The 140,723-nt window shown below is 44.0% G+C and overlaps 11 protein-coding genes and 2 pseudogenes across 15 annotated transcripts; 7 read left to right on the plus strand and 6 right to left on the minus strand.

Moving 5' to 3' along the window:
* The first annotated feature begins 20,983 nt into the window (after nt 1-20,983).
* Nucleotides 20,984-23,524, plus strand: LOC117857195 (uncharacterized). 2 transcript variants are annotated; one of them, XM_034739712.2, is made up of 2 exons: nt 20,984-22,282; nt 23,055-23,524. In XM_034739712.2, exon 1 carries the CDS (start codon nt 21,534-21,536, stop codon nt 22,224-22,226), a length of 693 nt encoding a protein of 230 aa, XP_034595603.1. In that variant the 5' UTR covers nt 20,984-21,533; the 3' UTR covers nt 22,227-22,282; nt 23,055-23,524. The 2 variants fall into 2 exon arrangements, with proteins under 2 accessions (XP_034595603.1, XP_034595602.1); XM_034739711.2 differs by having other exon boundaries at nt 23,061-23,444.
* A 628-nt stretch (nt 23,525-24,152) lies between these two features.
* LOC117857194 (uncharacterized) lies at nt 24,153-30,156 on the minus strand. Its single transcript, XM_034739709.2, has 21 exons — nt 29,788-30,156; nt 28,425-28,504; nt 28,243-28,329; nt 27,782-27,832; nt 27,556-27,673; nt 27,396-27,452; nt 27,229-27,293; nt 27,013-27,096; nt 26,870-26,920; nt 26,717-26,779; nt 26,571-26,626; nt 26,415-26,484; nt 26,268-26,330; nt 26,091-26,180; nt 25,973-26,011; nt 25,653-25,880; nt 25,462-25,547; nt 25,308-25,356; nt 25,128-25,208; nt 24,957-25,050; nt 24,153-24,833 (listed from the first exon to the last, which is right to left on the minus strand). Exons 1-21 carry the CDS (start codon nt 29,903-29,905, stop codon nt 24,637-24,639), a joined length of 1,827 nt encoding a protein of 608 aa, XP_034595600.1. The 5' UTR covers nt 29,906-30,156; the 3' UTR covers nt 24,153-24,636.
* Nucleotides 30,157-48,506: 18,350 nt separating this feature from the next.
* On the minus strand, nt 48,507-59,713 carry LOC117857602 (N-terminal acetyltransferase A complex auxiliary subunit NAA15). Its single transcript, XM_034740354.2, has 26 exons — nt 59,527-59,713; nt 58,454-58,532; nt 58,286-58,368; nt 58,035-58,184; nt 57,499-57,614; nt 56,820-56,916; nt 56,289-56,360; nt 56,060-56,175; nt 55,504-55,636; nt 55,192-55,269; nt 55,021-55,074; nt 54,846-54,916; nt 54,103-54,157; nt 53,905-54,000; nt 53,477-53,605; nt 53,078-53,160; nt 52,771-53,001; nt 52,560-52,692; nt 52,347-52,460; nt 51,913-52,044; nt 51,151-51,207; nt 50,192-50,289; nt 50,064-50,122; nt 49,875-49,986; nt 49,700-49,800; nt 48,507-49,322 (listed from the first exon to the last, which is right to left on the minus strand). The coding sequence occupies exons 1-26, from the start codon at nt 59,575-59,577 to the stop codon at nt 49,105-49,107; spliced, it is 2,718 nt and encodes a 905-aa protein (XP_034596245.1). The 5' UTR covers nt 59,578-59,713; the 3' UTR covers nt 48,507-49,104.
* Nucleotides 52,360-72,918, plus strand: LOC117857603 (uncharacterized). 3 transcript variants are annotated; one of them, XM_034740357.2, is made up of 14 exons: nt 52,360-52,495; nt 64,330-64,514; nt 64,625-64,710; nt 64,778-64,880; nt 65,094-65,293; nt 65,369-66,096; nt 66,196-66,375; nt 66,474-66,504; nt 67,295-67,377; nt 67,479-67,590; nt 71,279-71,358; nt 71,744-71,855; nt 71,956-72,063; nt 72,514-72,918. In XM_034740357.2, the coding sequence occupies exons 2-14, from the start codon at nt 64,363-64,365 to the stop codon at nt 72,636-72,638; spliced, it is 2,100 nt and encodes a 699-aa protein (XP_034596248.1). In that variant the 5' UTR covers nt 52,360-52,495; nt 64,330-64,362; the 3' UTR covers nt 72,639-72,918. The 3 variants fall into 3 exon arrangements, with proteins under 3 accessions (XP_034596248.1, XP_034596247.1, XP_034596246.1); XM_034740356.2 differs by lacking the exon at nt 52,360-52,495 and adding an exon at nt 63,636-63,984 and having other exon boundaries at nt 65,369-66,093; XM_034740355.2 differs by lacking the exon at nt 52,360-52,495 and adding an exon at nt 63,637-63,984.
* A 298-nt stretch (nt 72,919-73,216) lies between these two features.
* On the minus strand, nt 73,217-74,597 carry LOC117857604 (uncharacterized). Its single transcript, XM_034740358.2, has 5 exons — nt 74,390-74,597; nt 74,207-74,299; nt 73,870-73,940; nt 73,721-73,786; nt 73,217-73,609 (listed from the first exon to the last, which is right to left on the minus strand). The coding sequence occupies exons 1-5, from the start codon at nt 74,454-74,456 to the stop codon at nt 73,346-73,348; spliced, it is 561 nt and encodes a 186-aa protein (XP_034596249.1). The 5' UTR covers nt 74,457-74,597; the 3' UTR covers nt 73,217-73,345.
* A 1,717-nt stretch (nt 74,598-76,314) lies between these two features.
* LOC117858869 (psbP domain-containing protein 5, chloroplastic) lies at nt 76,315-79,304 on the plus strand. 2 transcript variants are annotated; one of them, XM_034742014.2, is made up of 11 exons: nt 76,315-76,493; nt 76,577-76,746; nt 76,916-77,036; nt 77,180-77,229; nt 77,386-77,453; nt 77,715-77,813; nt 78,294-78,353; nt 78,443-78,502; nt 78,690-78,744; nt 78,851-78,900; nt 79,052-79,304. In XM_034742014.2, the coding sequence occupies exons 1-11, from the start codon at nt 76,423-76,425 to the stop codon at nt 79,148-79,150; spliced, it is 903 nt and encodes a 300-aa protein (XP_034597905.1). In that variant the 5' UTR covers nt 76,315-76,422; the 3' UTR covers nt 79,151-79,304. The 2 variants fall into 2 exon arrangements, with proteins under 2 accessions (XP_034597905.1, XP_034597904.1); XM_034742013.2 differs by having other exon boundaries at nt 76,317-76,493; nt 76,571-76,746.
* Nucleotides 79,305-84,777: 5,473 nt separating this feature from the next.
* On the minus strand, nt 84,778-88,419 carry LOC117858868 (uncharacterized). Its single transcript, XM_072294240.1, has 2 exons — nt 85,580-88,419; nt 84,778-85,428 (listed from the first exon to the last, which is right to left on the minus strand). The coding sequence occupies exons 1-2, from the start codon at nt 87,863-87,865 to the stop codon at nt 84,994-84,996; spliced, it is 2,721 nt and encodes a 906-aa protein (XP_072150341.1). The 5' UTR covers nt 87,866-88,419; the 3' UTR covers nt 84,778-84,993.
* Nucleotides 88,420-94,177: 5,758 nt separating this feature from the next.
* On the minus strand, nt 94,178-96,266 carry LOC117854654 (probable aldo-keto reductase 1). Its single transcript, XM_034736882.2, has 5 exons — nt 95,683-96,266; nt 95,403-95,575; nt 95,211-95,307; nt 94,950-95,103; nt 94,178-94,571 (listed from the first exon to the last, which is right to left on the minus strand). Exons 1-5 carry the CDS (start codon nt 96,115-96,117, stop codon nt 94,396-94,398), a joined length of 1,035 nt encoding a protein of 344 aa, XP_034592773.1. The 5' UTR covers nt 96,118-96,266; the 3' UTR covers nt 94,178-94,395.
* Nucleotides 96,267-97,890: 1,624 nt separating this feature from the next.
* On the plus strand, nt 97,891-100,935 carry LOC117858827 (uncharacterized; annotated as a pseudogene).
* Nucleotides 100,936-105,645: 4,710 nt separating this feature from the next.
* LOC117856403 (probable aldo-keto reductase 1) lies at nt 105,646-108,972 on the minus strand (annotated as a pseudogene).
* Nucleotides 108,973-123,012: 14,040 nt separating this feature from the next.
* On the plus strand, nt 123,013-127,624 carry LOC117858358 (uncharacterized). Its single transcript, XM_034741415.2, has 3 exons — nt 123,013-123,416; nt 124,252-126,427; nt 126,918-127,624. The coding sequence occupies exons 1-3, from the start codon at nt 123,133-123,135 to the stop codon at nt 127,365-127,367; spliced, it is 2,910 nt and encodes a 969-aa protein (XP_034597306.1). The 5' UTR covers nt 123,013-123,132; the 3' UTR covers nt 127,368-127,624.
* A 2,331-nt stretch (nt 127,625-129,955) lies between these two features.
* On the plus strand, nt 129,956-133,965 carry LOC117855817 (uncharacterized). The gene is made up of 3 exons (XM_034738205.2): nt 129,956-130,320; nt 130,526-132,830; nt 133,056-133,965. Exons 1-3 carry the CDS (start codon nt 130,043-130,045, stop codon nt 133,512-133,514), a joined length of 3,042 nt encoding a protein of 1,013 aa, XP_034594096.1. The 5' UTR covers nt 129,956-130,042; the 3' UTR covers nt 133,515-133,965.
* A 2,215-nt stretch (nt 133,966-136,180) lies between these two features.
* On the plus strand, nt 136,181-140,369 carry LOC117859094 (probable protein phosphatase 2C 7). Its single transcript, XM_034742278.2, has 8 exons — nt 136,181-136,829; nt 137,471-137,598; nt 137,670-137,768; nt 137,856-138,008; nt 138,778-138,864; nt 139,035-139,126; nt 139,268-139,342; nt 140,084-140,369. Exons 1-8 carry the CDS (start codon nt 136,522-136,524, stop codon nt 140,249-140,251), a joined length of 1,110 nt encoding a protein of 369 aa, XP_034598169.1. The 5' UTR covers nt 136,181-136,521; the 3' UTR covers nt 140,252-140,369.
* The last annotated feature ends 354 nt before the right edge of the window (nt 140,370-140,723 follow it).

The raw sequence follows: 140,723 nt of genomic DNA on the forward strand, positions 1-140,723 counted from the left end.
AGTTGCGGCGATCCGGATCAATTTACATCCTGCAGGAGACCACCCTGATTACCAGCTATGTACAACTGTCCGGGTCGTACATAACGACCTTTCGATTAGCATACCCAAAGATTGGGAATAAGACTACCTGAACCCAGGGATGCACCCCCACATGGGACCCCACATCTGGCCCGATCTCCATGTGAGTTTCAGGCTACGCCCCTGCCAATCTCCAGCACGTCAAGCTCGGGTACGAAATATTCCCGATCAGAGAGTCTACTAACCTACCGGGCTTTACTGGTCCCATACCCAGTAAGCAACCAGGTGACAATCACTTGATCAAAGGTTAAGACAACGATCGAGTCTTAACCAAATTAATCTAGCAGACAGAACTAACATCTCTAGCTTCTGTCGACTTTCAAGATTCCAAGCTATCTTTCCATATCTAGCATGTATGACCCAACATTTTACCTTAAGGTTCGGTAACCAAGTTACTTTGAGCATCTAAGCATAGCTAAGCTTGGGTTACTTACTAATTATTGAACAAGTGGCAAAGATGTCCTTAAAACAAGGTAAGATCATGCACAAGAATGGGTTTCAATCAATTCCTAGACTTAATGCATTCATATAGGAATTAACCATTAATTCGACACATGAAATAATAACTCCAAAGTACATAGGTATAAATGCACCGGGGCTTGCCTTGATCTATAAAAATGTTAGCACTATCTGATGGGCTGGCTTCACAGGGGATCAATTCAATGATCTCCTCAAACTCCGAAGGTCCTTCTGATAAATCCAAGAATTCCTCTTCAGGTGCTTCGATGTCTACGATATAACATATGCATGGGTTAGTGATGCAACTTTTTGAATACAAGACTATACAACTTTCCTTCATGATAAAATTGCAAGCCAACAAGTGACTACACAATTTATCATGATAAAGTTGCAAGCCAACACACAAAAACCTGAAAAGATTAACCCATCATTTTTATTTTCTTTACTAATTCTACCTTAGGCTTTTTCTTTTATTTTTAAAAAATATTATAAATATTTTCTAGTCCTAACTCCTATGGGTTAATAATAATTTCTGAATATGAAAACATTATTCCATATTTTATGCATTTCATAAAGGTTAAGTATTTATTTAAATACCTTAATGAAAAGGCATTAAACAAATACCTAAGTTTTTATTATTTTCCCTAAGGTATAAGAATTTTAATGCATAAAGGAAAATAAAACAATCCTAACAAAATTGGTTTCACTAATTTTGGATACTCCTAGAAATTTCTGTGATTTAAATGGTGATACACAAATTTAATCTATTAATCTAATAAAGGAAAACCTAAATTTTATCCAAAAACCCCCGGCCCAACTTTTCTTACTCGCTCCCACTCTACCCTCTCTCACTCGCGCTGGACCCGCGGCTCAGGTCCACCCTCTCCTCTTTTTCTCCTTACCCGTCGGCCCACTCCTAACACTACCGGCCTACTGGGCCGACGCTACCTCCCTTCCCTTCTCTCCTATTCTTCTGCCAGCCCAACGGCTCACTTTTTCTTTTTCTTTTCTCCCACCGACGCTCGGCTTGTTGAACCGGCCCAACTTTCCCTGGGCTTCCACTGCGCCTCGGCCCGTGATCTCTCTACGGCCCAAACTCAGCCGCACGTCCTCCTTCTTTTTCCCCCTCTACCTCTGACGTGCGGGGCCCCTGGCGCCATCACTGTAATAAGTGCCATTTGAAGTATTACAGTGACCATGAAAATTTAGAAAGAAATCCAAAATAAAAAGAAAGGAAATTGGCAAAAATTCCAAATTCGGCCAAATTTTGACCGAAATTTGAATTTCAAATTTGAAATTCAGAAAAATGTGACAAACATAGGGGATACAAGTGTAGGAGCATGTAGAATTAAGGGATCAAAAGTGGGAACTAAATCAGTGTTAATTATCTCAAAGAATCAGAAAAAGGAAAAGAAGAATGACGTTTACTGTTCACCGTCCGAAAACAGCAGTTCAGAAGAACAGCCACAGAGTCTGTTTTCAAAATTCCTTTCTGGAGAATTTTGCAACTAAGTGCACCATGAAAACTATACCATATTGAAGTGTGAACTTTGGACTACAATAATCATGTGTTCTTGGTCAGGAACAGTAAAGGGAAGGAAGTCAAACTCGAGCTCAAAGTCAGCACAAAATCACAAGTGACTGAAACTCTGAATTTTTGCTAAGTCTGAATGATAGTATGACATCAACTTTGGGATTAAATTCAGAGCAATGTAGCTAAAAGAGGGTACTCGTTCATGAGCAAAATGGAACATTGGGACAATATAGAACATGTTTGAGGAGAAGTTGGACTGAGGGCACAAGAATTAGACCACGAAATCGAGTCATTAAGTGAGCTCCATGACACTGTCGACGACTGACGAAACTGAATAATGGTTTCAGTCGAAATTCAGAAGAACCCGAGAAAACAAATCCAAATTCCATCAAATTGGATGTTTATCTTGAGCCGATGCCAAAATAAAAGATGCCAGGCTCGAGATTATCTTCCAACTCTGTTAAAGCACGGGAGGTCGTTGGATTGAGGATCGACCACCAGTTGCTTCTGAAGATCACGGGCGGGAGGAGCGGTGACAGAGCACCCAGACGTGTCGCCGCCGCCGTCGTCGGTCGTCCGCCAGCATGACTAGCTAGGCCACCTCCTCACCACGCAAGCCTAGAGGTAGACCACGGTGGCAGCCATGCGCGCGGTGAAACCCTTGAATGTTTACTGTTCCCGCGCCACCGTTTCACTGCTCTTCTTTTTACCGCCGCCCACTCTCCTCTGATCAGTATCACCGCCGCGCAAAATTCTACCACCTCCCAGCAGCTCCCGTTGATTCCTCTCGCCCACTCCTCCACAGACACCCCAGCTACACTCCGAGCCAGTCGTTGTCCCACATCCTTGCTGGGATAGCCGTGTTCGCCGCCGCTTCTGTCCGCCGCCGTCGTGCCGCCCGCTCACGGTGAGAACCATCTTGCGCCACCTCTTTTTCTTCCTAAGTAGTTGTAATCGAGTCCTTAGGGTCCCAGAAAGGTGTAAGGGTAGTTGTTGGAGTTAGCTTTGCCGTTGTCGCGAGTAACCACGGCCGGCCGAGGGAGTCGCCGCCCATCGCCGTGGAGGGGATGGCTCCGGTCATCTCCGGGGAAGCTGTTGCCGCGCACGGGGTCGTGTAGGTCTAGGGTTGGGGTAGCAACCTAGTCCCGCCGCCGAGAGGGCGCCGGCCGGCGAGCCGCGCTGCCCCCTGTCACGGGCGCTTTTGGCGGGAGGAAGGAGAAGAACCTGGACGCCGGGGCCCGCGCGGCAGTGAGAAGATAGGGGAGGAAGAGGGCCGAAGCGGTGAGGCCAGCTGATGGGCCGGCGCAGCAGAGGCCCAGTAAACGCGCGCGCGCGGTTCGGCTGGGAAAAAGAAAAGAGGCCAGCGCGATTCTTGGGCTGATGTTGCGGGGGCCCAGGGAGTCACGCGTGCGGGCGATGGAAAAAGAAAGGGGCCGAAGGCCCAGTGGAGCTGGCCGGTGTTCGCAAAGAAAAAGAAAAAGAAAGAAGGCCGTTGGGCCGGAGCTGGGCCGCAGAAAAAGAGAGAAAAAGAAAAATCGGCCCGCGGGGCCCGTCAGGGGGAAGAGAAAAGCCGGCGGGTAGAAATGAATAGGAAGGTGGGGTCCGCACCGTGGGGTCCAGTGGTTCGTGAGAGAGGGTAGAGCGTGGGTGAGTAAGAAAAGTTTCTCGGGTGATTTTCGGGAAAAATTAGGTTTCCTTTAGTAATTTAATCCGTTTAAATTCGTTTTACACTATTTTAATCACAGAAATTTGTAGGAGTGTCCAAAATTAGTGAAACAAATTTTGTTAGGCTTGTTTTATTTTCCTTTATGCATTAAAATTTTTACACCCTAAGAAAATAATAAAAATTCGGGTATTTATTTAATGCCTTCCTTTTTAAGGTAATTAAATAAATACTTAATATTTATAAAATGTATAAAATATGAATAATACTTTATCAATCACAAATAATTCTTAACCCATAGAAAATTAGATTTTCAAGTTAGAAAATATTTACCACTTTTTCTAAAATTAAAAGAAAAGCTATAGGAAGGGTTAATTAAGAAAAAAAATAAAAATATAGGTTAATCTTTTTTTATTTTTGTGTGTTGACTTACAACTTTATCATGATAAGTCGTATAGTCCTTGTTGGCTTGCAACTTTATCATGAAGGAAAGTTGTATAGCCTGTTATTCAAAAAGTTTGCATTCTAACCCCTGCATGTATATGTGCCGTAGATCCAGACGCACCGGAAGAAGATTACTGGGAATTTTCAGAAGGACCCTTGGAGTCCGACGAAGTGTTTGAATTTGTTCCCTGTGAAGCAAATCCGTCGGCTTCTACTAATCTTTTTAACGATCAAGGCAAGCCCCGGTGCATTTATACCTATCTATTTTTGAGTCATTATTTCATGTGACTAGTTATAGGTTATTTGTTTATCGCATGCACTAAGTCTAGGAGTTGAATGAAACCTATATTTGTGTATGATCCTACCTTGATTTAAGGACATCTTTGCCACTTGTTCAAATCCTAGAAACTACCCAAGTCTAGAATTGCTTACTTGCTTACATGATTGGTTTACCAACCTTAAGGAAAACTCTTAAGTCATACATGTTGCTTATGAAGGATAGTTTGGAGTATGAAAACAGACAGAAGCTAGAGATGTAGTTCTGTCTGCTAGATTAATTTGGTTAAGGACCGATTCGTGTCTTAACCATTGATCAAGTGATAAGCATCTGATCACTTACTGGGTATGGGACTAGTAAAGCCCAGTAGATTAGTAAATTCTATGATCAGGAATGCTTCGTACCCGCGCTTGACGTGCTGGAGATTGGCAGGGGTGTAGCCTGAAACTCACATGGAGATCAGGCCAGACGTGGGATCCCATGTGGGGGTGCATCCCTGGGTCCGGGTAGTTGTATTCCTAATCATTGACTTTGCTAATCGAGAGGTTGTTAGTACGACCTGGACAGTCGTATAATGCTGGTGATCAGGGTACTCTCCTGCAGGATGTAAATTGATCCAGATCGCCGCAATTCTCGGTTATGAATGCACTTGATCGCTGTTAAGCTTCGTAGTATGAACTCATGCGATATAAAATCTTCTGTTGCCAAGTACTGTATGAATTAACAGCTGTGATTGTTTTACTTCTGTTATCATCTAGAATGGTTAGGTAATGACTTAACTAAAATAAAAGATAAAACTAAGGCCTCACTCGTAGTAAGCTTTTTTGGCAAAATTGTGTCAACCAAGCACACCCAAAGGCTGACATGCATTCCAAAGAAAAACTATTATATTGGTTAGTCGGGTAAGACTTGCTGAGTACCCCGTACTCAGGGTTTTCCCCTTGTGGTTATCTTTCAGAAGCTCCACTGGAAGCTACCGAGGAAGAGACCCCGAAGACCTAGAGTATTGACCTGAGTCTCACAATACTCTAGAAAACCGTTTATCGACGCATCTTCTCCTGAACTATTTATGTTTAATCTTAGAGTTTGTCTAACACTGCACCACTAAGTTTGCCTCAACTTATGTCTTGTAATAACTCGTACCTCTTAATTATGTATGTAAAAATGTAATGTTTGTTGATATTATCCTATCGCGGATATTATCCTGATGTACGGTTATGAGACACGCCGTGGATTCTTCGAGGAGTCCGAGGGACACTCGACGGACTACCGGACTTATGCTATTTTAGGTGCGTTTCGGATAATTGCTGTTCTAACAGCGATTAGGCGCACTTAAACCAGCTTAAGTTGGGTGGTTCCGCCACAGCTGGTATCAGAGCCGTAGGTTGGGATAATCAACAAATATTACCTTTTAAACATTGACACTCTATTTTAAAATAATAAAAACAAGAGTCATAGGTGGCAGTAGTGTTAACAGGTTGATTGTTTTGCAGATGCTAACTGTTTGCTGCGTGTCGCTAGTATTCGGTAGTTTATTAATTAGGGAGAGATTACGATGCCACCAATTTTCCTACGAGTGTGTATATGAGTTTGAAAGTACGTAGGAATCGTTGCATCATAATTGCATAGCATGTTTAAAACTTTTGGGTTTGGTGAGTGCCGCTAGACCTGACCTCGTTTCTTTTATAGGATGTTCGAAGAAGGTTACACGGATAGGGATGGGTGGACCCGTGGTCGTTATCTGAACAAACCGGGGTTCGTGCAATTACTCTGGAAGACACTACAAGAGTTGGGTTTTCATAGTCCCCAGAGTATTATTGGAGAAAGGAAGATACCGGCCATAAGCAGTGTTGCACGGTGTATGTCCATATCCCAGATGATGATACCCGACCTAATTGGCGTTTGGAGGAAGTAATGGAATCGGGTTTCGAATTTAATGATACTATAGAGAGGGCAGCCATGACAGCTCTTACTGAGCTGTGTGAGAATCATAAGGTAGAAATAGGGTCGAGCTCTGCTCGATTCTATCCAATAAAACATCAAGATGACGGGATATGGAAGCGGAGGATTAAAGCCTTGAAGAACACATCTCGTGTGGAGCACGATGTGCTGGTGGCTGCTGCTTCTGACTACATGACCGCTATGTACAATTTGCATCAAGCTTGTATCCGAGAGTATTATAATCAGAGGCAGAAGAACGAAGATACTAGAATGGAAGTGATGGGTGCCCGGTATGATAAGGAAATGTACAAGAAGGCGGCAATGGCGAGGGAGCATGAGATGGAAAAGGCAATGCGAGAGCAGTCAAGGCGGATTGAAGATTATGAAGAGAAACTTCGGGCAATGCAAGGGTTCATCGAAGCAAGTCGAAGCATGGCGGACAGAGCAAGAGAAGAAGCTGAATCCAATGTCCATAGGCTGGAAGCGGAGAGATTTCAGCAGCTAGACGAGATTCTATCACTTCGTCTAGCCCTGGAAGAAATGCAAGCTCAAGCACCTGCGCAAAATATTATTAATGTTCCACCACCTCCCCCACCAGAAGAGCCTCAACCATAGAACCCGGAGGAAGCAGATCAGCTAGTACCTGTGATAGAAATGGAGGAAGATCCAGTGCCACCGGCAGATCCTGAAATAGATTTATATGCTCACGAGAATCTGGAAGGTTTTGATGTGGACATGGAAGATGACCAGGGCGAAGTCCCTGCGGCAATCAACAGTTTGCGTGGGCCAACGCCAATGCCGATGGACTAGATCCTCAGGGTTATGGTCCCATGCAGCAGTGGGGAGAAGAAGAACAGGAAGGCGAAGAAGAAGAGGAGCCAGAAGAAATGGAAGGAAATTCTGGAATTAGCACCTCTGACACTTCTCGCACTTGGAGTGACTACGGACCGAAGTCCGGGAGTGAAAATTCTGTCAATCAAGCTCCACCTGTTGCTCCCCCAGGGCAAACTCTGATGACCGTGGACCAAGACGTCATGCAAGAAGCCATGGCACGACTGGGATTAAATGCCAAAGAACTAGGCATTTTCCCTTATGACGGTTGAAACGAACTTGGTTGAAAGTGTTGTAATATATTCTTGTAAGATATGGGTGATGGACAAGTGGCACTAAGGAGGTTTTGTAAATATTAACTCCTAGGCATGTAATATAAATAAGTGTGTACATAAGTATGCTTTGTGTGTGAGCATGCTGTGATGTGTGATATGTTAGTATGCAGAGAGTTGTTGATAAAAATGCACCGTAGATATTAATATCTTATTACTCTTGGCAGCATGACGGATCCCAGAGAACCCCGAGCTTCAGGTTCCGGAGGACAAGAAGAGGATTTACCCAGAGCACCTACCTTGGCTGACGCGATAGCCAGTTTGATGAATTCCGGGGCAGAGCAAGCCCGATTACTTCAGATGATAGTGCAGAACACCGGCAACGGTGGGCGTAGGAGGGATCCGGAGCAGGGAGTGTCCTACACCCAATTTCTGGAAACACGTCCCCCAGTCTTCTTAAAAGCCGAGCATCCCTTGGAGGCTAATGAGTGGCTTCAGGCCATGGAGCAAAAATTTTGAGTAATCCCCCAATGTACTGCCGTTCAGAAGGCCGAATTTGCGGGGCTTCAACTTCAAGGTCCCGCAGCAACTTGGTGGACCAGTTATCTGGCCAGGCAGCCAGTGGGAAGGGAAGTCACATGGGAAGATTTTAAGGAAGCCTTTCGGACGCAGTTTATACCGGAGGGTGTCATGAGAATGAAGCTGGAACAATTCTTGGGACTGCAACAAGGAACTCGCAGTATTCTGGCATATACCAGTGAGTTCGATCATCTAGCCCAATATGCTCCAGAGCATGTTAATACTGAAACCAGAAAGAGGGATTGTTATCTCCGAGGACTTAATACAAGAATGCAGGAAAAGTTATCCACCTGCACGTTCGCTGATTACAGTTCCGCGGTAAGTACAGCCATTACCGCAGAAGAAAAGATGAAAGCATTGGATGAAACATTGAAAAAAGAAGAGGCATTAAAGAGGAAGGCTGTTCCTTCTGGAAATTTTGGAAATGCTCCTCAGAGGATGAGGATGGTATATAGAGGTCCTCCCCGACCCATGTATCGTCCTTCATTCCAGCAACGGCCTTTCCAGTCCTGGAATGCCAGAGCTCCCAGTGCTGCCCCTCGTCCTGGAACTACACCATCTTTCGGGTTTCGTAACCCTACTCCTTTAGGAACCCCACAGGTTTGTTTCAACTGTGGGAAGCCAGGACATTTCGCCCGAGACTGTCGTTTTCCCAAAATTGGGGGAAACGCGAACTTAAAGGCTCAGACCTCGGGCCAAGGCACTGGACAAAAGTTTGTCCGTTGCAAGTTTGTCAACACCAAGATGGGGCAGGCTCATTATATGACTGTAGAAGAAATTCCAGAAGGAGAGCCAATCCTAGTAGGTACGTACCTTGTTAACAATTATCCTGCTATGGTTTTGTTTGATTCCGGTGCATCGCATACTTTTATAAGTAAAGAGTTTGTTACACAACATCAACTAGAAGTTCATACCTTAGATGTCAAATATGCTATTCAAGCTACCGGTGCCACACGGAATACCAATCAAGTAGCTCGCAATGTGATTTTAAACCTAGAAGGAAATAAAGTGGGAGCTTATCCTTTAATTCTGGAAGATCAAGGAATAGATGTTATTTTGGGAGTAAATTGGATGAAAGCACATGAAGTACAAATTAATGTGGTTACACGGGTCGTTAGCCTGAAGGATGACCAAGGCCACTCTTTCGAACTCCAATTACCCATTCAACCTTGTTTGGACCAAATGGTCAAAAAGACTAGAGCAGTGACTCTAGAATCTATTCCTGTTGTTAATGAGTTCTTAGATGTATTTCTAGAAGATTTGCCTGGGCTACCGCCTGATAGAGCGGTAGAATTCACTATTGAGTTAGAACCCGGCACCGCTCCTATCTCTAGAAGACCATATCGAATGCCACCTAAAGAGTTAGCAGAATTAAAAACACAACTCCAAGAATTGTTGGATAAGGGTTTCGTCCGACCCAGTACTTCACCATGGGGCTGCCCAGCTCTCTTTGTTAAAAAGAAAGATGGTACATTAAGGTTATGTGTGGATTACCGCCCTTTGAATGCGGTAACCATCAAAAACAAGTATCCGCTGCCACGGATTGACTTGTTGTTCGACCAGTTGTCTGGAGCTAAGGTCTTTTCAAAAATCGACCTTCGGTCAGGGTACCATCAGATTAAGATAAAACCCGAGGACATACCAAAAACAGCTTTTTCAACCCGATATGGACTATATGAGTATTTGGTTATGTCTTTCGGATTGACAAATGCCCCAGCGCATTTTATGTATCTCATGAATTCAGTATTCATGCCGGAACTGGATAAATTTGTGGTTGTCTTTATAGACGATATCCTTGTCTTTTCTAAAAATGAAGAGGAACATGCGCAACACTTGCGCATTGTCCTAAATAGACTCCGGGAACACCAGCTGTATGCCAAATTTAGTAAGTGTGAATTTTGGTTAAAGAAGGTTCCATTCCTTGGGCACATATTGTCCGAAAAAGGAATTGAAGTAGATCCCGGAAAAGTCAAGGATATACTGGATTGGAAATCACCAACTTCTGTTCATGAAGTAAGGAGTTTCTTGGGAATGGCTGGCTATTACCGTAGATTCATTCCCAATTTCTCTAAGGTTTCTAAGCCAATCACCGAGTTATTAAAGAAGGACACAAATTTGAATGGAAACCTGAGTGTGAAGAATCATTCCAAATCTTGAAGAAATTGTTGACTACAACCCCAGTACTAGCTCAACCTGACATAGAAAAACCCTTTGATGTATACTGCGATGCCTCAGGAACAGGCATCGGGTGTGTTCTAATGCAAGAAGGCAGGGTTATTGCTTATGCTTCTCGTCAGTTGAAGCGGCATGAAGAGCACTACCCTACTCATGACTTAGAGCTTGCTGCCGTAGTGCATGCACTAAAGATATGGCGACACTATCTTTTAGGTAGTGAGTGTCGTATCTTTACCGACCACAAAAGTTTGAAATATATCTTCACTCAGATGGACTTAAACATGAGACAAAGACGGTGGCTGGAATTGATTAAAGACTATAAACTAGAGATTCATTACCATCCTGGTAAAGCTAATGTGGTGGCCGACGCTTTGAGCAGAAAGGCCCAATGCCATTGCACTACCGTCCAGTCTAGCCTGAAGACCCTGTGTGAAGAAATAGGAGAATTAAGTTTGGAAATAGTAAAACAAGGTACCCTCCAGAATGTTATGGTTCAAGATACCCTAAAAGAAAGAATCATAACAGCCCAAAAAGAAGACCCATGGATTAAAGCACTTTATCAGCAAAAAGCCGAGGGAAAGATTCCTGAACTTAATCAAGAAGAAGACGGAGGACTATATTTCAAGAACAGGATAGTAGTTCCGGAAGATGAGAACCTGAGAAGATTAATCCTAGAAGAAGCACATTCATCCAAGTTCTCCATTCATCCCGGAACCAATAAAATGTACCAAGATTTAAAGCAAAGATTTTGGTGGGCCAGAATGAAACCTGAAATTGCACGATATGTGTCAGAATGTGACACTTGTCAAAGAGTTAAACCCAAACTACAGAAGTCAGCAGGTTTGTTACAACCCTCAGAAATTCCTGTCTGGAAGTGGGAAGATATTTCTATGGATTTCATAGTAGGATTACCTACCACTTCAAAGGGGTATGACTCCATTTGGGTTATTGTCGACCGCCTTACTAAATCGGCTCACTTTATTCCAGTCAAAACGATTTACCAGGTGTCGACATATGCCAAAATCTATATAGCCCGAATTGTATCTTTGCACGGAGTGCCAAAAACCATAATCTCCGATCGAGGTTCCCAGTTTGTTTCCAGATTCTGGGAGCAACTACAAAAGGATATGGGTACTACCCTCATTAGAAGTTCTGCTTATCATCCTCAAACTGGAGGACAGACAGAGAGGGTCAATCAAATTTTAGAAGACATGTTAAGAGCATGTGTCCTTACCTTCTCTAAGCTATGGTATGAATGTTTACCCCTAGCCGAGTTTTCCTATAATAATAGCTATCAAGCTAGCATTAAAATGGCACCTTTCGAAGCCTTGTATGGTCGAAGATGCCGAACTCCTCTGAATTGGTCAGGAGTAGGAGAGAGGACACACCTGGGATCGGACTTGGTTATGGAAACTGAGGAGAAGATCCAGAAAATTCGCAAGCACTTGGAAATAGCTCAATCCCGGCAAAAGAGTTATTCCGACAAAAGAAGACGATTCTTGGAATTTTCTGCCGGAGATTTTGTATACTTAAAGGTATCCCCAATGAAAGGCGTACAGCGTTTTGGAGTAAAGGGTAAATTAGCCCCGAGATATATTGGTCCCTATGAAATCTTGGAGCGAAAAGGTCCTGTGGCATATAAGCTGTCATTGCCTGATCAACTTGCTTCTATACATGATGTATTTCATGTATCTCAGCTTAAGAAGTGCCTCAGAGTTCCCGAAGAAATTTTAGAAGATCCAGAAATCGAGCTCGAACCAGATCTCACATACGAAGAGAAACCTATTAAAATTCTGGATCAAAAGACACGCGATACCCGAATTTGGAGTATCACGTTTTATAAAGTACAATGGAAAAACCATACTCCGGACGAAGCTACTTGGGAAAAAGCGGAAGACCTAGAGTCTAAATATCCGGAGTTATTTGAAACCGTCAGGGACAGATGAACAAAGACCACCACCCCACTATCCTTGTACAGAAAAAGAGGGAGTAAATGACCTGACGCAGTTTCCTTTCCATTCCAAAAACCAAGAATTTGACCCCGGGAATCTCGGGACGAGATTCTGTTAAGGGGGAGAGGCTGTAATAAGTGCCATTTGAAGTATTACAGTGACCATGAAAATTTAGAAAGAAATCCAAAAGAAAAAGAAAGGAAATTGGCAAAAATTCCAAATTCGGCCAAATTTTGACCGAAATTTGAATTTCAAATTTGAAATTCAGAAAAATGTGACAAACATAGGGGATACCAGTGTAGGAGCATGTAGAATTAAGGGATCAAAAGTGGGAACTAAATCAGTGTTAATTATCTCAAAGAATCAGAAAAAGGAAAAGAAGAATGACGTTTACTGTTCACCGTCCGAAAACAGCAGTTCAGAAGAACAACCACAGAGTCTGTTTTCAAAATTCCTTTCTGGAGAATTTTGCAACTAAGTGCACCATGACAACTATACCATATTGAAGTGTGAACTTTGGACTACAATAATCATGTGTTGTTGGTCAGGAACAGTAAAGGGAAGGAAGTCAAACTCGAGCTCAAAGTCAGCACAAAATCACAAGTGACTGAAACTTTGGGATTAAATTCAGAGCAATGTAGCTAAAAGAGGGTACTCGTTCATGAGCAAAATGGAACACTGGGACAATATAGAACATGTTTGAGGAGAAGTTGGACTGAGGGCAAAAGAATTAGACCACGAAATCGAGTCATTAAGTGAGCTCCATGACACTGTCGACGACTGACGAAACTGAATAATGGTTTCAGTCGAAATTCAGAAGAACCCGAGAAAACAAATCCAAATTCCATCAAATTGGATGTTTATCTTGAGCCGATGCCAAAATAAAAGATGCCAGGCTCGAGATTATCTTCCAACTCTGTTAAAGCACGGGAGGTCGTTGGATTGAGGATCGACCACCAGTTGCTTCTGAAGATCACGGGCGGGAGGAGCGGTGACAGAGCACCCAGACGTGTCACCGCCGCCATCGTCAGTCGTCCGCCAGCATGACTAGCTAGGCCACCTCCTCACCACGCAAGCCTAGAGGTAGACCACGGTGGCAGCCATGCGCGCGGTGAAACCCTTGAATGTTTACTGTTCCCGCGCCACCGTTTCACTGCTCTTCTTTTTACCGCCGCCCACTCTCCTTTGATCAGTATCACCGCCGCGCAAAATTCTACCACCTCCCAGCAGCTCCCGTCGATTCCTCTCGCCCACTCCTCCACAGACACCCCAGCTACACTCCGAGCCAGTCGTTGTCCCACATCCTTGCTGGGATAGCCGTGTTCGCCGCCGCTTCTGTCCGCCGCCGTCGCGCCGCCCGCTCACGGTGAGAACCATCTTGCGCCACCTCTTTTTCTTCCTAAGTAGTTGTAATCGAGTCCTTAGGGTCCCAGAAAGGTGTAAGGGTAGTTGTTGGAGTTAGCTTTGCCGTTGTCGCGAGTAACCACGGCCGGTCGAGGGAGTCGCCGCCCGTCGCCGTGGAGGGGATGGCTCCGGTCATCTCCGGGGAAGCTGTTGCCGCGCACGGGGTCGTGTAGGTCTAGGGTTGGGGTAGCAACCTAGTCCCGCCACCGAGAGGGCGCCGGCCGGCGAGCCGCGCTACCCCCTGTCACGGGTGCTTTTGGCGGGAGGAAGGAGAAAGAACCTGGACGCCGGGGCCCGCGCGGCAGTGAGAAGATAGGGGAGGAAGAGGGCCGAAGCGGTGCGGCCAGCTGATGGGCCGGCGCAGCAGAGGCCCAGTAAAAGCGCGCGCGCGGTTCGGCTGGGAAAAAGAAAAGAGGCCAGCGCGATTCTTGGGCTGATGTTGCGGGGGCCCAGGGAGTCACGCGTGCGGGCGATGGAAAAAGAAAGGGGCCGAAGGCCCAGTGGAGCTGGCCGGTGTTCGCAAAGAAAAAGAAAAAGAAAGAAGGCCGTTGGGCCGGAGCTGGGCCGCAGAAAAAGAGAGAAAAAGAAAAATCGGCCCGCGGGGCCCGTCAGGGGGAAGAGAAAAGCCGGCGGGTAGAAATGAATAGGAAGGTGGGGTCCGCGCCGTGGGGTCCAGTGGTTCGTGAGAGAGGGTAGAGCGTGGGTGAGTAAGAAAAGTTTCTCGGGTGATTTTCGGGAAAAATTAGGTTTCCTTTAGTAATTTAATCCGTTTAAATTCGTTTTACACCATTTTAATCACAGAAATTTGTAGGAGTGTCCAAAATTAGTGAAACAAATTTTGTTAGGCTTGTTTTATTTTCCTTTATGCATTAAAATTTTTACACCCTAAGAAAATAATAAAAATTCGGGTATTTATTTAATGCCTTCCTTTTTAAGGTAATTAAATAAATACTTAATATTTATAAAATGTATAAAATATGAATAATACTTTATCAATCACAAATAATTCTTAACCCATAGAAAATTAGATTTTCAAGTTAGAAAATATTTACCACTTTTTCTAAAATTAAAAGAAAAGCTATAGGAAGGGTTAATTAAGAAAAAAAATAAAAATATAGGTTAATCTTTTTAGATTTTTGTGTGTTGACTTACAACTTTATCATGATAAGTCGTATAGTCCTTGTTGGCTTGCAACTTTATCATGAAGGAAAGTTGTATAGTCTGTTATTCAAAAAGTTTGCATTCTAACCCCTGCATGTATATCTGCCGTAGATCCAGAAGCACCGGAAGAAGATTACTGGGAATTTTCAGAAGGACCCTTGGAGTCCGATGAAGTGTTTGAATTTGTTCCCTGTGAAGCAAATCCGTCGGCTTCTACTAATCTTTTTAACGATCAAGGCAAGCCCCGGTGCATTTATACCTATCTATTTTTGAGTCGTTATTTCATGTGACTAGTTATAGGTTATTTGTTTATCGCATGCACTAAGTCTAGGAGTTGAATGAAACCTATATTTGTGTATGATCCTACCTTGATTTAAGGACATCTTTGCCACTTGTTCAAATCCTAGAAACTACCCAAGTCTAGAATTGCTTACTTGCTTACATGATTGGTTTACCAACCTTAAGGAAAACTCTTAAGTCATACATGTTGCTTATGAAGGATAGTTTGGAGTATGAAAACAGACAGAAGCTAGAGATGTAGTTCTGTCTGCTAGATTAATTTGGTTAAGGACCGATTCGTGTCTTAACCATTGATCAAGTGATAAGCATCTGATCACTTACTGGGTATGGGACCAGTAAAGCCCAGTAGATTAGTAAATTCTATGATCAGGAATGCTTCGTACCCGCGCTTGACGTGCTGGAGATTGGCAGGGGTGTAGCCTGAAACTCACATGGAGATCAGGCCAGACGTGGGATCCCATGTGAGGGTGCATCCCTGGGTCCGGGTAGTTGTATTCCTAATCATTGACTTTGCTAATCGAGAGGTTGTTAGTACGACCTGGACAGTCGTATAATGCTGGTGATCAGGGTACTCTCCTGCAGGATGTAAATTGATCCGGATCGTCGCAATTCTCAGTTATGAATGCACTTGATCGCTGTTAAGCTTCGTAGTATGAACTCATGTGATATAAAATCTTCTGTTGCCAAGTACTGTATGAATTAACAGCTGTGATTGTTTTACTTCTGTTATCATCTAGAATGGTTAGGTAATGACTTAACTAAAATAAAAGATAAAACTAAGGCCTCACTCGTAGTAAGCTTTTTTGGCAAAATTGTGTCAACCAAGCACACCCAAAGGCTGACATGCATTCCAAAGAAAAACTATTATATTGGTTAGTCGGGTAAGACTTGCTGAGTACCCCGTACTCAGGGTTTTCCCCTTGTGGTTATCTTTCAGAAGCTCCACCGGAAGCTACCGAGGAAGAGACCCCGAAGACCTAGAGTATTGACCTGAGTCTCACAATACTCTAGAAAACCGTTTATCGACGCATCTTCTCCTGAACTATTTATGTTTAATCTTAGAGTTTGTCTAACACCGCACCACTAAGTTTGCCTCAACTTTTGTCTTGTAATAACTTGTACCTCTTAATTATGTATGTAAAAATGTAATGTTTGTTGATATTATCCCATCGCGGATATTATCCTGATGTATGGTTATGAGACACGCCGTGGATCCTTCGAGGAGTCCGAGGGACACTCGACGGACTACCGGACTTATGCTGTTTTAGGTGCGTTTCGGATAATTGCTGTTCTAACAGCGATTAGGCGCACTTAAACCAGCTTAAGTTGGGTGGTTCCGCCACAATCACCTTCTCCTTCCTCGCGCCAAAACAGAGCGCGGCAGGGGGCGGCGCGGCTCGACGGCCGGTGCCCCACCGGCGACGGGGCCGGGCTGGGGAGGCATCCCCAAGCCACAGCGCACCCGTAGGCAGCAGCGGCTTCTCAAGAGACGGCCGGAGCTACCCTCTCCACGGCGGCGGGCGGCTTGACCGACGGCCGGCCGTGGCCAAGCACGGCAACAGCACAACTCGGTCCTCCAACTACCCCTACAGCTTCCTAGTGACCTACAAACCTACTTAGGACAGAACACCCGAAGAAAGATAGGCGGCAAGGAGAAGCTCAACGTGAGCAGGAGGTTTGGCGGCGCCGGGTGGAAACGGCGATAGCTAGGAGCTCGCCGGCGGAGAAGTGGGGCAACAAGTAGGCACGGCTGTTGGCAAGGTGTTAGCGGAGGTGTGGGCGAAAGGAATCGACGTGGGAGGCGGGGTGGCGGTGGAATTTCGCCTGGCGGCAGGAGCGTGCTTGCTGCGGTAAAAATGGCGGCGCAGTGAAACAGATGAGCGCGGCGGCGGGAGGAGTAAATATATGAAGTTTTCACCGTGCGCATGAACGACATCGTGGCCTAGTCGTAGGCTTGCCTTGTGAGGAGGTGGCCTTAGGCGTTGAGCTGGCTGACGGGCGAAGCTGCCGGCGGTGACACATTTCTGCCGCTCTGTTTTTCTTTCCCTCTTTCTTTCTATTACTCCAGAACTTCAGTCCTCCAGGACGGTAGATTTTGTATTGGATGGTCCAAGAGCCTCTTAAGCAAAGTTGGAGATAAACTCGAGTTCTTTAATTCATATATAAACTTCTACCTGAGATAAACATCCCAAGGTTGACAATTTTGAATTCTTCTCTCGGGCAACTAAAATGCTCTGAACTTCTGATTCAGTTCGACAAGCCCTGTTCATGGCCATTTGCCCTTCTTTTGATTCATTTTCAGTGGCTTAAACTCATTCCACATAGCCCAAACACTATCCATTCATGCTCTACAACTAACAGGGGTTCCATTTTGCTCATAAACACCTATACCTCTCACACTACATCTCTCTGAATCTTGCTCCAAACATAGCCACTTGCTGCTGTTTCAGACTTAGAGAAAAATGCAGTTTCAGTAGTTAAGCCGATATTGCCAGAGTGCTGACTTTGAGCCTCAATTTGAATTTGATTCCTTCACTATTCCTGATCAACAACACCCTATCATACTTGTCCAAAGATCATACTTTATTGCTGTGTAGTTGCCTTTGTCCACTTACTTGGAAAGTTTGGCAGAAATCAATTTCCAAGTTGGATACTTGCATTGTTTTTCTAAAATTCCTATTTTTCGGATAGTGAACAGTACTTACCTGATTTTTGTTTTTCAATTGCTTTTCTTGAGGGGTTTAGGCCTAGGATTAGTCTCCAATTTTAATCCCTGAAGTTCTAAACACTCTCAAGCCTCCATTTCATATTTTTGCCTAATTTTTCCGAATTTAAATTCCAAAATTCAATTTTTTGGTCAAATTCAACTTGAATTTGACTTCCAGTCAATCTCTTTCCTTTTCTCCACATTTCACCCTCAACCTTCCTTTGTCATCTTTGATTATCAAAACACCAGGTGTTACAGAGACTGTCCTGAAAACTAGCGGCAACAGAGGGAAATGCGGGCTGCTGGCAGAGGGCGCGAGGCGAGTGTGAGGCGAGGGAAGCGGGTGCGGTCAAAAGTCTAAGGACCCGGTAAGAAAAAGGGGAGGGTCAAATTTATAGCTAAGAGGGCGGGGTGGGACGGGCGTGGCGCGCAAGGCAGCCGAGCCAGACCGCGTTCTCAAGTAGCCAACAAGAGGGGGACATACATCTCCCTACGCCATAATGAATGCCTCACACGCCACGACCCCTCGGGCTCGCAGTACGAGCAGCCCCTCGACTCCCACTTTGGTGTCCGTGTTGCCCGCCTTGGACCTAAGAAGTTTCTCCCACCTCACCGTGAAGGTCCAAACCCGCACCCCAAGATCACAGGCCTCGACATAGCAAGGACTCGTTCCCATACCTTTCTTTTCCTTGGACCTTTCCTCCCCAGTGGCCTAGGAATCCAGCCTGGAGATGCCTAGCCGGAGAGGTCCTGGTGACCACCGCGAGCTAACTCTCGGCGCCCACCGGGAAAGGGCTGTTGTTGGGGAATCGCCACGGGTCACAAGCCCAAGTGATCCGAAAGAATCCCGAATCTACCAGGGCTCATCCGGATGCGGACAGATGGGGCTCTCTCCCTCTCCCCCCCCCCCCCATCTCTCTCCACCCGAAAGTCCCAGATAGCAGGCAAGGCCGCATACACAGGGAAGGTACACGCAAGATGCTGGAGCACTCCCGAGAGGGTCGGAGGTCCCCCTACCCGGAAACGATTGGCGAGGTGGACGAGACCCCACCATCAGCTTCCGCAAGGCTCACGGGTACAGTTGGGCTAGGCGTGCGTTAGCCCTAAGGGCGGGTTTGTTGTACCGACCCCACCTCCAGTACAGAAGGTCCCCATACAAGACCACCACGTCCACCCTAGGTACGGAAACCCTCTGTACCACAGAGAACAAAGGTATAAGACCAGAGTGCCCCTAAAAGAGGGTGCCACGGGTGGGAGGGGCCGTACCGGGGGTAGAAGGGTTTTCTACCCAAAAAGGTTTGGTTTCCCAAGGCTATAAATGGGCGAGCCCTAGGCTTGTTTAAGACACAACATTCTAGCCACTCAGTCCCCTAGAAGCTCTTTGGACAAGTGCCGTGTTCTATAGCCACCCTCTACTATTTGGGCATTTTGTAACCACCAACAAGGTGTCCGCAGTGACATGCCCAGTAATCTAGATCACAACAAGTTCTAATAACATCGGCTGAAGTTGACGTCTAGATGAGGGTGTTCCGAGCCTTTCAAAGTTGCTGAAGAAGAAGCGCCATCACATCCATGCGAACCTGATCAGGGAGGGGAAGCTCCACTCCCATAACCCATGGAATTGCTAGGTTCTCAGCGTGGACCAAGATGATGATCCTACACCATACTTCATTCGCGACAGGGCAAGCCGAGAAAATATGCTCAGCTGTTTCAGGCACACCATGGCAAAGTTCACAGTACAATTCTTCCAATGTCCTAATATTTTTGTGGTGAAGGAGAGCTCTGGTATTTAATCTACCAAGGTGAAGTAGCCAACCGAAGAACTTGACTTTCGTGGGAAGCTTGGTTTTCCACAGGCGATAAGCATCAGGGGCCGCTGGGTTGTTTTGGTGGAGTAGTTGGTAGGCGCCACTACCAGAGAAAGCTTTATCATTGGAAATAAGGCGGCAGTCAGGAGTGGCATGGAGGGTGATCGCGAGGAGGCAATCAGAAAGAACGCGGTGTTCAGAAGCAGCGACCGTTGAGAGGTGAGGGCGCAATTGGGTAGCAAGGGGCGCGCTCAAAACAGTAGAGACAGTGGCGTGAGGGCGGATACAGTGAGAGAAAAGAGCTAGAAAAGTTTCCGCTAGAGTATCATTGAAAATCCAGCGGTCAAGCCAAAAGGCAGTACAGTGTCCGTCACCAACAATCACTTTCGTCAGGGCACAGTACCGAGGGAGTTCTTCCTGAACGAGACGATCAAGGAAAGATCCATCAAGGACGTTGTTGAGGCCACCGGACGAGTGAGAAAGGTACCGGTTTTTCCAAGGGAGAGAGGTGGCGTCGTGAAGTTTATGGATGAGTTTAAGGAGCAGACAATTGTTTTGTTCTTCCATATTCTTCACACCCAGACCGCCTTGCTCCGAGCGGCAGACGCGTTGTCTAGGGAGGAGGCATTGACAGCCAGTGCTAGAGTCGGTTCCGGTCCAAAGAAAGGAACGACGTCTAGCATCAAGGATTTCTCTAACAGTTTTAGCTAGCAGGTTAAAAGGCAGACTACTGAGAACTGCATTGACTAGGGTGATTCTGCCTCCAGTACTGAGTAGCCGCGCCTTCCAACACGAGACTCGGTAGCGATCAAAGGAATCAATCAGAGGTTGGTAATCATATGGTCGAAGCTTGTGAGGGGAGAGCAGGAGCCCAAGATAAGTTTGAGGGAAGGAAGCTAAAGGGCATCCCAGAACCGAGGCCATACTGTTAGCAACGTCGTCAGTGATGTGCATAGGGACGAAAGTGGATTTGTGAAAATTTATGTGGAGGCCAGTGGCGAGTGAGAAGTTGTCAAGGATGTTCTTTAGGTTAGTCACAGACTGGAGATCTCCTCGGACAAGAATTAAGGTGTTGTTCGCGCATTGGAGAACAGGGCAAGGAAGGGTGGGATCAAGAGGATGTGCCAGCCGGCCATGTGACGCCTCTCTCTGGATGAGTCGCTGGAGAACATCAGGAACAATGATGAATAGATAAGCCCTGGCGGAGCCCGCGACGGCAGGTGATCCATCTCCCAGGACAACCGCCATTGAGCATAACAGCAGTTTTCCCACTGGAAAGGATGTTTGAAACCCATGTCCTCCATCTAGTGTCGAAGCCCCGAGCAGCCAGAATGCAGTCGAGACTGTCCCATGCGACAGAGTCAAATGCTTTCTTGAAATCCAGTTTAAGCACGGCAGTGGGGAGTCCTGTCTTGTGGCAGCAGCTTAGAAGGTCAGCAGCGTAAACGAAGTTCTCAAGGATGGTGCGCCCATGAATGAAACAAGTTTGGTTGTGATCAATAAGGAGGGGGATCGCCGTGCGCAGGCGGTTGGACATAGCTTTGGAGAAGAGCTTCATGGGGGCAGTTTTGCAGGGAAATAGGCCGGAAGTCATCGGCAGGGCGAACTCCCTCCTTTTTTGGGATCAGAAACAGATGGACACGGTTCAGGCCATCGAGATCAAGCTGGTTATCGTAGAAGGCGCGGAACAGGCACACGATTTCAGGTCGCAAGGTGGGCCAGAAGTGTTTGTAGAAAGAAGGTCCGGAGCTATCTGGGCCCGGACTGGCGTTCAAATAACACCGTGCTTTTGATCTGCGAGTGACGAGCTTCTCCGATTGTTTTTTCCGTCCTCTGCTCAATCTGAGACGTGGCTCGTCCATCTGACGGCCGCCCACACGGCCTGTACCATTCCCTTCCCCGAACCAGCCCCCGAGGCCCCGAGCCAGGCCCAGTCGCCCAGAACACGATGCTTCCCCGCCTCGCGCCGCCGCTCGGCGGCGCCCTCCCGCGCGTTCTTCGCGGCATCTGCACCGCCGCGCCGCCGCCATCCAAGCCCCAGCCCGGACCGCTCTCCCCGTCCGAGCTCGGCACCATCTCCGCTCTCCTCCCGCGGCTCCTCTCCGCGGGCCACGTCCCCGCCGCGGGGCGCCTCCTCTCCGCCGCGCTCCTCCTCCCGGGCTCCATACAGCGCCTCCCTCTCCCAGACCTCGCCGCGCACCTCGCCTCGCTCCCGACCCTCTCCGCTGCCTTCGCGCTCCTCACCGCGCTCCGCCACCACCCGGCGCGCCCCTCGCCGCTCCCGCTGGCGTCGCCGCTGCTCGACAGCCTCCTCTCCCAGCGCCGCGCGCGCGACGCGGCCTCCGTGCTGCGGTGGCTCTGCCGCCCGGACTCCCCTCGCCGGCCCGACGCCGCCACCTACGCCGCCGCCGTCGCGGGGTTTTGCCGCCTCGAGGACCCCAGGGGCGCGCTCGCCGCGCTCAGGGAGATGGCCGCGGACGGGTTGCAGCCCTCGCCTGAGCTGCGGGAGGCGGTGCGGGACGCGATGCTGCAGGACGCCAGGATCGAGGAGGCGTGGGCGCTGGAGGAGGCGATGCGGCTGCCGGAGACGAGCAAGGTTGTGGAGCTGGTCGACAAACTTCTTTCGGAGTGGGAACCCTGATCCTTTCAGGAGGAAGAACAATGCATTGTTGGTGCTTCACTGTGTTGGATGCAAAGGTGAGATTTTCAACTTCCATATATTGTTGCCATAGAATTGATGGCAACATTTAGTGCTAACGAATATGTAACTTAGAGGTCTTTCAAAAAACGAATCTGTAACTTAAAGAAATTCAGTTGAGACTGGCATTACCCAATTTGTATTGATAATAGTTATTCACACAATCACATTCAGTACCAATAACCAATGAGTGTTGCCATGCAGAAGAGATAATTAACTAAAACATTGTTGCAAGCCATGATCGATAGATGAGTGCACATACAATTGGTCAAATGGCTCTCTGAAGTGACATTTGTATCGGATTGTTGCAGTGTTGGAATTGATGAGGGGTTCCTCAGTCTTCACACCAGAATTTCGTAGTTCATACCATTTCTTTGATATAAATTGTCTGCATTTACATGCAATTTAAGAGTTGCATGGATGAATTGTTCGAAATTGGGAGGAAAAAGAATCGCACTATATGAGGCCATGCTCTTTTTTTTGGGAAAAATTGAGGCCATGCATTTTCAGTAGTAGATTCTTCTTCAAATTTCTTGATCCATTAGAATGCAGCTTGTTTTCACTGTTTCCCTTTGCAAACTAGCAGTATACCTAAACTTGCATCTTATCATAAATCAGTAAAACCTCATATATGTTCAGTTCTTTCAAAACAGGATAAGCATGAGCAATATTTTGCAGTTTTGTGGAATTGAATTTTATCTTTTGTAGTACATTTTTTTTGCGAGTAAACTTTTGTAGTGCATTAAATAACACGAGCCTATTTTTGTGTAGTAACAGGTCGATGAGCTGGAAGAGATGACTGGTTTGCACAACTCTATCTTGATCCATCTTCAGGACAGATTTTGCCCGAACAGACTTCACCCAGAGCATGACTTGTAGGATTCTCCCTAAGATGACGATTCCTTTATCTTCTGTAAGTCTGTATAATTTGTTTATGAACACTGGCTGGCATGCCATTGGGCGTATGTAGAAATTAGAATAGGTACCTAAGCAGATTTGGATAGGCTGAAATTTTGTTGCTCGTGTGCTTTGCGTTCCGATGGCAGTTGGATTTGAATTCTTTTTATAGATGAGTTGGTTTTGAGTTTTGACTTCAAACATAGTATTCATGACCTGTTTCCATGATGAAAATTAACTTGTTACGAAGTTGTTTGTTTTGAACTATACGCGGTGGATACTAAGTAAGAGATGGATTGTGCCCACAAGCATATGGGTATATATTCAGCTTATTTACACATTTATTCTTTCATTGTGTTGATCTCCGGAGAATATTGTATCTATGAATATGGCAGACTGGCAAAACGTGCAATCTGAAAGTACTTCGAATCGAGATGAAAATGTTGGCAAACACAGTACCGGCAGAACTTCATCCAGACAACAGGGATACCAACTAAGCGGAACAAGGACAGACTAAAAAATTAGGCAACATTAGCACTGCATTCCTCACCGTACCACTAGTACCACTGTATTTCAAAATTGCAGGAATTTTCGAACGCCCTTGTCGACTCTGAATCGTTGCAGTTTTTGCCCTATCGCCGGCCTCGAGTTACGGGCTGATGGCACTCCCGTGAACGGCATAGCTGGGGCGAGCCATGCAAACAAAACGGCGGCACCTGCTGTGTGGTGGAGAACTGGAGTTAGACGAGAAAGATGGGATGAAGCTATCGCCGAAGAGTTGTTCAAGTGATACGGGTCGTCAATTCAAAATCTAACAGCGGAATGATAGACGGAACAACGTCGGAGCATGTTTTTTTTTAAAAAAAACATTTCTATCTGAAAATGTTGAAAAAAAAAGGTACTAGGAGAGCACAGGTAATGTTCCTAGTGGCTCCCAAAAAAAATTAAAAATCAAGCACTCAAGATGGAAGATTAACAAAGCACAACAGAAAGTCACGAGCATTAACTTATTTGCGCAAGAGCACAAAAAACTGTCCAATATCCAAATACAGACTGCCTAATGTCTGAAACTCACGCTTCCATTTAAGTGCATTCTCAGCTTCAACTTTAGAACTCACTGAAAATCTATAAAGCAACCAAAACATTCAGCCTTTCTTTCAGATATACAGCATAAAAACTCTTCTGACCCAAACCTGCTCTATTTGCTTTAGAGAAGAGGGTAGAGATGAACATGGATACCACTATCTCGCGCCTTCAAAGAGATCCAGCTCGGTTCCTTCACTAAAAACCACCGAACGAGCACTATCCCCTGCAGACAGTCCGCATCGAGGGCAAGAACTTTTTCTTCCTCGAGCAACCATGATGATAGTTAAGCCAGCCACGACAAAACTGATGCAACAGGAACTGCAAAATTGAAGCAAACAGTTGCAAATCCTTGGGGCCCTCCGCTGATGCTCTAAGCATGCACACCATTGCCATTGGCATAGTATGTTCCATTTGAAAGACCATTGGCAAGCTTCTTTGGATGCCCATTTTGGTGAACTGCAGAAGTGTACGAGCCATTGCTTAGAAGATGTTTAGCTGGAACCGGATGACCATTGCAGCAGTCTTGCAGGACCCTGTCCAACTGCCCAGATGCGGCCGCAACAAGTCCTGCAGAAACGTAAATGAGGATTTTCCATATGTTTCTTGGGAGGACTTATTTCACAAATATGAAGACAGCATAAATGTTTATTCAAAATTAACAAATATAAAGTTTCTCAGATAGCATCTTACCCACAAATAGGGGAGAAGGCTTTGAAGGTCTTGACTTGAACTCCGGATGGAATTGGGCACCAACAAAATATCGGTGATTGGGTATTTCAATAATCTAGAAAATAACAAGTTTATTAAGAGAAATTTCACGAAATTAAAAATTGCTCAAACAAGTCTCAGTTCAAGTCAGACCTCCATCCTCTTTCCAGTATCATCTTTGCCAACAAACTGAAGGCCAGCATTTTCAAACTCCGGAACCATATCAGGGTTCACCTGTGATGATGACAATATTTCAGTACAAAGACCAGGCAAGAGGTAGGAACGTCATCATAACAGACAACAAAGATTCATAGCATCCAGAGGCATATTTACCTCATATCTGTGCCGATGCCTCTCATCAACATATGTGACATTGCGATACCTAAAAAAGGTGAAAAAAAATCAGTGAGGGAGGTGATAAAACTAGAACAAGAAACTTGATTGAAAAGGTGCACAATTGAGTTAAGCAAAAGACTATGCCACTCACAATTTAGCAGACTTGCAATCGGCAACCTTGAAAAAGGTCCTCCTTGATCCTAGGCGCATAGTCGCACCCATGTGTGTCTTGGAACCCTAAAACAAAATAAAGTTCCAAGCTGATAAGTAAAGACTAACAAAACATTTCACTGTTGCCTGATTTCAGTGGCAATCAGCGTAAGTCTAATTCACAACAATTACCTCAGGCATAAAAATTACACATGGGGTCTTGGTGTTGGGATCAAATTCAGTGCTGTTGGCATCAGTGAGATTCATGACATGACGAGCAAACTCCACCACAGCAATCTGCATTCCGAGACAAATGCCAAGATATGGGACATTCTTTTCACGGGCATACTTAGCAGCCAAAATTTTCCCTTGAACACCTCTATCACCAAAGCCACCTGGTACTAAAATTCCATCTGCCCCCTACAATGAAAGCTCTTCTTGTGAGTACAGGAATCAAATGTGATACAATTCCAAGTTTCAGTATCCTAAAACTCCATCAAACAACTCCTTACCTTCAATAAGTCCCAAGCTGATTTATATGCATCAGGCGCCTGGAAAGTTTAGCGAGAGCCAGGAAAATGAGACACCAACTTAAGACTGAGCATGTTAAATAATAGAAGACTGCCAAACCTCAATGGCCGTGGAGTCCTCAAGATCCGTTGAAGCAACCCAATCAACAACAAGCTTCCTGCGGCAATCAACAGATGCATGCAGTAGGGCCTGTAACAAATTTGAGACACAAAGTTAGACAGAGTTCACATTTGGAAGGAAAAAACATCACTGTATTGAACAATCTGAGAAACTCACTTTCAACACAGAAAGGTATGAATCTGATAGGCCAGTGTATTTCCCAACCATAGCAATCCTCACCTGAAATCATCAGTGTTAGTCACATGAAACTAAGGATGAAAAAGTTACTGACAGCAAGGATCTAACTGGGCAGAAGATGCTAACGGTGTCTTGAAGGGCATCAAATATCGTAGCTCTTGCAACCCATTCATCTAACTTTGGCTCCCGAGATATGCTGGAAATGTTATAAATACATGAGTTCCCACCACACAGCAATGTCACATCTTGCAGGAACCTACTTCCTAGATGTTTGAAACAAACCTTTCCACCCTGTCCAGGTTCAGAACTTTAAGAATAGCCTCATGTGCCTTTTGATCCTGCAGGGCACAAAAGAGCTTCAGTACAGAATATGGATTCCAAAACCACAGAAAATGACTCTTAGTCCAAAGAAAACAGATGTGGCATACCCTTAGCAACAAAGGAATGCGCCAGATATTGGAAACATCATACAATGTTACAATATTTGCGGCCTGCAGCAAACAACTACGCATTAAATTCCTGAGTTATTAGTTGCTAAAGCATATGAAACTCTGTATGAACAAAGTTCACAGCTCCCTTACCGGCACATGGCAGAATTGGGAGAGTTTCTCCTTCACATTATCCTCCAATTCCTGTTAAACACCACTTTCAGATTATAGATTGTGCTCAGCAAGGTCATAGTCTACCAAGGTTCCGCGCAAAAATAATTAGTTTGAGAATTAACCTTTGTACTGCGGCAAGCCAAAATATTTGGGGTGAGCCCGAGTCCCCTTAAGCCACGTACACTATGCTGAGTAGGCTTTGTTTTCTACAAGAGCAAACAACACATATAGAGTATAAAGAATAGGTCAGTGGGCCCAAGCAGATTTATCCAAACAATAACATGTAGATCATATGATTAGTTAATAAACAGCAAGACATAAGTAATGGCCAAATATACCTGTTCACCAACAACATTCATAACTGGAACAAGACTAACATGCACCAAACAGAAGTTCCCAGGACCTGCCAAATGTCAAACCAAAATAACATAGAAGTGAGATCATCACTCCTGCACTCACAGAAGATGGACATTGTATGCGTCAGAATATGTGTGAAGCTTCTCACCGACACGATAGGAGAACTGACCCAAAGCTTCGATAAATGGCATAGATTCAATATCCCCTGAAGATGTTCACAAGGCAATCAAACAACAGGAAAACCAGCTCTAAAATGCCTAATGCAAACAGCTATCAAGCATACAAAATAAAGGACATCTCATGCCCACCTATAGTGCCCCCGAGTTCTATCACGCAGACATCAGCTGGTCCCTCCTTGCCATCCACTGGTATCATAGCAACTCTCTCGATCCATTCTTGTATGGCATTTGTGATGTGTGGCACAACCTTAAAAACAAAATTGTTTTGGGTGATCAGCACTAGAACAAGAATAAAGGCAGAAGTTACCAAGACAGATGAAACAAATGCAAGTCCACATCACGTGATCCAAAATACCTGGACAGTCTTTCCCAAGTATTCCCCCTTCCTCTCCTTGTCAATTACAGACTGGCATAAATAAACCATTAAAAGTATAAGTAAAATAAGAAAAGTCAGAGCAGTCTTTTATGCAGGGAAAAGAAACTGCACATATGAAATCACATATATGACATGTTCATTCTCATTTTATATCCTTGTGATAATTTTTTTCCCTTACATTATTAACATGCTCAAATCACATATAGACAACAAGGACAGCCTTTTCCTCCATATGTAGTACAAGATATCAACATCAACATCAATCAACTATTTAAAAATTCTTCTGCAGTATGCCGAAAAATGCTGTTATGCAGCTATTTAGCTCACCAGGTCATGCACTTAACAAACAAAAGTTATGCTTAAACTTTAAATACATTTCTTATATTGCAAATTCAATCACAAGTTAAGGCCTGACAGATAATATAATTGCTTATGCTTACCTGATAGATCTTTCCTGTGGTTATATTATTGTCCCGAGTCAGTTTAAGGTCCAGAAACCTCTCATAATTCCCAAGATCCAAGTCCACCTAAAAAAATGCAAAATACAGTACTTAAATCACATGGGCTAATATGCACTAACCCTCGCAAAATTTGACTTTGTAGCACATCACTATATAAATACCTCGCCACCATCATCCAACACAAACACTTCGCCATGTTCAAATGGGGACATAGTCCCAGCATCAGTGTTAAGGTAAGGATCTGCACATTCAGGTAATACAAAGAGAACATGTCAACTACATGAAGACAAGTGCAAGCTACTTGCATTCAAACACATATTAGCTGGCTTGCCGCCACTAATTTTACAAGGCAAAGGGCACAATCAATGCACAAGTGCAGCAATAGTACAAAGAGTCACAAGGCAACAACAGCAAAAACAAAGAAGAGTTTAGGTGGTAGTGGATAAGAATAACTAGGGGGCAAACAAAATATGTAACATTAGATTGAATCAAGTCAAAAGATTCCACTGTGCGAAGCTGGCATCCATTGGTTCGTGACATGGCAATATCTAAATCAGCATTGGCGTCACCTGATATCCAAATCAGCATAGGCAAGCCCTCCACAGCATAAGCTTTCTGGAAGACAAAGACAAGGATGGGAGCGAAAACCTAGTCTTCTCCAACCACCACCTTGTTTCCATGGCCGCGGCATGAGAACCAAAAACTACGCTCAACTTTTGAGAGCCGAATCCAATTTACGGACAGCCAACAGAGGCATATTTTTTGGTCCAACGGTGAACAAATTGCCGCATTATTTTTTCAAAAAGAAAAGATGATATTGCCATAGGCACTTGTGCAAGCAAAGCGCTGACCACCAACCAGTGAAGTAAAAATCACAAGGTTCTATAATATTAGACCAATCCTGAATGGACCACCATTGTTCAAACTTCAAAGCTTTATGGCTCAAGCAGAAGATTCCCAAATCACCACTGCAAAGTCAAACGAAGGTGCCATCCCTCCATAAATATAATTTCTCCTAAACAAAAATCAGGTGGAGGGGAAATCCCCTTTGCCCAAAGTGTAACCTAGAGTAGGTGCCAACCAATAACAAGGCAATCTTTGAAGAAAAAGAAACACAAAACTCTCTCTTACTGCACAGGAGACAAGATTGACAACTTATCATCAAAATCACATCCATTTTTACACCACATCCCCCTAAACCCCAGGCAGCAACGAATACAACGGCAATAGCACTGAACGTAAGGTTCAAAAGAGAGACTTTTCACCTAACCGGACCACGAACCCGGGTCCTCCGCGCACCAACCCCCACCCACAGTCCCCCGCCACGAGAATCGCTCCAAAAAACCAAATCTTCTGCCGGCCAATCTTGCCGGAACGGATCAAGGGCTCATAGCCACCCTGGGCCAAATCCCCCAGAGCAACCCCCTCCAAGAACGCGCCCTTTCCGGGACCCGAAAACACAGATTTTAAAACGGCGTGCGGCGCGTTTCGTATAAGCAGGCGGCGGCGGCGGCGGGCACGTACCGATCTTGATGGACGTAATGCGGAGGCCGCACGCCTTGAGGACGACACCGATGCTGCTGGCCGTCACGCCCTTGCCGAGCCCGCTCACCACCCCGCCGGTGACCAGGACGTACTTCATCTCGCCTCGCCCGGGAATCTCGGACTGAACAAATCCCACGCCGCCGCCGCCGCCGCCGCCGCCCCCAATCTCCTCAATCCCCTGTCCCGCGCGACAGTTCTCAGCACGGCGACCACGTCCGGGCGCGCGCGCACACACGGGCGGGTGGTGTGGACGCGAGCGCGCGGCGTGAGGGGAGCAGGGAGGTTTTAGGAGGTGATGGGGAGAAGGGAACGGGGAGCAATGGAGGCGAGGCGGCTGGGGATAGAGAGGGAGGGAGGAGGGCTTTGCCGGGGAGCAATTTATACGCCCACATCCCTCTCTTTCTCTCGGATTTTTTCTCCTTTTCCTTTTTTTTTTTGCAACTTTGGGCTTGGGTTTAATTTGAGGCAGCAGAGGCCCATCCACCCCTCTACTTCAGGCGAGTCCGTCTCAAAAAAAACCCTAAAAAAAAGAAAGAAACAGAGAGATCTAAAAAAAAGACGAGTCCTGTCTAAAGCCTCCCAAAAAAAAATGAAGCTCTTCTAGTTTGCTATAAAAAAAATCCTATTAATTTCCCTTCATTATCACGTTATTAAATGCTTCTATTCAGATTTTAAAAAATTTAATACGCATAAAAGAAAGAATATCTATAGCATAAAAGGCAATATTACTACCTTTTGGACGCGGCTATATTACTAGTCCTACAAGAAGACAGCCTTTTCTTTTTTGGCATGTAGACAAAAATAACCAAGCCCCCCTCTTCCATGGCCGGCCGTAATTTAGCCTGCCACACCGATGCGTGCGCGGAGACAAAAGCGTATATATGTGGAGTAGAGGAAAATAAAGGAAGCACCGTGCATGCATGAGAGAGGATAAATGAATGGACGATGAGACCAGCGCATGCATGCGATTTTGAAGTTTAAAAAAGCTGTAGTTTTATAACCAGGCATCTAAATAAAAATCCATTTGCGCCATTACTCTTGTTTCAACAAGAGCTTCAAAACTAGATCCCACATCAATATGTTTTATTGATGTTTTTCCTGTGTAGGAAAACGCTTTTATAGATAGGTGATAATGAAAGGACTAACGATGGCAAACCTATGGCGTTGGAAAAGGTCTCTTTATCTACTTGTTCTCTTCTACCTCGCATTGTACTTTTTGAAGGTGTCCAAGCTCAAGCTGTGGACTTTGGCACGATAAGCTTTATGGTACGTTTGTTTGAGCTGACTTTGGCACGATAAGCTTTATGGTACGTTTGTTTGAGCTACAGCTTTTAGAGTTTTCTAAAAAGTTGTTGCTAGCTTTTTGATTCTAAAAACTGAAAAGGCGAAAATAGCTTTTAGAAAAGAAAACTGAGCTTTTCAGTTTCTTTTCCGGATTTCTGACTTTTCCGGAAACTGCACGAGAAGCTCACTATATTTGTTTGAGCTTTTAGATTTTTCATGCTAAGAAACTGCCAGAAAACTCAAACAAACATGATTTTAGTTAAGCTTCTTTTGCTTTGTGATGATATTGTTTTCTTCTTGTTGTGTTTGATTCGCTGAAGGCTTCACGCCTGTGCTGTGAAAATTGACATTTGGTTGCACACACAGACTTAGCGCATGCCCAAAAACATTTTATGTAGGATATGTTTGTTTGGGCTAAAGCTTTTGGAGCTTTATGAAAAGTTGTTGCTGGCTTTTTGCTTCTGAAAAAACAAGAATAGCTTTTAGAATAGAAAAATGAGCTTTTCAATTTTTCGCATGAACTCAGTTTTTCTAGGTTTCTAACTTTTCAGAAGATGCATGAGAAATTCAGCTGTTTGTTTGGGCTTTTAAATTTTCACACTGAGAAACTATCAGGAAACTCAAACAGACGTGACTTTAGTAAAGCTTCTTTTGCTTCTGATATATTGTTTTCTTCTGGCCGTGCTTGGTATGCTGAAGGCTTCACCCCCGTGCGGTGAAAATTGACATTTGGTTGCCTACACAGATTTGTTGCATGCACAAAAACTTTTTATCAGGTATGTTTGTTTGAGCTGCACCTTTTGAAGTTTTTTTAGAAGTTGTTACTATTTTTTTTTCTAAAATACAACAATAAATTTTAGAACATAAAAATGAGCTTTTAGTTTTTTTTCACATGAACTCAGTTTTTCTAGGTTTTTCTAGGTTTCTCGCTTTAGCTTTCCAGAAGCTGCACGAGAAATTCAACTATTTTGTTTGAGCTTTTAGATTTTCACGCTGAGAAGCTGACAGTAAATTCAAACAAATAAAACTTTAATGAAACTTCTTTTGCTTGTGACGATATTGTTTTCTTCCGATGGTGTTTGGTACGCTGAAGGTTTCGGGCCGTGTGGTAAAAATTGACTTTTGGTTGCGTAAGACTTGTCGCATGCAAAAAAACTTTGTATCCAGGCTTTCCGTGTCTGTCTCGCGCAAGCTACAGTATTTCTTTTTTTTGGTCGGGCTCTGCTCCTGCGTTAATCGGTGTGCCTTGTCGCTCCATTCATTCTCTGCCTCAAAGGCTGAAACCATTGGCCGACCAAGACAACAAGGCTAGGTCCTGCTAGGAGCCAATTGGGCATGGCCTACGGGGTAGAGACTACTAGACACTCATGCACGGTCGTGCCGTGTCTGTCCGGGGCATGTGAAGTGAAGTGAAGGCATATGTTCAGAATCACTCGTGCATGCGTCTAGGAGAGAAAAAGGCCGCACTTGGTCTTTTGTGCTTTGCACTTGGCGATTCCAGTTCCGGCACTGTAGCCGATTGAGACCAAGAGAAAACCATGCAACACACGTATCATCGCCGGAAAAAGGTGCATAGCCTGGTACTGAAAATGAACATCAACAGCCAAGAGTATGAGCATTGCCCACCTTTGGTGGATGCATATCCAATTATTCAGGATGAAGCTCAGCAACCTGCTAGCTACCTGCCTTCTTCCTTGAACCGTCAATTGAAGAGATGGCCATTTTTTTCCCATCCACAAGCATGGTGCAGACACGGCATCAGAATATAATGAATTAGGTTAATGATCCGTCACTGCACATGTTGGGTTAATGAGCTCGATCGGCCTTCAGTAACTGGCCGGTATTAGCTACGTGCATGAATTCCTGCGGTCGATCGATCGGTCAACCTGCCACTCCACTCCGATTATTCGCATGTTAGCGAGATGATGAAGGGGCGCATGCGAAGCACATGCAGATGCAGGGATGAATTCAGCCCTGCACTGATCGATGATCGATCGTGCGGTACGTGTCAGGAGGGCATTCAGTCTCGAGATCGAGACCGAGATCGACTCGTTGGAACGTGGAGACGTATCGGCTGAAATCGTGCTGCAGGCTTTTTGACGATCGATCCAGCGGCGGCGGCGACACTTGTCGTCCATGCATATGATGGAATGGTCAGAGCTCGATGGGCGACGAAATCATGGAGCGTCGACGATTCCATTGACGAACGATCATGTGGCGCATGCGACGACTCCGATCCGGGGCCGTGTGCTTCTGATAGAAATTGATTCGGTGTCTGATTCTTTGAGTTAAATTTGAAGAATCATTTTAAAGAATCACTCCACATAATCAGCACAAGCACTAAGATCAATGACACTTTATAATATATGCTTGTCGAAGAATATTTACTAGACCTACGCCACCTTCTGAGAAGTATATATCTTTATTACTAGCATCTCTAATTTGTTTTCACTGCCTAACAATTTTCTACCATACATGCATTGTGCATAATCAAGAAGATGTCATATTAACAGACTCATGTATTTCTTGACCCGCAAAAATAGTTTTTTTTTCCAATTAATTACAAGGCAAATGATACTGTCAAAGTACTCGCACAATCAAGAAGTATGTGCCTATAAAACTGTTAAAACCGTGGACATAGGAATTCAGCTTCGAGTAGTGGATGAAGTTGGCACACTCACTTCCACCACCCGATCAGAAGATGCTACCCTGCCCCATCTAGGGACATACGTATCCGTACGTGGCTTTTATTTGCCTAATAAAAAGGTCCAGGGAGCCTGTGATGAGGCATCTGATTCGCTTAATTTGGGTGCATCATTACATCCATTGCTTTTGTGTCTTCGAAACAGGCACGTCATCACGCTGCTATAACAGGTTAAGCACAATGCAAAGGAGGAGTCAACAATACTATACCCAACCATTATCACTGAAAGCTCCTAATAATTAATCTCTACACTGTATGCATATTAGTGTGTAACAATATCAATTTCTCAATCAGATAATCTAGCTCCATCCTGGACCGTAGAATATTGCCCTTTTTTTTTCTCTTTCTGTTTGAAATATCATATTTTTGACGGGCCCACAGGTGGGACCCACCCCCTGCTTCTGCTGCTGGCCGCCGGCAAGGACAAAAATATCATCGATCGATCTCAGAATCCCGATGACAATGGGCTGCATGACCTATGTGACGCGCACGAATCAAAGTTGGAGACGACACCGGATTCATGTGGCGATGATCCGACGTTCCAATCCCCAAGTGCCCTCGACAGCTACCCGACTCCACGTCGATGGCGACCACCGGGTTCGTTAAATCCGTTTACTTGCTAAACGCTAACACATAATGTCCATTTCATCCATCTCTCCATGAATTGAAAATTTCAGAGGAAGAACAAGGTTTATAGGCTCTGTTGGATGCATGATTACAGTTGACAACATCGTTTTGGAGTAGTACTTGTTTATGGTGCTGACTTTGATTTGATGCCATTTATTTTTTTTATTTTATTTGTTTGCTTTTTTTTCATTTGCTTTTTATGCATATATTTCATAAAAAAAACATGGTGATGCTACTTTATGTGGGAGGCACGCATGGCTACATGTAGGGATTGTCGTCCACCATTTCGTGGAAAAAAAACAAACATTTTGTTGCAAATTACTATGGCGCAACAAAAGAAATTTTCCTTAACGTGGAAATATTGGTGATACACTCATTGACACGTGTGCATGCTGGATTTGATAGCATTGCATAGGCCAGAAATCAACATGAACATTAATAACTTTGCGTCGAACTACATAGTGCTTCGATCATAGTTGCAGGAGAAAAATATTGTTGCGAAACGCCATAGTGCAACAGCATCATCTTATTTAGAGATGGATATATTTGTATAGAACCGGACACACTCATTGACACGTGTGCAAGATATTTCAAGCATTATGATCCAATGGACATTCGGATATATTAGCTTTGCACTAAGAAACCTCGACTTTGTTTTAGATGTACCCACCGTTTGTCCAAGTTTAGTTAATATCCAGGGCTCTCTTCCCACCAATTTTTTTTTTTATAAAATTACTCCCAAAAGAAAATGAAAATTCAGGCCATCACAATTCCCATCCACAAATTTCTCAGGTGCTCAAGTTGTGGACCAAATTGCATTGGTTTTTTTTTAAGACAAGAACATCAGTGACCCTTATTAATTAGTTTACTGTATGCTGATGGGTATTTGTGATTATTACCTGGTAATGCTAGCTGTTCCCATGCCATGTCTATCGCAACCAATCAAGACATTGATAACAACAATTGCATTCAGCAATACCGTCAATTTCATGTTGATATTTCTGCAGCATGCGCATCCATCCATCTGATATTACACTTATATGGGGCATATAATAGCGGATTTGATTGAAACATATTTTCAAGGCGTCGGCCGCTTACGATGTTTTCATCAAGTTACTATCTTGGGTCCTACCAAATAATACATCAACAACATTATAATGTCTAATTTTGTTATTGCTGATTTATAAAAAAAAAGATTTATTTAGCACCAATATTCCATCTAGTTATATGGAGTGAGTAATGCCCGCACCATGGAAACAATGGCACCGTAGCATATTGGCCGGCGGCAGGATACCTATCCAACCTTAGGTGTTTGTCTCTTCTTTAATGTTTGTTAAGGCCTCAATGTCATCTACATGTAACTTCGGAGACAAACTCTCCCTCACGTCGCCGTTGTGTCAATCATCTAACCATCTCTGTTGTTTACAACAGCTTTGGAAAAAAAAGGAGTTTTTATTTTGTATCTCACCCATGAGGCCACTAGATAAACAATTATATATATTTCCTTCAGGTTGTTTTGTCAAAACTCATTTTTCTTCTTGCTCATCATTTTTCCATTCACATTTTTTGCTCATCATTTTTCCATTCACATTTTTTTCCAAGAGTATAGGCGTATAGCTGAAGTTGTGAGCCTCGTGTAGCGATGAAGACGGTATTGGATTGGAGTGGACTGACAGGAGCCTTGGAGACAGCAACTTCTCATGCCAACTTGTCAACTCAGGTTTTGCTGCAATTACAGCACTTGATCTTATCATCACTATGATCATGCAGTACGGTATCCTCAATGTTTGATCTCTCCCACTTTTTATTATCTATGGTATATTTTTTTAACCGTATTATCTGTGGTGGGTTTATCCACGGGAGTACGGGACCAGAGGACACTCTAGAGGTTGTCTCCTGCTGAATTGCTGATGGACCTGGCTACCTGTGGGTCCATCTTAAGACCCGTTGACCCCACACTGGGTATGCAGCGCGGATAGGCGGGTTTTAGCTACGAAAAGATTCTGATTTGTCTTGAGCATATCACGTGGGACAGAATCACAGGACGGGGCGGCCGCTAGCTAGCGCGCGAATGCGTACAGAGACCGGCCGGATTCGCAGTTCGCACACGGCACACGGGCAGGAGCAACCGGGCAACCACTCGGCGCTCGAGACAGGAACATCACGGCGGCACAGAATATGGTAATGTATGACCCCGTTTGGTCCGTGGCCGAACCGTGCCAAACTTGCAGCAACGTCCGCGCCGCGGTTAAGGGAATTGTTTGGCTAGTGACTAAGAGCTATGGTGCTGCCACAACTGGCTAAGATCCTGCAGTTCATTTTGCGTGTCGTAGCGACCCGAAAGTGTGCAGGATGAACTGTTCGATCTGCCGCACCTGCAACGAGATCACAACGTGGGCGCGGTGTCGTCTGTACCTGAGCATTTTTTGCCCGGCCCGGCCTGGCCCGCGGACCCGGCCCAAGTCCGTTAGGATTTGACCCGCCCACGATGCCTGTGGGACCGGGTGTGGTCAGCGAAAACCAAACTCCGAAAAATTCAGACTGGCCCAGTACACTCAGACAATTTATTTGATTTATTTTTTCAATTTAAAAAAGAGTGGGAAGTTCGAACCCGGTGCGAAAACAACGTCATGGGATGGCCATGAATATGAATTCTCGACCTGAAAATGACTCGAGCTTTTTTTCCAACCGAGCCCGGCCCGCGAAATGCTCAGATCTAGTGTCGTTTAGCGGCTTCCAAACATGATGTGTATCTACTACGAGGGGAGTGTTTTGGAAGACCCAAGATCGAGAGGTGTTGTCTTCTTTAAATTGTGTCACTTAGGGTGTGGTATCTCACTAGCCTTATATTATTTATTAATGATAGTGTGGTTGGTACATAGTGCATCTCCCTTAATCCCATAGTGGGTTTTGAGCACAGCACCAATTTGCCTCCACGAGTGAAAGAACATATTAAAATTTACTGTAGCATATACTCTGTATCTATTAAACAAATACACTAGTTAAAAAGGCACGAGTATTTGCACATATAACCTCAAAATAAATAGCATAATTTCTCCAGTCAAAAAAGCATACATAACTAAGGGGAAAACATATTCGCAAATACTAACCGTATAGTATGTTGTACTAACGAGATGGGTCTAGAAACTTAGCGATTTTCTAATTTGTGTTGCTAGTACAGTAATAATGGTGAGAAAGGGCCCACGAAGTTGGCGGCTTGACTACTAGGTCGTGCCATTTGCATGCGTGGACCAGCGCTAGTAGGCCCTCAAGTGGATAAGGTGGAAAACTAATCAGTTGTTTATTTTCCCCCGTGGGCCTTGCTGCATTGCCACTTGCCACGGATTGCTCAATCCCTGTATCACAAATGATATATAAGATCTGCGAACTGTCGTAGAGCGGATGGTGTAAACATTCTGCTCCCTCGTTCTAAATTATTATTCATTTTAATTTTTCTAAATACATAGTTTTTAATATGTATTTAGACATAGCATATATCTAGGTGCATAGTAAAGTCTATGTATCTATAAAAGCTAAAACAAATAGTAATTTAGAACACAGAGAGTAGCTACAAAGAATATGGTTTTGGCAAATCTTTGTTACTTTCTGACTGCGATTGCTGGTATGGCCAGGACTTAACTAATAGTCGAAATGTAAGATGTGGGATTCTCACAATTTCAAAATGTCAAAAATTTGCCCAACTTGAGCACTATGGAATGGAAAGCAAAAAAAAATAGTATCCTAAGAAAAAGCACAACAACTTATATGCGCTAGCAAGAGAGAGAGAGAAATGCATCGGAGCTTCCAAAGGAATGTAAATTTAAACTTAGAGCTCTACCAAAACATAGAGAAAATTTTTGTACTCTCTCCGTTTTAAATTGTAGATCGTTTTGATTTTTCTAAATACATGATTTTTGCTATGCACATAGATTTAGATTATGTCTAGATACATATCAAAATTTATTTATTCAGAGAAAAATCAAAACGACCTAATAATAAGAGGGAGTATCTAATATAATTTCCTTGTATCAACAACCCTTGGGTTTGTCCACGAAGATTATTTTCTTACTGTCGGAACTATTATAAAACAACCTATTTGGAGGACCATAAAAACCTCTTGCACCCCTCCCAAGGAACCACTCTAGAAAAAAGAAATCTTTGATTTGATTCCTCCAATTTTTCCTTCCAGTTACCTCAAACGCCTCCGTCTTTTTTGCACTGTGTGGAAAATGGCAGAGGGGCGTTCAAGATTCGACCAGTGTTTGATCAGAACACAAGTTAGGTGTAAGGTTCTGTGGATCTAATCGGTCTACTCTCTATTCCTCTGTCTTATCCGTGGTGCCGCTCACAATGCATTATAAGGCTAGATGGTAGGAACCTATTTATAGACTCCACTTTCAGGTGTTGCAAATATTCCACTTGTGTTTCGGAAAAATCAGTTTAACTCCTAAACCATGTCACCAACCACGATAGACAGGTCAGTTTGGTGAGTCTAAAATATATATTAGTCCCTAGCACACATGTGTGAGTCATGTGCCATGATCAATTGTGTATATGAGATCAATTCCAATCTGATCATGTGGGTTGACAACCTGAAGAGCCGATCCTGCAAAACAAACCCAACTCTTCCATTGTGTTGTACCCGGGCCAAACATGTACGTACATAAGGAACATTCCAGTAGAGTCGACCTCAATTAATTCCTCTACTATATTCCAGCACAAACATCCTCGGCACCTCAAGTACCACTTCTTCGAGTTAAATTTCACATCAATTATTTCCTATCACATGTATCCGAATAATTCCACATTGAGTTGAATAATAAGCATAATATAGAATAATGTTGAAAGCCATATAAAAAGCCAACATCTCCCACTTGGCTGCAACATTTCAATTAATAAAATGAAGTTCCATGTATCTAACATGTTTAGAAAATAATTCCTGACCTTAGTCAGTGAATCTGCAGCCATGTTAGTCATATAAAATAAATTAAATAACATAACTAAATTTATTTGCCACCTCTTGGATACAATAATAACTTCCTCAATGTGTTTACTATTACCGTGAACTTCCAAAATAAGTGATAGGTTGTGATGCAATTTCCATGACCTCATGATACAAGATGTTCCTTTAGCCACACACACTTCCTTCCATTGCTTTAATGCAACAATTAATTCCAATAGCTAAGGTATGATCATTTAAGAAAATAGCACAAAATTACAATGCTATTAATTCCTTCTTTTTCCTCGAGAGTATTTGGATGCTATTCCTCACCGAGTTTAATTCCCTTTCATAGGTGCATTACAAATTTGTAGTTTTCCATAGAGAAACGTTTCATTTCAGAATAAATAAGGGAATCAATTTTTCCAATCTCTATGTACATCATATACCAAGCATCGGAAGCTTTTCATATAACTTTCTTATCCAAAGTATAGAAAAATAACCAAGCTTTAAGTTCCGTCAATGTGAACTCATTTGAAGCAATAAGAATGTCAATCAACACATTAAAATATAGTGAAAAAAATTCCAGCAAACAAATGTGCATGCCATTGACACCTTCCATCATAAAAAAAACATATGATGTGATATCCTTTAAAATAAATAAATAAATATCATTGATGTGAAGCTTGTTTAAGATAAGAAATTAATATACCTAACTGCAAACTTTGTTTTGATTTCCTTTTTTCCACAACTTTCCGGCTGTAGCATATTTCCTCCCATGAATGTTCATTAAGATGAAAACCAAGTTAAACTTCCATTCGTTGGAGTCCAAGCTTAATAATATAAGCCGTAATATCAATAATATGCAATTGATTATTACTTTAATAAGAGAAAAGTTTCCACAAAGTAATATTACTTCCTTTGAGTATAGCTAAATCAAAAACCACAAGTACATACCTTCCCTTTGTGTGTAGTTCAAGGTTCCCACAAAGTAAACATTCCCTTTGTGTGAATCTTAATGTTTCCACAAAGTATAGCTTCCCTTTGCGTGAATCCATTAGAAAAGAGTTTAGTCTTAATTCTAATAAGATGTACATTTAGTATCCAGCCAATAGATTTATAGTTGTCTGGTAAAGTAACAAGCTACCAAACACTCTTCTTCCTAATTGAGTTTAATAGTTTCCTCATTGCTTCAATCAAGAGTTTTCATTAATATTTATTTCCTTAAAGAAACTTGGTTCTTCCTCTAAACCTTAAATTTAGAGTGCATTCCCATACAATACATATTGATCACCTATGTATGATGGTTCAAGAATTCCTCCCACTTTTCCTAAGCATGTTAGTGATGGGAGTATGACATATGTTACCTTCAAGGGTGCATCTCTTCCTCAATGAGTATTAGTTCCAAGTATCATATTAGATGTGTCCATCCGTGCTTCCTGTTGTATTCTTAGTAATTATGCCCTTACCAACTCTGGGCAGTATGAGTGTATAGAATATTGTATATCTAATTTCCACCAGTTTGTCATAAAAAATCCAATATAAATAATAAAATTCCTGGTGTGTACTTCCCAAAATTATTAAACAACAAAGCAAGGAGTTTCTTCCAGTACATTACTCAAAGGTAGTAACTGTGATAATTTAAATGGTGATTGACCCAATTAATAACAACAATCAATATATGTTTTGTTCCTTTGCATACGCCATTTATTGCAAAGTGTACGAATATAACACTAAATAATTCCATGTTCATTATAAACTATTTAATATTCCTGAAGTGTATTCTTATCAATCGTTTTCCTCACTATGGAGTTAGTTCACATATTAAACAATCATGGTATTCCTCTTCCAACATATTGTCCAGAATGCACCCATTGGGCAATATTTAAAGCTTTCCTCTTCCAAATAGTACCATAACCAATGGACTCCAATTAAGCAACATATATAAAATTCCTTCACATGCTAGGTGAGTATAAGGCATCAATTTTCCTCCGCAAGGGAGTTAAACCTTAATTTCCAATTCCAAGTATCACAACTAAAGCATTACTCTTCACATAAACACACAACCATATCTTCCTTGGAATTGTTTGCATGGAAGTATAAAACTTATAATAACTAGCAATATGGGGTATAGAACTAGAATGCACGATCCAACTATTTTGAAAAATAGTGTTAAACAAAATTCTGTGCATACAAAATTATAGACATACCTTCCTCTTCGCCAATTTCTTTATAAATATTATATCTTCCTCCCCAAGGTGCAATTAGCAATAGTTGATTGGATCCTTCCCTTGGAGAGTTTTCTATATTCCTCCACAAGTAAATAATATCCGATATCACATACTTAATGTCCAGGAAATTTGTTTTGATAACATGGCATCTTGGACTATCTCCAGTCAATTTGGCAAAGAGTGTAGGACAACCATAGAGTACACTTCTTCCAGAAAAAATAATATCACTGATTCTGCAATTCCTCTGCTAAGTAGAGTAAATAGAGAAAAACAAACTTTCCAGATTAGCATATTATATTAATTTCCATGCAATCTGTTCACTCTTGATTCAGCAGCTAAAGACTAGCCATTGATCTTCCTCACAACTTTCCTCTTCCCCAGCAATGTTATTTTGATCTTTCCGGATTGTGGTTTTCAATTATAATAATCTCCGTGTAAAAGCATAAGCACTAATTGTATTTTCCAAACCGTACGTTAGACTAATAGCCATCCAATTTGCAGGATATAAACAATAGACAAATGATGCCACATAGAGAAAAGGGTTACTGACGTAGTTGTAGGTCTGATTGTCGCTCGACAGGACAATTCTTTTCTTCCTCGATCTTAAACGAGTGACAACTACCCTTCTCCTTGCTTGTATATATGGAGTTTACAGCCGTGACCACAGATAAAGAAAAAGGCCCTGTTTAGTTCCTCCCAAAATCTCAACTTTGACACTATGCAAAAAGAAGATTCCCCATCACATCAAACTTGTGGTACATGCATGGAATACTGAATGCAGATGAAATCAAAAACTAATTGCACAGTTTTGTTGTACTTTGCGAGACGAATCTTTTGAGCCTAATTAATCAATATTTGGACAATAATTTACAAATACAAACGAAACGCTACAGTACGCTACAGTAATTTTGGTTGTCCAAAGTTGGGTAACTAAACAAGGCCAAAGTAGTAGAATGCAAATCATCATTTAGACCTGATCGAGTACACACAGCTGCTTCCATGCTTTAATCAACACACATATTCTCTTCTGTGTAGCTTCTGCTCCTTCCGCATGTGAGGCAGGTAAGTAATTGATTCCAAGCACACACAGCTTGTCCACTTTCTTTCGTGCATGCAAAAATACCAGCACCTTACTCGAAAACAAAATCGAGCGGCACGTACCCGTGCTTCCTCGATCCTGGTGCCTTCTGCATCTATTCGGATTCGAGCGATGCATCGGTGTCATAAAAGGCTGCAAATCTCAGATGCGTGTGTCCTCCAAGGCAGGCGGCCGCGTGACATGAGAAAAAAAAGAAAAAAAAACTGATCTGACCGATCGTTGCCGCCATAGGGCACGCCGCCACGGTGTCCCGTGCATCTGGACTTGCATTACCCCAGCAGCGACCAGACGAGGATGGATCATCAGAGTTTGCAGCGGATTCCCAATCGGTATGCAGTGCCAAAATTCCCGATCCACTAAAACGTGGAGGCGACCGTGACCGATCGGCAGAGTATGCGCAGCGGATTGAAGCTTGACACCGGCGTTGACTAGGTGATCGAATTTCGCGAGCGATCTCTGATTAGGGCAGAACTCAATCACCAACAGCAGAGTACTTCGCAACGGATTAATGTTAGGCTGCCGGTGTCCGGCAGGATCTATTTGCTCTTGATGCCAATGTAGGGTTTTGTGGATCTAATCGGTCCACCCTCCACTCCTATGTCTTATCCGTGGTGCTGCTCACAGTATATTACGAGGCTAGAGGGTAGGGATCTATTTATAGACTCCACTTTCAGGTAATGCAAATATTTCACCTATGTTCCGAAAAATCCGTATGACTCCTCAACCATGTCACCAATCACGATCAGGTCAATTTGGTGAGTCTAAAATATATATTAGTCCCTAGCGCATATGTGTGAGTCATGTGCAATGATCAATTGTGTATATGAGATCAATTCTAATCTGATCATGTGGGTTAACAACCTACAGAGCCTATCATGCAAAACAAACTCAAGCTCTTCCATTGTACCATACCCAGGCCAAACATGTGCCTACAGAAGGAACATTCCAGTAGAGTCGATCTCAATTAATCCATCTACTGTATTCCAGCACAAACGTCTTCGGCACCTCGAGTACCACTTCCTCGAGTTAAATTTCACATCAATTATTCCCTATCACATGTATCCGAATAATTCCACATTGAGTTGAATAATAATCACAATATAGAATAATGTCGAAAGCCACGTGAAAACCCAACATTAGGCAAATTTCATTCTCATCGGTTAAGACTTCAAATGCAGTTGTAGCACCAACCAGCTGTCTAGTTCAGCAGCTGGACTTACGGTGCCTGTTACGACGATGAAAACGGCCAGCAAGACAGCAGAGCATGCACCTGTACTGTACTGTTTGGGTGAAGATCAATTACGTCCATGTTGAGGTCACTGTTACGCGTACTTGCAAGATGTGTTGGGCACGTGCCCCCGCTCTAGTAGCACATTTGCCGTGGGCCCACTCTAATAACCAGGACGGCTCGAGGAGGTTATTATTATGCAATTAAAAGCAGCAGATAGGCACTGCCTGATGCTGCCAATTGAAGCAAAATATGAGGATCAGCTAGCATTGTCCGGTTGTTGAAGATGATGGGGATGGTCACGTGCAACAGCATACGGCTAGATATGCTGAAAGGGAGAAAAGATTTTTTTTTAATAGAGCTTCTGAAAGGGGAAAAGATTGGATGCCGCGGGACCAAAGCAAAGATTGAGGAAAGGATGGCAAATTAAACTGACCATAGATGTTTTGGAACTGATTCCTGCTCTAATTAAACGCATGGCTTATACTCTCAACTCGAGGATAGTTAACCTGTCTAAAAGAAAGAAAGAAAGGAAGAAAGGATAATGCTTGATTAATCGAAGTAACTGTGAGAACATATCGACACTAGAAATGGTACATACTCCCTCCGTCTCAAATACATGTCTAGGTGTATATCAAAAACTACGTGTATAAAAAGGTTAAATGAATAGTAATTTAGAATGGAGGGAGTATATAGCAAATGTCGTACCAAACAAACGTTGAAGTTCAAAATCCTGTAATAATAAGACGGCAATAGATGCCAATCAACCGGCCAATCGCTTTTGCGAAACACGGCCCGGGAGCAGGTAGAAGCGGTTTGCGAACAACAATGCATTCAGTCATGCAGAAAAAGGGGGTACGATTGGTTTAGTTTGTGCGGCATCGGCAAGCAAAAGAGGACAAGCAGTTGTGTACATGCGAGCAGTGTTCGATGAGGGCCGACAGGACAAGGCCAAGCACGGCGCGCAACGAGACGCACAGAGCCGGGGCCGACACGGGCTGCACCGGTCACCGGAGTATACGGGAGATGGAGCAGACCAGGGGGGAGGGATAGCCTTATCCTAAGCTACTCCTACTGCAAATCTTGTGCTCTGTTTGGTTTGCCTGCTAAATTTTAGAGACTAAAGTTTAGTCCCTGAATTGCCAAACAGGATGACTAAAAGTCTCTAAATTTTAGCTCTTTAGTTTCAAGGGATTGCTTATAGAAATTAAAAAGGTACCCTGGACAATCTGTACCCTTCATTAGTGCCCCGTCCGTGACCAGCTCGCCCTCTCCCCCCGCACCCCACCCCACCTGTCTTGCCGCTGGCACCCGCCCCGCCACCAGCCCCTGCCGCCCCAGCCACCCGCCTGCCCCGCCCTCCCCGGCACCTCCCCCCCTCCCCCGCCCTCGGCCACCCGCCCGCCGCTCCTGACATGTCGTTGCGCGCCACCCCCATACCCACGCCGCCGCTCGCCGAGCCGCTGCCCTGCTCCTGCGCCGCCTCCATTCCCCGCACCGCCACTCGCGCGTGTGCTATGCGTGCCTGCATGGGGAGGCAAGGCAAGGGCAGCAATGATTAGGGGTAAGTTGGTCATTGTTTAACTCATTTAATATCCTTTAGTCACTAGAACGAAACAGGGGACTAAAGTTTAGTTTAGACCCTAAAGGAACCAAACAGGCCCTATGGGTTGTTTGGATGGATTAAAACTAAAGTTTAGCACTAACTAAAGTTTAGACGTCTAAATTTTAGTTGGCTAAAATTAGCCCCGTTTTGTTAGAGCCAGAGCTATTTTTTAGCCCATATATTGGTAAAAGACCATTCTATCCTTAGGGGTGGAGGAGAAAACATGGTAAGATTTTAGAGGAGGGTATTTTTAGTCTTTTATCATTTGTGTCTAAAATTAGCTGGGTTTGGAGGGCTAATAAACTAGCCCACTTTTAACCCCACTCTTTGGATCATCGGGGGACTAATTTTTAACCTACTAAAGTTTAGCCCTGGATTCAAACAAGACCCAGGTTAATCCCATGGTCTCGCCAAATTAAAGTTGCTTATTACAGTGATCAAACGCACACCTGGAATCCGACGCCGGATAGCAGCGTATATATTCCTGTGTCGCAACACCGACCTCAATTCTCAGCTAGTGGGGAGGCTTGGCATAACCGAAAAGCGGGTGAAACTGGAGTCGATAAAAGCCCTCTAACAGGCCATAAATGTCAAGTAGAGCCGTAGAAGAGGGAGGCAGGCAGCTCATGGAGTCATGGATGTCCAGCAATCCCACATTACGGAGCACAAATGGACGCGTCAGGTACGGCTCGCTTGAAGCTCAGCTGCTGAAGAGGCGTCGTCCTGGCATCACGCGGAGCCACAAGTGCGTGGACGTCCAACTTCCAAGCGACCATGCCTGCAGCCTACCTGCCCGTCCCGGCTGTGCCCCCACTACGGCCTCGTGATGCCACGTACGTGCCCCTAGCCAGCCAGCTCGCGTATTCTTGTTCCGGCGTGGGCGTGGCCAAGAACGCACGCTGGACGCTGCCCTGATCCATCGACGGGCTCCTAGAAGATCACACGTCGCCTGCATGGCCTGGCCCGAGCTGAGCCTGAGCAGGTTCCGGTGTGCGTGTTGTTTACCACAGTAACCACTGTTACTGCACATGACGAGCAGAGCAGTTTTGTTCGCCTGTGGGGGTGTCGCTGAAGCAGCGAAGCGGAGCGTTTTGTCCGCGACTGCTACCGCAGCTGTCCTGCGTGCAAGTGGCGTGGCGTGGCGTGGCTGAGTCACTGGTGACTGTGCACGCGGAAGCGCAGGACGACGTCTTGTTGTGTGTCGAGCTAATCTTTCGTTCCACGCCTTCATGAAACGCATGGCAGATTTGTGTAAGCAAGTATGTTATTACTGGCAAAAAGTGGAGTACGTGCAATGTAAGCCTTTCAGTTTCAGGGTACCAATGCAGGGCGAAAAAGGGTAGCTTTCCCCGACGGTCGCGATGAATATAAAGCAGGCAATCTGCAGGCCTCCGCATTATAGAATGATGAGGACTCGAGCCGTCCGAACCGAACCTGCAGGCAAAATGAGAATTTTTTTTTGTACATAAAGCATATACTATTACATGTAATAGGGATTGATGCTGTGCATCTTTCATGCAACATGCGTGGAGTGGTCAAGGACTCGAGGCCTGAGCAAAGCTCTGGATTTTCTTTTTCTCATCATGGCGTGCCATGCTGAGTCACGAGGGGGAGGCTCAGGACGCGGCATGGCAACAAGGATACTCTATCAACCGGTGGAGTACTAGCGTCGCTATAGGAAAGACCACAGGGAAGGGTTTGTCTAATGTGCTTCCACTGATTTGGTGGAGCATAGAAAATGAACATGATTGACTAGCCAGAGCCCTAGATCCTAGCAGAGCAGAAAAATTAATAAGAGCGCTCCACCCCCGGCCCGTGCACGTGCGCGACAAATCCCTGGCGCCGCTGCCACTCGAGGGGCCCTTTGGCCGCCTCTCCCGAGAGAACGCACGGCACGGCACGGCGGCAAAGACAAATCCCAGGCCCGGGTGGGGCGAGGCGAATCCCGGGGCGGCTCCTGTCCTGCTCCGGCTCCGGCCGGGCCTGGGGAGCCACCACGACCACGAGATTGATTCGCTCCTCTGATCACGGGCCGCACCGCTCGCAGCTGCGCCGCCTGCAGGCTGCAGCTGCCTCGGGAACGGGAGCACGTGAGGCGCGGCAGCTCAGGCTCGAGGTCTCTCCCCGGCCCCGATGCGCGCCAACTATTTTATTGCCTGCCGCGACCTGCGCGCGCAAGCGCCCGCCGACATGACACGGTCCCGGTCCCACCTCCCGCCCGCGCGACGCGAACCCACCGGCCGACGGCGCGCTGTGGCCGTCTCTTCTCGTCGGACCCGGGACGTGGGCCTCCTGCGCCCGCGCTGGCACCGCCACGCCCAAAGGCCGCAGCCAAAGAGGCGCCGGTGCGTTCCTTTCGGCCACCAACGACGACACCGCCACGCCGGGGCACGTGAACAGGCACGAGGGAACGCCGGGGCGGGCCGGTGCTGCTGTAACATGCGCCGGCCGGCCGGTCCACGCGTGTTCCGTCTGGTTGTGTCGTGCAAGCTGCTGAAGGCTGAAGCCTGCCGGAGCGCGGCCGCAGTCGTGCTGTACTGTAAGGGAGCACGGGCACTGCGCACCACACCTCCAGATTTTATTATTGTAAGCTTCTTTTCCTTTCTGAATTTACTTGTTTTTAATTGAAACTGCATTGCAGACGAACATTTACGGAAGGAGAGACTAGACAATCACCTCATCGCTGAAACACGACATCAAACCTTGTTCGATTTCCGGTAAGCACTAAACAAAGTTGACTGTTTGAACACCGAGAGGTGGCTGTACTGATCGTGTGTGGCTTCAACGCCAACAAACAGCACAGCGACGTGGTTGCGCCAAAATAGATGTTGGGCTGAAAACACAGTTCGTTCATCTTGCACGATTCCATTTTAAAGAGACGGGTCAATGTTACGTGGCCACATTATAACATTGGATTAAATAGAACATCATGTTACCTCCCATCAAACACGTGAATCCAGGCTTCTAAAAATATTGCACATGCGGAACACCCTCAGTTAACATTTATCATTATTTCTCAGGACAACTAATACAATTTCTATGTTGAAGATTAACTAATTTACAACGTTGAGGACCAAAAGCAAAGGGATTTAGGCAACCGCCGACACACCAAACTATCCCGAAACACAAGTTGTAAATTTGAAAAAGGTTTAACATTATACACCTGCTTTATGCCAAAATTTTGTAGTCCAACAAGAGTGAGCGAGCAGCGGTAGACAAGCGAACCACCCACACAATGAATCCATGACCCCGCTGCTTCAAATGAATCATCGCACCCTGATGCTGCCAGGCAACAAACGCCGGCGCAAACTTCACCATATCTGGGGCGAAAGGCTATTCTTTCACTGTCTACAAAATGGCAACAAAAAGGTACAAGCTGGAACCAAGATAATAACCAGATTGAAAAGACCTCAGCCCCCAACCAATAATTTACTCTTCAAATGAAATGCGCCGACAAGTAGTTGCACCAGGGCACTTTGTTCCCCTTTTGTGTTTGTGTGCACTTTGGTCAAATGGGTACCAGCTCCAGTTATAAAATATTTTCTGTTCCAGATGTAACCAGGCAGCTATTTGATGCATCACCGAATGCTTAGGCTGCTCAAATCATCAACAATATGCAGAGTCCCGTTCAAAGTGCCCAGCTCTCCGTCCTTTGGTTTCAGCTGAGGGTTTGGGGCAATTCCATTTTCTGGTGAATTCTCGAGACTATGGTCAACAACATAGGCTGCAATAGCACTCTTGATGCCTTCAAAGTATGTCGAGTAAGGAAAATATTCTGCACAGCGAGCCTTCCACCCTGTTGACAAGTAAGGTTATTCCTGAGCGTACAATTAATAAACAGGATCTGTTGGCACACTATATAAGCAGATATCATGCCAGGAGCATCCAGCACCGACATTGTGACCATATTAATGGTCCTATCAAGTACAGAGAAAGTACCAGCATAAATCCTCAAAACATGGCAGCGGAAGTAGCAAATAAATTACTAATAGAATAGTGCAATATTAAACACCAAGTGGCATGAATTCATGTAATGCTGGAAATCAAGGTCATGAGGAACACAAGGAAAGAAAAACTACATCAATGCTAGCAAAACAATGTAAAAACTACATCACTGCGAGCAAAACAATGTACCATGTGACACAATACAGGTACAGCAATTTCGGAACTTACTATTTGCAACGTCCTGGTCGCCAAAGACTGTCTCCAGCAATTTATGAACATCAACACAATCTTGAATTTGCCATTCATTCACAGGACCAAGCACATTATTTCTGTATAAAATTGGGAAAATGTAAACACTCTGTACATTACAGGTAAACAAATTAGAGGTGTTTTTTGTCTTTACCCTGAAGATGTACTATTTGTCGAATCTTCAATTAATTTAATTGCCTCCATCTTCTTATTTGGCTCCAAGAGATACATCATTTCAGCAGCAGCTGCTCGGTGCGTCAATGAAGCTGCGAAAGAAATATTGACAAGAACGAGTAAGATTCCTGATCAGGAAAATACCAATAAAGAACATCAGAGTAGTTACCGTTGTGTTTTTCAAGGAAACTTCTGTTTACTTCAATGAGAGACTTCCCATGTAACTGCCTGCAAAAACTTGCTAGTCATGTAAGCTCATAAAAACATGCAGCGACCGAGCAATTATCAGCTAAGAACCTTATGTCTGGTCGTTCGGATTCCAAGACATTCCAAATTAGCTTCTCAGAATCAGTCACAGGAGTAGGAAGGCTGTTTATCTTGTGGAAGAACTTTATCTGCAAACACAGATCAAGTAGTAAGTAAATAGCAACAAAATAAATTGATTGGATTTGTCTTTTTATTGTTCAGCTGAAGTATTTTAAATACAAACAATAAATTAATGTATATGTATACTAATAATAAAAGCACCATTAATGTGGCTAGCCACCATCAACAACTTATAACTCATTTTGACTCCAAGCCCTTCACCAACCTATAACACTGACCACTAATGTGGCACCTAAGCAAAGTGGCTTAGAAAGCATTGTGATATTCTACAAAAGAGCAGTATCATAAAAACCTATATCACAGATGATGGGATTCACCAGTTCACCATCATATCCATTTCCAATTATTTACACTTCAATTTATGCAAAATGGCTACAAAACTATGATTATATATGTCTAAGTGCTATCACAAAGAAATTGAGCACTAGAAATTATTAGCAAGGCCCTGAAACCATGGACCCATATAATGCAATAGTGACTCCTTCCTTGACATTATAGGCATCTAATTTCGAGTGGACAAGGAAAGACCATGAACAGCCTTATGCTCACCAACTTACATCCAAACCAGAAGGGAAACACAGCTTTAAACCTCCTATGGTTTGACTTCAAAATACACCCAATTTGTATGGCATGAGATAATTCTAATCTAATGAAAAAAAAACATGTACATGGCATTTAGTTCCTTTTCACAAAATATGTTGTGGGTTCAAGGCATTGTTCTCAGACCATAAATATTTAAGGAAAACCTTAAGTCTGGTATCTAGATAGCTGCTAGATCGTTAGCGTAATGAATAAAGAGAGTTTCTTATGACTTGCCACATTGTTCATGAAAGAAGAACTTAACGCATGGTGTACTTTCGGAAACTTACCAAACTGCGGTGACTATCTGGATTGTTCTCATCCAATTTAATGAGCTGTTTAACCGCCTGAAATTACAGATGGATTACAAAGATTAAGACAAGCGTTGAAAAAATGGAACAAATTAAGATCATGTCGCAAATAAACCATTATAATACTAATCATGCTTTCAACTAGATAAATAAACAACTTTTTTTTGAATCTGTTACTCACATATTAGCATTTACCATAGACGTAGATGAGAATTGGGGGATCATGACAATGTCTCATTAGGAACTAATATATAAAATGCCACCTATCCAAGGATGATTTCACCCACTTTCCCATATTATAACAAAGTTATTATCACCGACTAGCCTATAACTAATGGTAAAAAAAAATGGCTGGATTCAACACCACCCTCTGCTTGCCAACAAACATGCAGTGTTTAGCATTTACACATTTAACACTTTCTTCATACATGTACACTTCTTCAGAAATGATTTGGAATATTTAGATTCAATGACATTGCTAGGAGAAGAGGCATCGCATTTGGCAATTCTCTATAATGTTGGTACCTAGACATTGTAAGCTTATAATTATGAAATAGGCAGAGCGTAACTAGCATCAATGAATTTACATAGATACAAATGTTAGAAGCATTTTCATCAACTTTTTGTCAAAAAGAATCAGATCACACTGCCATAGCATATCAAGATGTAAACAAAGGGCAAAAAATTATAAAGAGAGAGTTGAGTAGCGCTACAGCATCATAATAGACAGAAACTCTATACCTGGAAAGCAAGTAAAACCTTTTGCTTTCTCATGTTGAGCTCAAATGAAAGTATATGGGTCTCCAATGAGCTTGACGAGTTATTCTGCAGGAGCTTCAGGTATTTCGTGGCTTCTGCAAGCGGATCTTCAATCTGCGAGCAAGAATTTGCATAAACTAATGTTCCAACTTCCAGCTTACACAGATAAGTACTCCCTTCGTTCCAAATTGTAGATCATTTTGGCTTTTCTAGATACATAGATTTTGCTATGTATCTAGACATAATGTACATCTATGTCAATAGCAAAAATCATGTATCTAGAAAAGCCAAAACGACCTACAATTTGCAATGAAGGGAGTAACAACTTACCAAAGAATTAGAAGTCATAAATTGTGTGCACAGAAGATGGATAGGAATGACATAATTATATAAGGCCTTGCGGTGAAGATGAATACCTGGATTAATTTTTCACCATGTGGATCCTGATCAACTGGTCTTGCATTTTGTTTCTTTCCAGATTTTGAACTGTTGGATGACGCTGCTTCATCCTCCTGTTTCTCTTCAGCCTCCTGGAAGAGTATGGGGAGCAAAATAAGAGAACTAGGTAACATTGATCCTGCAAGTTACCGCGCGCGGTCCAATTGTGAGCTTCTGCAAAATAAGATTACCCTTTTAGCACGCGCTTCGGCTTTCTTCTGCTTTTGCCTCAATTTCTTCCTCTGAGCAGGTGGCAGTTTTGACATCTCATCATTCTCCTCAGTAGAAGATTTTGTTGGAGAATCATGTAGTTTCATATAGCACCTACAGTTTGCTAGCATCAACAAATATCCTAAATAGAACCACTAAGTAATAAAAAAAAACACCAGAAACAAACATTACCTGATAGCTCCAGCAGCAGCCTTGTGGAAGTATTCATGAGCATGCAAACGATCTTGAAATTTCAGCATAGAAACATATGCTCTAAGTGTCATTTTCCGTAAGCAATATGAATGGAAGTCAAACTGATCTTCAGTCATATCAGCATAGTGCTTTTCAACTGCTAAGAAATTTTTTAGGGCCCTGCCGAGATCACCTTGACGGAAATAACTCTCACCAGAAGCAAGTTCATACCTGAAGCATTATAGCATCAAGTTAGAGATAGAATGAGAACATGAAAGATGGATAGAGGAGGGGAGAGAGCACATACCACATGCACTGCATGTCATGAAGATTATTGTGTTGATCCCCATCTTTTGTAAACAAGACGGCAGTCTTCTCAGCAAGCCCAACCTTCATAAGTAAAAAGAAAGAGCTAAATGTAAGAAAGGTAGCAAATAAAATGTGCTTTCATTTTGGATAAATACTAGAGAATCTGTATCATTCCCTTCATGCTCTTGAATCCGGCATTTTAATTGTCATTGCCTCCAAAACAATTATACAAAAATTCTTTTGATGGCAAACCTAAAATTATCATTTCCACACGACAAATCTAAAAGCCTTTTGACACGAGTGGTAAGTTGATAAATTGACTTGACTGCACTCTAAAACAGCATTCATAACAATACAAAGGTTACAGGAAAAAAGGTACTGTTCCTAATTTAGTTACCTGGTCAGCCTCAAGCATCTGCATAACACACTCGCTGTTTAAGTAACGATCAGCAAGATCCATGGACCTAGCTTCATCTGCTAATGCAGCTGCTGCTGCAAAATTGCCAGCATGCTGCAATATCTTTCCCTGGAAAGGAAGCATGGGTATTAGCATAGTCATAGCATTGTGCCTGACTTAATTTGATATAATCGTTTGAACCCTTTAACCTTACATACAACAGAAACGCTAGAAATCATAATGATGCTGGCAAGTTTATATGGGGTCAGTGCTGGGTCACTACAGACACATAGATTAACAGAAGAGAACAGCAATATATCAAACAAACAAATCGGTAGGCAACAAAACCACTGCATTTAAGCTGAAATTAATTCAAGTTTCAAGTGTGTGTGTGTGTGTGTGTGTGTGTGTGAGAGAGAGAGAGAGACCTTTACTGAATATAAATCAATGACAGTTGGTGTATGTGATATTGCCTCATCAATTTTACTTAAAGCAATCTCAAACTGGCCTCTTCTGTCATAGTGCTGCATTAGATAAGATTGGGAGAAAACATGACTGTTAGAGACCATAATATTTCTAAAAAAGTTTTGAGAAATGTATGTAAAAACGGCACAGCAACTGCAAACCTGGGAAATCAAAAACAGGGTCCACAATAGTGTGGAAGGAGGCTCCTTTTGTGGACTGCAAAGCAAGACATTGAAAATAAATAGTAAATAAGACAATGTTTGCATATTGACACTATCGGTATTCCATTAGTTGTAACGAGCCTGATTGGTTTGCTGCCAAAGTTTTGGCAAGCCAATCTTTTGGCCACTACTTGGTTTGCTACGAAAATTTGCCCACATCTCACACTTATTTTACCAAAGTATTGGCAAGATTGTTGCCCAACTTTTGGCTTGCTAAAACTTTGGCATGCCAAAATTTTGGCAACAAACCAATCAGGCTCAACAACTGCTTTCTAGGGCAATAAGAGAATTATCGACAGTAAGATTAAGTAACAGTGATCATTAACAAGCACGAGCTTGAAAAGTGGGGCAAAACTATCTATAAACATTTTGCATTACAGTCATTGGCAAATCCGGTATCCCTACTTAACACATGAAAACTTTGCATAGTTTAACAAGTGGTCTTTCGTGTATTTAGGAAGCATTGCCTCGCAGAACCATCTTATACAATATCCAAAAGGATTAATGCCTCTAATAACCATCTTATCATCTCCAAAAGGATTCTGGTCAAGATGTCAAGTACTTCATGAATTGCAAAACGACACCACATAATGGTTGGGTAACCAACAACAAATTAATAAGCAACGCAACTGAATGAGGACGCATTCACAATAGTTGTCAGGCAGACAGGCACTATGGATTACCTTCCAGGAAAGCAACCAGAAGTCCTAATTGAATCTTCTATTTTAAGAAATAACTGCTCCAGTATGTTTGCCTGTCAATAGGATTTAAAATTCGCATATGAAACGGCTCTCTGACTTCCATGATGATCAGTAAATGAAGTACAGAATTAATATTGTGCAGTGCAACTAGTGTTACCTTGCCAGGATGCTCGTACAGTGGGCTTAAATCAGAAAAAAGTGAAGGTACACCCTGAAAAAATGTTATGCCGTTACAATTGATTATAACAAAAGCATGTGGGCTAGAAAACCTATTTTAAAGCTGTATGGCAAAGAAAGAGAGAAAACAACAAAATCAACTATCACTTACCTTTGTTAATAGAGGTCTGACATAATTGTCTGCTGCCTCCAGGAATTTCTCACCTTCCAGGAAATCAAGAGGGATACGCTGTTGCAAAAAAAAAATGTAAAAATTTTAGATTCATGGATTCTCAAGCACATGCCCTGCTTACTACAAATAGTCAAATACATGCAAGGAAAGTAGAATTTATCCTCATATATATAGGATAAAACTAGGCATGCCAATGTTAAAGGTATTATTTTGTATCACTTGAAAGCTCAGTAGTGGATTAAAAAATAGAGTACTGCAATAAATATGAAGTTACAGTTTCACATAGTTTACCTTAACAGCTGATGACCAAGCATAGTTTTCTTTAAGGGAGTCATATAATGCGCTTAAGCGATCAACATCTTCGGCAGAATATTGACCATTATCAGCATATAGGCCAAGGCACTTTTGCACAGCTATGAAGTATCTGAGAAGAACCAGTGAGAACTAATTAATCCACAAGAGTAACAAAATGTAAATTATGAATATAATGGCAGCATAAGGAAAGTGTTATAGAAAGAAAGGAGGTACATATATTTTTCACAGCATGCTAAAGAAATTAGAGTGTAGTGTTTGGTTCGTGCACAAAACAACCTTACTAGTTTTGGTAATGCCTACAGTCCTTTGGTCAGATCCTATGCATTTTTCAAGTCAACTCTAGGCCAACTGCAGGTAACAAAACCTTGGACAAAACTTTGCCTAGCAAAAGTTCTGGCAAGGTTGGTTGCACAGACCCGAAGTACCAAACATACCCAAAGAAACAGCACAAGTCACATTCCCATACCCATTAAGACGGTGGCCCAAAATTAAGGCTGAATATATGTATAAAAAAGGGACACAAGTAACTCACTTGTAGTTATCAGGATTCATGAAAAGCAGTGATCTGTAAATGCTCTCAGATTCATCAAAGCGGCCAAGTTTGAACAAAACAGATGCCATTTGTTCTTTAAATGATAGCTTGTCAACCTGGCACACAAAATTAACATGAACAGGCACAAAAAATGTTATTGAACATCTTGTTCAGAGACTCCCAACAACCACCACATACAAACAATATAATACAAAAGGATAGTGCTCACAATCTTGCTCTCCTTCTTCTGCATTTCCTCAAGGCCTCTGTCTAGCATCCCACATTCCTCAAACAATGATATCTATATAAAAAAAGATTACATGACACTATTGAGTATAATATAACATTCATATTCTAGGAGCATAACATGAACTTGTAAGTTAATAGCTGAATAAAAGCAAGCCTAAAAGAAAGGAACGTCATCATAAATTCATAATGTGTGTTGTACCAAAAGCCAAGAAAATTAGAAGAAAAAAAGGAGCCACTTATTTGACTGACTGACAAAAGAAGCTTTCCATGGCAGGAAACATAAGTGAATGTAATGCAAATGAACAAAATACTACACAGTGAACATAAACACTGAGTAACTGACACCGAAACACTAACACTAAACTACAACTAATAAACAAATTTAGATGGCATAAAGACATATAAACCCAATACACAATACGCAGCACAGCACTAAACATTTTCTAAAACCAATACCAATAAGCAAAACTGCGACCCTATCCAAGAAAGATAAGAGACATGTGACAGGCACCTTATACAGTAGCATTTCACTGTGTTCATAGTCTGGAGGATAATCATCTTCCAGTGTCCCCTCATATGCCTCCAATACTTCTATTGCCTTGGAGGAACTACAAATAGGTAAACAGAAACCACCACAGTAAGTGATGAATTTTTCCATACCGTACATGTTTCGGCTTAACATTAGGGTGTTAGCGAGCAGATCATCAATAAATGGATAAGTAAGCTCTCATCTGATAAATTTCAATATAAACCAAAAGAAATTGACAAGTTTGGATGTTCGAAAAAAAAACATTTTCAAGATGTAAATTCAATTATAAGAAATAAGGTATATAGACATGAGGATGCCATGGGCCTTATGGGCAAACCCTGGATTAATAGGCCTTTAGGCAATTACCAGAAATAAGGCTAAATAAACATGCACATTATACCTAGTAGTATTGGGTACGAACAATGATGACACAGAGCAATCAAATAATTATGCAACAAAGAAAGCCATAAGCCAATAAGATTAGAGTCAGCCCACAGTTTATACCCAATAACACTCAAACAATTTCGAATAATACATATTTGCTACTGGACTTTCACGATTGTGTTTTACACCTAAAAAATGCAGCAGAGGCCCAAGTAGCTATAATATGTTTAATCGTATAAGATGGACCTAAATCAGCATTGCTTATAAAGTGGCATACTTGGAATTCAAATGATGAGCGACCGCAAAACCGATCCAGTTCATGCGGTGACTTGGCTTCAAGGACAAAAGTTGTTGCCTAGTCTCAACAAAACCAGACAAGTCCCTCATTTGTGCCTGCGAGAAAAAGTGAAATCCACATATTGGGAGTCAGAAATGGTCCTATCCTGGAAAAAAATGATTAGTGATGCACTGTTGCTTTGAATTTTGGAAGGATGATAGTGAAAAATTCAAATAGCAATATGCACTGGCATATGGCAGAAGTTATGCCATTGCTCATACAAATCTGCACAATCTTCATTATCTTCCTCTGGCATTATATGTCTAGTACTAAGATCCTGAACAAAATAAGGTGCATTGAAGAAATGCTTATTGACCATTTCAGTAATGAACAACGAGAAATGCACAGAAAATTATGTGGGCCATAGGTAACTGGAGTATTGCATATTTTAGCTGGTAAAGTTTTACTGAGGCAAAACAAAAGAAACCAGTGTCCCAAAAGAAAGAAATAGAAATAGTGTGTTAAGTTACACCAACCTGGAGAAGTGACAAGTCGCGAAGAATTTCTATGTTATCTGGATCAATCCTCAAAGCATTTCTGTAACATTTTATAGCTTCTCTGTATTCTCTGTCTGATCGGTAAAGCAATCCATAGACATGCCAGCAGACATGACTCTTCAGATCATTCTACAAAACGTTCAACGCATGTTAGTTCTGATACTTTGTATAATCATCAGAACAACAACAGAAAAAAGACTTAACCAAAATTGATTGCACTAATTGATAACCTTCAGACCACGTCGAACAAGTTCATATGCTTCAGATTTCCGGTCCATGCAGTTTAGCGTCAAACCCTTCATTGATAGTGTTTCTAGATGGAACAAGATATAGAGGGAATGAGATATTCTATGAAGCAGTAGAGTAATTACAGAACCAGATCGTATCTTTCAACATACCACCATGCTCTGGGAACTTTTTTAGTATGGAATCTGCAGCCTTAAGCCCTTTCTTATATTGCTTAGTCTCATAGGATTTCTGTCAACAAAACATTAACAAAAAGAAACTCTCAGAGTTTAACATTAAGAAATGATACCATGAAACATAGAGCACACCGATATTAAGGCCACAATGGGCTAGCTTGTGCAGGCCTCAAGATATCTCAAGAGGTTGCATGCATATGTTTAAAACTCAGCAATTTTAAGACCTGTAGATAGAAGGACATTCTGAGTACCATCCTCAAATGTCCGGCTTTGGTAAATATTCAGAAGGCATATCCTCTTATTATCATCAGAATCGGATAGTAGCTAGTTCAGAGTTTTAGAACCAAGAACCAACTTAGCACTTTCGACTCTAAGCTAAAAAAAAAAGGCCCTTATGCTCAAAAAATTAATCCACTCCAGAGTTTGAACAACATGAACCAAGAACGGTGCAAGGATTTCAGTACCCATGTCACAACAAACCAGTTTTCCATCCCTTCACTGCAACGCTAGGATCAGACTCCACTCCTTAATAGAGTACATGCATAATACAATGACCTATACTGGATTAGGTATACCTCATCAAGTCAATCACTCTAATGTCGCTAAGGTCAATCAACAAGGTCCTCGAGGCGAGACAACATTACCACCCAATCACTAGGCACTTTTTTCATAATCTCACTAGTCACATTAGATTAAACATCACCAAACATGGTCATGCACAGATGAACACGGCTCATGCGGCTCGAACTGCAACCAATCCACTAGTGCTAAAAGCAATGCTTCCGGAGCTAACAGCCTACAGCTGTTCTATGGAGGGACTCAGTCATCCAGCTACCGCAGCTTCTCAGAGCTGCACACACGACCTAACGACCACAGCCGATTGCCAAACCAGCAAAACACCAGCGTCCGCACACTCCCCTGCAGCAGCTCGGATCGCCAGCGTGCCAAATCGAGCGGAACCGAACCACGGAGCAGGCAGATTCGCGGGGGAACGGATCGTCTGGATTCGAGGGTGGGGGAGGACCGGAGCGGGGAGGTGGCGTTCTTACGACGATGACTTTGAAGAGGTTGGCCTCCTTGGGCGGGAGCGACGACCCCATGGCTGCGGCGGGGGCGGCGCGGCGCGGCGAGGCGGGGCGGCGCGAACCCTAGGACGGGGTGAGGAGGGGGAAGGGTTTTGGAGGCGCGAGGTGGAGGGTGGGCTGTGTAGCGGTGTCGTGCCGTCGTGGTGTGGGGCTGTGTAATGGGAGGCGTAGAGGCGTGCGTGGCCGCTTCGACCGCAACTCCGCAAGGAACCCTACCCGCCTGTTCGGTCGCTGGAAGGAAGGCCGAAGGCTGACTACAGAGAATATTTTCATTTTTGCTGGTAGCAGATTGTCTTTCATGAAACATCTTGTGTCCTGTGCGCCCCTGAAAAACGGTTCAGGATAAAATCTATCATGAATAAGGGTTTTGTTTTAAGTCTTTATGATCGTTATCACTTCCACTCTCAATAGCTTCGTGTTTCCGTTTATTATACTGCATCTCTCTGCTGAAATATAAATATTTATGATGTTTGTTCAAAAAAATTATTAATGCATGCCAAAAAGTCATAAAATAATGAAAAAAACATGCTATCTTCTCCTGTTCAGATTTAGATCCTGTTTGGATCCCACCAACTAAACTTTAGCTGAGAATCTATTTGGATCCCTAACTAAATTTTAGCTAGTGTATTACTCACTCTATTTCAGATTGTACGTTGTTTTGACTTTTCTAAGTTTATAGATATTTATGCATCCAGACAATTATGCATCCAGACATACACTATATTTAGATACATAATAAAAACTATGCAACTAAAAAAACAAACAACCTACAATTTAAGAAAAACCCAAACGACCTACAATTTGGGACGAAGGGAGTACCTACCACCCAACTAAAGTTTAGTTTTAGTTGGTTGCCCTCAGCTAAAGCAGCTAAAATTTAGTTGGGTGGATCTAAACAGGACCTTCTATTTCATACTAATTTACTATTATACGAGGAGGAGAATGACTAAGAAAGATGATATGCACTTCTCATATAGCAATCGTTACGGCTGGTTCTAACAACTAAGCAAAGTGGATTAAATTAGATCAACCTAGAAGGAGCTAGGTAATTTTTCATAAAGAAGAAGAAATATATAAGCACCTAAATTCAAACTAGAGGGGACTTGAACCTGGATAGTTAGAGTGCACGATCACACCTCCCACTCTAATAAGTTGAGCTAGACTCACTTTCTAAGTGGATTAGAACCACAAGTGCCTTAGTACACGAGGCAGGAGAGATACGGAAAGAAAGAGATCTTATTTTCCTAGCGAGTGTATACTAAAAATGCACGTTACAAGATAAAAAAATGCATATAAAGTTAGCATGGGATTGATTTTGTATTGATTTTAAACTTAGGGGATAGGATTTTGATACTTTTATATGAAAAAAAGTCCAAATCACTTATGAATAAATCTAAATAACTCCGTAAACTATTTTTTATTCTAATTTGTGATTTGTCATTTTATAAGAGTTATCTTTTTTGTTTCTCCATAATATATTTTAGCTTAGAACTCCTGTTATGCACGGAGAAACATAAGTTATTTTTAATACAAGTTATGTTATCTATAACCTTATAAAATTTTAACTTAAAACTCTAATTGTGCACGAGACACAAAAGGAAAAATCTCATTAGGGGAAAATTAGATCAATTGGCATATATGGTAAATTGAACCCAAACTATTTATGCGGTTATTCAGACTTTGCCAATACTTAAAGCATAGAGTAATTTTGGACTTTTTCATTCTCGTAGTTGAGAATGCAATCCAATAAATTTGTTACAATGTAATTTTGAAAATATAGAGCTTATACACAAGTAACTTTATGTTCCTAGCTTCACGATGTCATAGATGCTCAACTAAATGCAAAAGGGAAAAGAGTTATTTGCTTAACTTGGAGACGTAGGTAGGAATCTCTATAGAGTGCAATGCACCGTAGGTCCCTAAACTATTTCTGTATTTATATTTGGGTCCATGAACTTTCAAAGTGATCACCTAGTTCCTTCAACTTTTTTAACTAATTCATTTTATGTGCAAATTCAGGTTCATGGTTGGACCTCGAGTGAACTTAGAATGAACCCCTTGAACCTAAATGATTGCTTGAAAATTTCATGGACTCAAATAAGAATGTGGGAATAGTTTAAGGACCCATGATGCATTTCACTTTCTCTCTCTGTATATTTTTTCTAAGTGCGCCCCATCCACCAGGCATCATTAGTTTCCATTTTCCTGCATCCAAGTTGAGCCATGTCATCTAGAAAACAAGTGAGGTAGATCGATTTATCCGTACCATCAACGTTCCACCAAGTGATGCAACTATTGAGCTTCTGCTACTTTGGCAGCTAAAGTGTTCAACAGATCTTTATAATGGCTTCCTTATGTAAGCATACGAGCCAATTTTATTTGGGAATTTTGTGTTCTTGCGTAATTGTGATTTTATCCTCAAATATTAACAAGTCAATACGATTTTGCCCATATTTTGACCGTTGACTAGTGAATAGTTAAGAGCAAAATTACAAAGTTAACCGAGGGTAAATATACAATTGCACTTCAATGTAGGGGTAAGATAAAAAAAACCATTTTATTTATCTTGAAATATTTTTAGTTTGCGCAATATTTTTGTTTCGCATACCATGTTAGTTGTGTTGCCATTATGTTCCTCTAACCTACAATATTTCCGAATCAATAATATTCCTCTGCCTAACCAAGTTCCACACTTAACACATGACGCAACCACAAAATGATCTTGGCCAATATGATCACTAGTTAACTTTCATATACATTTATAATTGAATTGTTGTTGAGTGCCATCAATTATATCATTATATCATTGTGGCTATATTAGCAAAATCCGGGTATAAAAAACCTATGGTGACAATAAATTATAGTTTTAAAAATTAGGGTGGGGATGTGGAGGGTGTTTGCAAAACCATGGTTCATTAAAAATGACATCCTTATTGGAGTTTCTAAGACCTGAATAGAATACAGTTTTTAACAATACCATGTTTTCTTAAACTTCAAGGTATATACACCTTGCGACCTTTTCAAAACCAAATCAATTTGTAATCATCTTTCATTTCTTAAGGCATGCACACACTTTTAAGTGCAAAACATTATAATTTCAAACAGGAAATAGTCTCATATAACATATGTTTTGGTGTATGGAAAATATATACCACATTCACATTTGAAGATAATTTTGATTTTGTTTTTACACCTATTTCCTTTTTACCATGCATGGTAGGTGAGAGGGCGAGGGGAGAACACAATGCAATTTATCTGAACGCAGACGTGAGTTATGCATTTGATTAAAAAAATTCTAAGCTATGGCGCTAATCACAAAACTTGTCTAGCAAAGAAGGCATGTATTGTATACATGCTACTTTTGTTTTTGAAGACGACAGTCTATCCCCTTATGCCGTTTTCAAATTGGTGAATGCTGAATGGTTATACCATTTTCTTTTAAAATGCTACATAATAGATAAGTGTGGTTTCTCTGATTTTTAAATCGAGTCGCACATACCATTGCATGCATTTAAGCAAAAGGAACACCTTACTCCCTCCGTCTCAGAATATAGCTACTTTTAGATTTATCTTAACTCAAACGTTTTTAACTTTGACTATAAATAGCCAAAACATCATAAAGGCTGAGTTCATAGGGAAACCAACTATCATAATACGTAACTTTTTTTATGTGAAATAAATTACTTTTAGAGGTATTGTTGGTTAAAAATCAAAATGTTTGACTTAGGACAAATGTAAAAGTAGTTATTATCTCCATTTCAAAATATAGGTCGTTTTGACATTTCTAGATTCATAATCTTTAATATTTATCAAGATATAGTATATATTTAGATGAATAGCAAAAGCTATGAACCTTTTTTTTTGTTAAACAAAAGCTATGAACCTAGTAATGTTGAAATGATCTACAATTTGGGACCGAGGGAGTATGAAATTTAAAATTATGCATGTGCACAATACATGGATGGAATAAATAAAGCAGAAGCTGGGGAAAAGGAAAGAAACGAACGAGATGACTCCTCTCCCTCTCTTCACCTCGGCCCGTTGCCCAAAGCCCCAACCCCAAGGCCCAAACGCTCCACAGACAACCAGTTCTTCACTTCTTCCTCTTCTCCCCGCTTTTCCGTTTCAATTTTTGAACTCCCGATCCGGCAACGCTCCCAATCTCCACTCCCCAACCACATTCCACTCACACGGGCCTCTCGGCTCGCCTCCGGCGTCGCCCCCGAGTTCCCCACGTGGCGGCGGGACCGCCAGACCGACGAGCGGCGGCCTCCGCGCCGCATGGACGCTGCCGACCCCCTCCGTGCCATCTCCTCTCCGGCCCGACTCCTTCCCCGGACCCTCGGCCCCGCCGCCACCGCGGCCTCCCCCTCGAAGGCCCGCGAGGTGCTCCTCGAGGCCATCTCCCGCGCCCGACTGCTGGTACGTATGCTCGCCCGTCCCTTGAGGGCACAAACCTCTCCATGGCCACGTCCACCCCCATCCCCAACCCTAGTCTCGAATCGCCGCCACGCCTGCTTGTGGTAGTTTGGTCGAGATGGCATTTCAAGGAGGGGATCCCTTCAAGGAGACCCATCTCTCTCGCGATCTAGGGTTCTACTTTTGTTTTTTCATTTACAGCTTGTGATTTATTCCCTTTATATGTTTTAGTTTTTTTTTTCAAACTTTTAGAGGGAAATGCAGGAAGTAACTCATCAAATAAGATAAATATTGTATTACTTGCATTACTCAGGTGCTAATTTCAATGTTTCACAATGTCCCGTGTAGAAAGGATCCAAGGAGCTGGTTGAGCAGGCCAGAATGGTATTGAAGGGACACGGGGACATCCGGATGCTCTACCATGATGATGGAGTGAAAGTCGCCCCCCATGCAAATGGCACGAAAGACCAGCAGGGAAGAAGGCCAGGACCAGACCGCAAACGGTCTCGGTTCACTCAAAAGGCCCATGAAAGGCAAACTGCTTGTTCTCTTAAGCTGTTATTACTTCCATATACAGCTCCATGAGCAACGTGAGCTGTGAATAGCATTAAATTCACTTGTCTTGATGCTGCTCTCTTTGCAGGAAGCTGGTGCCTGCTGTTGATCACTCTAACGTACTGAAGATTAAGGATCCAAACGAGTACTATAAGAAATTGGATGATATTGAAGGTAACCGCTATCATTACAGAGTTTGATCAGCATTCATTAATGCACTAATAACAATTAATCAATGCAGAAGCTGAGAAGGAGATAAGACGGTTAAATGGTGAGGTTGTTGATGAGATGGTAATGAATTTTGATCCTGTAGTAGAACCCAAGAGGCGCTCTACTTTGCTGGGGTATGCTGCTTAGCTCTTTCTATAGCTAGCTATATTCTTGTGTGTTGTGTGACCTATTAGTTTGGAGACCTACTGGTTGCAGAAGAATAGTGGAAACATAAAAAATGCCTTTTTCTGTACCTACTTGCCAACCTATCAAGGTTGCTGCAGTACTGAAAAGCATTGATGACAAAAATGAACTGATCCCCATGAATTATTCCTGTTAATTGACAGGAGAAAATCAGTCCGTACTTTCAAGTTTGCTGATGCTGATACTCAAGATCCAACTGAGGTACCAGCTTCCCAAACAGAAACTATGACAGGATCTCAGCTCTCGCAAGATGATGCGCATGCCTCGTTTGCTGAAAAAAATGAACAGTCTGTTCCTCCAAGATCTGGCCAATGTGCTATTTCAGATGTTTCAGAGAAAGAAGGTTACACATCATTTGTTTAGATTTGTTGCCATTATCTATACTTAGATTTGCTTGATGTGATTTCACTATGTACAGATTCATTAGCTGAGAAGGATGGAGATGATCTGACTTATGTACTGGCCTCACTCAAAAATCTGGATGGATCTGAAGAGGAAGACTTTCTCCGAAAGATCTTAAAGATGCGCAAAATAGAGAAAGAAAATGTTTGTCTCCACAACTCTGTTCCTGAAGATAGGCCACGAAGAAGCAATACTGCACGGAAAAAATCAATGAGGGTTCCTCCAGAAAATCCTTTGCCCCAGAGTTGCCAGAGTCGAGTTTCAGAGTTAGAGAAACATTTATTTCCTGGAGTTGCAGGGAATGATAAATGTGCAGATCTACAGGAAGATGATGAATCTGAAGGTTCACCAGATATTGTGATGGGTGAACAATCATTGGTGCATGATTCATCTGATGTTTTGGTGACTGATGAGACCTTTGCTGCAAGTGAAATTGATAAGGAGACCCCAAATCTGGGTGTCAAAGCTGCAGATCATGTTATTGATCCAGAACCAAACATGCCAGATCGTGCAGGTGAAAGGCAGGCAGGAGGTTCCCCACTTGGTTTGTATACTGCAAGTGAATATGACAGGGAGACCCCAAATCTGGGCGTCAAAGCTGCAGAACATGTTCTTGATCCAGAACCAATCATGCCTGATCATGCAGATGAAAGGCAAGCAGAAGGTTCCCCACTTGGTTTGTACAGCAATACAGAAGTTGCCAAAGAAAAGGCTGCATGCAGCAGGAGCGATATTTCTATGGTGGTACTTGTTCTTAAAATTGTTTCTCACCTTTTACTTATTCATTAGTGAACTTCTGAACCATTGACTCTGGCATATATCATATCTTACTTTGCGCTGCAGGAAGACAATGTGCCAATAGACAATCCTACTGATATGTCTAATAATGAAACAGAAGTTTCTTCTCCTCATCATTTGGAGGGCAGCTTGGCCGAAGTGTTGGCCAGGACACCAGTTAGAAATGTGGCTTCAGATGGTGTTGATCAGACTTCTCATGCAGCTGAGGACAACATTCAACATCTGGTAAGTGCCCGCAGAAATTATTACTGTTAAACATAATTTTCTGAGCGCATCTATTTTCTGAGTGTATCTTGAACTTAGGTTTCTGTTTTGTTTCGCAGGAAGCGGTTGAAGAGGATGGTGTTATACAAGGTACCTATTTTTTCTGAAAATGTCAGCCAAACGTATGCCTCCGATGACTCGGGAAAGGAGATTTACAGACATATCGATTGCAGTTTTTCTGTCATCTAAACTGCACAACGATTATACTAAACTTGATTACCTTGTTCTCCTCCAACCTTACGGCAAGCCACCCTTAACAGTCCACCACGCATGCACTTGTGACCTCTCTCACGCACACATGCCCACGCATGCGCAGCCCCCCCCCCCCCCCCCCCCCCCCCCCCCCACCCACCCACACGCACGCACGCACGCATACAAGGAATCACTCTTTGCAAATAGACCCTGAAGTAGAATAAAATCCAATAGCTCTTTGACAGTAGCAGTGTTTCCATAAGACAAGCATATTTATTGTGCTGGTTAAGTTGTTCGGAAGCAATGTCATGAACATTGTCACAATATGTTCTTCATTTGGTTGAATATTATGTTTCAATATGATGTTTAAATCATATGATACCTATGATATTCATATGCAGTTTAGGGCATGTATGCAGTCTTGTATACATGCCTTTGGCAATTACTCTTTTTCTAAATATATATACACATCATTAGTAGAACTGTAATTATATAGAAGTATTTTTGATGGTTTATCTATTAGTTTCATTTTTTTTTGTGACAAACCCAAATGCTTTAGTGTATAGCTGTATAATAATGGTCAAAATTTCAAAAGTGTGACCAAATCCTAGTATGCTATTCTGCATTGAGTGCCAAATTTAGAACATGTATTTTGTTGAGGTTTGGAGCATTAATTTTTCCTTCACAGATAAGTCAAGTCATCCATCCGAGGTGCCTCTAGAAGATATTGATCCAGTGAATCAGCCTCAGATGCATGATGGAAACAATAAGGTAGATTCTTATGTAAAATCATAGATGTTGTCTTTCAATCACTGCTGCTGTAAATAATCTAGCTCAGCATGTCTTCATTCTTGCCTTCTTTGGACTTTCAGAAATTGGCAGCTGATCTGAGCAATGCAGTGTCCCCAATCAAAGAGAAGAAGCGACAGGCAGCTCGAAAAGGAAAAAAGAAGCAACAATCAAAGAGGAGCCAAAAAGTGGCAGGTACTACTTCTGTCCATTGTACTTCATTTTTAGCAATGCATGTGCACTTCAAACCCTTTTGTCTATGAGATTATGAGGATTGTTCTTAGCTAGGCTTGCTACCTGCGTTAGAATGTTGCACGCCTTCAAAGAAGCAGAAACATGCTTTGTGCATAACTAATTGTTTGCATGTTCTAGTTCTTCCTACCATTAGATTAAACTAGTGTTTGGCGTGCCCCCCTGCGCGCGTTGCGTTGCACTGTTCTGTGCTTTGTTGTGCAAGGCATTGTAGAAATGGATATGATCGAGAACGGTAAAGGCACATGCTTTCACACAGGTAAATGCATAACACTATTCTAGACAATTCAGCACAATCAGGTCCCATGGTAGTTTAGTGTGTGTCCTCCAGTACAGCATAACAACGAAACAGGCACAGATAATTTACAACGTAACTAAGAGGCAGTCTTAAGGATTATAATTGAAAGTCTAGACTTGATAGCATATGGAAGTTGTTGCATGGAAAAAAATTAAGAGACATCACCAAGCAGCAATTAAAATCCATGCGCTCAGGACCTATCTCAATATTTGTACTAATCAGGAAGCCATTGATACTATCTTATCTGCCAGTGCATTGTCAAAGGTGAAATCCTTGCCCTTCATATTGGTTCCAGGAAGGTTGCAATGAGGTAAAAAGAAAGGGCATTCACATTGGTCCTGTACAGGATTGCAATGATATATATAAAAAAAAGTGGACATTAATAAACCTTCTTGCACTTCAATTTCTGAAGAATGGCCAGTATAGAACAAAACATAGCATGATGCAGTGTAATACATAAATCATCATTAGTACACTTTTTTGGGTTTTGTTTACCTCCAAATGATTTATGCAATTTATTTTTTTAGTTTGATTTACCTCCAATTTATGCAAATGATAGTAGCAGTAGCCTCTCAAGCATTCAGAATATAAGGAGCATAGCTCAGTTAGTCGTGCCCTCGCTAGAGTTATGGGTGGGCCAGTCAGGCTTCTACGAAAAATATATATTCATCAGTGAGAGCTCACCCTTTGAAAGATGGTGTAGCCTGCATTCAGAAAATAAGTTTCATTCATGGATTGGAGTATGGGTTCTTTTGATATCACCAAGCAGTCTGTAAAAGAACACAATATAAAACATGTTATCAGGTACAGTGTGTGAAAATCCAGGGGCAGCTTTGCTAAATCACAGTAAACATGCGTGACAAAAGGTGCAACAATGGTATATGCACAACAAAAGCAATAGAACTCCATCAGGCTAGAAAAGATGCAATGATCACACCCTGCTAAAAGCCGAGGCATCAGCTAACACATAATCATGTTCAGATGAAATATCTGCTTGGAATCCATTCCAGCCCATGCATCTGCCTAGCTCAAAAAATGAGACAAGTTTCAGTAAGGTACACCCACAATTCATTGACAGTTCCATGCAAGTCAAATGCCAATGGTTGCCAAGCACAGCTCCAAGTGAGGTTTCTGATGTAGAGGAGCAAAGTATTACAATAATTTTACTTCCAGGCAACTGAAAATCCCTTGTCGCACCAATTAGCAAGGCTAGCTTTGGTCATAGATGGCACATGAAGAACCAGATGGGAAAAACCCTCTCAAATATTTCTCTCTGCCCATATCATGTGTCTTTAAGCACTATCTTAATTAAAAGCAACTAAGCAAAAAGAAAAAGGATGATGGGTAGGTACATAACTATCATCGAGTGGGGAAAAAATCTAGGTGATGGAGTTTTCCTGTGTACCTGAGGATAGGACACCTTGAAGGAGGCATGTCAGAATTAACAAAACCTAGGAGACAAATCCGGAAATGAAAATTAATACGGAGATCGACTGAAATACAATTACTCTACCCAGATATTGCATTGCCAAATCTAATATCAAACCATCAATGAACACATCTGTGATAAAAAAAAAGCATTTACAATGTTATTTCATAGCTTGCTTCGATGCATATATCACTTCCCATTATCCTATGGTGAGCAAATGTATACGAAAACATAGATCTTAGCATGTTTTTGCTCGGGACATGATCTACTTGGAATCAGTAAAATATTTGATTATTGTCCAATGAGCAAATGTGTATGAAAACACAGATCTTAACATGTTTTTTTGCTCAGAATATGGTATGCATGGAGTCAGTAAAATGTTTCCCGAATGTCTTCCCCCAAAGCTGAAGTCAATTCAGATGTGCAAATACAAACTAATGCACCAAACTTTCAGTAAGGCCACAAAAGGCATCAAGTTTCAGAGAACGATGAATGACCAAAGGGATTCACCTCTGGCTATTGTAGTCTGCTAGGCTGTTGCATTGCCCTTTGCTGCGTGCTTGCGCCACTTTCGCTGCGCTCGTGAGCTGTAAACGGCCTCTGGCTCTCGTCCTCTGCGTGTCGTGGCTGCTACTTGCCTACTTTGCTGTGCACTTGCGCCACCTTCACTGTGCCCATGCACCGCCAAAGGCCTGGGAGGCCGTGTTGGCGCGACTGGCACCTCTACCACACCTTCCTTCCACTGTTTCAAACACCACGTTGCCACGCGAGCATTCTGTCAAACACCTTGCAGGCAGCAGTCATGGCGTGAGGAGAAATGCGTGTAGCATCAGAAATTGGATAGGATAGATCATAACAAGGTACCAAAGAAGGGGACCAGGGGGCGTTTGCCTGCTGCTCCGCCCACACAACTGAGGATGAGGGAAACAGTCAAAGAGATGGCCAAGCAGACGTGCCATGGGAAGGGAGGTTGTGTCGCGGGAAAAGGAGGCAGCGGGGCTAGCACGCTTTGGAAAGGGAGGCGGTGGCGATTGCTAGAGCCCGGAGGGGAAGAGGAGAGCGGAGCGGCTCTGGGCGACAAGGTGAGGTGACGATGCTGCATGTTGGTCCTCCTGGATTGGGGATTAGGGCCGGGGCCGCCACAGCAGCGGCAATGTCGAGCAGAGGGAGGGGAAGGGGTGAGCACGGTCGACTAGGACGATGTGAGCGGGAGTCACGGCATATTGTGTGGGCGCTGACAACGGGAGGGGAAGCGCCGGGATGGAGCTGAGGGCGACTGCGCGAGGGAGAACGGGATCCATTTTTTTTTCATGCTTGACCGGGAGACTCTAGAGCCTTCCGGCCAACCAGGAAGCGACATGTGGACCTGCGCAGAGCAACAAAACAGTGGTGAAAAATGGGCCGTTAAAATCCGATCGCACGGTAAAAAATAATTAGGCTAACGTGGCTAGCGCGGTTAATCTTGAAGCTTGCCACGATTCATATGTTTAAATTTTATACAAGGACATCATTTTCAAACTTAGCGCATATTTTGGATCCTATGCCCAGCCTTGCGGTGTAGGAATAGCAAATAAGGTGATGTTTGCTTCTCTTGCCTACTTTTGGGGTAAGATTTCCTTGCTTTTGGGGGACGCCCGGCTCCTTTCCTTGCAAGGTTATCTTTGCTCAACTTAACCCTTAGTTTTGTTTATCAGGGGAAATCGCCTATATACAGCTGAATCTCATCATCACCTGTGACAACAACCGGCCAACTCAGGCTTTATTTTTCTTTTGCTTTCTTGGTGACACATCTTCGTATTTGATTATTCCCTTATCTACTTAGCTATGTTAAATTACTTGATGCATGTATCATTGCTTTAAGATTCTTACTCTGTCTGGAGTCCTGAAGCATATTTTCTTTACAGATGAATCTAACCACCCACTGGAAATATCCCAAGCAAATTTTGATTCGGAGAATCAATCTCGTATGGATGAGAACATTGAGGTAGACTCCTTTTGGTGCACCTTATGTTTTAGTTTCTCTGTTCGAATCGATGTCTGAAAATCTTATATAGAAGTATTACTCAGAGATTGGCACATTCCTTCTCTTTATACAATGTAGTTTGGGTAACAAATGCACGGCAAAAAAAAAAGTAGGAAAAGTTTTCTCTTCATCATGCTAAGCATGTGTTATTCAGGGGAATGGGGGATGAGTAGTCGCTTAGAATTTGTAGATATGACCAGATGAAGACTTGTGTAGGCCCCCCATTTTATTCAAGTTGCATGCACTGGGCAGGAACAAGCAGCAAACATAGATGTTACCTGCCCCTTGTTGAGAACACGTTCTTTAAAATTTGAAGCTCTGCATTCATCTGTCTTTGGACTTTCAGCAACAGAGAGTTGTTACGAGTAGTGCACTGTCGCCAAACAAAGCTAAGGGGCAAAAGGGAGCTCAAATGAGAAACAGGACCAAACATTTGAATCAAAGAAAAAGCCTCGGAGGTCTGTCTTCTGCATATTAAGTACCCTTTTTTCACACCACAGTTGTTTTTGAAGGATACTGATGTCCAGCATTTATATTCTCACTGACTGTTATCCTTAGATGCTGGCCTTGCGTGGCAGTCTGGAGTGAGAAGAAGCACAAGAATCCGCTCAAGGCCTTTGGAGCATTGGCGTGGTGAAAGATTTGTATATGGGCGCATACATGATAGTAAGTACACAGATCTAGCACTAGTCTCAACGATGCTGACCTTTTCTTTGTCACCAAGACTTGTAACAGAATATAAGGCTAAAGATATCAAAGCAAAATCATCGTAGCAATGTGCAAATGCCATCTGACTGTCATTTTAATACAAGCTAGTAGCCTACCTCACGAAACCCAACAATTCAAAGCCCTCTGTTCTGTCCTGTTAGTAAATCGGAGGCGGGGAAAAACGGTGAATCCCAGTTGGGCACTACTTTAGCACCTTATGTATTACTAGTTAATACTAACATAATGCTGCTTAAAGTTCTATCATGCATTTCACAGTTTTACATGCCTACATAATTGCTCTGATCCAAGCGATGTCACTGTATTGATCCAATGCATTTCACTGTGCTGATTGTATATATGCTAAAGTAGAACAGTGACATTTTTATCTAACACTACTATCTTTTCCAGCCATGGCCACAGTTATTGGCATCAAAGCATACTCTCCTGGTCAAGATGGCAAGAAAACTTTGAAAGTGAAATCCTTTGTGCCTGAACAGTATTCCGATCTTGTTGCTGAATCTGCGAAGTACTGACTGAAGTCTGTCCTTGACAAGTCCCGGTCAGATCGCTGGTTTCCTAAGAGGAGCCCGCAACTCGCGGCCTGTGCGACCAGTTGCTTTGTCACCTGACTTGCTGTGATTGTTGTAATGGTGGAGCTGCACAATGAAATGCAGACGTGATGTGAACTTGTAAAGTTAAAGACGGACGTCCTATTGGTAGTCAGTATCTGTCTTAAAGTTTGGATGCGCTCGACTATTCGATACCTGAAGTCTCGCTGTGAATGTGGCGTTCATGCTAATTGCTCTTAATTTATATTCTCTTCTCATTTTAAATTTAAGATGTGCGCAAGAGAAAAATCCTGACCAGTTGGAGGTGATAGAAAAGCAAGATAGCACCTCCAAATATCATGAGCAGGTGCCACTAGCTCGAGCAATTCTTGACTTCACATTTCGTATACAGTACTTCATCCTCGAATATATGGCGTGTAACCGTTTAATACGAGGTAATTAGTTCAACTAAAAAATAAGCTAATTTGCTTATCCTAAACATCCTATACTTAACAAAGGACATGCAAAAACAAATTTCCCTGTCAATCTTCTAGACAATTAACTGCTGTAAATTTCATCTCGGGAAATGCATAAAAGACTTGCCAAGATCAAGAGTCAAGGCTACCACAAGAACATACAAAGAACCTTCGAAAGAGCACAGCTACTACTCTTGTTTTACAAAGACAAGGATACTAGTTGAGAACAACAATTTTCTGTCTTTTATTGGGCTTCTTTCCTTCTGCTGGATCTGTCTCCGCTTCATCTGGACCTTTACATTTAGCTATGTCAGACACGATAGGTCTGTCACCATCTTCATCGCTGTCATCACTATCATCTTCCGGGTCAGATGAGCTGCAAGCAACTGGCATTCCTGAAGGCCGGAAGCCATTCATTGTTGCTTCAGCAGCCTCCACAGCTTGCTCCGAATGAAGATCAGCAACACCAAGAAGCAAATCCTGTAGGAAATAAATACAGAGAATAAATCACGGGCATCTCAGTTCAAGCAGTCACGCCCTCCTCAAGGTTTCCTCCATGATGCTGCTAAGACAATATACTAACTCGCTCACCATCTCAATGTACTCCTCTTCGTTCCCTGTAAGGGTTTCGATATCATACTCCTCAAGAGGCTTGTTCTGCAATTGAATGAATATACGAGTCAAACCATGTCACCAAGAACATGATTAACACAAGATTGGTTAGAATCTTGGAATCATACTTGTGTGTCGAGTTGCAACTTCTGGTTTGCCTTTGCAATCTCCCCCAAGAAATCCTTCACTTTCCCTAGAACTGAACCCAAAACAGCACAAAGTTTAATAAACTGGCACACGAACAAACACTAGAAATTCTTTCGCACACAAAACCACTCCACGGTGGAATTTAGGACTACTAAAGATTATAAACAAACAAGTTCATGTGAATCATTTAAGAGCTACTGAGCTAGGATTAAGCCTTCAATTTGTTAATTTCCAATCGGTGCTAATACAAAACGCATGTACAGTAATAGAATTCCAACATTCTGCGCTGTATGAGCTGAATAGCTGACATGGCAGTACCTTGGCTTTTGGGAAGGGGGTCAGTGGGCGGCCCCGGCTTGCGCTTCCCCTCCTTGTCCTGCTGCTGGTGATCTCTGCTAGCGAGAAGCGACTCTGCGGTTACACGGACCAAAACGTCGTCAAGGGGGGAAGAGATTAAAAGTCCGAGGCGAGAGAGAAGAGGGTTAGAAGGGGGAAGCCCACCGATGAAGGAGGCGGGCGGCCTGGGTTCGGAGGGCAGGTCCAGGAGCTCCTTGCTTGGCTCTCCCATGTCCCTCCGGTAAAGCGTTAGCTAGCCGGCGCAGTGAGGAGGCCGCTAGGGATGGCAACGGAACTGAGGTTCGGGTGATAACGTGCACCGCCCCCGAAACCCGAGCAACAGTGACGGAACACCGAAGGACCGGGTGGGGGGGGGGGGGGGGGGGGGGGGGGGGGGGGGGCGGGGGCGGGGGCGGGCGCGCTCGGGGGCGACGGGGCGCGGGCGGCGCGCGCAGCGGTAGCGACGGGGGATCTGGGGGTGCGCCCGTGCGGGAGCTGTGCGGGTGCGGCGCACTGGAAGGGAGACGGACCGAAGGGTGGAAGATGCGGAGAGTTATATTCCTAGGGTTATCGTTAGGCTGAGCTATATTTTTTTCCCCGACATGCGCACTTCGGGGGCCGTGGGTCATCCGCGGAGGTCCCCGACCCGCTCGGGTGGCGTTTGGTTCCGTTGCTTATTTTTTAAGTGTCACATCAATGTTTAGATACTAATTAGGAGTATTAAACGTAGGCTATTTACAAAACCTATTACATAAGTGGAGGCTAAACAGCGAGATGAACCTATTAAGCCTAATTAATCCATCATTAGTAAATGTTTACTGTAGCAACACATTGTCAAATCATGGACTAATTAGGCTTAATAGATTCGTCCCGCCGTTTAGCCTCCACTTATGTAATCGGTTTTGTAAATAGTCTACGTTTAATACTCCTAATTAGTATCTAAACATTCGATGTGACGGGTGCTTAAAAATAAGCAAAAGAACCAAACCAGGCCTCAATCTCGGATCCTTGAACCCGCAAATCCGTTAGGGAAAACAGACTCGCTCCCTTCCCATCAGGTCTAAAACCCGCGGGTTTCGGATCCAAATCCGCTCGATTGCCCTCCCTAGAGATCGCGAAGTTGGAGGAGCGGCGGCACGATGCGTTGCGTGGGCCTCGGAGTCGGAGGAGAGGGTATGGGGTGGTGACGAGGAAGAAGGTGGCGGCGGGAGGGGTAATAGCCGATTAGCCGAATAGGGCTCGGCGTCGCGGCTGCAACTAGTGGGTCGAGTCGGCTGACACTCTGTTGCCGTGCCGAGCCTCATGGGCCATACAGAAGTAGTGGTAAGGAGTAGGCATGCAACAGCATACAGTACGTATGGCGAGATGGAATGAAATACACACAAATACCTACACATTTTAGTTGAGCACAAGCCCAATTTTTTTGGCTACGGCTTATTTCGGACGTGATGATATTTTTATATATGACCATACTTTGATCTAGGACAATCCGTGAATTGAATGCGATCCATTTCCTTAGGCCCGAGTCGGATTTATGAGTCGTACTACTATTTTTGCTAAATAAAATTGTTTATACTGTGAGGTTTTGGTCAAGTCTTCTAGGCAACTTAATCACTTCTTTGAAAAAAGAAGCACGTTAAAGAGAGGAAAATCGAAATTTACTATCAAAACTTCTAAGAGGGAGAACCACCTATTATGGGTCTATTTGGTTGCCAACAGGCAGCTTGTTGCACCCAAACGAGTGAAACAACCAAAATCCAACGTCCGAGATTTCTACGTAGCTGTCTTAAAATCCAATTCAAACAAGTCATATACTCATGAGGATGAATTATTTGTCTAACTTCACATCTTCAGCGTGTTGAATGTGGTATGCCTAAGCTAAGGAACATTTGTGCATTGTTGTGAAAAAAACCAAAAGTCATTTTGCAGTCGTTCTTCGTATTGTTTTATTCGATAAATATCAGATATGGTTTCTTTCTAAAAAAGAATTCAGCAAATAAATAAATAAATATCAGTTTTTACTTAAATTTCAGTGGCCCACGTGCCAAAAAGGCCCATGAGCACGGAAATGGAGAGATCTTTTGCTCTCGGCAACAAACGGTTTGGATAGAATAGAACCTGCCTCTTCTCCATCCTTCTTCAGTCGCCCCCCGTCCCACGAGGCCCCGACTGGAGGTAGGAGGACAGGCCGGCGAGCCATGGCGGCGGCTCTCCTCTCCCCTCCTCCCTCTCTGTCGAGCCCCACCTCCCAGTCCTCGCTTCGCCCAAGGTACGCGCTCGCTTCGCCGCACAAACTCCCAAGTCGCTGCCCATTCGTGTAAACTGCACACACCGGGGATTGCGCAGGAGCAGGGGCGCGCTCGGCGCGGGGACGTGCGTGCCACCACCGCGGAGAAGGGTCCTTGTGGTCGCCTCTTCCTCTCGCAAACCTGCCGCCGGGAACCGCGGGTTGGAGGTGGAGAGGAGGCGCCTGCTCATGTCCGGGCTCGTGTCTTCTTTCGCAATCGTCCTCCCAATTTCAGGTCGGAATCAAGGGATGCCTCAGCGGGTGCATGTTTCTTTATCTTCTCAAGTTTTTTTTTTGATGCTCAGGTCTGGAGGGGAGTGTGAGCTTGCTTAGTCTCGTGTTTTAACCTTGAAAGACCAATTCACTAAATGCTTATGAGCACTGTGTTCACGACATTTCTGTAGAATCATATGCTGCCATGGAGACTGATGAAGATGTGAAGATGAACACGCAGGTTGATGAGATCAATGCATATTCTTTTCTTTACCCTGTCGAACTGCCAGGAAAGAAATTCTCCTTCAAATGGTATTTCAGTTCTCTGTACTACAATTCTGTACCATCTACTCTTGTTGTCGGAATTTTACTGTTATTTGTACTCGCTAGCTTCTCCATGAGCAATACTAGGATAGCACACAGTCACTCACTGTCCTATTCTATTCTGTGCCCAGGGTAGTGTCCAGAAAACCGGAGCGATATTCCTCCGCAGCACCACTATCGCGTGAGTAGCCTCTGGTATAACAACGAGAAGAAATGGTCTTACTTTGTTCATACAAAGGGATTACTTCATTAAGCATAGGAGCTTCAACAGTTGCACTTTTGAAAACCTTATTCATTTGACAATGAAAGCAAACTGACTCGATCGAACTCTATGCAGCTGATGCACGTCAACGTATTGTATCGGAGCGAGTTGACATGATACATAATGTTGTCATCTCAGTCTCGGTAAATCCTCAAATACTATACGATACTAGAATGCAGAAGTCCGCAATGTGTTGCCTCAGTCTAACACAACATATATCATCTGTTAGTAATTAGGTTTATGTATTTTGGTATTTATTCAAATCGTCATGTGACTAAATTTTATGTTCTTGGTGCAAATTATTATATGCGGCTAAATTTGATGGGAAATTGGAAATCGCATAAAATGAAACTCTGAAAAGCAAATCTGAGTACATGGTAACGTCTATCATTTGTCTGGTGCAGATTGGGCCACCAAATTCACGTTTTTTACCTTCAAAAGACAAGAGTTCATGGGATCCAAAAGATGTGGCAGATTGCATTTTGGCTGATAGATCTACCCTGGTACATACTTCTTCTATTTTTGGCTTTCTTTCGTAGAAGTTATTAGCCATTTTGATTTAAGAAAGGAAAGATTCTGCCTGAACGTAAATTATGGTATTTAGGCACTTATGGTGTTTAAGTTTTCCATTTCTTGCATTACATTTGCATTGAGCTAATAGTGTCCAACAAACTGTATGTATTAAGAAGGTGAACACTATTAATCCAAGTAATTCGACTGTTGCATCAAGAAAGCAAAATTCAATCAAAAGCACAAATTTAAATTCAGATGCTCCTTAGTCATCTCCCTCTGTCGAATGAAACATTTACAATTGGCTCATGGAGTGAAGCTATGCTAGTTGACCAACAATAAATTGTAAATAACTCATGGACCTGATCAGCAACTGTCGATATTCTGATGAAGGTTTGAAGTCCTTTGACTGCAACTTTTATGTTGATATTTGGTCACATATTGATTCTACAACTAACCATATCACCTTGCAGAAGGTAACGACTGGCCAGCGCATGACAGAGAGTTCTGTCCTTGATGCACACTGCACGGAGGTAAGCTCTGATCATTGTAATCATCCTTTAAGACTACTTTTCTTTTTCGGATTTGACAGGCACCACTACATATCGAATATTATTTGTAGGTTGATGGAGAACCGTACTGGTATTACGAGTATCTAGTTCGGAAATCACCAACAGCATCTGTAAGTTTTCTGGCACATATACATTTGGCAACAAATGTATTTGTATGAAGAACCTCAAACAGAATATATTCTTAGATTAATACTTTACCGCGCATTGTGTTAACCCTTTGATAGCCAAGTAGTGAAATATGTATATATCAATGTAAGGCAGTTTAATGTTCTTAATGACACTCTTTTGTTTCTTCAGGCACCAGAACCAAATTTGTTTCGACATAATGTAGCCTGCACTGTTGAGCGAGATGGTATTAGATCTTTGTATTTTTGACCAATGACCCTTTGCTCCCTTACATATAATGAAATAAAATATTTCTTTGTTCACTCACCTTTTTTTATTATTTTTTTTACTAGGGTACCTGTACTCACTGAATGCTTCCACTCTCAGCAAACAGTGGGAATCTGTAAGTTCTGAACACATACCAACACTGCACATAAATATGCTTTAGGGTTTGATTTCATTATTGTTGCTTCAGTTATAGGAGGAACATGTATTTGTCATAAAAGTATCTTTATATGTCAGCTTCTAACCAGTATTTAACTTTTGCAACACAGATGGGGCCTTTTCTACAGAAGACTGTGGCATCTTTTCGCCTTCTTCCCCCTACAGAAAGCTATGTTCCTCCTTACAAGGATCCTTGGAGATTTTGGTGACATGGTTATTCTTTTTGCAGTTTCCTTTCTTTGTCACTTCAGATTTTAGACCATGTTTCTTGTAGTGTATGTAGCGAGTGCTTGTACTTTCAGCTTGTCAGATAAAATCAGAGACTTGGCTGTGCTGATTAATCAAAAGTCAAATGCATCTCAAGAGCTATGTCACTAAAATCGTTGGAAAAAAAAGAATCAAGACACTAGTCCCTCCATATTTTACAAGGCGTATTTTGTTTCATCAGGATAATGCTTTGACTGCTGATTACTTTCTTAATATTTTGTCTATGACACGCAGTTTGAGAATTTTTTTTTGTTTACGTGCCAGAAAATCACAACCATAAGTAGTTTTGAATATGAATCTAATAGCAGCAATTTTGGGTAAAATTTTATGCATGAATAGAGTAACTGTTGGTCAAACTCGTGTCTTAATGAATGAAATAAGCCTAGTAATTTCAAATGGAGGGAGTAAAAACATATCATGCTTAATTTTGTTGCTTTCTCCCGCTGCTTAAATTGACAGCCGTCTCCATTTCTTATTTCCTGTTTGTCATACGAAATATTGTTTTTTGGCGCCAATTTTCATCAGTCCGTTCTCTTTATTCTAACACTAACTGCATGGTATCTTGACTTCTTCCTGTCTTTGTTCTATCCTGGAGAAGTTTGCTAGGCTTTCCTCAAGTAACCATATAGTTTACTGATCCAGTCAGGAATATTGTCATCCTTGCAAGGCACTGCACCTACCAGTTGTTTAATTCCAAGTTTTTATGAGTGATAGTGAACACATGGTGCTGGGAACAAGCTCATGTGATGAATAGAATAATATAACCAAACAAATTTAAAGTGTCTAGGTTGCAACCACCCCCAGACGTAACATCCTAATAGAACTTCACTGTGCTCAATTGACTACAAGTTGAGAATCCTAGGTTGGCCACCTTACAATGACTAAATGACGCACTGGAGAACTGCTGCTTATACCTTCCTCACATATGCCCTGACCATCGTCCCCTTATGGTCAGCCTCTGCAAAAGCTCTCCCGTGTATGAGAAATAGTAGCAAGAACACGGAGCTTCCAGCCTCCTACATGACTCTGCTATTTTGCTTCCTGTGGAGATGCATGCTGTGAAGGATGAGCTCTTCATCAGCTTGAAGAGTCGTTGCGGTCTACAGGGCTCTGGAGTGTCCAACACCATAGGACTGCCCCAAAGCCTTGTAAACCGCACGACTCCTCGTGCAGGCAAAAGAGATTGCGGCAAACATGTCCGGGTTTCATCATATCCAACTCTGGTGACTGGTGAGGTGTTTTTCTTGTCTAAAACTACAAGTTTTCGCCTTTTTGTGGTAGCTTGGTCATACGTAGTGCATGTTACTTCAGATTCTTTAAGGAATTTTTGAAATCCGATCACATTTGAAGTAAATCATGGGAACTCCGGTTCCAATCTCCCTTACCATGAGTTCCAACTTCTGAAGGAATCTCACTTCAGCAGTCAGATTTCAGAAATTTAAAGCAGTTGCATTCGTGAATTCCGGAGCACATTTTTCATGCTTTCTCCAATCCAGCTTCAAAATTTGATTAGAGTGAGTGTACATGTACTTCACGCAGGGCATTTTTCCTTCTTCAGTTTTTAATTTCTGATTGAGCATACATATATCCATGTAACTGCTTTTGGTTGGTTGAAACATTTGCTGCAACCATATAACCATGAACTAGCTCTACACTCCCAACATTCTGTTTATGTAACAACATGGAAAACCAGCTTTTGCTCATATTTCTCATGGCCACACTTATAATCTTCATTGTACATGGTCTAGAACATAGTATTCTCAAAGATGAATCGTCAGGATGATCTAGCGCAACTGCTGGGAGAATTTCAAAACTTTCACATAGCGCATAGCGGCACATCACTGCTGTTGCTAGTCCTTTTTTTTTTCTTTACTTCTTCACACAGTTTTACTTCCTTGTTGTATCTGCATAGTTCCAATTAGTATGTGCAAACAATGTGTTTTGCCTGTCACCAGTCACATCTTCTTCACGTATCTGCCTTGTGATTTCTTCGAAGTCTTCGAAGTCCTCGTGTGTCAGCTTCACCTTGAAGGAATCAATGTTGGCATCTTGTTTCTCGATCTTGGTTGTCCCTGAGTAATTTTAGAGAATATTAGTCAGGAACCAATGCTGGGACAATTCAAACTCACAGGTAATGAGCTTGTCCACTTTTAAGTTGCTTTGCATCAATAGTTTTAGAGTGGGGATTATGAGGTCACCTGGTATAGGAACCACATGACCCCCTTGATGCAAAACCCAAGCTAAAGGCTAAAGCTAGCTGAGCAGGGGCGCACCGGTGCTTCCTGGCCAGGTCTTCTCCAAAATTTCTGCCGAAAACCTTGGCTGCCGTTGCTGACAAAACCAAAAAGCAAAATATGACCACGCCGACGGAGAAACGATACTCCAAGGCAACTGTATCTGTATCAGGGTAGATCCAGCAGAAACTTGCTCTGTCACCCCTCTTCCACCGACCAAAAACCCATGGCCAATCAGACTGCAGGCAATAATTCCAATGCCCAATTCTCTTGATTCTTGAAGCTACTGCATGGGATGAATGATATCGAGGTAGAATTATAAAGTCACACCTGGTACTGGGACCAAATAATCCCCTTGATGCAGAACCCAAAGCTAAGGCTACCTGAGCAGGGCTGCACCGGTGGTCCGATCTGCCGGAAATTCGGCACGGGAAGTCAGGAACTCTGATGACCTGCGATCACAGCGCACGAAATCACACGATCAACAGCAGCAACACAGAGACAGTGATGAGAGTTTCAGAAACCGTGTTCCCTCGATGGGGATGGTGGTGTCGACACGTACTCCGGCCGCCCGCAGCCGCACACGGCCAGTGCGCCCGAACTTGGTGGCCACCTGCACCTGCTCTGGCTGTCCGGCAGCTGCTTCAGAGCCTGTAACAACAGCCATGGGGCACGGCACGTCGATTGATCGAGCATGCGAGCGTGAGCTCTCGCCTCTCGGACACCAGGTTTGAGAGTATAATAAAAGGCCGTCGTCCCTGGGGTGTACAGGGCCTCCAATTTCCATCATTGCAGCCCATCAAGCCCACTAATCCCTGAGCCAATGAAGCAAGGCTAAGGCCCCGTTTGTATCCGTTTATAAGCGGCTTATCGGTGGAAATAAGCAAGAATCCCGCCAAACGCTTTGCTTATTTCCACCGATTCTCGCTTATGTGGTAAGCCGCTTCAACGATTTGAACTACGAGAAGCGAAAAGCGAGAAGCGAGAAAATCTTCGCTTAGATTATAATCTAAGCGTGGCTAGGAAAAGCGTATACAAACAGGGCCTAAAGCCCGTTGTTTTCCGCCCATCGCGCGGTCGTGGTTCCCGGCTAGGCGGCTAGGCGCTGTTCTCCTCCGATCTGCGTCTCGTCAATTCGAGTCTAGGGCACCGTCAGCCACGACTGCCGCCGATTGCCGATTGCCGGAGAGCCGCCGGTGATTGACTTGCTCATTGCATTCTTTAAAAATCAAAACAACCTGCAATTTAGAATGAAGGGAGTAGTACTCACGTACACAGCCAGGAGCCTAGGACAAGTTAGTAACCAGGTAATTTTCTTTTTCGTTGATCGATTCTACGTAATGCAATAATGCTTCAGGTGCACTAGCTAGTAAACCATTTTCTTCTTCTTTTGAATAGTTGCTCTAGACTAGAGTGTTCCAAAATCGAAGCCATATCTTCTACAAATCGATCTAGAAAATATGATTATGGTCACCAAAAGCGTAAGAAAAGAAATGATAAGACTCCGTTTGGATGTCGATATTGGAACGCATGGCACTGGATTATGATAAATCATGCATCATCCTATTTGAGCTCCTGCAGTTTGAGTTGTACGACGAATTAGCGCTTTGGCTCTGACCACAAGGTCAGACATAGGTTTTCCACTCTCCAGAATCACTCCTATGTTGCCGTGGAAGGCCCTATACTTCTCTAGCTAACCGCAATTTCTTCTCAGCCGGGCAGAAGTGAAGAGAGTCACCTCCGACAGTTACTCCCTCTTCTTCCCTTCATCAAAGATAAAGTAATTAAAGAATAGTCAAACATTCAACAGGCCAGCAAAGGAACACCAAAACTTCAACGACAAAATGCCACCGAATTAATGCTGCAAAGCTGCAATCTCCTTGAAAGAAAACCACCAACAGAAGGTGGGGGGATGACGGCTTCGTCAGAACCAAACCATTCCTATTTGTACTCCCAAATCAGGATGCACCCACAACCTATTTCTTCCCCCTGATATCAAGCTTTAGCAACTCATCTCCACGCTTCTCTCTAATCTCCTCTCTCGGTTTTCCTCCACGAGCAGAGCAAGCAAGCAGGTCATCGCCAACCATTCAATCGGCCTGCATCCTCGTCCCCGCTCGTCGTTCTCACAGGGAGACACGGTCACGATCAGCTGCCCCTTCTCTGCGTTGACCTACACAGGAACGGGTGGGCGGGCAGTGGCCCACAGCGGACGCAGGCCAGCGGCCAGCACAGGTGCAACGGAAGTCCTTGGCAGAGCGTGGGAGGATTAAATCTCAGGAAACCAATGTCTTACCCGGTGTTGTCGCATGAGATGATATATTCGACCACGGCTCGGCGGAGCATCTGCGGAGGATCTCCACTACTGAGAGCCAGATGCCGTCAAATTTGTGGCCGCGGTGGCGCGGTAGTCCACGCACCGCGCTCAATCCAGGGCAGCCCCAGCAGCCAGGTGCCATCGACGACGTCAAACTTGCGGCTGCGGCAGTCGGCGCTCAATCTAGGGCTGGCCGCACAACCGAGTAATTGCATCGAGCAAAGGTGATAATCAAGAGAGTGAGAGCATGCATCACGGCCATGGGCGGATCTAGCGGTGGGGCAGGCGGAGCTCAAGCCTCCTCTACCGCCGCCCGCCCCTTGAACAATGGAGTCCCCTTAAGCTCCTCCATATTTTTAGGAAGCAGGAATGAGAAGCGAAGGGAGGGAAGGAGGAGGAAGACGAGGGAGCCCCTCCTAGACTCATAAGCCGCATCCGCCACTGATCACGGCTGCCACCTCTATAGCTCCCGCGCCTCCAGTTCCGCCCCCCGTCGGCGGCTATGCGTGCTTGCATCGGATGCAAGCGCGGATAGAAGGAGCGAGGATGAGAGGGCGGCATGATGCGGATATGGAAGGGGGCAGTGGAAGAAAGCGAGGGGGATAGACAGACAACCAATTTTCAAGTGTTGGAAGCGTGATTCGCGGGTGGGGAGTGCGTGGGTACCCGGCAAGTAAGCCGCACGCGTGGTGAGAAAAAACGGTGTAAAACGGCATAAACATTCTCTAATTCCCAATTTTCATAGGTGCACCCTGACCCACCTCCGTAAGGATTGACAGGTGGGTCCGGTACTAGGGGTAAGGTGAACCTAAATTAGGTAAGAAAATTTTCAATTGTTTTTATATTTTATAGTACAATAGATATAGATTATCCTTTATATCTGATGTTCTAGATGTAAGAAACAACCATGGTATAAAACCATCCGAGAGTCTTTGAATGAAAAATTCCTATGGACAAGCATAATTATAATAGAATTTGTGGGTATTTTTTTAAAAAAATAGATTACGTACAATAGCTATTATTATCAATGATGGTCGAGTCTATTGATTGATAAACGTAAACAAATCAATTCAGGAGTACGAACGAGAAAACCGTGGTCTATCTGGCAATAAAGACTGCAGAACAACACACATAGCAGTACAATATAGCCAGTCTGAATGTAAGCATACTTCATAAGTGGATTGAGATTGACCAGAGATGATTAATCGAGCACGGTCGCCTGGTCGAGCCTTTATTATGTCTGATTTGCAGGATGAATCAGCCTTTTCGCCCTGCCCACTAGGTCGCGCAGAGGATCACCGTGCTCTAAAACCACTCCTCCGTTGCCCAGGAAGACCCTGTAGTTTTCCACCTTGGATGGGGTCGTTTCTACCTTGGACAGTGCATTAAGCATCCCTTCTCCGAAGATAATAAGCATGTAGCGAGGATACCGTTCCAGAAAGGATATTACCAGCTCAATGATGGCCCTTCTCATCCTTGGGTACTCAGGACTCGGTTTCTTATTGGAGTTGAGTGTATCCACCAGCTTTTGAACAAACGCTGCTCCAATGATATGTGACTCAAGCCCTTGGGCAGAGCGTTCAGGTGGGAGGACAGAACAGATTTTTGAAGCGAGGCCGATTAGGGCCTCCAACTGTTTGCCCTCTGCAGTCATTATATTTTCCAGCACCTGCATGAATATTTGATGACAATATATAAGGTAACTCACAACTTCACGATTCTGTTAACAAATAGCTACTTGACGATTGTATCCTGTTTGAAATAGGTGCCCAAGCGTCATTCAGCGGGCCGGTAACATCAAATGCGATCGAGAGACTTACCACTGGCAATGCAGATGAGAGGTGATTGCTTACCCCTGGATCGCTCAGCCTGCCCCAGATCATAGAGCAATTCCCCAGGAGACTCGCCGCAGCACATCTGTACTCATCATTACCAAGCATGTCCTTGAGACGCTCGACAAGTTCATATTCCGGTCGTGCCTCCAATATAGCCAAGCAGTTTGCTGGGCTCTCGATTGCAAGATTTGACAGTGCTTCCCCTGCGGCCGCTCGAAGCGACTGGCAATAGGTCGTTGGTCCGTCCCGCCCAGTTATGAAAACACCAACTAAAAAGCGAATAATCACCTGGACTCTCCCAATCCCCTGCCTTTCGCCCTCATCCAAGGCCATAGTGGCTATGATATCGATCGCCGGCTTCCATACTTCAGGGCTGCTCCGGCTGTCCTCCAAGACACATGCGAGGTTACTAAGCAAGAAGGGGCTCTCCCACAGCTCGTGCCGAACAATATTTCCGCCGGTGGTTGCAAGCCTCCTCACTAAATCCAGAGACGAACGTATCAATGCATTATCATCGCTGCTTTCGCTGCTGCTAGTGTAGCTTATGAGACCTACGATCTTCGGGACTAGGTTTGTGGTTTTGACAATTTCTTCACAGTTGTCAACATCGCAAGCAAGCCTCTCGAGAATTACCGTGCCCAGTATGGGGAGTGAATCCTGATAAGTCAAGGGTGGCTCCTCCGGAATGGACCACTTCTCTTCGATCCGGTGCCAACACCGGCATAACCAAGAACAACATCCACCATTGTTGCCTCCTCGATGCCCCAATTGCTCATATGCAGGTGGGTTACTTGCATTCCCTCCATTACCAGTAGATTCTTGACATCGAGTTTGGTCACTAACAACATTATCTCCATTGTCATCGGCAGCCTCGGGCACGATGTCTTGTCTCCCTTGTTCATTTCTGGCGCTGTCTCCGATTTCATTGTCACCAAGGCCCTGAGCCCCTATTGAACCATCATCGCCGTTCCCTCCATCAATTTCAGATGCTGGTTGATTCTCAGCATCAAGGAGCAAAGACACCAACTTTACCGCGCCAGGAATTTCGGAAATTCTGAGGTTGCTGGATAGCTCGGCGATGACCCTGGCGGCAAATAACCTGATATCTTTGTCTTGTTCGAATGTCCAGCCAAGCATGCTAATCAATGTAGGCACTGCTTTCTCTGATCTGGTGATTACTGAGATGAGTTCTTCGTTGGAGTCCCTTCGTTGGAGAAAACTGTGAAGAACACGAACCCCAGCTAGCTGCATTTCAGGTGAGCTGGAAGCTGCAGGGTTGAGTGAGTCGGCGACGAAGCTGGCAAGGCTGATCCTGTCCTCTGCGAACACACCGATTTCCATGCGTGTTGTGTACGCACGCTCGTAGTAAAGATCGACAGCTTTTTTTCCCCACTTACTTCTGAATCCTGAGCTACGGACAAGCGATCTGCGAGGGAAGAAGGAGAACATCGCTAGGATGCAGGCCATGATATAGAGTGACCCTTGGCATAGCGCCAGCACGTAGAAGACTACTACCGATGCCACCATGTTTTGGCTATAGAGCTGTAAACTTTGAATAATGCGCCAAGATGATAGCACAATTTGCGCTACAGCAGCTGGTATCTGCAAGTTACCAATCAGTAGCACCGCTAGCAAAGCAACGATCGATATGGGAAAACCCAAAAGGACGCCCCCTACTGGGAGTGGCAATGCCAAAGCCAAAAGGAAGGATATGTGCATTGCCACATCAATCCATGGGCCAAATAGGCTATTCGGAACTGACGGATTCTGTAGGCTGCCAAATAGTAGCACCAATGTAGTGAATGGTGAGGCAGCAAAGCAGATCACGTCCGAGCCCAACACCAAACAAGAAGCCAGTGATATGAATGAAATCACTTTAGAGACACATAGCAGCCTTCTGCCCCAAAGACCACTTGTTAGATTGCCAATTCTTGGGGGTCTCAAGTTGAGCAGCACCAATGCCACGAGCTGCGTTAGGATATCTGGTAAAGCTGTGAACCCAGAGAATGCGCTAGCAACAGCAGCAGCAACGACGAAGGGGATAGTTAGGATAGCCCATAGCAGCAACGGTCGGCTCTGTTGCAGTCGTCTCATCAGCCGGGGTGTCTCTGAAATCCACGTCTTGCTCATAAAAGTTAGCAAGACCACCCTAAAGAATCTCCCATGCATCAGCAGCGACGGTTCAAATGCTGTGATAACCCCACCGATGATCAGGAGCACTTCACTACCTTCCCGAGGTCGGGCTAACATGCGAGCGAAAGATGAACTCATCGATCTGAGTGCCTTTGTGGTCCCGAACAATGATTGGTTATCGAATTTGAAGTTGCGGATGAAAACCCTAATACGTGCACAGCCATATAGTTCGACAGAAAAAAATTTCACCCGCGTTTAGAATTAACATGAGGATACAATACAACAGCAGAAAAGGGGAGATCTGCGTGGGGTGCGCACCTGAAAGCTTCTAAGAAGACCATGACCGTGGCGATCCGGAAATCAACGGGGTCCAGCGAAGAGCGGTACCCAGCAAGCAAGACGACGGTCGCCCACAGGGAGGCCAGCGTGCCCAGGGCGTTGCCGACCAACTCCCCGGTGGCAAGAACGCGCACGAAGCGGTTCAGACTCTTCTCTGGCTTAGCAGCAGCGATCGCCCTCCGCTGCAACTTGCCACCTGCATGGTCCGCTGCCGCCGCAGGCATTTGGATGGAATGCTCGCCACCACCGGTACCTGCTGGGTTCGCCGCCATTGTTCGGTCGTCCTGAACAGTCAGCTGTCGGCACGGTTTCCCGGCAGGCCCGGAAGCTTAGTCGTGGGTACGTGGAGCCGATAGTTTGTGTTTTCACATGGAAGATGACAAATACACCTAAAAAAGGTCAGTTTCCAGAATACCTTATACTACGGAGTACACCGTCCAATTCAAAATTGTTTTGACTTTTTTAAATTTATGAATATTTTTTAATATCTATAAATCTAGAAAAATTAAAATAACGTACGCTTGATAACAGGTAGAACATAAATTATAAAGTGACAATTCACCTTTTCGGTCCAGTGGTCCACGGTCCACGCTACTCACTGGGAACTGTTGGTTACTGGAACAGTTTTCACTCTTTTTTTTTACCAACAAGAGCTCGTAGATTTTTTTTCTTTGCTTGTAGATTTTTTTTCTTTTGTCCTCAGTCTTTTTTTAGATAATGGAAGGTTATATTCCGACTTCAGACATTCTTTTTCAAGAATGCATCAGACCACAAAGATTACAGAATGGCACATGTTCCAAAAGAATATGTAGGCAAAACATCAGAAGATCTGATGTACCAAAGAGAAATAACAAAATAAAAAAAATACAACTCGAAAACTCTAACAGGCTACTTCAGTAATCTCCATATACGTCTTGTTTCGTAAGGTCTCGTACAAATGAACCGACTTTTCCTCAAGGTGAAATCGAAACCAAAACATGAACCAATCCAACGACGAAGAAGAGAAGCAACTCCATCTGCTGTTTGACGCTCTGACCACGAACTTAAGACCGTAGCAAAACCATCCACACTTAAGTACGGATAAGCAAGATACCAGTAGCTGTTGTTGAATCCGAGTTGGGCAACCACAAAACCCGCATGAAGTACACCACCACTCAAATCTCTGAAATGACGCCTCCACCGAGGAAGCAACGATAGTTGCTGCCGCTACAGCCCGTTAGGATAAAATTTTAACCTGGAGACTTAGTGATGGGTGCGCTTGAGATAAATTGATAACATCCTCAAGAGGGAAAACGGCGCCCAAAGGCGTCGTCACCATCGAAGCCGGCTAAGGCCAGCATGACTTTCGCCAACGCACCCTAGCCCACCACAATATAGCCCCAAGGGTTGACGAAACGCGTCCCATACACCACACCACCGCCGATCATTCGAGGCCAAAGCACCTGAAACCCGACATAGACGAAATGTGTCCCATACCACACACGCCACACGGTAAGGTCCTGAGCACTTGTTGCAAGCACGACGTTCGTGAATGTAATTACCAGAATCCACGCTGTGCCATCAGCAACCAATCATAGGAGGCAGACGCAAAGCTCAGGTGGAAGCACGTCCTAAGAGCAAATACGACGACGTCCCTCCACAACCGGCGTCGGCAGCAACTGTGGGAGGTGGTCCCTGAAGCCATCGGTCCCCAAAGCACAAGGCGGTGGCGACCCCAGCCATCCGACCATCGGCCACAAGGCCACCACCAAGATCGGGGGAAGGGAGTGGCTGATCTGGGTCGGGGAACGACAACGTTGATGATGGATCCGTGCCGATGGGATGGATCCAGCAACACCGCCGCGGGGCCAGTCAGCGAGGTGCCGCCACCCACTCGCGCCGCACACGGCCGCACCAGGCCCCCGCATGGCCACCACCACGCATGGCCGCCACCACGCATGGCCGCGCCAGGAGGTAGATCTGGCCACGAGGACACCCAATCTGATCGGTGACACTAGCCCCACTGCAATCCGCCCGTCGGTGATTCGCTCTGACGAACTAGGCAGCCACGCTCGCCTGAAGACGCCGAGGGGAAGGAAAGCCACCCCGCCGCTATTGTCCTTGTGAGCCGCTCGGGCTTCCGGCGGTCGGCTCTGGTGGCGGTGCGGCAGAGGGGGATAGGGGAAGGGCGACGGCTAGGGTTCCGCCCGCCCGTGTCACCCACGTGGGAGCAACGTGGGGGGAAGGTCACAGCGGGGTGACTGACTTTCTTTGTTCTCAGTCCAAGCTGGCGATTCTCTCCCGGTATTGAATGGTAATCAATGATACGACCGCGATAATCAATCATGTGCAGAAATAGCTGACGAGTGGAGGCGGTCTGTAGAAATGGTCCAACAACGACAAGCAACCATAAGGCTGAAATAATTTTAAGTGAAGATAGTGATATGCAGCCACAAGGCCATGACAGCCGTTTATTAGGCTGGCGATTCTCCGCGGTCTGTACTAAGGACCGTTGGGTTCCACGGACTAAAGTTTAGTCCCTATCACATCGAATATTTAAATACTAATTAGGAGTATTAAACATAGACTAATTATAAAACCAATTACACATATTGAGGCTAATTTGCGAGACGAATCTATTAAGCCTAATTAGTCCATGATTTGACAATGTGATGCTACGATAAATATGTGCTAATCATGAATTAATTAGGTTTAATAGATTCGTCTCGCGAATTAGCCTCCGTCTGTGTAATTAGTTTTATAATTAGCTCATGTTTAGTCCTTCTAATTAGCATCCGAAGATTCGATATGATAAGGACTAAACTTTAGCTCAAGGAACCATACATCCCTTATGATATCAACTAACCAAGCATCAAGAAAAACTACTGGACCATAATGCTTATACACTGAGTGACTGAGTCTGCTGCCCAAATTTTTTCTTGATGTCCGCAATTGGAGCAGTAGACTCAGCCAAGCATCAAGAAAACTACTGGATCATTATGGTCCAGTAGACTTAGTCACTCAGTGTATCCTGGCTGCAGATTGCAAACTAGTGGTTAGGGTTCAGAAAGGTCCAAATGAAAGGACCTTTGATATCGACTAAGGGGGTGAATCTAGGTGCAACTAAAATTTTACACAAAAACTTGTAGAGGAATTAGAAACCCACTGAGTATTCGAAGATAATCAAAGTTTCACAGCATGCCTATGGAAACCTCAATCAAAAGTAGATTGACAAATTACCATGCACCGGTGAGTTGTTTCCAAGGTATTTCACTAGATACTTGCAGCTGAAAACTTTTTGAAATGTAGATTGAGATGAAACCTAGAAATGAGCTAGCACACGCAGTAGTGAAATTGGCAACTCAAGCACAAGATACAAGGATTTGTTTACTGAAGTTTGGAGACCACCACCAGGTTCCTACATCTTTGTTGGGTGCTTCCAAGGAAGTCGGGTCGCTCTCAACCCTCTCCCCACTTTTTCTTGATTTACCAAAGTTTGGATACCTGCACTAGGTTTCTACATCTCCGTTGGGTCACTCTCAACCCTCTCTACTTTGCTTCTTGATTTATTCCCTTGCGGATGAAGCCTTCACAAACTTCTCACAGCACACCACAAGCTTGATTGCTCACCGAGTGATCTCTAGAAGTTTAGGAGACTTGAGAGTAAAAAACGCCATGAAGATTTCTTACCGTGAACACAAGTGCTCAAGAAAGGATTTTACTTTCATTCAATCTTTTAATCCATCAACCTAATCTGTTCTCTTCTCAAATCTTTTGCAAACCTAGAAATGGGAGGGCTCAAAAGGGATGTGGAGATGTGTTTTTCGTGGAGGAACTCAGCAGCCAAAAACTAGTTGTTAGCTTGTTAAGTTTCGGAATCTCCGGAAACTCTACAGCCCAAAAACTACTCGTTAGGTTTAAATTAGGCCCGAAAACTCCGCAAAAATTCCAGAGTCTCTAGAAAAGTTAGCATTTCTCTTCTCATAGAAAAATACAGAATATTTGTAAAATTCTTCAAAATCTTCGCAATTTGCGGAATTTTCATAGAATTCCCTGGAGTTTTCGTAGGTCTATAAGATAGTACGTGTAACATAAGAGAGAACGCCATAACTTTTTACTTCGGACTTTAAGTTTGATGATTTTGGACTCCAAGGAAAGCTTATTCAGAGGAATACCTATTCCAATTGATACCAAGCTCCAAGACCATCCGGTGCAGGTGTTGTGATAAGTGCTTCTCTCGTGTTAGCACTTGAAAAGGTTAGGTTTAAGTACCAAGACATAAGCAAATCTATCAACATTGCATCCTTCTTGATAGTACGTCACCATCTATACTCACGGTCAAACAATGAACACGATATTAACCATCCCATATTGTAATACCATCTTTGAGGGCTTCACTCCGCTCATTGGCTACAAGTTGACTTACTGCAGCAGCAAAGTGCCATGTTTCTTTAGAACAGTGATACGTTCTTGGTGGTAAAGTTTTTATCTAGGGATGGCAGTCAGGCAGGTTTACACCCAAAACCCATGGGTTTTGGACCCGGCAGGGGCGGGTCTATTTTTGCCCCCACGGATCTGTAGGTTCGGGGACCCGAAATAGGGTGGGGGCGGGGCGGGTTTTTAATTTCCCCCGTGGGTGCTTGTTGGGGGCCCGAAGTTTATTCCTAGCCCAACGAAGATGCAGCCCAACCCACATAGCATAAGGAATCCCTAAGTATATAAACCGTACCACTACCTCTTCCCAGGCCACTAACCCCAGCCACCAGTCGTCTCAGCGTCGCCACCGCAGCACGCACTCACGCCACGCAGCTTGATGACCACGAGCAGCACGGGGACGGCCGACGCTTGGCATATCGCCACTGCCCTCCTCACACCATCCGCGACACCGACGAGGACCGCCACCCTCCTCACGCCGTTGCCTTAGCTCGCCGCGGCGCGTGCCCAGCGACAGGAGGCACCGCCGCGGCGGCGCAGGCGCCGGAGCCAGGCACGCGTAGGGAGAGGGTGTCCATCCTAGCATCTGCACGTCCTCCACTCCTTCTATAGTCCTCCCTAGTCCCCAAGGTGAGACCGATCAGATCTTGAAACAGATCCTATCCGTTGTGTGAATTAATATGTGATTTCTGCAATTGGTAAATCGGCAGCTCTGTCCTGTGCATTAGGATGGCTGCTCATGCTCGTGTTCCAAGTCCCCTTTGGAGCATTACAACAAGTTTGTGGAGTCACACCAAAGAGAAGATGGTGCAATGGAGGAACAACTTTGGACAAAATGCAATAGATGCAACTACAGATCTCGTGCTGACCCCATGAAGGGCACCTCTCAGCTTTGGAACCACTTGAAAGTTAAGCACCAATTCCAAGCTCCTCAAACTGGTGAAGCTGTAAATTGAAATGCCAAGCTGAAGCAAGTGCTGCACTCGCTAGTCTGTTATGCTACTACATCTGCTCTTGTTCTGTAGGAGTATTTCACTACCGCACTTTGTTATAGACATGAACATATGATGCTGCATGTTTACTGGCAGTCGAGATTCTGAGATGATGCATTTGTCTGGTTTTGTGGATCCCATCAGGTTTCAAGGACCCGACAGGTTTGGAGGTGGGGGAGGATTTTCACCCAACCTGTGGTTCGGAGCTGGGGTGGGTTTTTATGTCAGGTTTCAGGGGTGGCCCCGCAGATGTTCCACCGGATCCTGACCTGCCCCGTGCCTCATGAGTTACCAAACATTTTGGGTGATATAGAATCTATATCTTTCATTTTTCTGGAACTCAATGCTTTGGCATTCACGAGTTACCGGAACAATTTGCGTACCTTTTCTGCTTTGTTAATAGAACACGTAATTCCTACTACATGTGCGTTCTTTTTCTTTTTTTTTCCTTTCAGAAATGGAGTTACTAAACAAATTGCACATACCTGAACAACATGGGCTCAGAGAATTGTGTTTTGGTTTTCCCCCCATTGTGTTCGGGGTCTCGCATCCCTTATTAGTGAGTGAGCATACATATACTTCACGCCGAGCACTTCTTTTTTTTCCTTTTTTTTTTGAGTTTCGGAGCGAGCATGCTCATTTTCCTGCACCTCTCCTGTTGTTAGGTTCAGAGTTCTGAAAATCGCTGCGACTATACAGGAGAAAATGGAGCTAGCTCCACACTCGGGAGTCTTCTCTTCTGCTCGTAATCAACGATAAATAGCACTTATAAGTTATTCTTGCCCGTCCAAATTATTTGCCACGATGTGCCATACAAGAAACATCGGCGTAGGCGAAAAGATTTTAGCACATATTCAGGGAGAACAGTTCAATTGTTGCATGCATAGGCTTGTTGCGGCTGGAACGTTTCCAGAATCCAGAGCTTTACTTCTTTGGTGTGTCTGCATACTTCCAGGCGGTATGTGCATAGGAATTGTATTGCCTTCCACCAGCCACATCGTCTGCGCGTATCTGGCTGGTGATTTCTTTCATATCCTCCTCTGTTAACTTCACCTTCAGGGAGTCAATGTTGGCATCTAGGTTCTTGATTTTGGTTGTCCCTGAGAAATTGAAGAACACATCTTCAGCAACCAAATGCAGGATTATTGGGCCATACAAAGAACAATCTGTCTACTGATGACTTGCTTCAGACTCGGAAGTAAATAACGAGCACAGAACGATCGACAAATAAGTTTGCTAAAACAGGGAAACAGATCACATCCAAATTGAAAAGGGATCATGCTCACATTTTACAAAGTTATTTGTTCTCATTATCTGTAACTTATGAATCATATTGCACATTTCACTTTTCTCAGAAAGTATACACAGGCTTTTTAACACTGATATGTTTTTTTCTTTTGTCTTGGGAACATTAAGAATATCATCGGTTAACATTGTGTGCCATCAGTGATACGAGGAACAAGATTATATGGTCAAACCTGGTATAGGAACCACATCATCCCCTTGATGCAGAACCCAAGCTAGAGCTAGCTGAGCTGGGCTGCACTGGTGCTTCTTGGCCAGGTCTTCCATTTTCAGATAAATCTGCTTGTTCTTCTCCAAATTATCTGCTGTAAACCTTGGATGCCTTTGCTGATGAAACCAAAGTTAAATTCCTTAGTAAACTGGAAGACAAAATGCCAGATGGCCTTATGCAGATTGATAGAGGATAATAATTCCGTGGAATGTTGTGTTTGTACCAGACTAGATTCAGAGGACACTTGTTGTGTCACTCCCCTTCCGCCAAAGAATCCCCGGCCAATTGGACTGTAAGGAACAATTCCAATCCCCAACTCCCTGGAGTCCACAGAGCAAAGTGGAGCGGAATTGGTGTGAATCAGGGCCACCATGGGGTGGAACAAGCAGAATTTGTGATGCGGAGCAGAGCTCACCTGCAGAGCGGCACGATCTCGGGCTCGATGTCGCGGGACCAGAGCGACCACTCCATCTGCACCGCGGTGATGGGATGCACGGCGTGCGCGCGCCGGATCGTGTCCGGGCTCGCCTCCGACAACCCGATGTACTTGACCTTCCCCTCCTCCACCAGCTTCTTGAGCTCACCAATCTGCAGCGATTTGGGCACGGGAATCCTCATGAGCAGTAACAACAGCAATTGGGAACAAGACGGCGAGAGGCAAGAAGAATTGGGGCAGGTAAGGTGCAGAGGCCGACCGTGTCCTCGATGGGGACGGTGGTGTCGATGCGGTGCTGGTAGTAGAGGTCGATGTAGCCGACGCCGAGGCGGCGCAGGCTGGCCTCGCAGCAGGCGCGCGCGTACTCCGGCGTGCCGCAGATGGTCAAGCCGCCGCCCGCGCCGCCCTGCCCGACGCCGAACTTGGTAGCCACCTGCACCTGCCCCCGCGGCAGCCGCTGCAGCGCCCTCCCGAGGAGGGTCTCGTTGGTGTGGGGCCCGTAGGCGTCGGAGGTGTCGAAGAAGGTGACCCCGCGGCGAAAGGCGTGCTCGACGACGGCGGCGACGGCCTCGTCCCCGAGCGGCGCGTTGTAGGAGCCCGTGAGCCCCATGCACCCGAACCCCAGCTTCGACACCTCCAGCCCCTGGGCGCCGAGCTTCACGCGGGGCACCTGCGGCGGGGCGGCCTCCTCCATGGCGGCGCGCGCGGTTGCGGTCGGAGATTTGCAGAGGATGGGATCGGAGGCAGCCGTGGCCGGAAGCGAACACTCAGCAGTGTAGCCAGCTGACAGGGCTTGCTGGCTGGCTAATTTATTCGGCAACTCCGGGTGCCCAACAAGCCCGCCGGGACGATGAGGCGAGCATGATTAGTGCCGCAGGCGGTGGCAGCTCAGTCACATCCGGACGTGACAGGGTGACGTGCCATGGCTTGGTGTTTGCGACCGGCAAGGCGGCGAAAGCCGTGGAGTAACGGGCCCACTGCCTCACTCGTCACTGGGAGCTGCCAGCTCGTGTGTGTCCAGCTCCTCGTCAATCACTTGCGGCAAGAATGAAGGTGTGCTGTTTTACATCACCGAGTGATCATATAATGATGGCGATTTATGCTAGTCTATTGATTCAGGGATTTTGTCAAGCGATGGAGCTACTCATTTCTGAATTCTGATTCAGCTTGCACACGTTACTGTAACCTTATTGTAGAGTCTTCTCTAACATAAGTATATGACACAAAAACAAACTTTCGGCTCCTATTTTTCAGAACGGCGCTTTATTACTGTTCTGTCATACATTATTTAGCACAGAGTATTCACAAAGATACATCGGCCATATTACTGAGAACATCTGCAGGGAAAGTGGCACATCAGTTGCATAGTAACTGGATATATTCCTTTACAATGGTGCTCCTCTGCCAAATCAGATTAGATCATAATGGAAAACAGACACATCGCAAATCGTATTATGCTAAATATTATCTATTTATTTATCTTTTTGTGCGATAGGAAAAAAATGATATCAGAAAGATAGGTGGATATTTCCAATTGTTTATGATCTATCAATATGGTGCATTTCGCTTTTCTTTGAAAGTGTATACAAGAAAAGCATCTGAAAATGCATATTTGGGTGAACACTATGAACCATCAGTCTCAGAACACTGAGTCTGATTGCTAAGACTGACAAACATCAGAGCGGCTGAGGCTAACTCAAAACTTTTCTACTTGCAAGTAAATGGGCGCAAGAGAAAAAACCATATCCAGCAGCTGCAGGTGGATGGCACTGAGCTTCACACACATCAGCAGAAAGAGCAGTACTTGCACAATCATTTCAGTTCACAGTTTGGGGCATCATATAATAGGCAGTTCTCACTTGATTGGGCCTCCCTGGGGATCAACACAGTGGATCTAAATGACCTAGAACAAGAATTTACAGAAGAGGAACTACATGCAGTTGTTATGGACCTCAAATCTGACAAAGTGCCAGGACCAGATGGTTATATTGGGGTTTTCTTATAAAGAATGCTGGGATGTGATCAAAGGGGACCTGATGGCAGCAGTCAATTATTTCTTTCTGCAACATGATCAGCATTTCAAGCATCTCAACTCGGCCCATATCATTCTCATTCCTAAGAAGAGTGATGCCACCTGTGTTGGTGACTATCGACCGATTAGCTTAACACATAGTGTGGCAAAATTGATCTCCAAATTGCTTGCTAACAGACTTTCAGTGCATCTGGATGAGCTTGTGTCACGGGCCCGAAGTGCATTCATCCGGAAGCGAAGCATCCATGACAACTTTCTGTTCACTCAGAACCTTGTGCGTGATCTGCAGTAGTCAAAACATCCAGCGCTCTTTCTCAAGTTGGACTCTTCCTCAAGTTGGACATTGCAAAGGCCTTCGACAATGTGAGAATGATCCTGAAATTCACAATCCATAAGCTAGGCCCTAACAATTCTGTGTAGTTGTTGCCTTTGAGAATGGGTATCTCTTTGAGACACGCCATTAAGTTGAATGATCCTGAAATTCACAATCCATAAGCTAGGCCCTAACAATGGTATCAGACACCTCCTAGAAGCTATTCTAGATCGGGAAAAGCAGTAGATCAAGAAAAAGAAGAAGAAAGAAAAGCAACAGAAACAAAACCCTAACCCTAACCCTAGATCTAAAGACAGGGAGACGCGGGACCACTTACCTGCTGTCGCCTTCACCGTCGCCGGCCATCGCCGGCGAGTGGCAAAGGCCGGCCGAGCCTCGGGCTCGCCGGAGTACACGTCCACCCGAACCACCGGCGCAACCGCTCGGGGCTCGGGGGAGGGCGCAAAAGCACCACCACAGGACCGCTCGACGGCGGCGCGCCCAACCCTCGGGGTGGACGCGCTCGCCGGCGAGGGGACCCGCGGTGGCGCCGGCCCTTCTTCTCCATCTGGATCTCGACCCTTCGGGTTTTTGGAGGGAGGAAAGGGGAGGCTAGCAAAAGAGGGGAGGAGGGGGGCTGCCACGGCCGTGCGCCGGCGGGGCCATCCCTCCACCGCCGCCGCCGGCCATCGCCGGGCGCGGGAGAGAAAGCCCCGCCGCCGCGGCTGCCGCGGCGAGACCGCGCGGGGGAAAGAAGGAAATGGCCTAGGGTTAGGGGAGCCGGCCGCGGCAGCCGTTTTGTTCGGCCGCGATTGCCGCCGGACCGTCCGATCAAATCGGACGGCTCAGGATGAACGGGCCGCTTTTGGCCCAGGCGGGACGCGGCGGCAGGCCGCTTTCGCGGCCCAGGCCCAGGTTGCGGCCTGCGGGCGTGCGCCGCGCGGAGGCCGGTGCCGCGCTGGTTTAGCGGGCCGCCTTCGTGGGCCGCGTTTGGCAGGCCGCCGGCGTCGCGCGAGCGGGCCGCGCGCGGGAACGGGCTGTGGGCCGTTTTCGCGCGTGGGCCGGTTTTCGCGATTTGCACAGTAACTTCTGGTTTTTTGTTTTTTCTATTTTTAGAAGCATTTAATTGATGTTTTTTGCATAGTTTTAGTCTCTAATCTAATTTGAACGAACGGGATAATTTGTATTAGAGATTAATAAAGTTTCTTACAGTGTTTTGCTTCTGAAAATAGATTTATTACACAGTTTCCGCTGCAAAAGTCATATTTATTGCTCCATTTAAATTTAATTTTGAACCAACGGGATAATTAAATTTTGTGTGAGAGCATGGTAAAGTTAATTAGATCATGGTGCTGTTATTTTCTGACCAACGTTGTTAATAACTGTATCATGATTTAAAAAGTTCTTTTGATGCTTTTATTTCTATTTCTGCCCAACGGTGATATAGTTTTAAATTGCATCAACAGTTGTATGTTTTATTTTTTGACCAACGTTGGAAATAAATCATGCAATTGTCGTTATGGTCTCACTTATGGATTGTGAATTTCAGGATCATTCAACTTAATGGCGTGTCTCAAAGAGATACCCATTCTCAAAGGCAACAACTACACAGAATGGAGGAAGAAGATTGAGTTCTCCTTCGTTTGTGGAGAAGTTGATTGGGTACTGACCACACCGCAGCCACAAGCTCCATAGAAGCCAGTGAGGGCTGATGGTGATGATGATGCTGCATGGCAGCAAAAGGAGAGGGACTATGCTCCACTGGAGTTGGCATACACCCTTGAAAATAAACAGTGGACCACTGCCAACAAGAAATGTATGGCTTTGGTAAAGAATACGATTGAGCCTGCCATTTTGGGCTCGATCGCAGAGTGTGACTCCGTTTCAGAGTACCTCAACAAGATAAGGAATCAGTTCACTGGTTCTTCAAAGATATATGCTACCCAGCTGTTCAAGCAGCTGGCCACAGAGAGGTACAATGGCGGAGGGACTGGCATAAGAGATCACATCATGAGGATGTATAACTTGGCAGCACAGCTGAAGCCTATGGATCTTGAGCTCAAGCCTGGGCACATTATGCATTTGGTTTTTGCTTCTCTGCCTAAAGAGTTTGACACTTTTGTTGTCAATTACAACATGCAGCCAGAACAGTGGGACATGGAGAAAATGATCGCCATGTGCGTGCAGGAAGAGGACAGACTTAGATCCTCACACGGTGGCTCATTGCACTATGTGAAGGATAACAGGAAAAAGATTGCTAACCCCTCTTTCAAGGCACGTGGAAAAGCTCCTATGCAGCAGAATCACCAAAAGCTTCTCCCAGTAGACAAAGACCAATGTCTACATTGCAAGAAAAAGGGGCATTTCAAGAAAGACTGCCCCGACTGGTTAAAGTCAATAATGGCAAAAAGAGGTGAGAATACTATTTCTTTTGTAAATGAATCCTTGTATACACAATATTCGAAATCTACTTGGTGGATTGACTCAGGTGCAACTGTTCATGTTGCAAATTCTTTACAGGGATTCCATTCGACGAGGACTACGCAAAGAAGCGAAAGATGCGTTGAAGTCGCAAATGGAGTCCAAGCAGAAGTTGAAGCTGTTGGCGATGTCTCTTTAGAGCTAGTTGATGGTTTCATGCTTGTACTTAAAGATGTGCTCTATGTTCCCTCATTACACAGAAACTTAATAAGTATTTCACGTTTGGACCATGATGGTTATGAATGTCATTTTGGTAATGGAAAGTGTGCCATTTGGTTCGATAATGCATGTGTTGGTGTTGCCATCCTTCACAATGAGTTGTATTTATTATCATTGCGTGAAAAAGTTAATTCTGTGTGTGATGTGAATATGAATGTATCCTCGTCAGAGAAAGAAACAAAGAAAAGAAAGAGAACTCATGAAATATCGTCGAAATTATGGCACTGTCGTTTAGGCCATATTTCGAGGGGGAGAATAGAAAGACTAGTTAAGAATGAAATTCTTCCTCAATTAGAGTTCTCAGACTTAGAACAATGCGTTGATTGCATTAAAGGAAAATTTGTAAAGCAAATTAAAAAAGGCGCTAAGCGTAGCACAGGAGTTTTAGAGATAATCCACACTGATATTTGTGGACCTTTTCCTGTGAAAAGCGTGGATGGTTATGACTTGTTCATAACATTCACAGATGATTACTCCCGTTATGGTTACATTTATCCAATCAAAGAAAGATCAGAAGCGTTGGATAAATTTAAGATATTTAAAGCTGAAGTTGAAAATCAGCATAACAAAAGAATCAAAATAGTAAGATCCGACCGTGGGGGGGAGTACTATGGTCGGCATACCCCATTCGGCCAAGTTCCTGGACCTTTTGCAAGGTTTTTGCAGGAAAATGGCATAGTAGCCCAGTATTCGATGCCGGGCGAACCTCAGCAAAATGGAGTAGCTGAAAGGCGTAACCGTACACTGATGGATATGGTGTGCAGCATGATGAGCTATTCCACCCTACCATTGGGACTGTGGATGGAGGCGCTGAAGACCGCCATTCACATTCTAAATAGAGTACCAAGTAAGTCGGTGCCCAAAACACCGTACGAACTATGGACAGGAAGAGTACCCTCACTAAACCACCTACGTATGTGGGGGAGCCCAGCTGAGGCCAAAGTGTTTAACCCAAACATCGGGAAACTAGATCCCAAAACAGTAAGTTGCCACTTCATCGGCTACCCGGAAAAATCAAAGGGTTTTCGTTTCTACTGTCCAGACAGATTCACAAAGTTTGTAGAAACAAGACAGGCGATTTTCTTAGAGGATGAAATGGTGAGGGGGAGCATGGTAGCTCGAGAAATTGATCTTGAGGAGAAGCGGGTGTGTGCACCTAATCCGATGATTCAGGAACCATACTTCTCACTACCTATTATTCCCGCACCGATAGTTCCTGAGGTCGTGGTGCAAGCACCTGCTACAGTCCCTGATATTGTGGTGCAGGCACCTACTGTGATTCCACCCGTGGAAACGATGAGTGAAGTTTTGGAACCTGTCCTTCAGGAGCCAACTGAACCCATCGTTGCACACGAGGAAGAGTTGCAGCAGCCACCTCAGAATAGTGTGCCACAAGCAGAGGCACAGAATATGCCTGAAAGTGAGGGGCCTAGAAGGTCTCAAAGGGTCAGAAAATCAGCCATCCCTGATTGTTATAAAGTTTATAACACAGAAGAAGTTCATATAGAAGGTGATCCCACTTCATATGAAGAAGCCATGAAAAGTGTTCACTCATCGAAGTGGCTAGAGGCCATGGAAGATGAGATGAAATCGATGAGTTCCAACAATGTTTGGGAACTTGAGGAGATTCCTAAAGGAGCCAAAACAGTAGGCTGTAAATGGGTCTACAAGACTAAACGTGACTCCAAAGGGAACATAGAAAGATATAAGGCGAGACTTGTGGCAAAAGGCTTTACACAAAGAGAAGGAATAGATTATAATAAGACTTTCTCTCCTGTCTCATGTAAAGACTCCTTCAGAATCGTAATGGCACTAGTTGCGCATTTTGATTTAGAGTTACATCAGATGGATGTAAAGACGGCATTTCTAAATGGGGATTTAGAAGAAAACGTCTACATGAAACAACCAAAGGGTTTTGTCATGGAAGACAAAGAAAATATGGGATGTCGTCTAAAGAAATCCATTTACGGATTAAAGCAAGCCTCTAGACAGTGGTATCTAAAGTTTAATGATATAATAAAGAAATTTGGGTTTCAAGAGAATATAGAGGACAATTGTGTCTATGCAAAGTTCAAAAATGGGAAATACATTTTCCTAATCCTGTATGTGGATGATATTTTGCTTGCAAGCAGTGATATCAGTCTACTGCAAGAGACAAAGAAGTTCTTGTCCTCAAACTTCGATATGAAGGATCTTGGTGAAGCAACATATGTTTTGGGCATAGAAATTCACCGAGACAGATTGAATGGGGTTCTAGGGTTATCGCAAAAGGCATATTTAGAAAAGGTTCTAAAGAAGTACAATATGCATGCGAGTAAGGCCACACCTGCTCCTATAGTCAAGGGCGATAGTTTTGGGAATTTTCAATGTCCCAGGAACCAGTATGAGATCGATCAAATGAAAGCGGTTCCATATGCTTCAGCTGTCGGAAGCTTACAGTATGCCCAAGTGTGCACTCGCCCTGACTTAGCTTTTGTCACCGGGGTTCTCGGTAGATATCAAAGTAATCCAGGCATAGAACACTGGAAAATGGTAAAGAAGGCGTTGCGCTACGCGCAAGGCACAAAAGAACTCATGCTTACATATAAGAGATCTGATTCCCTAGAGATAAAAGGGTATTCAGATGCAGACTTTGCGGGAGACAAAGATGATAGAAAATCCACGTCTGGATACGTATTCACTCTCGCGGGAGGAGCTATCTCATGGAGAAGCTCGAAACAGAAAGTAACTGCGTCATCAACGATGCATGCAGAATTCATAGCATGTCATGAGGCCACGGGGCAGGCAATGTGGCTAAAGAAATTCATACCCGGATTGAGAGTGGTTGACTGTATTCACAGACCACTAAAGATGTACTGCGACAATGAACCAGCAGTATTCTACGCTCACAACAACAAATCAAGCAATGCTTCCAAAGCCATTGAGATAAAGTTTTACGTTGTGAAAGACAGAATCCAGGATCACACTATAAGTCTCGAGCATATAAGAACAAAAGATATGCTTGCGGATCCGCTCACGAAAGGCTTACCTCCCAATGTGTTCAGGGAACACTTAGCCGGCATGGGTTTAAGGGAAAGCCTATAATTCCTGGATTGGATAAGGCCCAAAAGAAACAGAATTGTTTCAAAATAGAGAGGTGTGTTGTAGCTGTTAATTCTATCGGCAATCAAGCTGTGACGATGAAACATGCTCTACATATTAATCTATGATGAAACGAATAAAAGTGAAAAGTATAAAGCTAAAAGTAAATAATGAGATCAAGGGGGAGAATGTTAGATTGATCTCTTTCCCGATTGGCCCAAAGGCCAATCAGGACCTTGATCTGCGCCCTGATCGGGGGCGCTTACCCTATCAATGGGTAGTGGGCCCCTGTCGCGCTGCGCTATATAAACAGGGTGGGGGGACCCGGCTCGGTTCACGAGGTTCGCCGAAGCCAGCCGTCCCCACCGGCACACCTACCGATCTAGGTTGCGCAGTAGCGGCGGGAAGTACCACCGCCACTTCGCCGGCGACCAAGCTCGGCACTGCGCAACCTAGATCGGTAGGTGTGTCGGTGGGGACGGCTGGCTTTGGCGAACCTCGTGAACCGAGCCGGGTCCCCCCACCCTGTTTATATAGCGCAGCGCGACAGGGGCCCACTACCCATTGATAGGGTAAGCGCCCCCGATCAGGGCGCAGATCAAGGTCCTGATTGGCCTTTGGGCCAATCGGGAAAGAGATCAATCTAACAGGGATTACCTACTGGAGGTGACACAAATGTGGTTTGGTGCATGGTGGAGATCATGGGTGTCAATTCTCCTTGGATCCTCCACATCTGCGGTTTTCCTTAATGGGTCGAGGGGGGATTGGTTCAAACACTGGCATGGACTTCGGCAGGGCGATCCTCTGTCGCCATTGCTCTTTATCTTGGCCATGGAACCATTGTAGAAAATGTTGGATCTAGCAACAACCAATGAACAGTTATCTCCTATCCAACATAGAACCACAAAAATAAGAGTTAGTATGTATGCGGATGATACAGCTATTTTTCTGAACCCAATCAAGGAAGAGGTGACAGAGGTAGCTGAGATACTATCTGTATTTGGCCATGCCTCGGGGCTCATAGCACTGCAAAGAGTGTTGTATTCCCAATTTGTTGTGATGGTCTGGTTGTTCATGACATCATGCAGTCCTTTGAATGCCCGGTCAAGAGCTTTCCATGTACTTACCTAGGACTGCCATTGCACACTGGGAAACTGAGGAGGGTTGATGTCCAACCTCTGATAGATAAAATGGTAGCAAGATTGCCAACCTGGAAGGGGCGGTTGCTTGACAAGGCGGGCAGATTGCGTCTAGTGAATTCAGTGCTCAAATCCGTCCCAATTCACTTCCTAATGGTGTTTGCTCTAAAGAAATGGGCCATCAAGAAGATTGACAGGATCAGAAGGAGTTTCCTGTGGAAGGGGGCCGCGGAGGCAAACAGTTAGCCGATCGAAGAAGTTTGGAGGTTTAGGAATCGTTGATCTTGATCTGTTTGGGAGAGCACTACGTCTGCGCTGGTTGTGGCTGGAGTGGACTGATCCAGATAGGCCTTGGGTTGGCTCGGAGGTACCCTGCAATGCGGTTGATCGTCAACTCTTTCAGGCAAGCACGGTGGTTGCCATTTTGTGATGGGCGCAAGGCATCATTCTGGCAGTCAAGTTGGTTGCAGGGGCGTGCGCCGATGGACATTGCGCCAGGCCTTTTCAAGCTGGCGTGGAGGAAGAACAAGAAGGCTAGAGAGGAATTGGATAATCACAATTGGACAAGGGGACTGTGGCGCATGAACTCGGTGGAGGAGATGGCCGAGTTTATCACGCTATGGGATTTAGTTTAGAACATTGAGTTCACTGATCAGATTGATGAGATTGCATGGCGTTGGACTGCTGATGGGGCCTACACTTCAAGATCTGCATACATGGCGCAGTTTACAGGAACATATAGCAATTTCACTGGTGCATATATATGGAAGGCGCATGCGGAAGGAAAGCACAAATTCTTTACTTGGCTACTAGTGCACAGCAAAATCTTGACAGCGGACAAGTTAGCGGCTAGGAATTGGCCATGCAATTCGGTTTCCGTTCTTTGTGATCAGCAGCAGGAGAATGCGGCCCACTTATGTTTGCAATGTGTTTATGCGAGAGAAGTTTGGGCACATTTGTGCTCATGGTCAGGAGGCCTCATCCAAATGCCGGCTGATGGATTTTCAATTGGGGATTGGTGGCAGCAGTCACTTCGTCATCTTCCGAATGCACAAAGAAGAAATGTTGCTGCGCTGCTTATGTACATGGCCTGGAACCTTTGGAAGGAGAGAAACATAAGAACGTTTGAGGGCAAAATGGCGAGTTCACTGCAGGTTTTCAGGTCATCAAGGAGGAGATCGCTGTTCGTCAGCAAGCGGTCGGAGGACCGTGTGTATCTTAGATTTCTATATTATTTAGCTTTAGTCTCGAGTTTGAGTTCCTAATCATTTATGGAATAGCAACCCTTGTAAGACTTGCAATGTTTCTCCTTCTTATATGATTAGGCAGTGCTCCTGCCAAGTTTTTTTTTAAAAAAAACACCTGGTATAGGAATGACATCATCCCCTTGATGCAGAACCCATGCCAAAGCTAGCTGAGCAGGGCTGCAGTGGTGCTTATTGGCCAGTTCTTCCACTTTCAGATTAATTTGCTTGTTCTTCTCCAAATTTTCTGCTGCAAACCTTGGAAGCCCGTGCTGACAAAGCCAAAATAAACTGTGCATGTGAACTAAGAAAAAGATTGACTGATGCAGACCAAGAAATGAGATCTGAGGTAGACTGTATCAGTACAAGATTAGATTCGGCAGGCACTTGTTCTGTCACTCCTCTTCCGCCCAAAAATCCGCGACCAATAGGGCTATAAGGAACAATTCCAATGCCCAATTCTCTATAGAGTCCACAGGGCACAGCAAATTTCCATACATGATATAACATTCAGTCAAGACTCAGGACTTCCATGAGCTAGAACGAGAAGAATTTGTGATTCATAAATCACCTGCAGAGCGGCACAATCTCGCGCTCGATGTCGCGAGACCAGAGAGACCCCTCCATCTGCACAGCTGTGATCGGATGCACAGCGTGTGCACGCCTGATCGTGTCCGGGCTTGCCTCTGACAACTCGATGTACTAGACCTTCCCCTCCTCCACCAGTTTCTTGAGCTCGCCAATCTGCAGCAAATTCAGCAGCAGAATTCACATAAGCAACCACACCAACACCATCAATTTTTGTAGTAGAAGGCAGTGAAAGGCAAGCAGAATGTGCAGGCTGCAGAGACTGTTTCCTCGATGGGGATCGTGGTGTCGATGCGGTGCTGGTAGTAGAGGTCGATGCAGTCGATGCCGAGGCGGCCCAGGCTGGCCTCGCAGCAGGCGCGCACGTACTCGGGCTTTCCGCACACGGTGCTCGCGCCGCTCTCGTGCCACTGTACCCCGAGCTTGGTGGCCACCTGAACCTGCTCCCTCGGCAGCTGCTTCAGCGCCAAGAAATTTGTATTTTTAACACTCTATTCGTTGGACTTCGCAAGTTTGACACTTTTAAGATTGACTTCGCAAGATTGACACTCTCATCGTGAACACCTTGATTTCCTTGACATTTTCCTTATTTTTATGATTATTATTTTCATTTAGCATTTACAGGCTAGGGAAGTGACGAATTTGGTCCTTGCTTTTCCTATTTGGATCGATCGGTCTGCACCTGCGGATGCCGGACGGCGATGGCGGCCTAGCAAATGTGATCAGTGCGCCTGCCTGCACCTGCGCATGGCGATCGGCGGCGGGCGCAGACAACGGGCTGCCGAACGGGATCGATCACAGGAGGACGCCTTGTCTCGCAACGGCAGCCTGGCAGTGGCAGCCTGATCGGCGGCACGCGGAACTGCCTGGCACGGTGGCACCCGCCTCGCCTCTGCTCCGCCGCTGCGCGTTGCATTGCAGCCCGTAAGCCTTGAGCTGATAGCTAGGTAGGAGTACGCTCGTGTTCTTGGCCGCTGCAAATGTGGGTTGGTTCAGAGTTCCGATGAACTCTGTCCCGAGGATGGAAAATGGACGGAAGTTTTCAGAATTTCAGTAGATTGGAAATGATGATGATAATTTAGGGTTCTAGAGAGAGAAAATGATACAATTTTGAGGGGAGTAAATAATGGCATAATTGAACTGGAATTCGGAGCACGCTTGCTGAAATTCTTGGGAGAAGTAATCGATCGAACCACTGCTAATTCAATCTCTGATTCAATTGTCCATCAGAGCCAACCAAGTAAGGCCACAAATCCAAAGGGTAATTTGGTCACTGCAGCACCATGTAAAATGGAAAAGAAAAATAAAATGAATAAAGAATGCAAAATGTCAAGGAAATCAAGGTGTTCACCATAAGAGTGTTAATTTTGCGGAAAGTGTCAAACTTGTGAAGCCCAACAATAAGAGTGTCAAAAATAAAAATTTCTCTTCAACGCCTGCACACACGCAGACAGGCAGCCATGGCTGAGGCGCGTCAAGAACTCTCACCAACGCAATGCAAGGAATCTTGACTCTTGAGGATTCAGGAAATTGCAGACGGACCTTGCCAAGGAGGATTTCGTTGGTGAGGGGTCCGTACACATCAGATGTGTCGAAGGTTTTACATTATCACAGATAAAAAAATATTGGAGGTTAGTGATAAATGAGAATATCTGATATATCGGAATTCGATAGAGAAATTTTTTCGGACAAAATTTATTAAAATAAACTCTCAATTTATACAGAAAAAAATATAGCTCTCCAAACTATATAATTTAAAAAGATACGTAATAATGTAGAAAAATAAGGGTCGGGATCCGCTAGTAGGCCAAAATTGTACGTGAGCGTTCATAAAACAGCAAATAACCACCGATATTTTTGGATGATAAACTAATTATATCGGACCCTACAGCAGATATATCGGAGTTATCGGAAATCTATCAGTGATAATGTGAACCCTGGTGACCCCGCGGCGGAAGGCGTGCGTGATGACGGCGATGCCGACCGCGTCGTCCAGAGGGGCGTTGCAGGCGCCGGTGAGACCCATACACCCGGACCCCAGCTTGGAAACCTACATCGAATCCGATCAATCAAGCGTGTTGATTCAAACCAAGCGCCGCCGGGAACGGACAAGGATGGATCGGCGGCATCGGCGGAGATAGGCAGTTCAACTAGCTAATCAAGGGGAAGGAAAGAGGGAGAGAGAGGAGTCAATCTACCTCCAATCCCTGGGCGCCGAGCTTAACGCGGGGAACCGGAGGGGCTTCCATGGCCGCTGAACTTGAGCAGTCTGAGAGTCTGGAGTAGGGCGGCGGCACAGGGCCACAGGGGACGTGGTCGATACTCTCGGGTACTCGACGGGATCACAGGGACAGAGGAAGTGAGGAACCCGCCCGTATCCGACGTCACCGGCCACCGCGGCAGAGACTTCGGCCCAATAATATTGCTCAGTGCAGCACCATGGCCCACGATCCGCCTGCACGATGACGTGGGAAGGACGGAGCCGTGCGAACTGCGAGCATGCAGGCGTGGGGTCTTCCATGAGGCCACGAAAATGCATGAAGATACGTTTTTTTTCGTTATTTTATTTTCTTGTCCTGGCCAAGTGAGTTGGCCCTTTTTTTCCTTTGCGTTTATATCTCCTTTTCTATTTCTTTCCATTTTATTTTTATTTTCCTTCCATTTTATTTATATATAATTCTCTCCATATCCATAGGCTGCTGTGCTACCCACCCCACCCCAATCTAAGAGCAACCACAATGTTCGTACGTTATCGATGCTCAAAAATACTACATCAACAATGATGCTCGGTTTTGCTCTGCTGCCTCAATGTTCTAATGCCCCCGTGAGGAAAGAGAAAAACGAAGCATCGGTGGGAGAGTGGGTGCTCTAACACCTCAAGCATGCCTCATTGGATTGGCCATCCTGGTTTAGTTCCACGTGGGCGTGGGCCGGCCCAGCATGCTAAGGAAAAAGCTCCAGCCATATGCATTCTAGTTCACCTTCTGTTTGTATCATTCAATTCCCAATTGATGTAAAATTTCCTAGTTATATTGCGATAACCTCCAAACTATTTGATTTTGTTGGAAGCAATGATCCCCTGGTAAAATTGCATAGAGTTACTCTTTTGTGGCACCTTTGAAACATTTCAAGACTTCATAAACATTTACAAACGTTTATACACGAGGCGGATATTTAGTTGGAATAAGTTTTTATCAGACAATATGCTTCTTTGGTGTAATGAAATTAAATCTTATGCTATGTTGTCTTAAGTTTGAGCCAATTTTAAGTGCATTTCGTGATGTATTTGGACCCTATACGGTGTAAGGCATCCCTACTTTATAAATATGAATTATAAAGGGCCACAGTATAAATCTATCAAATTTTTATTTTTATCTTCTCCTTTGCCGTTATCTTTTCCAACCATATGTGTTCTTCTTTCTCTTCTTCACGGTGTGAGGGAGCGTCCTAGCTAGCCCGTCAAGCTTTTTTTTACGATCAAGAGCTTCTCCTCTGTTACTCAATCAAATGGGTTACAATCTTCTTGCAAAACATGCCACAAGAAGTCTGGATGATGCAATTCCCACAAGACGCTACACCTACCCGTCAAGGCCTCCTCGCCACAACAATGAGCTGCCAGGTTTGCCTTGCGATTAACATGCACAAGATCAAAAGAGGAAAAAGAGTTAATAAGCTCTTGAATATCAGTGATGATTGCCATGATCTCCGACCTCTGCAAAAGCATAGAGCGCCATAGGTCAACGAGTTGCTTGGAATCCGTTTCTGCAATCACCTACACCGAGGCCCATCGCTGCAACTTCTGAAGCCCAAATCTGCATGCCTGTGCTTCTGCTGATAGCACTGAACCCACGCTTGGTAGCCAAGTTCCAGCTAGCCCGCCAAGCCTAAGACACACCGGCGTGCACTTATCTCGACGGAATCCCTCCCTGGTGAGCATTTGACGGATCTACCAACATATCTAGCCTGTTAAACCTAGAAGGTCTGATTCCTAAAACTGAGTGATCCGGTTTTCTGTGGTGATGCAGCAATGAGCGTCTCTGCAAGCTTATGTCCATTGCTCATGTGACAACACATCTTTGGTCAACAATATGCTTTGCAAATCCCATCCCATTCTCTTGAGTACATATAGTTCTTTAAATTTTTATGTTGGTGTGTATGTGTGTGTGCTATTGTATGAGACTAGAGGACTCCCATGAATATGTGTTCATAGAAGAAATAGGGAAGTGTGTGATCAGGCAACACATCTCGCCCAATTCCCTATTCCAATTTGGTATTCAGAGCCGGTCCCAACCCTAACAGCCGCCGGCGCCGTCCATCACCAGCTCGTCGCCGCCCAGTCCGCCACTAAACCCCAGCTCGTCGTCACCAACTACCACCAAGAAGCGAAGGGGAGCTCACTTGTGTGCGTGGGCTGTGCCCCCCCGCAAGCCGCCTTCTTCGGTGCCGTGGGAGGCGCCGCCCATCCACCCCACCTGCTCGATTGAGCTGGATTGAAACGCTAGAGCAGGTGAGGTGGGCTAGTAGGAATTATTTGCCTGTGCTACTACCTGTGGAGGAAGCTCTGCAGCAAGGGAGCTGAAGTTGGAGGGTAAGAAAGAAGGAAAAAAGGAAGTGAAAGGAAAGAGAAGCTCGTGGTTATTCTTCTACCAGTGTTGTGCTACTGTTGAACTGCCTATTGCAGTCTTGCCCTGTGTTGCTGCTATATTGCTGTACTGCTTCTAGCTGTGCTGTGTATTCTGTTTTTTTAGGGAAGGATGTCTGGTTTAGTTTGCCATTGCGATGGTGACCGTGAAGGTTGTGGTGGAGGCTTACTAGAGTTTTGATGTGCTAAAACTTGTCGTGATCGTGTTCATCACGCTCGACTAGATTGGTTGCTGGCATTGCTCCAGTTGATCTGATGAAGAAGCTGGATGGAAGGCTAAATGGAAGGCTGATGAAGAAGTTGCGTTGAAGGCAACAGCTAGTATGCATACTAGTGGAGGAGGTAAAGATCCAGTAGTTACTAAAAGTGAGATGAGGACTGAGATGAGGTTAATGATTCAAGAGCTCATGGGAATGGGTATTATTGGTTCTAAAACAGTAGTTGGACCATTTGACTCGAAGCTAGAGCTTGTACCAAATGAAGTAAAACTTGAGGGTAGCAAGAACTATCTTAGTTGGGCTAGGAGAGTGCAGGTGCTTCTAGGTGGAAAAGGATTGGAACATTACTTGGAGGAGGATCGTGTTGAGCCTACAAACAAACTCAGCACTGAATGGAGGATGTGGCACATCACAAACTCTACTGTGGTGGCATGGCTGATGGCATCAATGTCCCCATCTATTGCTAATATGGTGGAGGCAATGTGGAGTGCAGCAAAAATTTGGAAAACCTTGAGTAACATGTACTACGAAAAAGGAAATGTGATGATGATGATGGAGATTCAGGGGAAAGTGGATGTAGTGAGACATGAAGGAAGAACAATCGAGGAGTATGCTAGTGAGCTGAAATACTTGTAGGGGGAATTGGATCACTATGCTCCTCTTCAGATGGAGACTCCTAATGATGCACAGGCTGTACATAAGTGGGTGGAGGACAGGAGGGTGACTCAGTTTCTCAAGGGTTTGAACCCTGAATTTGAAAGTAGGAGGGATGCCTTCTGTCACCAAGATACTCTTCCCACCTTGGAGGATGCTATTTCAACCATGGTGCAGGAGGAAATCAAGTTGCGTGTTATGGGTGGTAACAATCTTATCAAGTCAGCCTACACCATAGCTGATGACAAAGATTGCTACAACTGTGGAGATAAAGGACATTTAAGCTACAATTTCCCTCAGCCGAGGAACTACAATGGTGTGAGGTTTGGGATTTGTGGAGGTCGTGGTGGAAGTCGTGTTGGTTATGGAGGAGGCTGTGGAGCCTGTGGTGGAGGTAGAGGCAGAGGTTGAGGTACCTCTAGGGCCAATGTGGCCATGTCAGAGGAGGACCCGTCTATCACACTGACTAGTGAACAAGCCATGCAGTGGGAGAAATGGCAGAAGTGTAAAGCTTCTGGAAATTTAACAAGTACATCCTAGGGTCCTACTGCTGCAGCTATGCCCGGACGAGCGAAGGTACTCGGGCACAGGCACTTGCATCATCATACCACAATCCTCATTTAGATTGGATCATAGATTTTGGTGCATCCAAGCATGTGATAGGTTCTATTGATGCTTTTATTTCTTACACTCCACATACTCATTCTGAAACCATTCAAACAGTTGATGGAACCTCTCAACCTATTAGAGGTGTAGGATCAGTTGGGTGCACACCACACATTACTTTGCCATCTGTTTTGCATGTACCATCTTTTCTAGTCAATCTCCTCTCTATTAGCTCTATCGTTGATCAGTTTAAGTGCACCGTCTTATTTGATGAGGATGCTTGTATTTTTCAGGAGAAGAGGACTAGAAAGAGGATTGGGACTGGAGTCAACGTAATGGATTGTGGTACATCAACCGAGCAGATGCAACTTTAGCCATCTTTTAAGACTTTGAGTACAATGTATTCTGAACTATTTGATAAGATAGACAGGAGAAAGCTTGTTTGTGATGCTTGTGAGCTTGGCAAGCATATACGGTCCACATATAGTGCTATTGGTTTGCGAAGCTGTGAACCTTTCATATTAATACATTCTGATGTTTGGGGTCCATGCTCAGTAACTTCTGTGAATGGTTCTAAGTGGTTTGTCACCTTTATTGACTGCTTTACTCATGTGACATGGATCTACATGATGAAACATAAGAGTGAAGTGATTAGGTGCTTCCAAGACTTCCACAAAATGGTGACAACCCAATTTGGTGTGAAGGTTCGTATTCTCCGATTTAATAATGGGACCGCGTATGTCAACAATGAGTTTGAAGCTTACCTCTCTGAGCAAGGAATGCTTCATCAGACTACTTGTCCTGGGACACCCCCTCAAAATGGAGTTGCGAAAAGAAAGAATCGCCATTTGTTGGAGGTGGCACATTCACTCATGTTCCAAATGAATGTACCAAAGTTCTTGTGGAGCGAGGCAGTAATGACGGCAGCATACCTCATCAATTGTATGCCGTCAAGAATCCTTGGTACGAAGTCTCCGATTGAACTACTTCTAGGTGAGAGAGAATTCAAAGTTCCTCCAAAGATATTTGGATGTGTGTGTTTTGTACGAGATCATTGTCCTTCTGTTGGAAAATTGGATCCTCATGCTATGAAGTGTGTATTTTTATTGGTTATGCATCTAGTCAAAAGGGGTATATGTAATACCTGCCATTTTTAGTCATCAAAGTAGCTCTGAAGGAATGGAAGCAATTCATGAAAAAAAAAGGAGAAGAAATTGGCTAAAAATCAAATTCGGGTCAAATTTGACCGAAATTTGAATTTTGAATTCGAAATTCAGAAAAATTCGGTAAAAATATGGAATGGAGGTGTAAGGGTGATTAGAACTTAAATATCAAAATTTGGGACAAGATTTGATCCTAAATAAATATCAAAGAAAGAAAATGAAAATCCAATGTTACTGTTCCCCGTCCGACAACAGCAATTTCAGAAAAACAGCCCAGAGTCCATTTTCAAAATTGATTTCTGTTGAATTTTTCAAATAAGTGGATCCAAACAACTATACTATATTAAAGTATGGACTTTGGACAAGAATATCAGGGTGTTGTGGATCAAGAATCACAAAGGAAACAAATTCAAATTGAGGCCTAAAGTTAGCACTCTGCCATTTTCGGCCAAGACCCTGAAGCTGTTATTTTCCAAGTCTGAAAAACCAGAGCTAAGTGCCTATGTTTGGAGCCAAATTCATGAGAAAGTAATGCAAGAGGTATAGGTGATTATGGGCAAAATGAAATCCTTGGATGTTGTAGAACACAATTGGGAAGAAGTTGGACCAAAAGAAGAGGATTTGGACCACCGAAATGATTCACCAAGTCGGGTAAATGACCACATTTATTGACTGACGAAACTGAATGGAAGAACAGAAGGGTTCAGTTATTTGCCAGAGAAAAATTCAAATTTGAAGACTTTTGGATGTTTATCTCGGGCAAAGGTTTAAATATGAATTGAAAAGCTCAAGATTATCTACAACTTTGGTTAAGGCACTTGTGGGCCGTCGGATGCACTTTCGACCGTAATTGAGCCCTGAAGTTCGGGTGTCAGAAAAACAAGAAAAAGGGGGGGATGACAGAGCTGCACCCGACGTGTCGCCACCGCCGTCCTCGGTCGCCCGCTAGCGCGGCAGCTACGCCACCTCCTCACCACGCAAGCCTACGAGTAGACCACGGTGGCAACCATGCGCGCGGTGAAAGCCTTGAATAACTACCGCTCCCGCGCCACCCGTTTTACCGCTGTTCTTTTCACCGCCACCGCTCACTCTGTCAAACCGCCGCCGCCCAGCAAAATTCTCCCACCACACCGCAGCTCCCATCGATTCCTCTCGCCCACTCCTCCACAGACACCCCAGCCACACCCCAGTCGAGTCGTTGTCCAACCTCCTTGCCGGAATACCCTACGCCACCGTTGTTTCTGTCCGCCGTCGCCGCACCTCCTGCTCACGGTGAGCACCTCCTTGCGCTTGCTCTCTTTCTTCTTGGGTAGTCGTAGGCAGGTCCTTGGGATGCTAGGAAGTTGTAGCAGTAGTCGTCGGAGTAGGTTGCGCCGTCGTCGTGCTTGACCACGATCGGCCTTAGGCGCTGCCGCCCGCCGCCGTGGAGGAAGCAGCCCCGGCCGTCTCTCGGGAAGCTGTCGCCGCGCACGGGTGCGCTAGGGTATGGGGGAGCTTTCCCGGCCTAGCCCCGTCGCCGGCGGGGCGCCGGCCGGCGAGCCGCGTCGCCCCCTGTCGAGTCGGTTTTTGGCGGGAGGAAGAAGAAGGCGCTGGAGTCACAGGCCCGCGTGTTAGTAAGGAAAAAGGAGAGAAGGGAGAGAGGCAGGCCGGGCGCGGACGTCAGTGGGCCAGCGTTCCGGCGGCCCAAGGAGCCGGTGCGGTCGGCCGTTAGAAGAAAGGTCGGAGGCCCAGGAGTTCAGCAGGCCAAGTTTCACGGGAGAAAAGAAAAAGAAATAATGGGCCGTTGGGCCGTCACCGATATAAGGAGAAGGGAAGGAGGGAAGAATCGGCCCAGTAGGGCCCGGCTTGGGAGAAATAGGCCGGCGGGTAGGATGAATAGGAGAAAGGGTGGGTCCGCGCCATGGGCCCAGCGTAAGAGAGAGGGGGGTAGGATAGGGTTGCGTGAGAAAAGTTGCCGGGGGTGTTTTTGGGAAAAAATTAGATTTCCTTTATAGAATAATTAGTTTAAATCCGAATCTCACCATTTAAATCACAGAAATTTCTAGGAGTGTCCAAAATTAGTGAAACCAATTTTGTTAGGCTTGTTTTATTTTCCTTTATGCATTAAAATTTTTATACCCTAAAAAAATAATAAAAATTTGAGTATTTGTTTAATGTCTTTCTTTTAAGGTATTTAAATAAATACTTAATCTTTTTTAAATGCATAAAATATGGAATAATATTTTCATAATTACAAATTATTATTAATTCATAGGAAATTAGGTTTTAAAGCTAGAAAATAATTATAATATTTTCTAAAATTAAAAGAAAAGGCCTTAAGTAAGGATAATTAAGGAAATAAAAATTTTGGGCTAATCTTTCGGGTTTTTGTGTGTTGGCTTGCAACTTTATCATGATAAATTGTATAGTCCTTGTTGGCTTGCAACTTTATCATGAAAGAAAGTTGTATAGTTTTGTATTCAAAAATTTGCATACCTAACCCCTGCATATGTTGTGTTATAGAAATCGAAGCACCAGAAGGAGATTACTCGGAGTATTCAGAAGGATCTCTGGAGTTTGAGGAAGTCTTTGAATTGGTCCCCGGCGAAGCCAATCCTTCGGACAGTGCTAACCTTTTTAGCGAACAAGGCAAGCCCCGGTGCATTATACCTATTATTTTGGAGTCAATATTTCATGTGTCCATTATTGGTTATTTGCTATATGTATGCACTAAGTATAGGAGTTGCTTGAAACCCATTCTTGTGCAGTATCATACCTTGTTTTAAGGACATCCTTGCCACTTGTTCAAACTTTTAGTAGATAACCCAAGTCTAGAATTGCTTAGTTGCTTAAATACTTGGTTTACCAAACCTTAAGGCAAATTTGGAGTCATACATATTAATCATGAAAAGATGACTTGGAAATTAATAAGCGGACAGAAGTTAAGAAGGTAGTTCTGTCTGCTAGATTAATCTGGTTAAGGCCCGATTCGTTGTCTTAACCTTTGATCAAGTGATAATCATCTAATCACTTACTGGGTATGGGACCAGTAAAACCCAGTAGGTTAGTAAACTCTCTGATCAGGAATACTTCGTCCCCGCGCTTGACGTGCTAGAGATTGGCAGGGGCGTAGCCTGAAACTCACATAGTGATCGAGCCAGACGTGGGGTCCCATGTGGGGGTGCGTCCCTGGGTCCGGGTAGTCTTATTCACAATCATTGGATTTGCTAATCGAAAAGTCGTTACGTACGACCTGGACAGTCGTATATAACTGGTGATCAAGGCACTCTCCTGCAGGATGTAATATGATCCGGATCGCCGCAATTCTCGGTTATGAATGCACTTGATCACTGTTGAGTATCGTAGCATAAAGTTATGAATGTTATATCTTTCTGATAATGTTTGGTGTATGACTTAATACCTTGTTGTTCACAATTAATCTTTATCATCACTTAGAATAGTTAGATAACGACTTAACCCAAATAAAAGATAAAACTAAGGTCTCACTTGTAGTAAGCTTTTTGGTAAAAATGTATCAGCCAAGTACACCGAAAAAGCTATCATGTACTTCCAAGAAAAACTATTATATTGGTTAGTCGGGTAAGACTTGCTGAGTACTCCGTACTTAGGGTTATCCCTTGTGGCTATCTTTTCAGAAGCACCGTAGGAATCCACCGAGGAGGAAGCCCCAAAACCCTAGGGTATTGTTATGAGTCTCACAATACCCTTAGAAGAAGTTTTATAATGCTCATCTCCACCTGAGCCATTTATGTTTTAAATCCTAGAACTCTGTCTAACACTGCACTGTTAAGCTTGCTTCAAACTATGTCTTATATTAACTCGTACCTCGTGTATGTATGTAAAAATGTAATATTTGTTGATGCTATCCCATCGCGGATACAATCTTGATGTATGGCTATGAGACACGACGTGGATCTTTCGAGGAAGTCCTAGGGACACTCGACGGACGACCGGACTTATACTGTTTTAAGTGCGTTTCGGATAATTGCTGCATCGGCAGCGATTAGGCGTATTTAAACCAGTTTAAGTTGGACGGTTCCGCCACAGTATAAATGTTGGGATCCTATTGGAAAGAGGTTATATGTGAGTATGGATGTGACTTTTCATGAGTGGGAGCCATACTACAAAAATCAAGATGATCTTACTGTCTTCTTGGAGGAAATACCTCCTAGCACTGGGAGTGATAGTCGTGAGGGGGAGAATGAAAAGGAAGTGGTTGTGGGAACTATCCCATGTTCGATTGAATTGACACAAAAGGAGTCTGATGAGCGGTAAGGAGGTGATGGTGGTAACTACAAGGAAGTAGTTGTTGGAACTATCCTATGTCATGTGAAGCAAGTACAAGTGGGAATTCAAGAAGGTCAATTAGTTGAGGGTGAAAAAAAATTGGTGGCAAGACCAATGAAATGAAGGTGTACCATAGGCGGCGGTTTGGGAGACAGGGGGAGAAATTGATTGAGATAACAAATGAAGGGGTTGAGAACTCAAGGCAGCTTGATGTACAAACTGATCCATGTGTACCAGGTGCTCCAATTCCAAATCTCTCCCCAGAACTCTCTCCATCAAGCTCCTCCCCAACTCATGAAACAAGTGGTAATGGTTCCTCTCCTATCCTTGAACATGTAGGTTTATCATTTGCTTTGGGACGTGAACGTAGAAATAGTAAGCCTCCTAATCGTTATGGTTTTGAGTAGCATGATATAGCTAACTTCATGTCATACTCTCATGTGTCACCTGCATACAAAGTGTTCATTGCATCTCTACAGACAGTGTCTATTCCAAGTGATTGGCAAGTTGCAAAGTAGGACCTCAAGTGGAAGGAAGCAATGAAGGAGGAGCTTCTTGCACTTTAGAAGAATCGAACATGGGAGCTTGTCTCACTTCCAGCAGGAAAGCATGCAGTTGGGTGTAAGTGGGTGTTTACTGTGAAACAAACCCCTGAAGGGAAGGTGGAAAGGTACAAAGCAAGATTAGTTGCAAAAAGCTATAGTCAGACATATGAAATTGATTATGATGAAACATTTGTACCGGTGGCGAAGATGAGCACAGTTAGGATGTTGATCTCTTGTGCGGCTAACTTTGGGTGGCCTCTTCATCAATTAGATGTGAAGAATGCTTTTCTTCATGGTGACTTGCAGGAAGAAGTTTACACGGAGGTTCCACCAGGATTTGCGAACAAACAAACAAGTGGTAAGGTGTGTAGACTAAGAAAATTCATTTATGGTTTGAAGCAATCCCCATGAGCATGGTTTGACAGGTTTAGACATGCAATTTGTGATATGAATTACTCACAATGAAATGGTGATCACATAGTTTTTTATAAGCATAGGGAATCCATAATCACTATATTGGCGGTTTATGTTGATGGCATAGTGATCACTGGAAATGATGTTGAAGAGATCAAGTTAGTTTCTGAAGGAAAGGCTTGGAGAATCCTTTGAGGTGAAAGACCTTGGACACTTGCAGTACTTCCTTGGGATTGAAATTTCTCGGTCCTCAAAGGGTATAGTTCTTTCTCAAAGGAAGTATATTCTCGATTTGCTAACTGAGACAGGAATGCTTGGATGCCGTTCCACAACCTCGCCGATCGATAGGAATCACAAACTCTATGCAGAATCAGGTGACCAAGTTGATAAGGAAGCCTACCAAAGGCTAGTTGGACGTCTCATCTATTTGTGCCATACAAGACCTGATATCTCATACTCAGTTAGTGTGGTAAGTCGCTACATGCATGATCTAAGGATAGGGCACTTGGAAGCTGTGTATCAGATTCTGAGATATTTGAAGAGTAGTCCTGGGAATGGCCTTTAGTTCAAAAGGAACCAACACTTGGATGTGGCAGGATATTGTGATGCTGATTGGGCAAGTAGTATTGATGATAGAAGGTCTACCTCAGGATATTGTGTGTTTGTAGGAGGTAACCTTGTGCCATGGAGAAGCAAGAAGCAAGAGGTTGTGGCCTGATCTACAACAGAGGCAGAGTACAGAGCAATGTCCTTAAGTTTAAGTGAGATGATTTGGATGAAGAACCTGTTATCAGAACTAAGAGTGTTAAGGAATAACACTATGGTGCTTCATTGTGACAGCCAGGCTGCAATCAACATCGCAAACAATCCAGTCCAACATGATCGGAAAGCTAGATTGTGGAACATTAAACCTGAAGTATGTAAAGTTTAGTGAACAGTTAGCTGATTGTCTCACTAAGGGATTAGGTTCAAATGAAGTTAAGATGATGGGTAATAAGATGGGCATGATTGATATATTTAGTCCATCTTAAGGGGGAGTGTTGGTGTGTACGTGTGTGTGCTATTGTATGAGACTAGAGAGACTCCCATGAATATATGCTCATAGAAGAAACAGGGGAGTGTGTGCTCAGGCAACACATCTCACCCAATTCCCCATATTAATTTTTTATTACTATTAGTATACACTGGTAGGCTCTTCCTTACGTTTCCGTGAAGAGATAATCGATCAAACTTTAATTTGCGAGTAATTGAAGCTGATTCCACACGAGATGACACAAAATTCCACGTATTGAAACCCAAGCAAGTTCGCTGTCATGCCTTTGGCATCTTTGCTAGTGGCCTAATGAAAAGGAAACCCAAAGTAATCGGAAAGGATCAAATGGACCGAATAAAACTGGGTGGCCTGATCAGGTCCGTCCCCTCCTGTCCTGTCTTTGTGAAACCGAAGAGGTGACATCCCAACCCCCGAATATTGAAGCGCCTAACTAAAGAACCAAATGGAAACGACGTATCCCAGGGCAGGGCATGGTGAGATGCTCCTGTCCTCCCAATGCAAGGGTCACCCATGGGTCATGGAACTTCATGAAAATTTTCTAGAAATTTGGAATTTCATGAAGAGATAGCTAGATACATGTCTTAGCAATATCATGAAAAATTTCGGAAAATTTTAAAACCTTTTTGAACGTTCCCTGCGTCGAGAGGGTGGGGGCACATGAGGTATTCTCAGCGCCGAAGACCTGGGTCGTCTCCCTTCTGCCAAGACCAAGACTCAACTGTGGGGGTCGTGAACAATATGAACATGTGCACAGAGTCAGATGAATGAAGCATCGCTTTGTTCTGGTCTCGGAGTGCAGCTTCAATGTGTTCTCAGCTTTCGCGTTCAAATAGAAACAACGAAAAATATCTTCTATTTCTCGGCTGAGTTTAAAGGTCTTCTGGTGCAAGCACAAGTTCCTTTTTCTTTTTGGCTTATCTGAGACTTAACGCATAGGAATATCTTGCGACTCAAGAAATTTCAGATTGACAGCTACAACTACAACTGTGTTTTTGCTCCTCATCGACGATCGACTGAAGAAACTGTTGATCGACCTTCAGTTTGTTGAATGTATTTTTATTAGTCAGTGGTGCCATTAGTGGACCGTTTTGAAGAATGCATGATGAGAACGAGATCACAAGTTTTTTTTAAGAAATTGCCATTGCCTAAGAGACCTTCTTTAGGAAGATGAACCCAGTCGTTTTGTAAGGAAATGGAACTTATCATTGCCAAGGCAATGAGAGATCAAAAGGCCTACTATGAGAGATTGGCTATAAATTCCTTCCCCTTGGCTCTTGCTTCCTTTGCTTTTGGAGCTTAGTGATATGCTTTTGTTCCTTTTTCCCTTGTTTATTTGGACATAGTTTCTATATTATACATGTGCAGCTCCACATTTTATTAATGAATGAATATCATTAGGGGCCTCCCCTCCTGTTTACCTTAAAAGGGAACTTTTTCGATCGGGTAGCAGGCCCCAACAGCATATGAGTGCAAAGTTATTGATGTCACTATCCGTTCCGCTTCCATACTGTATTTTTGAATGGGGCGTAGTCACCTTAGCTTATCAAGATAGCATCATCTTCTTGACATCATGATCTGACTATAACTACGTCATATTTAACATTTTTTGAGAATGTTTCTTTTTCAACTGGCCAAGAGTTATTGTTCTTCTACACAATTTTTTAAGTGGCCTAGAGTTTTGTAGTCTAATTTGGATAACACCCGAGGATGAAGATAAATTAGCAACAAAAATAACACTTACCAACAATTCCCAACTAAAAGAACTAGCAAATAGCTCTTAGAAAATGTCTAAAAACCGTTGGCTACTTGAGAACATTATACAGAAAGCCAGCAACCATCATCCATTTGTAAAAAAAGAACACTCAGGAAATGTTATGGAACTCTTGTACTGTACATTTTTTTCAGCCAATTTTTTAGCGTGTAGGTATATTTTTAGAGAATGGAAACATGTTCATCCTTTGCACAGCCTTTAGAGCACACAGTTGGGTTCATTATTGGAGCACATTAGCTCTAAGCTAAGATTATGATAAAACCAAATAAAATATGAACCATAAGCATTTTAAAGAAAAGCATATCATTTGGCAATAATTCTATTGATAATCAAACTCCACCCATTGTTGGGGACGAGGTCCTTAACATCCACCTCTAATGCATAGCATGCGCTCATGTCCTCCCTTAACACCATATCTTTTAATACAATAATCTCCAGTATCTCAACCAGTAAGAACCTCTGAAAATTAAAAATATTTAATATTTTAAAATCAAAACAATATTACAGCGACATAGCTATACATATCCCAACATAAAACATATACCCCTCCCAAGCCAACCCCCATCCATGAGAAATGTTTTTAGGTTTTCTTTAGGAATCATGGCTGTTCTCAAAACTGATGTAACAAATTGATAGTAAAAAAGAGATGTTGAATAGTTTTACTGCAAAAGGTACACCATTTTGTTCCCATTCAATTATCGTTTCACTAGGTTGTCTTTGTTCAACATATAACACCTCGTAATTAATTTCTATATAACTTAGGAAATTTTTGATATCTAAGGGGAGCTTTAGCTTCCAACCGTAGTTTTATGGGGAAAGGAGGTGAATCACACAATAGCACAAGAATACATGGAGCAAATCTCTTGGCCGTTCGCATGCATAGTAGTTCCACCTGTTAATAAGGATGTCCTTTTCTATAGTTAAATTAGAGCTTTGCTACTGCGGAGTGCGGACCATCCATTTGGTTACGTACGTCTAAATGGGTACTTCTTTATGAATTCTGGACCTGATACCTGATAGAGAGAGGCACAAAAGTGATGGGCCCGCGCATCTTCTGATAAAGAGGAAGGGAATACACAAAACTTAATTAGACAACGTTCCCAGCTAAAGTTGTATCGTAATTATGATGCCCCTTCCTTCACATGTAGAATTCTCCCGGGCTTATATATTTAATCCTTCACGCAGGGGACGACGCACACAGCCTTGAACTAATTCCTTCAGTTTAGACTAGCTGCCGAATGGAAGCTCACTGAGAAGGATGGCTGGCGCCGTGGCCGATCCGAACCATCATAGCATTGCCGTGACGGCGCCAGATCAGCCCCAAGGAGCTGCACGATCAACGGCGGTCGAGCCGCCATGGCTGGCTGCTCAGAGATGCCTGAACCGCTTCGTCCGCACCGTCGCGCTCTTGGAGAGGGCGGGCAACGGCCTCGGCACGCTCGCGTTCACGTGGGCGACCGTCGTCATCCTCGGCGGGTTCTCCACGAACCTGGGTCCGGATTTCTGGTACGCCACGGCGATAGTGTTCCTCGAGGCTTTCAGGTGCGTGCTAACCTCATTTCCTCCTCTTACAGAGACTCTTCATTATCTGACTTCCTTTCTCTTTCTTATTTATATGTGATTCTGGAGTGTCTATACGTAGTCTTGTTGTGACGCGATATAACCTCACTCTCTCCTTCGAGTACTACTATGCCATGTATGCTAAGAGTTTAAGAGATAAATCATTTATGATTAGTATTTGCCTAGTGCATCAATCCTGCTTCCGCGTAGGCTAATAATTTTAAGAGTACGTATTTGTCCTCTCTAATTTGTTTCTACTCCAACAAAATATCTAGCTAGCTTCTGGTCAGTAATAGTATGATAGGGAGCTTCATCTATATATCCTATGTTAACTTGTTGCTCAAATCACCTTGGCTTGTACTTTGTATGGTACAAACCGAGGACACAAACTGCATGCCCATCCTATTCGCCAAAAAAGAAAGCACCCATCCTTTTTTTGCAAAATTATTCTGTCTTCCTTTACGACTTAACTCTGTAGAAAGGTGCTTGTGCCGCCAGTGCAGCGATTCTTTGGGTTTTTGCCCTCACCGATCATGCAAAATTATTAAATATGTAAATTGATGAACCAAATGAATTAAATATAGGAACATCAACAATAAGTCCTGCCTCATGTACATAACACATGTGGCATCTACTTGTTACCTCGACTGACACTTGCACACTAACCCTTTGTTATTTAGAACAGATATAGTATATAATATTATTGTATTCCAATTCTCAAGCTTGATATTGCTTTACAACGAAGTATTTGTTAGGCATATATGCACATAGGTCCCATTCATTTCGCTGATCTCTTTTGCTCGTTAATATGATCCAGGGTGTTTAGCCGTGAAAGCCGATCAGACGATGAGTTGTTATTCAAGACAACAGGAAGCATTAGGCTGAAAAGGGTGAAACTCATAGGCAATGTACCTTATTACCTGAATGTAGGGATCGTGATGGTATCTCTGTACGGCACCATCGAATTTCTCCTCGTCCATTACAAATACCTTCCACAACCACCTCATCGCATGCCATATCACTTCGTTTTGCTGGCCGTGTTACTAGCGTTAGGGAGCATGGTGCAGCTTCCCACAATTGTCAAATACATGAAGAAGGGTCACCCATTACTGCAGGCAAGCCCATTAGTTGCAGTCCTAGCATTTGGTGGTGTACTCTTATGGACCAATGCTCCTGCACGATTTGCGGCATTGGTTGTTGCACCACTTTTTGTTGGATGCTTGCATAGTTTAATAGCGGCCTGCCTGAAAAAAACCGAAATACTACCTCATATTCCTAAATTGCTCCAGAAATTTGGTTCCTTGATATTCCCGGTTTGGATAGCTATTTCAGTGCCGATCGCATTTCGGTCTATGGGCATCCTCATACTGCTAGGGACGCTGCTTGTAGGCAACATCCAGATTCCCATGGCTCTGGCGCGGATCGGGCTCTCGTTGATGCGCCTATCCAGCAAGGAGAGCCATAAGGTCGTCCCGGGCGGTGAAAACAATAATGAGCACCTTGCACCAGCGCTCAGGATTTTTTACAGCATGGTGCTTGGCCAAGGGACGCTGTACATTCTTGCGTGCTTATGCGAGTCTGTACTCTTCCACTTCCTTCGGGGATATCTTGCAAGGGCACTAGGTGATGTCAAGGAGGGATTTGAATCTGTTGATATGTACTATGAGCATGCCTACGACAAGTGTATGGAAGATGGTGTGCTTGCTCAGGAGGACCTACATCTTGTGAGGTTCGCGGTTGACTCTCTCAACTCCAACTCACGCACCAGGAAGATCGCCGCGGTCCAAATTCTGCACTCCCTTCTTCTGCCACGAGAGGCCTCTAACAAATTGCCTGACTCAGACAGAACCACCTGCACAAAGGCGGTTGTCACCTTGATCAGCATGCTGCGTTGGACTGGTCCAGAAGATCAGATTATCAGGTTTTTCGCTGCAAAGATTGCCGCTGAGCTTGCTGGAGATCTCCTAATTGTTGGCATCCCAGGCACAATACAAATGGTATCTTCTCTTCTTGATTCTGATGCAAAGAATTCTTTGGTCAAGCAAAGCAATTCAGCTCAAATAGTGGATAACAATGAACAGTCCAATGATAATGGGCAACTAATAATAAGTCACGATTCAGCTACCACAGTGGACATGAAGGGGGTGGAAGTTCCTTATCAAACAGTAAAAATAATAAAAGATTATTCAGCCCATGCAGAAGCCAACAGCAAATGGTGGTGCAAAACATGGAAATTCTTGCTATCCGTCAAGGGGATGCTGTCAGTTCCAAAAGAAGGAAAAGAACCTTGGACGGATGAGGATTCGTTTCCTGTGCAGGGGATGATAATCCTTGAGAAACTCACTCACAATCCTGACAACTGTGCAGAAATCAACAGAGCAGCCGGACTCATACCGAAGATCATAGGCTTCATGAGCTATACCAACACGAACGCAACAAACATTAGCAAGGCGCGTCAAAAACTATGTATCACTTCAGCTTTGAAGTTGATTGCAAAGCTTGTGAGCACCGAAGGGGAAATTGGTTTGGCTCTCCGGCAGAAGATCTCAGAACAAGCTTTCCTACTCAGTAACCTCGCTGAAATTTTGGAGGATAGCCACACTGGAATGGATCAACAGCTCACAATGGTTATCATTTCAAAGCTTGCTCTTGATGACGAAACAAGACATGAGATTGGGAGCTTCCAATTGTTCATCACTAAGTTGATGCATGTATTTCTTGGTCGAGATGAATCAACAAACACATACTATGATTGTTCACTGCGAATGGTGGCAGTAGAAGCGCTGTCAAATTTGTCAATGGAGAATCCCGCCAACTGCTCATCTATCTTGGAGGAAACAAGATATGATCTTATTGATAACCTCAAGAAAATGATTCTGAATGATGAGTTTGCATGTTTTGCAGAAAGTCTACTGGAGAATCTGTGCTCTCACTCCAGAAACAAGCTGCAGCAACAAGAATCACGCGAGCACCTCTCGTCTGCCTTGCAAGGGGTGAGTCTTCTAAATTAGCTACATAAGGATGGTTCACTCTACATAAACGTTCATATAATCAGTGTTTTATGCATACATGTCTTCTACATTTGACGTCTTGTGTATCTTAGTTTTCCTTGAAGCAAAATTGACGGAGACCTGTGTAGCTTATTTACTTGTTGGTACTTTTGTCTGTGATTTTTGTCCACTGTTTGATCTGAAAAAATAATTACAAAAAATTAAATTTAAGGACTATTTTTGGTACTGGGTCCCACCAATCAAATTGGCAGTACTGGGTACTTCTCTTTAGGTATTTCAGGATACTTCCTTTGTTTCCACCGTTAGATTTCTTGGAATGGACGGCTCTCATTTTTTCCAACCATTCTAAAATTTCTCTTCAAATGACGTCATTGCATATATTGTTTCATTGCCATAAAAGAACTAATTAATCAAGAAGTTGCACAAATGTTTAAATATTTATGTTAAATGTTTAAATATTTATGTTACATAGGTGTTGGTGAAAATGATGGTTGCCGAGGGCAAGCAACTGGAGTCCCTTATCGGCCTCGCCTCGCAGATCTATACTGTGATCCCTGAAAGTTTTGCCCACAAGCTAGAGTCACATGCCAATGCAACAGGACTCGTTCAAAAGCTGGTGGTTACACTCAATTCCAATAAGAAACCAAGTCATGAATATCCAAGGATGAGAAGGGTCGTTGTTGAGATGATAATATCGGTTGTGGTCTCGTGTCCACACTGCGCAATCATTTTCAGAGAACAAGGGATGATGGAAGCACTGACCAAGGTAGAGAGGACCCCATCCAAGGTGGAAAAGTACAGGGTTTTCTTCGGTGACACAGGAGTGGTTCTGGAGCGCGGCTTACCTCTGCGCGACCTAGTAGCTAGAGCCAAAGGGCTCATTGATCCTTCAACTCCAACTCCAGGTGCTCAACCATTGTGACATTGCATGATTAATCGTCATTGGTCAATCACCATCTACTGATGATAAAGCAAGAGACCGAAGCCATACTATTGTTGTATATGTGTTCTTGGTGCCAATCTTCCAGACAAGCACTGTCTTTATATGATTAAAAGAATGTAGTATTGTATATTCTAAATTGGTTTGACGATGTGTTTCTGGTCGCAGAGCTTTATACTACTTAAAAGCTGATGTAAAGAGGAATATCATTTTTCTACTTGCAGATGTTTTCCCTATTATATTTACGGTTGCACCTCTGTAAGAGTATTAATTAATATTGCCTTCCAGATGCTATCTTGTGACTGAGAAAGGTGGGATAGGCACTTGATCCTGTTGTTACCGTCCATTAGTTCTTAAGCCACCATTTGCCGTTTGAAACGTTTTGCAAAGAGGCGCCAGGCTTCTTGGAGAGCCACGCCAAATACTCCCTCCATTCCAAAATACTATTCGTTTTAGCTTTCCTAGATACATAACTTTACTATGTATCCAGACATAATACGTATCTAGATGTAGCACTATATATTCTTGTATTCTTTCTTGCAGAGGAATTGGAATGTATGTTTGTTTGGTAATCATGCATGTGTGCTGACTTGTTAGATATAGGTTTAGAGTTTATTTTAGAATATTTTTAAAATGATAGTGGTGCGTAACTTTTTAGAAAATATAATAGACCAATGACTATGATTATTAGAGTTTACATGATTGATGTTTGGTGTTTCTAATTTTCATGAGAATTTTTAGAATTTGTCTTTTTTGTAGCGTGTCTTATGAGAACTAACGTGGAGTCTCTGATGGGAAAAAAATAAGCCACGTTGCTACAAAACTATTACTTTGAACTACCTCTCATTTGTGAAATATTCAAACACAATACTTATATAGATATGTACTTATTATCTTTATCTAATTATGATAGATTTTAGTCAGTAATTGGTCTATAACGTTTTCATCCAGATTTATCTTTTCACTTTGCATCGCAGGTGCATTTGAATTTATTTAATGGACCCTAAATTTGAGCTATAATTTTAACATAGAAATCTATATTCTCATCACTTCCTCTATATCTTTTGTAAATGGTGATGCACATCATGCGCACATACCTTAATTATTATATCATATACCAATAGATGATTTAAAATCATATATTGGTGTATATTTTAACGTAACTAAGGTGATTTGTATGCTTACCTCATATTATTTTTAGTAATGGCATATATATGTGGTTAATATAGATGCAAAATTATTTTTTAAGTATTAGTGGTCGGCAATTTAGTTGCAAATTTAGGGGATTATTTTAAATATTATTTATAATAGCATAAGTGGGTAGTTTTGATGAAGATTAGGGGGTTACTTTAGTTTATTTTATACAATGGCAGAGGTGGGTAGTTTAGATACAAATTTAGGGGGTTACTTAAAAATTTTTCATAATGGCATATGTGCATAATTTTATAGAAAACACAATAGATCCAATGACTATGATGATTTGAGTCTACAGGCCAGATGTTTTGCTTTTTTTTGAAAATTTCTCTGTGTCCACCTAGGATCATACGTGGCTGGAGGTTTCAAAAGAAGTCTAACATGCAGGTTAGAAACGTCACTTTCCAATGCATGCAAAACATCTTTCCGTGATGCATGATTCTCCTCCACACGCGTCCATTCAGCTCTGTACATCACATACTCCTACAACTGTTCGCAGAGTCGCTGGAAACCCTCTGGAACGGGCAGACAAAACAGCCAGAGGAGACTCAAAATTCTCTGGAGATGGCAGACATGAGACATGTTTGGGCTGCTCCTGAAAGATGTCTGGGGTCATCAGAAATCTGGTGATAACTGCCTACTGCCCTGAATGCTCTGCTAGCTCCTCTTTGTTATCCATTTTCCCTTTGCTTAGTTAATCTTGCATCTAACAAACCGGCCACATAAACACCCTAATCAGTTTAGCAACAGTTCAGCTAGCAAGCCGATCATCAATGGGATTAGAAAAAAAATAAACCGAACGAGTTAGATATAAGAATATTTCTTTTATTCAGCTATCACTTGATTGCAAATCTAATCAAAATGGCTTGAACAATTTACCACATATTTAAAATATCTAGTCAGTAAACGTGGCAAAGTTCTGCGCTCAAGGTTAAGGATATCAGTGTTTCTTTGCATATCCACTCAATAGGGTCTGTCGGGTAGGTACCAACAACACAAAGCAGAAATTGAGCATCCCGTATCGAATTAGACTCGGACAGCACACTCCAGAAACCACTACCAACTTGGGTTTCACTAAAAAATGACGCCGATTCAGCGAATATTGTTATGCCTTTCTGATTTGGGAGTGTCCGGCGTGGTTAGGCTAACCATTTCTGTATTGTGGTCGTGGTACACATGGAGTATATAGTTTATCAGCAGCACTGCAGTGGAGTGAACGCGCCACGCGCAAAGTACGTAAAGGCTGTAAAAGCTGTGATCTTAACAGTATTTAGCAACAAGCTTTCCGTCCGTCCAACCACTCCACACCTTTGTTGCCGGACTAATCATTCCGTCCACACTGAGTAGAAGTAATTAAGTGACAGACAGACCAGCGCCGAGCTGGTGGCGGAGTGAGGAACAGTAGCAAGCTAAATAGCCCAGCCCAGACCGGTGCCACCGTACATACGAGGGACCGACAAACAATGGCGAGCCAGAAAGACACCGGCGGCGGCGAGCTTTCCATCCAAGTGCCGGCTGCACGCGGCGTGTTGCCGGGTCGGAGGAGGAAGAGTGCCACAGCTAAGCAGGAGCGGAGGCTGAATGGATTTGTTCTCTTTGTTGCCTCGGGGGAGTGGGCGGGCAATGCCTTCGGCACGCTGGCTTTCCTTTGGGGGACAGTGGTCTTGCTGGGCGGGTACTGCAAGGACCTCAAATCAGAGTTTTGGTACGCAACGGCCGTGATCTTCATAGAAGCCTTCAGGTACCCTTAGTATATATCTGCTACCCTGCCAGATTAAAAGGGGAAAAACTAGTTACAGTACTATCGTTTTAGCTGCTACTCCTACAAGAATTAATGTGTTGTAGATAAACATCGATCTTGACGTTAAGACGGAGTTCTGCTATATACTGTGTTTTTTTTAACCTCCCCCAACACCTTAATACTCTGCTGTTTTGCTCGTCTTCAGGATGTTCAGCCGCAACTACAGATTGGACGACCAGTCGTTGTTCAGGACTACAAGGGCGATCAGAGCCATAAGTTCACCTTTTGTTCGCATGCTCGTGCGACCGCAGGAATGGAATGAACTGGAGGCTATCTTGGGTTTGTCCATCTATCTTCTTGTAAATTTGTTCCAACGGCTTCAACTGCAATTCGCGTATCTGAGCATCGTAATGGCGGTGTTAATAATTCTGATGAGCAAGCTGCAGTTTCCAGGGGCTCTTCAGCTGATGAGCCGGCCCCGACGGTACCGGCGGCTGCTGCTCTGGGCTGTCCTAGCTGCCCTCCTGATTCTCGCTGCGTTACTCATATGGGTGCGGGTAAAACCAGCAGCAGCGCAACCACAAGGTCGCCTGGGAAAGGTACCACTGTTGTGGATTGACCAAGATGTTATCTTTTGGGCTTCTCAGTTAGCAGCTATCGTAGCACAGGTTGTGGCAGTGTTACTTCTCAACTTTAGACCACGCATCATTGCCAACCTAACAGACCGACCCTGTGGCCGCAAACTGCTATCTTGGGCTAAAGTAATTCTAATCATGAGTTGGCTTGGTTATTTGGTGTCGCGTTACATCGACCCCCTAGCAACGGCACCAATATCATATTATTGGGCCCGGTATTTGTTGAACTCAATGGGCATACCATTAGCTACATTGGTTCTCTCACTTGGCAGCCTACAGACCCCGGCAAATGGTTCCTCTAGCCAACTGACTGACATCACCCTGCACATATGCTTCTTTGGCCAACTGTTGTACTCATTACTGGGCGCCTCAGACCTCCTGACAGTGTTTGCACTGCTAGTGGTGCTACTGGTTGGCAACCTGCAGATTCCGGCGGCTGTCGCACCAATTGTGATATCGTCGGTGCGCCTTGGTTGTCTGGCTCACCATGCTCACCAACAACACACTGAAAAAGACTTAGTGACATCTGTAGTGTTCTTCTACGTGCTGGCGCTCTGCCAAGGGACACTCTACATTGTGGCATGCATCTCCCATCTCTTCTCTTTCTTCCTCCGTAGATCCCTAGCACGCCAGTCGGGACTCAAAGGCAAGCGGGGAGCAAGAGCTGTCGACCTGTACTACAACTGCGTCTACCTCAAGTGCATGGAAACCGGTATCCTTGCTGCAGGGAAGGAGATCAGCCTCGCTCGCTTCGCCATTGACTCCTTGAGTTCCAACTCGCGCAAAGAGCAGCTCGCCGGGGTCCTCATTCTTGACAGCCTGCTGCAACAAAAGGAAGATCTCGTCTCAAGGATCGCCTGCTCCAGCAAAGCAGTGTCCGCCTTGATCGGCATGCTTGGCTGGACAGATGGTCACGACGGAGATATCAGGCTGTTGGCCGCCAGGGTCACTGCCAAGCTCGCTGGCAGCCTCAGGGTCGCAGCGACTCCTGGCATGCTCAAGTTGGTTTCCTCACTCCTTGATGCCAAGGATCAGCTTGCAACAGGATTAATTTCACCAAAGGATGTTGGTGGCAATAACACCCCACGCAGTGCCGGAATCAAACCATGGAGAAATGATTCATATGTTAGCCGGCGTTGGCGGAGGATGAAAGAAAGATGGACTGTTCCGGAAGAGCCGCCCTTGACGCATCAGGACTCCTTCCCTGTGCTTGGCATGCTAATTCTCGAGAGGCTCGCTTCTGATCATGACAACTGTGCAGAAATTTGCAGGGCCACGGATCTCATCTCAAAGATCTCAGGGTTCGTAAGCTACATTAGCGACAATAGTGTGCAGCAGAAAGCAGTGGTCTGCTCATCATTGAGCTTGGTAAGGAGGCTTGCAATCACTGGCGGGAAAGTGGGCGTGTTGCTCCGGCAAGAGCTGTGGGAGGACCCCTTCTTGCTGGACAACCTTGTAGGTATATTGGAAGATAGCCGCAGCAGCATTAAAGTATGGGAGCCAGCCATGGATATCATAGCTAAGTTGGCCTTGGCAGAGGAGGCAAGGAAGGAGATTGGGAGCAACAAAGTGATTATTGGCAAGCTGATGCACGCATTTCTTGGGCGATATGGACCAACCAACATGCACTACTGCCAACCGTTGCGATTGGCTGCAGGAGAAGCACTGGCAAATCTTGCAATTGATAACCCTGAAAACTGCTTAGTCATCTTGGAGGAACCGGGATACAAACTTATCAAGGATCTCAATGATATGCTATGGCACAATGAGTACAGATATGTTGCTGCAACTCTTCTGCAGAATCTGTGTGAGCACTCCAGAGACAAGATGTGCAGTCTAGGTGCAAATGAGCACCTCTCGTATGCCTTGCCAGTGGTGAGTCTCTCAGTTTCTACTTAGAGAAAGTTTTAGCTGTTCACTTAAATTTTTTTCATCTATAACTACGTGTGGAAATCTGTTATAATATGGATAACACAACAATAAGAGTGGCAAATATACAAGTTTCTGTTTTCCATGCACATATTTTTTTGTTTTCATTATTGCCTAATAGTTATGAAGCAATCATTGAGTTACCTTACATCTTGAGCACACAATATGCAGGTGATGGAAAACATTATGGCTGTGGAAGGAAAACAGCTGGAGATCCTAATTGGCCTTGCGTCACAGATCTGTAATATCATCCCTGAATGTGTTGTCCACTCTCTTGAATCACATCTTAGCGTATCAGCATTTGTTCAGAAAATGGTGAGTGCACTCCATGCCAACAAGAAACCGAGACCTGAACACCCAAGGATGAGAAGAGTGATAGTTGAGCTCACAGTATCCATCATAGAATCGCATCCTCACTACTCAACCATCTTCATAGAAGGAGGGATGATGGAAGCTCTGTCAAGGATAGAAAGTATCTCATCTAAAGTGGAAAGGTACAGGATCTTCTTTGGCAATGCAGGGGTGGTTTTGGAGAGCGGCTTACCTCTGCCAGCTACAGTGGTGAGAGCAAAAGGGTTATTTGATTCTGCAACTTCAGGAGTCCATCATTGCTCACCACATATTCATTGATTATATATTATTTTGTTGTCATTATGAAATATGTGGCACGGAGCCATTTGTAATCAATTAGGAAAGAAGGGGATTAGAGACGGCGCCGAGCAAGGTAGTGCAATTGGAAAACGAGCTAACACTCGTTCTTCATTGTGTTTTTTTTTGTTTGATTCTTTGTAGCAGAATATGTTTAGGGGATTGGGGACGAATTTTGAACCATAAGATTTTTTGTGGTTCCAGGATAACCGAATCATGTTTCTCTTATTATTCATTTTGTTCTACTAGTCATCAACCCGTGGAATCGCATGGGTTAGGTTGGAAAGCTATTTTTATTACTTCCAGTAATTTATTGTGGCTTTTCCTATAGGTTGCTCAATTCCTGAGGAAGGGGCATACCTCAAAATGTTAAGTTATAGATATTAGTCGAGCATGAATTTTCTTCGTGTATAATATCGATTTGAGTCTATCATTTTTTAGCCTACCTTTTGTGTGCATTATGTGCTGGCCTTGCTAGCCTTACAAAAATCAAGCATGAAAGAACCCAAACACATTGAACATGTCTTTGTTGGAAAACCACATATTGCCTTCCTCATTGTCTTACAATCACGCTTTTAGCTTAGTTTTAGTTATCAACTACATAATCTACATTTTTCCAGTAAATACCCCCTCCGTCCGTCCACGAAAACTTCAATTCTATCATATAAAAAAACTTAAGAGTACAGTCCTAGATATTGGACCACAAATAGGGCCCACTTAATTACCTGCATGACGTGATTTACACCAGCATAAAAAGAAAACACGCCTCAATTAGTGGATTTGGCTAATTAATCAGGGTATCAAGGTAATTTGACAATAGAAAAAAATATAATTGCACTCCTAATCGGAGGGAGGGAGTATTGTGTTACCTCGAAGCCGTTGCCATGCCCTCACAGCCAAGTCATTCACATTATCCACCCGGTGCTCATCTTTCTATATAGGGTCCGCCTCCTTTCTATTTATTTTCTTTATTAAAAAATGAATGCAACTGAATGTGAGAGATACGAAGAGGGCAACAGGCACAGCCGCACAGGGTAAGCAGATCTCAGCAACGATGCGCGAATCAGCAGGCAGAGCAGTCCAGTCCATCACCTGAACCTTTAACTTCTCATTATGATTGCGCATCGGCTTCACACGAATATGCACTAACCTCCCTAACTACCGGACGCTCGACGGGTATCGCTTAGTCGGTACTAAATGTCACTCAATTTAGTACCGATCAGTCCAATCGGTACCAAATGCGTCATTTAGTACCAATCAGTAACACCAACCGGTACTAAACCGCGAGCCACGTCACACTATTACGGACGGCAGTTTAGTACTGGTTGGTTTTAACTAAAGTTTATTCCTTTTCTTTTTTGTTTACCCTTTTTGTTTTAATTCGTATCTGTATGCGACGAAGATTTTACTAATAATATTACATTAATATATCAACCCATTCAAATCCAAGTATCACAAGTATCAACCCATTCAAATCATTAACACTCGATAGTTCATACATCAATACTTAAGATCTTAGAGAGAACAAGTTCAAATCCATAAGAAAAGGATACGGTATGAGTACATCCATGTATGCTACATATTTAATAATTCACTTCGCTTATGTAGATATGCCACATAGCTTAAGTCTCCAATTGTAAAGCCTATAACTTCATCAATATAAGCTAGAGCATGAATTAGTGCACTCTCCAACTTCACAAGGACGGTCATATGCACTATCATAAATCTCGAACAATGGAGACGGCGTCAGCTGAAATTGCTTGTAGAAAGTAAGATGAGCCTGGAGCTTGAAATCTCTGGTGCATATCGGGTTTCCATCGGTGTAATTGTAATTCAACACATACAAGATTTAAACTAGAATCGCATGAAAGCTCATTGCCGCTAAGGTTTGACAAAAACATCCTAAAAGAAGACAAACATGATGAAATTTAAAAGATATAACATAATTAAAAATAAAAGGACGATCAGAGGATGTGACTCACACATGAAAAGACATCGGGTTGTGCTCATATCTGACCAGCAATACGATAGTGTGACGCATACCGGACACCAAAGATGTTCTGGATCATTTCTTTTTTAAAAAAAGATAGTGTATCTCTCACCTTTCTTTTTTGGCAAATTTTGCTATAGGGCACTGTATTTTCGTGGTAGCTGACGCTGAAACCGGAAAAATTCGATGTGCCATTTTCAGCGCAGCCAATTTCACGAAAACACAGTGTGGCGTAGGCGCGTAGCTAATCTTGCTAATCTTTTAAGCTCTTCTAGTTGGCATAGTAAGAAAGATGTCGAAAGACTGAATGCTCTTGGAGAGGACAATCACTGTTAATCCGTTATCCTTGATCCTCTTTCAGAATTAAGATTACCGTCGTCCGTTCTGCATCTGTTTCTGCGATTAGGCCGGGCCCAGCCAAAGCAGTCCAAGCCTAGATTCGGCCTCGGTCCAAGTCCATGCAAGCCGACGATACAGGGACCCATCTGGCCCACCTGACAGCGATCAGACACGGCCTCCCACCTGCTCGAACATCGCGCCCAGGGAGTCCCAGACGGCCTCGCATCACTGACAGCTGAGCCCCAGTTACATGGTCCCACAGGCCATCGAAGTCGACCCCTCCCAAACCAAACACGCCTCCCCTGATCCTCTCGGCCATCGCATCTCCGCTTCGCCTCCCTTCGGTTGCCTCCTCCCGCGGCCCCGCTTCCCATCCCCAACGAGTCCCCGACGCCACCAAGTCCAGCTCACCCACGCGCGCGCTCACCGGCCGCCGAGACGCCCTCTTCCCCCGCGGGAATCTGAAACCTTCTAGATCGTCGCCGCCCGACGCGGCCGCCCCCCTCCGGCTCCGCTCGATCGGGTCCCGGAGGCACGGGCGCACCCGCATTGCCCACGCCGGCCGGTTTCCGTTTCGAAATCTTTGATCCGAGGGTGGTTGTTTTTCCATGTGGTGCCGCCGGCGCTAGGGTTTCGTTCTGAGCGTCCAAGGCGAGTCAGATGGCGTGCGACGGCGGCGCGAAGGAGCAGGAGGACCCGAGCGCGGCGCCTGCGGCCCCGGCCGTGGTGGTGGCGGCGGCGAGGGCGAGGGAGAGGGCGCTGCGGCCGCCGAGGCCTCGGAGCCGCAAGGGGCTCGGCGTGCGGCACCCGTTGAAGCACTGCCGGTTCTTCGCGGCGGTCCAGATGATGGCGAATGCCAGGGTGAGGGAGGCGGGGGAGGCGACCCTGGTGGCCGCCCTTGCGGCGGCGCAAAAGGAGAGCGAGAGGGAGAGCGAGGAGGTGCCCGACGTGCATGGCGGGTGGAAGAGGTAACACCTCCTGGATTGTTGCTAATGTTTGTTTTTGTTGGCAAGTTGTAGGCTCCAATCTGTGGGTATTGGTTGACAATTGAGACCTTTTCATATGAGGCGTTTGGGTTCTTTTGAAACTTAGTTGAAGGAGTTCTTTTTGTTATAGTTATATAGAGCTTGAAGTGTGCGCTGCTTATGATTTATCAAGTCCATGTAGCTTGTAGCATGTTAGCACCATCTTAATTAGTTCGACAAGACTTTCCTGTTGAATCACTTGTGAAACATCAATTATTAGTACATTACTTATCTTTGTAACAAGCCCAACTGTATCAAACACTGATGGATGACTACCAATTTTTAAATCATTTATTAAGCAACACAAACAACCAATTTTTTGATGTTAATTTACAGAGATTATCACTGTGTGCTCATCCACTCACAGATTATATAAATTGTTTTACCTGAGAATGCATGGCAGCTGCAGATGTAATTTTGAAGTTTGGAGTGTGTGGGTGTGTGTGTTGTGGTTTCCCTTCTTCTATCAATGCAATGATACACAGCTCTCCTGGCGCGTTCAACGAAAAAAATGCATGGCAGCAAACCTATTTATTCATAATACCTCTCTTAATTGTTTTCCTTGTGAATATATGTGCTTGCAGTGAGGATGGGAGTTTAAATTGTGGATATTCAAGCATTAGAGGTAGAAGAGCAAGCATGGAAGACTTCTATGACATAAGATCATCTAGAATTGATGATAAACAAATAAACTTATTTGGAGTATTTGACGGTCAGGCATTCACTTCTCTGAAACACCTTTTTTGCACTATTTAATGAACCTCACACCATTCATCATTACAGGTCATGGAGGTACCTGTGCTGCTGAGTATCTGAAGAAGCATTTATTTGAAAACCTCATGAAACATCCAGCTTTTGTTGCTGATACTAAATCTGCTATAAGTATGATGATTTCTCATATATCTTTACCTTAAAACAATGCAGTTCATTTAGTATTGAATTGATGGATCTACCAATCATAAATTGCAGGTGAGGTCTATAAAAAAACTGATGCAGATTTCTTGGATGCTGAAGGCAATATTCAGGTTGGGTCAACTGCATCAACTGCAGTTTTGGTCGGTAACCATCTATATGTGGCAAATGTTGGTGATTCACGGGCTGTAATATCAAATGCAGGCAAAGGTTCTATTTATTTTCTTAATTTCATCACTCAGTCAGTATTGTATAGCCTTGTATGTTACCATGACAGCAATGTTGTAGTCTTGCCATAAAAAAGTTGATAATAATGTATCATTTATTAACTTGCATGGTAACTAAATTAGTGATGAGCATGTATGTCGATAGGTCACCCACCATCATGATTCCTGGCCTAAAAGAAATGCGATGGACATCATATAACAGGGATGTCCAAAACTTTGAGACTGCATCTTTTATCACTGACTGGTACCACAACACAGTTTAATGCTATTTTAGAGTCCAGATGAATATGGTTATTTTGAAAATTTCAAGAACCACCCCACAAGTTTGGTGTTTTTCAACCACCCCATGACTACAAATTAACCAGCTACCTACCCTTATAACTGCTGTCAAGATGACCCTAATCCCAGCTTGGCAGTGATCATTGGGTGGGTGAGCAAGCACTGAAGGCTCCTATGTCTTTGTTGATGGGAAACAGACATGTTTGTTAGCCTTCCAGTAGAAATATCTTCTTCACCAGGCCAAGCGGGTTATTGGGAAAACACTTAGACACATATATGTGGTACAGCGATGCATGCTCGGCAAGTTAGGACAGTGATGCTCCCATATTTATATTTTACTTATTTGGTTCCCTTGCTACGGTGTGGCTGAAAGAAGCACTGCAACTTATCCAGTCTGTACTAACATTTGAATGTATACTCATCCCAGGATACGTTGGTTAGCAGTTAAAGCAATTTATCACTCTTATTTGCAGCTATTGCACTCTCCGATGACCACAAACCAAACAGAAGTGATGAGCAGAAACGGATTGAGGATGCTGGAGGAATTGTTACATGGTCTGGTAAGTCAAATTGATCATAACAACTGCTGTTTTGATTTAGTGTGTGTATTTCTGTCAAATTTATTACAGTTTCTATCTACTTAATTGAAATTGAATTACGTATAACATCGACAGGGGTTCATAAAAAAGATCTTTTAGATGATAATGGTGATTGGTAAATAACTTTGCAGGAACATGGAGGGTAGGTGGTATTCTTGCAATGTCCCGGGCATTTGGCAATCATTTGTTGAAGCGATTCGTTGTTGCAGACCCTGAGATTCAGGTGCCCTTCAGTCCTCATAAACTTCGTATTTTATCCATTGCAAGGGTGGTAAATACAACACTGGAATGTGTTATCTTATGTCATTTATGCATCTGATCACAAATGGGGAGGCAGTTTACTTACTTGGAAACTTATTGCCAGGATCAAGAAATTGATGGTGAATTGGAGTTTCTGATTTTGGCTAGTGATGGGCTGTGGGATGTGGTGTCAAATGAGGTTAGTGTGACACCTGCCAAATTTGGTACACGTATATGCTGCGTTTCTTTTTATGAGTAGTACTCCCATCGTGCTTTCTTTCTAAAAAAATGTATGTAATTGCATATGCAGCACTGGACCATAAATAGTGACTTCTGCATGTGTGTTAACTTGTTTAGTATTTCCAAAGGGGACACTATTGGTAATTGTTTAGGTGCTACAGTTGAAATTATTTGGTTTGAGTGCCAAATAAACATGACTACTTCCTAATATTTTAGCGTTGTAGGTGAGTTTGAAACATATTCAGTTCATTCCTTGATTGGAAGTATGGTCATTTGCAAATTATTGCAAAAAGGAACCTTCAAGTTATCAGCAACAGTAGCGTTCATATTGGATTTTTGCCATGCAGATTTTTTGTTTTCAAAACCTGATTATTAAGCTCGCATGGATAGGATTTAGGTACAAATTCAAATTGACAGCTCCACCTCCGCTGTTTATTGCTTATTCAGCCATTAAAAATTCTCAAAAATGCATGCTGCACTCATCGTGTGTGTTTGGATTTCAGAAACAAAAAATGGTGTGATGCGGATCACTATACTTTCTCTCAAGTCATGCATGAAGTTTTTTGCACAGACATGCAGTGATGCTTTTCCTCAACACCTTGTTTCACGTGCACATAGAAACTAAGGATCAGCGGAGATAAAGCTTCGCTTCCTGGTACTTTCCTAGTGTCTGCTGATATTGTCCCTGTTATTGTTCCAGCATGCTGTTGCATTTGTTAAGGATGAGGATGGCCCTGAAGCTGCAGCCCGGAAGCTGACGGAGATCGCCTTCAGGCGGGGGAGCACTGACAACATTACCTGCATTGTTGTAGAATTTCGCCATGATAATATGACTGATGGTTCTCCCCCATCAGCCGATCAAAGTTGATTTCATCATTCTTTTCTAATTATTCCAGATTTGCTGGCATTGTCACCACATGATGTAGCGGCTCGAATGGTTTCTTCATTGGCTTTGACCTGTGAAAAAAGGGGGCATTTTTCCGAGATTTTCCTTGCTGTTTTTGTTTCTCTGTTCCCCCCAATTGCTCGGCTTCCTTGCTGCGTTGTATGGATGTTCAGACAGTGCTGCGTTAGCACTGGGAACCTGAGCACCCAGGTTGGTACTGGGTGGACGCACGTCACAGTTGCTCGGCTGCCTATTACTTTTCGATCTGGACGTATGCTCCGCTACAGCGCTACTTGCTCGATTGCTGACTGCAAGAGATTGAAAGTTTGCCCCCTCCCCCTCGGGTGAAATGACACAGGAAGATGGCAAATGATTCCTGGTGCTCTTATGGTTTTAGTCCTTCCCCTGTAGTCTGCGATCTGCATTCAGTGTTTGCGTTGCAGGCACATTTTTG

This window comes from Setaria viridis, chromosome 5, assembly GCF_005286985.2.
Source record: "Setaria viridis chromosome 5, Setaria_viridis_v4.0, whole genome shotgun sequence".
NCBI lineage: Eukaryota > Viridiplantae > Streptophyta > Magnoliopsida > Poales > Poaceae > Setaria > Setaria viridis.

Excerpts from the sequence above, each read along its gene's own strand:
- LOC117857195 (XM_034739712.2), top strand. The coding sequence starts at position 21,534 with ATGCTTCCCCGCCTCGCGCCGCCGCTCGGCGGCGCCCTCCCGCGCGTT.
- LOC117857194 (XM_034739709.2), bottom strand. The coding sequence starts at position 29,905 with ATGAAGTACGTCCTGGTCACCGGCGGGGTGGTGAGCGGGCTCGGCAAG. Across the intron at positions 27,294-27,395 it reads TCAGTTCTCCTATCGTGTCG|GTCCTGGGAACTTCTGTTTG; the intron begins GTGAGAAGCTTC and ends GACATTTGGCAG. Across the intron at positions 26,780-26,869 it reads CCCAATTCTGCCATGTGCCG|GCCGCAAATATTGTAACATT; the intron begins GTAAGGGAGCTG and ends TGTTTGCTGCAG.
- LOC117857602 (XM_034740354.2), bottom strand. The coding sequence starts at position 59,577 with ATGGGGTCGTCGCTCCCGCCCAAGGAGGCCAACCTCTTCAAAGTCATC. Across the intron at positions 56,361-56,819 it reads GTGAAATGCTACTGTATAAG|ATATCATTGTTTGAGGAATG; the intron begins GTGCCTGTCACA and ends TTTTTTATATAG. Across the intron at positions 50,123-50,191 it reads TCCGAACGACCAGACATAAG|GCAGTTACATGGGAAGTCTC; the intron begins GTTCTTAGCTGA and ends AAGTTTTTGCAG.
- LOC117857603 (XM_034740355.2), top strand. The coding sequence starts at position 63,844 with ATGGACGCTGCCGACCCCCTCCGTGCCATCTCCTCTCCGGCCCGACTC. Across the intron at positions 63,985-64,329 it reads TCTCCCGCGCCCGACTGCTG|AAAGGATCCAAGGAGCTGGT; the intron begins GTACGTATGCTC and ends TGTCCCGTGTAG. Across the intron at positions 72,064-72,513 it reads ATATGGGCGCATACATGATA|CCATGGCCACAGTTATTGGC; the intron begins GTAAGTACACAG and ends TATCTTTTCCAG.
- LOC117857604 (XM_034740358.2), bottom strand. The coding sequence starts at position 74,456 with ATGGGAGAGCCAAGCAAGGAGCTCCTGGACCTGCCCTCCGAACCCAGG. Across the intron at positions 73,787-73,869 it reads AGTTGCAACTCGACACACAA|AACAAGCCTCTTGAGGAGTA; the intron begins GTATGATTCCAA and ends ATTCAATTGCAG. Across the intron at positions 73,610-73,720 it reads AAGAGGAGTACATTGAGATG|GATTTGCTTCTTGGTGTTGC; the intron begins GTGAGCGAGTTA and ends TATTTCCTACAG.
- LOC117858869 (XM_034742013.2), top strand. The coding sequence starts at position 76,423 with ATGGCGGCGGCTCTCCTCTCCCCTCCTCCCTCTCTGTCGAGCCCCACC. Across the intron at positions 77,814-78,293 it reads TGGCTGATAGATCTACCCTG|AAGGTAACGACTGGCCAGCG; the intron begins GTACATACTTCT and ends ATCACCTTGCAG. Across the intron at positions 78,901-79,051 it reads TCAGCAAACAGTGGGAATCT|ATGGGGCCTTTTCTACAGAA; the intron begins GTAAGTTCTGAA and ends TTTGCAACACAG.
- LOC117858868 (XM_072294240.1), bottom strand. The coding sequence starts at position 87,865 with ATGAGTTCATCTTTCGCTCGCATGTTAGCCCGACCTCGGGAAGGTAGT. Across the intron at positions 85,429-85,579 it reads TCTCATCTGCATTGCCAGTG|GTGCTGGAAAATATAATGAC; the intron begins GTAAGTCTCTCG and ends ATATTCATGCAG.
- LOC117854654 (XM_034736882.2), bottom strand. The coding sequence starts at position 96,117 with ATGGAGGAGGCCGCCCCGCCGCAGGTGCCCCGCGTGAAGCTCGGCGCC. Across the intron at positions 95,308-95,402 it reads GAGATCGTGCCGCTCTGCAG|GGAGTTGGGGATTGGAATTG; the intron begins GTGAGCTCTGCT and ends TGTGGACTCCAG. Across the intron at positions 95,104-95,210 it reads TGTCCTCTGAATCTAGTCTG|CAAAGGCATCCAAGGTTTAC; the intron begins GTACAAACACAA and ends TGGTTTCATCAG.
- LOC117858358 (XM_034741415.2), top strand. The coding sequence starts at position 123,133 with ATGGCTGGCGCCGTGGCCGATCCGAACCATCATAGCATTGCCGTGACG. Across the intron at positions 123,417-124,251 it reads GTGTTCCTCGAGGCTTTCAG|GGTGTTTAGCCGTGAAAGCC; the intron begins GTGCGTGCTAAC and ends AATATGATCCAG. Across the intron at positions 126,428-126,917 it reads TCTCGTCTGCCTTGCAAGGG|GTGTTGGTGAAAATGATGGT; the intron begins GTGAGTCTTCTA and ends TATGTTACATAG.
- LOC117855817 (XM_034738205.2), top strand. The coding sequence starts at position 130,043 with ATGGCGAGCCAGAAAGACACCGGCGGCGGCGAGCTTTCCATCCAAGTG. Across the intron at positions 130,321-130,525 it reads ATCTTCATAGAAGCCTTCAG|GATGTTCAGCCGCAACTACA; the intron begins GTACCCTTAGTA and ends GCTCGTCTTCAG. Across the intron at positions 132,831-133,055 it reads TCTCGTATGCCTTGCCAGTG|GTGATGGAAAACATTATGGC; the intron begins GTGAGTCTCTCA and ends CACAATATGCAG.
- LOC117859094 (XM_034742278.2), top strand. The coding sequence starts at position 136,522 with ATGGCGTGCGACGGCGGCGCGAAGGAGCAGGAGGACCCGAGCGCGGCG. Across the intron at positions 137,769-137,855 it reads TGATACTAAATCTGCTATAA|GTGAGGTCTATAAAAAAACT; the intron begins GTATGATGATTT and ends CATAAATTGCAG. Across the intron at positions 138,865-139,034 it reads AGGAATTGTTACATGGTCTG|GAACATGGAGGGTAGGTGGT; the intron begins GTAAGTCAAATT and ends ATAACTTTGCAG.